This window comes from Hemiscyllium ocellatum, chromosome 13, assembly GCF_020745735.1.
Source record: "Hemiscyllium ocellatum isolate sHemOce1 chromosome 13, sHemOce1.pat.X.cur, whole genome shotgun sequence".
Lineage (NCBI taxonomy): Eukaryota > Metazoa > Chordata > Chondrichthyes > Orectolobiformes > Hemiscylliidae > Hemiscyllium > Hemiscyllium ocellatum.
In genome coordinates this window covers 65,821,233-65,943,128 of record NC_083413.1, presented here as the reverse complement: position 1 = coordinate 65,943,128, position 121,896 = coordinate 65,821,233, and the positions used below count along the sequence as shown (strand labels likewise).

General features: G+C 41.5%; 1 protein-coding gene across 1 annotated transcript; it reads right to left on the bottom strand.

Moving 5' to 3' along the window:
- Positions 1 to 317: 317 nt before the first annotated feature.
- LOC132821350 (pinopsin-like) lies at positions 318 to 88,042 on the bottom strand. Its single transcript, XM_060833934.1, has 5 exons — positions 87,691 to 88,042; positions 66,236 to 66,590; positions 27,873 to 28,080; positions 12,183 to 12,416; positions 318 to 467 (listed from the first exon to the last, which is right to left on the bottom strand). The coding sequence occupies exons 1-5, from the start codon at positions 88,040 to 88,042 to the stop codon at positions 318 to 320; spliced, it is 1,299 nt and encodes a 432-aa protein (XP_060689917.1).
- Between the last annotated feature and the right edge of the window lie 33,854 nt (positions 88,043 to 121,896).

The following is a 121,896-nucleotide window of genomic DNA, read 5'->3' as shown; positions in this document are numbered from 1 at the left end:
GGTGAACTTCCATGAAAAGTGACATGTCCAGGATCTGACAATGTGTAAAAGAGAGAAATTGGATAAAACCAAAAGACATTGCTCAGTTCGATCAAATCAAAGTTGGGTGTTATGGCTAAATGTAGGAATTTTGGGTCACTTTAATTGTAAGACCCAAGTCAATTACAATTATAGACACAGCCAATCCAAAAGTTTACTCATTCTGATTAATTAAAAACCCATTCCAAGTAAAGGTATATTTTCATAGAATTTATTAAGTTCATTGTAACAAACAGCAAATGAGACAATTAAAACATTGGTTTTTCAGTCAGTTAACATCAGGACACTAGATTGTGCCACTGGTTCACTGCATACACATCTCTTGCTCTGTTCTGCTCATTGGGTTCTCTCGTTGTCTTCAGTCTCTCTTCATGGTGCACCAAACCACTGAGTAGCATCATTTGTAAATCCTTGCTAGCAGCTACTCCCTGCGTACAACGGGCAACATCCTGAACACTAATTGACTTACCAATACAAGCACAGCACATGATCAATCTCAGATTGGCTAATATCTGTGTGTCCAATGTCTAATTGGTTTAATTAAGGTGAGCATTAATCTTAATCAGGAAGTTATGTCATTTTTGACCTGCCAATCATTGTACGATTTCTTCTCTCTTGTATCAATCTATCAACAGTATACGTTTTTACTGATGATTTGGCATCAATGAAACCTAGATAATGTTAACTTCCAGTGTTTTAATATAGTTCCAGATGTCCCATCTGATCCAGCTAAGTGTTCTTAAATTCCAAAGCTTGTCAACGTTCATTAACTAAAGGAGCCACGAGAATCTCCACAGTAACTGTTAATTCCTGAAATGTTAATGTTTGAAATAAACATACTATATATGGGCCTGTTAAAACTTGACATTAGCTTGAGCCGTAAAACCATAAACCTTACGTCTGATGTGGGTGATATGGCCTAAACTCTCTGCCTGTCTTCATCAAGAATTGAAAGGTCACAGCACTCTATTCACTATTATGAAAGGACATGTCAGAAGTAACTTCTAAGATGCATCTGAATAGACAACATCTCAAATTTGCCTCTTTAATGCTGCAATGTCCTGAGTGAGAACTGCATTACAGCTTTGTGCTTCCACATATGGAAGTTAGCTTGCTGAGTTTGGAGGTTTGTTTTCAGACATTTCATCACGATGACAAGGTAACATCATCAGTGAAGGTCTCTGGTGAAGCGCTGGTGGTATGTCCCGCCTCCCTATCTATAGTCTTGGTTTCTTAAGGTGGGTGATGTCATTTCCAGTTCTTTTCCTCAAGATAGAATCTAAATTGATGCGTTTACTGATGGAGTTCTGGTTAGAATGCATGTCTCTAAGAATTCTCATGCATGTCTTTATATCACCTGTCCTAGGGTTTGTGTGTTATCCCAGTCAAAGTGGTCTCCTTCTTTGTCTGTATGTATAGAAATTAGTGATAGCGGGTCATGTTTACTGGAGGCCAGTTGGTGTTCATTTATTCTGGTGGCAAGTTTCTTGCTGACTTGTCTGATGTAGTGTTTTTTAAAGTTCTTGCATGATATTTTGTAAATGACTTTAGTTTTGCTGGTGGTATCTAATGGATCCTTTAGGTTGATTAGTCGCTATTTGAGAGTGTTGGTAGATTTGTAGGCTACCATGATGCCAAGAGGTCTGAGTAATGTAGAAGTCATTTCTGATATGTCTTTGATGTAAGGTAATGTGGCTATAGTTTTTGGTTGCATTGTGTCTGCTTGTTTGGGTTTGTTTCTGAGGAATTGGCGGATTGTGTTTATTGGGTTGAAAAATGTGTTGCTGGAAAAGCACAGCAGGTCAGGCAGCATCAAAGGAGCAGGAGAATCGACGTTTCGGGCATGAGGCCTTCTTCAGGAATGAGGAGGGTGTGCCAAGCAGGCTAAGATAAAAGGTAGGGAGGAGGGACTTAGGGGAGGGGCATTGGAAATGCAACAGTTGAAAGGAGGTTAAGGTGAGGGCGATAGGCTGGAGAGAGGGTGGGGGCGGAGAGGTCGGGAAGAAGATTGCAAGTCAAGAAGGCGGTGCTGAGTCAAAGGGTTGGGACTGAGAAAAGGTGGGGGGAGGGGAAATGAGAAAGCTGGAGAAATCTGCATTCATCCCTCGTGGATGGAGGATTCCTAGGCGGAAGATGAGTCGCTCTTCCTCAAGGCGTCGTGTTGCCATGGTCTGGTGATGGAGGAGGCCAAGGACCTGCATGTCCTTGGCAGAGTGGGAGGGGGAGTTAAAGTGTTCAGCCACAGGGCGGTTGGGTTGGTTAGTGCGGGTGTCCCAGAGGTGTTCTCTGAAACGTTCCACAAGTAGGTGGCCTGTCTCCCCAATGTATAGGAGACCACATTGGGTGCAGCGGATGCAGGAAATGATGTGTGTGGAGGAGCAGATGAATTTGTGATGGATATGCAAGGATCTCTTGGGGCCTTGGAGGGAAATGAAGGGCGAAGTGTGGGTGCAAGTTTTGCATTTCCTGCGATTGCAGGGGAAGGAGCCGGGAGTGGAGGTTGGGTTGGTGGGGGGGTGTAGACCTGACGAGGGAGTCGCGGAGGGAGTGGTCTTTCAGGAATGCTGATAGGGGAGGGGAGGGAAATGTATCCTTGGTGGTGGGGTCTGTTTGGAGGTGGCAGAAATGACGAAGGATGATACGTTGTATCTGGAGGTTGGTGGGGTGGTAGGTGAGGACCAGTGGGGTTCTGTCCTGGTTGCGATTGGAGGGGCGGTGTTCAAGGGCAGTGGACTGGGAAGTGGACGAGATGTGGTGGAGGGCATCGTCAACCACGTCTGAGGGGAGATTGCGGTCTTTGAAGAAGGAGGCCACCTGGGTTGTTCGGTATTGGAATTGGTCCTCCTGGGAGCAGATGCGGTGGAGGCAAAGGAATTGGGAATATGGGATGGCTTTTTTACGGGGGCAGGCTGGGAGGTGTAATCTAGGTAGCTGTGCGAGTCAGTTGGTTTATAGTAAACGTCTGTGTTGAGTCGGTCATCTGAGATAGAAATGGAGAGGTCTAGGAAGGGGAGGGAGGAGTCTGAGACGGTCCAGATAAATTTGAGGTCGGGGTGGAAGGTGTTAGTAAAGTGGATGAACTGTTAACCTCCTTGTGGGAGCACGGGGCAGCGCCGATACAGTCATCGATGTAGTGGAGGAAAAGGTGGGGGATGGTGCCAGTGTAGCTGCGGAAGATGGACTGTTCCACATATCTGACGAAGAGGTAAGAGACCAGGGTTAGGTGTGAGGGGCGGAGATCCCACTGCCCCACGCCAATCTCCGCCCCCATACCTAACCCTGCCCTCACTCCGAGCTCCAGCCCCACACTAGGTCCTAGCTCCCAGCTGGGGCCCATGCGGGTGCCCATGGCTACTCCTTTGGTTTGGAGGAAGTGGAAGGATTGGAAAGATAAGTTGTTCAGAGTGAGGACCAGTTCAGTCAGTCGAAGGAGGGTGTCAATGGAAGGGTATTGGTTGATTCGGCTGGAAAGGAAGAAATGGTGTCCACAACCACTGGGAACAACACCGTCTCTGCATTATCCGCAGACACTTCCGCCCCCGGAGTTGCCGTTACCGCATCTACTTCTGCCCCCAGTGACGTCACTCGCCTGCAAAACGACCCCGCCGCATGCGTCTCCACCTCTGCGCCGATCTCTGCCCCCACGCCTAACCCCGCCCCCAAGCCTAACCCCGCCCCCACTCCCAGATGCAGCCCCACACGAGGTCCTTGCTCCCAGCCCTGCCGTATTTTCACCATCCCTCCAGACCTCCCCCTCTCTGAGGATGAAAGATCAGTCCTCAGCAGAGGCCTCACCTTCATCCCCTACGCTCCCGGATTAACGAGTTCAACACGCGGTGAGACGTCGAACAATTCTTCCGCCGCCTTTACCTCTGCGCCTACTTCTTCAACCAGGATTCTCGCCCACCCTCTGCTGACCCCTTCTCCTGCCTCCAACACACCCCATCCACCTGGACACCCCGTGCTGGCCTCTTACCCGCACTCAATCTCTTCATAGCCAACTGCCGCTGCGACGTTGACCACCTCAACCTGTCCACCCCTCTCACCCACTCCAACCTCTCACCCTCACAACGTGCAGCCCTCCAATCCATCCGCTCCAACCCCAACCTCACTATCAAACTGGCAGACAAGGGAGGCACAGTGGTAGTTTGGTGCACCGATCTCTAAATTGCTGAGGCTAAACGCCAGCTTGCAGACTCCTCCTCCTACTGCCCCCTTGACCATGACCCCACCTCCCACCACCAAACCATCATCTCCCAGACCATCCATAACCTCATCACCTCAGGAGATCTCCGAACTACCGCCCCCAATCTCATAGTCCCACAACCCCGCACCGCCCGTTTCTACCTCCTGCCCAAAATCCACAAACCTGACTACCCCGGCCGACCCATTGTCTCAGCCTGCTTCTGCCCCACCGAACTCATCTCTGCATACCTCGACACGGTCCTGTCCTCCTTAGTCCAAGAACTCCCCACCTACATTTGGGACACCACACATGCCCTGCACCTCCTCCATGATTTTCATTCCCCGGCCCCCTACGCCTTATCTTCACTATGGACATCCAGTCCCTATACACCTCCATCCCCCATCACGAAGGCCTCAAAGCCCTCCACTTCTTCCTTTCCCGCCGAACCAACCAGTATCCTTCCATTGACACCCTCCATCGACAGACTGAACTGGTCCTCACTCTGAACAACTTCTCTTTCCAATCCTCCCACTTCCTCCAAACCAAAGGAGTATCCATGGGCACCCGCATGGGCCCCAGCTATGCCTGCCTCTTTGTCGGATATGTGGGACAGTCCATCTTCCGCAGCTACACTGGCACCACACCAACCTTTTCCTCCGTTGCATCGATGACTGTATCGGCGCTACCTCGTGTTCCCATGAGGAGGTTGAACTGTTCATCCACTTTACTAACACCTTCCACCCCGAACTCAAATTTACCTGCACCATCTCAGACTCCTACCTCCCCTTCCTAGACCTCTCCATTTCTATCTCAGATGACCGACTCAACACGGACGTTTACTATCAACCGACTGACTCGCACAGCTACCTAGATTATACCTCCTCCCACCCTGCCCCCTGTAAAAACGCCATCCCATATTCCCAATTCCTTCGCCTCTGCCGCATCTGCTCCCAGAGGACCAATTCCAATATCGAACAATTCAGATGGCCTCCTTCTTCAAAGACCGCAATTTCCCCTCAAACGTGGTTGACGATGCTCTCCACTACATCTCCTTCACTTCACGGTCCTCTGCCCTTGAACCCCGTTCCTTCAATTGACACCAGGACAGAACCCCATTGGTCCTCACCTACCATCCCACCAACCACCGGATACATCGTATCATCCTCCGTCATTTCCACCACCTCCAAACAGACGCCACCACCAAGGATATATTTCCCTTCCCTTCCCTATCGGTGTTCTGGAAAGACCACTCCCTCCGCGACTCCCTCGTCAGGTCTACACCCTCCACCAACCCAACCTCCACTCCCGGCACCTTCCCCTGAAAGCGCAAGAAATGCAAAACGTGTGCCCACACCTCCCCCCTCACTTCCCTCCAAGGCCCCAAGGGATTCTTCCATATCCGTCACAAATTCACCTGCACCTCCACACACATCATTTACTGCATCCGCTGCACCCAGTGTGGCCTCCTCTACATTGGGGAGACAGGCCGCCTACTTGCGGAATGTTTCAGAGAACATCTCTGGGACACTCGCACCAAACAACCCAACCGCTGAACACTTTAACTCCCCCTCCCACTCCGCCAAGGACATGCAGGTCCTTGGCCTCCTCCATCGCCAGACCATGGCAACACGACGCCTGGAGGAAGAGCGCTTCATCTTCCGCTAGGAACCCTCCAACCATGAGGGATGAATGCAGATTTCTCCAGCTTTCTCATTTCCCCTCCCCCCACCTTGTCTCAGTCCCAACCCTCGGACTCAGCACCAACTTCTTGACCTGCAACTTCTTGACCTCTCTGCCCCCACCCTCTCTCCGGCCTATCTCTCTCACCTTAACCTCCTTCCACCTATCGCATTCCCAACGCCCCTCCCCCAGGTTCTTCCTCCCTACCTTTTATCTTAGCCTGCTTGGCATACCCTCCTCATTCCTGAAGAAGGGCTTATGCCCGAAACATCGATTCTCCTGCTCCTTTGATGCTGCCTAACCTACTGCGCATTTTCAGCTCTGATCTCCAGCATCTGCTGTCCTCACTTTCTCCTGTGTTTTTGGGTACCTGTTTATCTTGAAAACCATGTATAGATATTTTTCTTCTGCTTTTTGTAGTTCTTAGGTGCTGCAGTGCAATGTAGCTCATTGAAATACTGTCTTAATGCAGCTCTGTTTGTGGGTTTTGGGATGATTGCTTCTGAAGTTAAGTATTTGTTCTGTTTGTTATTTTTCTGTAGATGCTGGTTTGAAGGTCTCTGTTAACTGTATGTTCAACTGTTGCATCTAGGAATGGGAGCTTGTTGTCATTCTCCTCCGCTTTTGTGAACTTTATGCCTGTCAGGATATTGTTGATGGTGTCCTTCCCATTTCTAGACTGGGACAACACACACATCCTAGGACAAGTGAAACAAAGGCACGCATGAGAATTCTTAGAGGCATGGCATTCTAACCAAAACTCCATCAATAAACACATCGATCTAGATCCCATTTACTTACCCTAGTAAAAAAGAACCAGAAGTGACATCGCCCACCTTAATAAACCAAGACTTATTAATAGAGAGGTGAGACATACCACCAGCGCTTCACAGAGACTCTCACTGATGATGTTACCTAGCATGGTGACGAAACGTTTGAAAACAAACCTTCAAGCACAGCGAGCTAATTTACATACTTATCATCAACCTGAGCTACAATTCTTCTCAAAAATTTGTACTTCTATGTTGACCAACTCTCTGGGTCTGACATCTGATCAGATGACAAACTGGGAATATTAGTTTACAACACAATTACTAATTACAAGTTCTAGATAGGTTGAAGTATGATGACATTGAACCAGTCAGAAACATCAAGAAGTATATGTAAACTCTGAAGTGAAATATATTATCATTGATAATGCAAATCAGATATCTTTCAACATAATGGGCGGCACGGTGGCACAGTGGTTAGCACTGCTGTCTCACAGCGCTTGAGACCCGGGTTCAATTCCCGACTCAGGCGACTGACTGTGTGGAGTTTGCATGTTCTCCCCGTGTCTGCGTGGGTTTCCTCCGGGTGCTCCGGTTTCCTCCCACAGTCCAAAGATGTGCGGGTCAGGTGAATTGGCTATGCTAAATTGCCCATAGTGTTAGGTAATGGGGTAAATGTAGGGGTATGGGTGGGTTTCGCTTCGGCGGGTCGGTGTGGACTTGTTGGGCCAAAGGGCCTGTTTCCACACTGTAAGTAATCTAATCTAATCTAAAGTAATCTAATCTAATCTAATAACTTATTTGACAAGCCAAAATATCTTATGATGCACTTAAATCATAAGTGGATACAAGCTTCTATTTTTAATGTTAGAACATTAAACCACAGTCCAAAAGCAATACATTTGTGCTTTGAATGTCAATGCCATTCCATTGATCCTGCAAAAAATTAATCAATTTCTAACATGCCTTCAGAGATATCTTCGAGTAAAAAGTGAGGTCTGCAGATGCTGGAGATCAGAGCTGAAAATGTGTTGCTGGTTAAAGCGCAGCAGGTCAGGCAGCATCCAGGGAACAGGAAATTCGACGTTTCGGGCATAAGCCCTTCATCAGCAATGAAGGGCTCTGGCCCGAAGCGTCGAATTTCCTGTTCCTTGGATGCTGCCTGACCTGCTGCGCTTTAACCAGCAACACATTTTCATGCCTTCAGAGATGCGAACTAACGCAGCAATATATCTTAAAGATCTGATCTAGTATAAAGCTAGATTAGTATTAATCTCTTTAATCTCTCTGCTAACTTTGTTTTTGTTTTACCTCTTTCAACTCTCACCAGCTGGAAGTCAGCTTCAATTTAAGAATGGCATTAAGAAGAGCAAGTCAGTAAATGGCAACGTTAATTGAAGTTCAGTTACATAAGATTTAACATCAATTTGTAAGACAACATCAATTCAATAGTTTTCAGCTCACAAGCAGCATCATTTTTTAATGGATTTAGAAGATACAGCAAACACAGGAGATTAACCTTAAGAACGAAACATGCTAAAATATAAGTGCTTTAACCACAGCATTTATCACAGACACATTTTAACAAGATGCTAAATTGAACATAGATTCTAACTACCATAATCGTCTTTTCAGTAAGCCTTCAGGTTAGTGAACTGGTAATATATGGCAACTGTGGTCTTTGGAGCATTAGATAGATAATGAAGAAGTTCCTGTCCACAATGGCTTATTCAGAGAGTATCTACAGCCCAGGAAAGTCTACTGTTCAAATCCTGTTTATTTTTGTTTTGCTGAATTATTCCATCTCTCTTTAGAATGGAATGTTTATGATCATTACACTCAGTGCCCCTGGGTTCAGAGAAGAAGAGGTGGCCAGGACTTTATTCTTGGTTACTTCCAACAGACTTTCTGCAATTGTGTGGTGAGATATTACCAGCACTCTCGGGTAAGTTTGACATATAGATTATAGCTACTTTATTGTTGTTTGTGGAGGCACACAATAGCTGGATTCACCACTTGGTCCTTGTTCATGATTTATCTGTATGTAAAGACTACAAAAATTACTGATAACTAGACTTAATCAAGTAAAATATCTTTCTTGTGCCTCATTGTTATTTGATGATGCGGTTGAACATCTAGCTGTCAAAGTTTTGTGTCCAAGAAGAGTGGAATAAGCAGTTTGGTGATCCAGAGCTAACGTTGGTGTTCAATCATTTCTATCTGTACTGATGTTTAAAATTGGTTAGAACTCAGGACCCCTTTCTGTCACCATGTTTCAGTGCATAAATATAAACTGTTTATATATTGGTTATATCAATGAAGATTAACCAGACTTGACCCCAGGTATGATATATGTCTTCTGATTTCAGCTCCATGATGCTAAAGTTATGCTCAACCAACTGGAGCTCTGGGAGGGAAATGTTCAGATCAGGGTTCTTAGACTGAGGTGTATAAATCAATTTATTTTAATATCAAGCAGTGAAAATATTTGTGCCTCATGACAACAATAATTGTTTTGCAGTTCATGTGTTATCTGTGCCACCCTTTTTTTGTGATTTCTGTAGTACTAGATTAGATCACCTACAGTGTGGAAACAGGCTCTTCGGCCCAACAAGTCCACACCAACCTTCCAAAGAGTAACCCACCCAGACCCATTCCCCTAACTATAGGCAATTTAGAATGGCCAATTCACCTAACCTGCACAACTTTGGATTGTAGGAGAAGCCAGAGCACCCGGAGGAAACCTACACAGACTCAGGGAGAATATGCAAACTCCACACAGACAGTCGGCCGAGGCGGGAATCAAGCCAAGGTCCCTGGTGCTGTGAGACTGCAGTGCTAACCACTGAGCCATCATGCCACCTGGTTTGTTTCTGATCATTTAAAGGGTATGAGCTGCACTAGCTGGGTCAGCATTTATCTCTACTTGGTCTTGCAAAGTGCCCTAGTGTGCACTATTGCTCCTCCTACTAATACTGTCACAGATTCATTTGCAGCAGGCTGATTGGTGTAGAAAATGTCAATATTGTTTATGTCTCTCATCAGTTTCCTCAGCACCTGTCATGGACCCGGTCTAGCAGTTGTGTGCTTTAGGGCTCAGCCAGACCGGGCCAATAGTGGTGCTGCTGAGCTACTTTTGTGATGAATGTGGGGAGACCCCTCCAGTACGGATCGGATAAGGTGTGCCACATCATCCTGTTGTGCTATGCTGGAAGATGCAGTGGGGTGATGTTCTGGATGCTGAGTAGCTGGGAAATGGAAACAGTTGTCTGAGGAGGAGGAGAAGGACACTGGGGAAATGAAGCCCCCCTTGCACATGACAGAGTTCAGCAATGTTAGGTGCTACAAGCTGGACAGAACCTGATTGACACCCAGTTCCAGTGATGAGAGCTGGGTGCAGCAGGCCATCCTGACTGGGCACTAGCCATTGGTTATGGTGCCAGCATTTGGTTTGCATTGTCAGGGTGGCTTTGAGCCTCTAGTTTTGTCTATGCTCCCTTTTGGTTGCAGTAAATAAAAGCTTGTGTCTGCAATTGTCCAATGTTTTCCTGTATGTCGTGTTCCAATACTGGACAGTGACAAGTTGTGGGTCTCCAATTAGCACTGAGGGCAGAGTAGTGATGACAGAGAGAGACAGACTGTAGCTACAGACAGATAACTAAATGGTGCAGTGGTTAAGCCATGACTGGGTTGAGGGAATGGGATTGTATGTGTGAGGGACTTTCAGCCCTACTGGCTGTGTGAGGTAGGTAGCATGACTTTGTGTTTGCTGTATCATTACTCTGCTGGTGAGGACAACACTAATTATAAATGCTGGACTGCTGCCTTTTAAAGATTATATGGTTGCAAGGGCTACTGGTCTTTTGGCAGATAATTCAATGAGTGGTGAATTGTTTCTTGACTAATGTCTAGTATGGTGAGATCAGATGTGTGGGATGCAACCAGTAGTTAATACGGTGCTATTGATAAGATATGGTGTGAAATTGTACTAAATCTTACAGTGAGAATCCCTCGAAAAAAACTCCAGGCAAATCAGAATTGGTTGAAGAAATGTAAATTCCAGACCCCTGCCTCTCATAACTTCAGTGTTTTACAGATTGATTATTTATAAATAAAGTTGAAAATCTAAAGCAGATTGGAAAACTGCACGACTCTCCGACAAATTGAATTTGAATCAGTATATGAATAGGATGGTTTAAAGGGATATGGACTGGGTCCTGGCAGTTGGGACTAGGTTGGATTGGGATATCTGGTTAGCATGGATAAGTTGGACCTAAGGTCTGTTTCTGTGCTGTACATCTCTATGTCTCTATGACTCCATTTTCCTATAGGAAAAATGCAGCTGAATGAATTGTATAAAGTATACTTTTCTTCTCTGCCCAGCTACTTCTAAAATAAATAGTTTTAATTTAACAGGTTGTACTAATGCCAGCCAAGAGACAATAGTAAGGTTGCTTACGTTATTATGTCATCTTTCAGTGAAGCTAGTATTAGATACTCCGTTGACTCTTGTTTCAGCTTTTGACATTAGTTTCAAAAACAATGTCAGCTGTGCTTTCAGGATACAATATCAAGTCCACATTCCAATATTACTACAAATCATTACCATAGAAATGCAATTTTTGTCATCTTGTATGTAATTGCCTTTACAGTTATGTTTGGAAATGTGTGAATGTAAAACAGGTTTTTCACGTTCCCAAGGCTGGTCATTTTAATCAAGGTTTTAGTCTGTTTATTATTGATGAGATAGTGCCTCTAAGTAAATAGGTGGAGGAATTTCATGCCATGCATTTATTCCTACAAAACACAATGTATGAAACCATTGTACAAACTTTGGATAGGTCCAAAGTCTGACTTTTAAAAAAAAAATTCAGTTTTCCTTTTTGATAATATCTATTTTTAAAACTCCATGGTATTCATTACTTTATAAAACACCAGTGTGATAACTTACGTTTTGATTGCACACCTTTGAATTGAATTGAATTGGATTTATTGTCATGTGTACCGAGGCACAGTGAAAAGTTGAACCAGACAAAGTGAATCTATTGTTTAACCTGGAATTGGAGAGTCAGTCAATATTCGATCCTTAATATCCAGATGTTTCCTTTTATACTCTTCAACTGAGAGGAGAAAGTGAAGTCTGCAGATGCTGGAGATCAGAGCTGAAAATGTGTTGCTGGAAAAGCGCAGCAGGTCAGGCAGCATCCAAGGAACCGGAAATTCGACGTTTCGGGCATAAGCCCTGATTCCTGATGAAGGGTTTATGCCCGAAACGTCGTATTTCCTGTTCCTTGGATGCTGCCTGACCTGCTGCGCTTTTCCAGCAACACATACTCTTCAACTGTCATAGACAAAATCAATTTCACCTGTATTGGTTTATAGACTCTTTATCTGTCACCATCTGGGATTGCACTAATTTTCATGGGAAATCTGGTCATTATAAAGCAATGTTAAACACCATGGAATTGCCATCAGAGATTTCCATCTGATCAGTCATTACAGCTTACCACTAGAGATACCAGCGGCTTTGAATTTTCACTTGAAGTGTTGTCGCCCTTATCTTTCATGCTATCTGATGGGTGTTTATTGACAGATGTGTGTTGAGCAACTGAGGCTTTCATGAAGTTGGTGTTCTTCCTTCGATTATCGCGACTATTCTTTGTAGTCTTCGATATACTTTTGGTGCTTGTACTAACAGGTGAACTCTGACAGATCAGCAGTGCTTTGAAACATCTGTAAAACTAGACAGATTCAAACAAATGAATTGAGCATCAACATTAACCTTCAGTAGTTAGTAAAATGTATTACTTGAGTGGTGAGTGATTGTAAAATAAATCTTGTAGTTACCATGGCAGTCAATAAAGAAAGACTTCCAGTACAAGCTAAAGGATTAGTACATGCATAAATTAAACTGTTAATGTAAAGGTAGGACCCCTCAAAGTACAGAGGATCAGAGGGACCTAGGTGTGCATGCGCACAGTTCCTGGAAAGCAATAGGATAAGGTGGTTAAGGTAGTATATAGGATACTAACCTAAATTTCTTGAGGCTTGAATATAAGAACAGGGAGGTTTTGTTAGAGCTATAAGATTTTAGTTCAACCACGATTGGAGTAGAGTGTGCAGTTCTAGTCACCCAACTATAGGAATGATGTGTTTGCACTGGAGAGGTTGCAGGGGAGATTGACCAGGATATTGCCTAGACTGAAGCATTTCAACTATGAAGAGAGATTAGATAGGCTGAGTTGTTGTTTTTCTGAGAGCAGAGATGACTGAAGGGGATCTTGATTGAGGTGTACAAAGTTCAGAGACACATATATAGGACAGCTGGGAAGATCTGTATTCCCCTGATCAATAACCAGGGATCATGGATTGAAGAAAAAGGGCAGGAGGATTAGAGATAATTTAAGGAATATTTTTTTTGGACTGGGGTGTGATATATCTGCAACTCACTGTTTGAAAAAGTGATAGAGGTGGAAACCATCACAAAGTTGAAGTATTTAAGTGAGCACTTGAAACGCCATGGGACACAAGGCTATGGATCATGTGTTGGAAATAGGATGAGAGTAGGTGCTTGAAGACATGATGAGCTGAAGGACCTCTTTCCATGCTTTAAAAATCAATTGACACTACTTAGCCCTTTTCATTGTACCTTTAATATGACATTTAGTGATTTCTAGGCTAATGTTTGCTTTTCCACTTTATTTGGATCCATTTTTTTTTCCTTTGAATGCTTAATGATAAATGCTGCCATCCCCAGCAGATTAGTGACATGTGCTGCTTCTACTGTTCCCCGGGTCACTGCCTCAGCACTCAGAACTTGTTGGAAAACCAGTTGCTGTTACTGTGCAAGCCACTACTGACAGCTATGATGGCAGCAATCTGAGTTTGCAGGATAGCAGCTCATGCCCATGACTTCAGTCTGAACTTTCATGTAGCAATCAGCCCTTGGGTGGTTTCGAAAATAAAATCAAAGTATTGTGGATACGGAAGATCTGAAATTCTATTACTGGCTAATTTCTGTTGGATGAACAAGTAAATCAAATTAGTACCACTGCCTATGTTGTAGAAATTTTTAATCGACCTGTACAGATGTGTAATGATACTGACACATGTACTGAGGTACAGTGAAAAGTGCTGTGTTATGTGCTTTACAAGTAGATTATACTATACAAGTGCCACAGCGTAACAGAGCAGAGTGCAGGATACAGTGTTACAGCTGCTGAGAAGGTACAGAGAGGTCCATTCAAAAGGCTGATCATAGAGGAGAAAAAGCTGTTATTGAATGTGTTCATATTTGTATTCGAGCATTTATCTCTTCTGCCTGATAGAAGAGGGTGGTTGAAAATATAACTGGGTGGGAGGTGAATTCAGTCTCGGAGGTAGGGATATTATCACTCCTGCCTATGTGGTATGTAGAGTTAAACTTTTGTATGTAGAGCATATGGTAGGCTTCCTCTAAGTGTAGGGAGCTACAGGGTCCGATTGTTGCAGAGTGACAGACTAGTAATTTCCCTCTGTCTAGAAGAGTCTCTTGGTATGACACATGTTAGCAATTACAACTTACATTGATACAACAGACATTGTTACAGAGACTATGACAAGGATCAGATGTTATTTCCCACTTCTCCTTGAGCTGAGATCATCATGTGAATTGTGCTTATAAAATTGCTCAGTATTAACCCTTCTAGATCCACATATAACAATTTCTACTTGTGCTGCAGTAGAAGTTAGATACTGTGCTACAATTCAGTTCACAAGTGTGCTAATGAAGTTGGTCACTATTTGCACACTGGAAATTATGAGCTGTAAGCTCTGCACATTAGCCTTAGGCAATGTTCATGCTCCTTGACATTGACTTCAAGTTTTCTGACAAGGTGTGTGCCAATGCATGTACGTATTCGTCACAATCTACAGGCTGCCCCATCTTATTCTTCAACAGTGTACTTTGCAGTAGAAATCCTGTGACCCTTGCACTCTGCTGAACTAGCATCACTGCTATCCTTATCCTCTGCCCTGATCTGGTGTCTCAATGTGAATATGTTTTGCCTCTGTGCTAGTTTCTAAAATCTTGTATGCAGACATCGGATTGTGTTTGAGACCAACAAGAGAAAACAAGGTAAATCAGGATAGAGTGTGGGATGAGGAGGAAGCAAGTTTTGAGAAGCAGAACGGGGTCTGAGCATACTGTTGCCATCAAGCTCAGCCCCACCACTGGCCACAGCTTTGGTCATGGTTATTCCAATGAGGGCATCGTATTTTCCATTTACGTTAAGCATATTAATGCTGCTAGTGGATGAGTGCAACCTCATCCTGCAAGAGATGGGGAATTGTGCCTGTGAATGCTGTACTGTACATTTGGATGATGTGATTGTCACAGCTGAAGAGCTGGCAGTGATGTGTAAGCTGCAAGTTGTAGATGTGAAGCTTGACGCAATGCCGAGTGTGTGGGGGTAAGGTGAAGTAATGCCTGTTGAGCAAAATCAAATAATTTTCTTCAGATAAATGAAGGAATGAATGAGAATTGTGCAGTTTGAGGCTAGTTGGCAACTAAAGATGAATTCAATATTCGTGTGACTCATTCAGTTTCAGTCCTCCTTGAATTACATGCAGCTCTGCATTCAAGTAGTTGGAGCTAGGCAGTTGACTTGGATTACTACAGCTGTCTGCTACCACCACCTTCACAAAATTTGGTCAAAAGCTGCCTGGTCTTTCTAAAAATAAATGAAAGCTCTCCTTTCAACTTCAAGCCACCAAGGCCTCCAGTGCAGTTGTTGGAAAAGCATGCCACCTGCCCTCAGCCATGTCAACTGTTTCATCTTTGTGTCTCCCCCATGCCAATATCACTTTTAGAATGATTTCCACAACTTGCTCCAGTCAAAATATATCTGTACATTTAACGGGTGCGGTCTGGCTCTAAGCGATGCAGATTAGTTTGAACAGCTGCCAGCTTTCAACGATTCTTGCCCTTGTTCAAAACCTCAGCAATGTGCTTAGCAGTGGCTGCATGCAGTGTTATGAAGTTGTACTGTACCTTTAAGAGAGCGCAAAAGCTATTTTGCACTAAGAGTTTGCAGGCACATGTCAGGTGACTGAATAGTAGTCTCAGAAGTCCACTGGAAAATTGAAAATATTTGGCTGTGAAACAAGTACCTGACTTTTGGTTGCTATGTTTTCACAACTGTTTGAATTTAACCATTCAGTTTCAATTATGGAGGTAAGTTTGCTTGCTGAGCTGGAAGGTTCATTTTCAGATGTTTCATCACCAGAAGCAGAGGAAAATCACCTATACAGCGTATTCAGACAGAACGGATACCCAATGAACACAGTCCACTGATTTCTCAGCACCAAACCCAAACAAGCAGAGAAAACACACCCAGAATCACTAGCCACTCTCCCTACAAGAAAGAAATCTCAGAAATGACTGCAGATTACTCAGACCCCTTGACATCATGGTAGCCCACAAACCCACCAGCACACTAAAACAGCAACTAATGAATTTAAAAGACCCTATACAGACAACAAGCAAAACTAATGTCATTTACAAATACCTTGCAAGAACTGTATCAAACACTACGTTGGACAAACAGCAGAAAACTAGCTACCATGATACATGAACATTAACCAGCCACAAAAAGACATGACCCACTCTCACTAGTATCCTTATATACAGGTGAGGAAGGACACCACTTCGACTGGGACAACACATCCATCTTAGGACAAGCTAAACAGAGACACGCACGAGAATTCCTAGAAGCATGGCATTCCAACCAGAATGCTGTCAACAACACATTGACTTGGACCTCATTTACCACTCTCTGAGAAAAAGAACAGGAAATGACATCACCACAGCAAATGACAACATCAACCCAAGGAAACCTAAATGCAAAATAACCTTTGGATTAACATGGATCACCGACATTGAGGAATTAACTGTAGATTGTAATTGCACATGAGCAACTAACACCGGTGCTTTATTGGAAGTTCAATGATGATGTTATCTAGTCTGGTGACGAAATGTCTGAAAATGAACCTTCCAGCTCAGCAAGTAAACTTACTTCCAGAACCCCAGCCTGGGCTACAAATCTTCTCAAAACTTGCTAATTTTAAATTATGCCCCAGATACTAAACCTCAATAAAATTTGAATTTTACTGTTTTGACAACATCGAACCAATGAGACGATTCGATATTTGGGGTGTAAAAGAAGCCGTCATTTTGAGAGTTAGCCAGAGAGAATGCAACAAATTGCCATTGTCAAAGTAAAGGCCAGCCATACTCTCTCCATCAAAGATACCTCTTTTGTCTGAAACATCTTTGCAGCAAAAGGCCGAAGGCGACCCAGGGAGATCACAGCCAGAGGAAGACAGACACTAGAGATGACAGCTGCCAAAGAGTTTTGAAAATTAAGTTGAGGTAAGTTTAATAGGGGTGTTATGGAAACAGTATATTGTTATGGAGTTGGAGGCAGATTATAAACCTTTAAGAGAAAAGAGGTTTAGAGTTATAAATAATTATTGTTTAATGTTCTCTTTTAGAGATATTTTTCCATTAAATAATGGAAGTTGGGAGTTCTCTGTCACTCATACTTTAACAGATTATAAGGTGAGGTGAACTTTTCTGGGTGTTTGGTTTAATTAGCAGAAGGGTTCACTACTGTGTTGTAACAGCAGCCTGTCAATCATTAGTAGGCAGCAGGGTTTGTTTGCTAGCTGCATTTGAATCAAAGGACACAGGTTCATCACTTGTTAGCATTCCTCTGCCTGTTTTCAGAGGTTATCACATTTTGTGACTAATGCTGTTAAATCTTTTAAAAGTTTAAAGCTACTTATGAGATTACTTATTTAACCTTGGGAAATGAATCCAATGAAATGTGTCTTTACTGGGTGAAAGTTTAAAGTTTCCGAAGTTCTTCTATCTGGGAGAATAGTTCAGAATTGTGCATTGCCCACTGCTGCTGTCAATAATTAAGTTGTGTTTGAGTGTTCCATTTTCACAATGAACTGTATTTATTATCAAAATGCACAAATTAAACACTGATGCGTTGGAATGACCATCAAGTCTGCCATTAAAACTAATACTTCATGAACTTTACTGAAGATTAGATTTGGGCAGGATAGGGTGGTGAGGGGGAGGAGTACTTTGACATGTTACAGTTGCTATGCCGATATCAAATGTCAGCCAAAAAAAACGATGTAGAGTTTTTCTAATGAGTTTACTTCAGTTTGACGACCAGGTCCATCACTTAATAGTATCCCGTATTTTATAACTAAAATAACCTTTGGATTAACATGGATCACCGACATTGAGGAATTAACTGTAGATTGTAATTGCACATGAGCAATTAACCTAGAAATCCGTAAATTACTGTCTGCTCCTCTCTGTGTCCCTCCTTATTTGAATACATCTATGGTTCTTGTTTCCTTTGGAAAGGATATAATTGCCAATTTAATGACCACACAACTGCTGACACACTGTGGTTTAAAAAACAGGTTTTCTTGCGTTTGACAAAATGGTTAGCTTTATACTTAAACCCATCTAATTAAAATAATGAAGTGAGCTTTAACCTCTGCACACATAAATACAGATTAGAGAGTGGGAAAGGTCAGTTGGCCAAATTGGAGTTTAACAAATGAATAAAGACAGCAAAGTCAGTATTTTTTAGAGTTGTTTGGAAACAGGTTGAATTTGGTGGTCTCAGTGCTTTTGATTTATAAACTGAGTTGGCTGTTCCTCCAGAAACACACCCTGTTGTCCAAAATGATGACCTTTAGCTTACTAATTAGTCTAATATGTTATACCTTTTGAAATACCATTTGAAAATCCAAATATATAATCCCCAGTTTCTCTGCCCTCCTTCCATTTGTAGTTACCGTTATTTAAGCTTAGAACAGTTGTTTTCAACTCCAGTTCCTCTCTCAAATTGAATGTTAAGTTCTACCATATTATGGTCACTGTTTCCTAAGGGATCTTTTACTCTAATGTAATTTATTAAACTTGTCTCGTTACATATCATCAGATCCAAAATGGGCTGACACCTGGTTGTATACACAACATATCATTCCAGGATGTGGTCCCAAACATACTCTGAATTTTTCTCGTGTCTATCTCTGTCAGTCTGACTATTACTATCCACATGAACAAAATGAACCTATGAACAAAATGCATGTTATTTACATGCCCCTTATTATCTCTTGATTTATTTTCCATTCTAAGACTAGCCAGCATTAGAGGGGCTATAGACTACTCCTAGTAGTTCAGTCTTTCCCTCCTTATTTCTTAACCTATTTAAATTCAACATCAACTGATTTCTTGCGATACCACTTGTTTCATTCCATACTAATGCTGCTACCCCACCATCTTTTCGACCTGTCCTTCCAAGAAAGTCATATACCTGTGAATATTTAGTTTCAAGCTTTGATCTACTTGTAACCGTGTCTCTGGCTGTAAAATCATACCCATTTACCTGTATTTTCATTTATTTTGTTTTGATTACTATGTACGTTCATGTCGAGTTATGAGATTGCCATACTTTGTCCACCTTTCATCTTATTTGCTGCTGGTTTGCTATGTTTGTATACTCTGTCCCTTCCTGTTGGCCAACCGTTCATGACTCCTGGCCTGGTGTGGCGTAGTGGCCTCGCAGGGTCCCTCCACTCCGTTGTGCCAGGGCAGCCCTCAGCATGGCATCCTCTTGGCCTAGCATGGCAGTCGGACTGGAGACTAGGTGCCCAAGTGGTATAGATTGGAAGACTGCAGTTCTGGCCTTCCATTTCTACAATGCTGGACATTTTATTTCTCTATTTTCTATGATCTTATAACTAAAGAAGCTGTACCTGTAAGTGGCGATGCGTAAACTTTTCACTGGACTCAGCTGCCTTGTAATGCTGAAATATCCTATCACTTGGTAAGCTTACATTTCTCTCTTCCAGATTCCTTTCTCTATCCCCATTTCCCATCTAATTAGTTTAAATCCCTATACCTTCTAAGCCTCCAAATGTATGTGCAATACTGGATATGATTCTGTTACTTGGCAACATTTTACAAAATCATTTGGACTGTGCCAACAATTACACCGGAAACAAATTTGAAGGTTCATGGTGTGATGCACAGGGCATCTAGAAGCTGGATATCACACAAATGACCCTGATTTCATGTAGACCAGAGGACACAATGTCCTAAATGCTAAGTGTTTTTGAATTATTGTCACCATATCGTAGGTAACAAGATGCAGCAAAGTCTTGCAAATACACAAAAAGGATGACAATTCTGTCACAATTTTTCAGATTTTTTACAATTAACATCTTATCCCCAGAACATCAGTCAGTGCACCTGACAATCCCTGAAATCTATTGTGTGGTCATTTATGTCCACCTGAGAGGGCCTTTTTAATGTTACCACTGCTAGCTCTTTTCCCATATCAGCTATGTTTATGGTCAAAGCAAAGCATCTGCTGCCTCACAGCATGAGGGACCCAGGTTTGATTCCATGCTTGGGCGACTGTGTGGAGTTTGCATATTCTCGTGATGTCTGCATGGGTTTCCTCTGGGTGCTCTGGTTTCCTCCCATAGTCCAAAGATATGTAGGCCAGGTGAATTGGCCATGTTAAATTTCCCATAGTGTTAGGTGCATTAGTCAGAGGGAAATGGGTCTGGGTAGGTTACTCTTCAGAGGGTCGGTTGGGCTGAAGGGCCTGATTCCAAACTGTAAGGAATCTAATCTATTCTATCCTAACACTGGTGAAATTCTGCTTCATTTTTATTACATGACAGCTGCATGAAGTATTGTTGCCTTGCAGGGTGTGTGTTAAACCTAGGCACTCCTGATGGTTCAACTGGATTGAAAGTACTCTGTTACTTAGTGATAATAGATGATAGCTCACTATCTAATTCTCTCCTCTCTGAAAGTAATTCATGTTACAGTGTATGAGAAACAAAGACCTGTCCTTGCTGGAAACCTGAATTAAAAGCTGGGAAATCAAAGAGAAGCTCAACAGGTCTGGCAGCAAGTGTGGAGGGAACAGTCACCTTGTACCCACTTCAATTTCATTTCCATTTGATCCTGAACTGGACTTCTGGCCTCATAAGGAAAAAGTGAAGTCTGCAAATGCTGGAGATCAGAGCTGAAAATGTGTTGCTGGAAAAGCGCAGCAGGTCAGGCAGCATCCAAGGAACAGGAAATTCGACATTTCGGGCATAAGCCTGATGAAGGGTTTATGCCCGAAACGTCGAATTTCCTGTTCCTTGGATGTTGCCTGACCTGCTGCGCTTTTCCAGCAACACATTTTCAGTTCTGGCCTCATAACCCAGGCAACACCCAACCAGCCCAAATTTACCTCTGAAACATTACCTATCCTCATCCTTCCCTGCCATTACTATTTTTATTATTTCAAATTGATTTTAATGTTGCAAAATATATGAATTATTTAGATTTGTCCATAGTCCTATATTAAATATTTGCATTTAGCCTTTATGTAATTTATACATTATAATTTTGTATGTTATATAAATGACATTTTGTTCATTTAAATGCACTGTTAAGACATAAAAATTGGAAAGAATATCTTTCAGACAATATCAATAATCATTGCTTGTTTTGGAACCAAAGGGTGAAATTGTTGAAGACCCCTGGGTATACCCAGGCCAGAGTTATGGTTACATCACTACGCTACCGACTTTTGGCTCAATTTTAAATATACTGTTTAAAATGATACACTATTTAAAAGTTCAGTGGCATTTGGACTTGCATCATGACTTTAGATGATTCGTAGCACACAGAAAAGTAATATAATTAAATAATTTTGTCATAGGTTACTGCTTAATGCAATTGCAATCAAAACACCACTTAAGAATAGACTTGCCTTAAAACTGTTGTAAGCTGATCATATTAATTCCCCTACAGGGTGTATTGCTCTGCTTCTGTTTAGTATGCAATAAATATTCATGTTTAGTTAGGGCACATCACAGATAATAATCCAAATGTCCAAAACAAATCTGGGCAGCATGCGACTGCATTTTCAGAAACATAGGAAACTTTTAAGTTTTATAATTGTTCAGCGGGTTTTTCTGGATTAATTGCCTTACTTTTCTCAGAAGCTGTCAATGTGGCATAATTTTACAATAACTCCTTGCTCCGTTCCACAAATCTGAATTTCAATTATGTTGTTATCAGGAAAGTGACAGAGAGGATACTTCTAATTTATTTCATCCTGTGTTAGCAGAATGCAAAATGCTTCAAAATAAAATGGTCGGGAACTGAAAAATGTGACAGCTGACATTTTGGAATGTGCTTAACTATTTTTAAACACATAAATTGGGTTCGAGGATCATGAGTATCATCTTAAGGAGTGCTGTATATTCTGATCATTCTCTGTATGAACAGGTCTAGCAAAAATACACATTCAACTATTCTTTTTCAGGGAAGAGTCACTTATCTTTGTACACAGCTGGCCAGAGTGTATAATATTGGTCAACTTTAATTTGTAAAATGTAACAGGGCTCCTCTTGTGCATAAAATAGACTATTTATTTGCCTCTGTGCTGTGGGTACAGATCACTTGCTGCTTAGTAGTTAAAAAATCAAGCAACTCCTGTTAATGCTTCAAGGGCAATTCTCTTAGATGAGCCACTTCCCCCCATATGTAAGATTTTGATTAACTTTTGCAAAGAACACCACAATTCTGCTTTGAAGTGATACTGATTTTTAAAAATTCACTCATGGGGAGTGAGCATCATTGGTTGGCCAACATTTATTGCCTGTCCCTAGTTGCATATGAGTGGCTTGCTAGGCCATGTATAACTTTAAAAAACTGAGGTTTCTGATAATGGTTTTCCTTGGGGAGACCAGCTTGAAACATCACTAGGTAACTGTGCAATTAACCTGGTGTAAAGACTTGTGACTATACGTAGCTTGAACCTTGTAATTAAATGAAGTTGTTTTAAACATGTTGTAACATAATATACTTTTGGATAGCATATTCTTGGATGTCAGTGGAAATGTTTCCTAAAAAAGTGGGGTGATGAGCTGTAGAACACAAGCTTAATGTCGATTCACATCTGGGATTGGGTCTGAGGAGAAGCTCAATAGCTCATTCGAAGTAGCAAAGAATGGTTAACCATCTCCAACACAGATTCATGTAATCTTTTGACCTATGAATGTCATGTTTCCTCAATTCTACCATTGGTAATCTTTGTTAGTTCTTACTAATTGAGGTGTGGGATAGCACCTTGCATGGTTTAATGCCTGGCAATCATCCAGCTCGTTCTCCATTTTTAAAGATCATGAAATCTGTTTCACAGCGCTTCGTTCTCAGGGTGATAGAGATGGTTTGAAGTATGAAAAGAAGTCTCTGACACTTTTGCAAACTTTAGTTACACTGGATGCTGTTCTGCTGGCAGTGTTGACATCTGAGTGCTTTGAGTGTCTGCAGGGAGTATGCCAAGTCAGCAGATTGTGACATCAATCAGTGTGTAATGAACATTTAAAATCCCCAAGTCACTCTGGAGCCCAGTACTCTACCTAAGTCCTGAATTGAAAATGGTACCAGTGAGGTTTAAAAGAATGTTAACATACTTTTGCATGAGATTCTGGTGGTTTTCTATTCATTCCTACTTGGATTCTAAAAGAATTCGGCTTTCAGAATTTATTTAACGTTGTTAAAGCTTATAGAGGCTACACAGATTCTCTTCAAACTATTTGCCCCTTGACATTAACTGTAATAGTGTGCATTGCCCTGTAGCTGGTACATTTCAGAGAATAAGCTGTGACATTACACAGCCTGAATATAGGTTTGCTTGCTGAGCTGGAAGGTTCATTTCCAAATGTTTCGTCACCCCACGAGGTAACATCTTCAATTGGCCTCCGGGCAAAGCACTGCTGATGATCCCTGTTTTCTATTTATATGTTTGGGTTTCTTTGGGTTGGTGATGTCATCTCCAGTAGTGATGTCATTTCCTGTTCTTTTTCTCAGAGGGTGGGTAGATGGGGTCTAACTCAATGGGTTTGTTGATCGAGTTCCAGTTGGAATTCTCATGTATGTCTCTGTTTGGTTGTCCTAGGATGGATGTGTTGTCCCAGTCATTGTGGTGTCCTTCCTTATCTGTATGTAAGGATACTAATGAGAGAGGGTCATGCCATTTGTGGCTAGTGAGCCTGAGAAATTTGGAAGAGGTGAGGGAGAGTGGGTCTTGGTTGGATCCACATCTACCTGAGGCATGCAGGAATCTGTTCTCCAACCTGAATCTATGGACAAACATGTGTCACATGTTTCCACTTCACCAAGGATGTCCTCAATAAAATTTATTAGCTGTTCCAGTGACAACTAGAAGCTTCAAGCAGAAAGAGGGTGGTATTTCTATGGGAAGGTGGCCATTGTTCTCATTACAAAGGATTGAGGCATCATTACCATCCATGACAAAGCAACCTCCTTGATTGATACCACTCTAACACTTCAATATCCACTGACTTCACAGCTAACTGGCAGTGGTTGGAGTATGCTGTGTCTACAAAATTCTCTGCACTTTCAAGGGAACCTGTAAAACTTCCCCCCCCCCTCCAACCTGCCCCCCCCCCCCCAGAGCCACAAACCATCCTGAGTTGGAACTATATTGCCTTGCTTTTTACTGTTGATTGATTTAAAATCATACGACTCCCTCCTTTTTGACATAATTGTGGGCATACCCATCCTCAAGAAGGCAGCTCATTACCATCATCTTGTGGTCAATTAGGGATGGATGATAAGTACTGGCCTAATCAGCAGTGTCAACATCCTGCGAATGACTAAAAAATAAGAATGTGACAGTGCTTTTCTTCAATATTTGGGCACAAGGTGAAAAAGGATCCATTGATCAATATGTGACTGCATTAACACAGCTTGCAAAATCCACAAATTTGTGTGACTAACAGACAATCTAATTCTAGCTGGATTAGAATAAGAGATCCCCCAGAGGAGGAGAAATCTCAAAAGAGGAGACTCTTACTCTCAGGAAAGTGCAAAAGGGTTGATGCTGAAAATTGACATCGAGAGGCTAGGGATATTCACAGCAGAACATATCAGGCCTTGCATGACGCTGATAGACATACCAGGCCTAAAGGGCATAAGGATCATGGGAAAAGGGCAGGGTATAAATATTGTGGGGGGACATCATTCAAAGAGATGGCACGGTGCCTCAGTGGTTAGCACTGCTGCCTCAAAATGCCAGGGAACTGGTTTCAATTCCACCCTCTGGTGACTGTCTGTGTGAATTTTCCACATTCTGTCTGTGTGGGTTTCTGCTGGGCGCTCCAGGTCCTTCCACAGTCAGAAGATGTGCAGGTTAGGTGGATTGGCCATGCTAAATTATCTAGGAGAAAGTGAGGATTGCAGATGCTGGAGATCAGAGCTTAAAAATGTGTTGATGGAAAAGCTCAGCAGGTCAGGCAGCGTCAAAGGAACAGGAGAATCGACTTTTCGGGCATAAGCCCTTCTTCAGAAAGAAAGGTTTATGCCTGAAACATTGATTCTCCTGTTCCTTTGACGCTGCCTGACCTGCTGCGCTTTTCCAACAACACATTTTTAAACTCATGCTAAATTATCTGTCATGTCCAGGGATGTGTGGGCTAGGTGAATAAGTGATGGGAAATCTAAAGTTACAGGGATAGGGTGGGATGGTTGTGTCTGGATGAGATGTTCTTTAGAAGGTCGGTGTGGACTCGATAGGCAGAATGGCCTGCTTCCACAAAGTAGGGATTATACATTAAAAAAAGGCATGTGCAGCATGTGTTCTCACTGTAGCAAATCAAATCATCCGGTTGGTTCAGTCAAGTCAATAGGTCATAAATGGTTTATGACTGTTGGAATGATGAAGTCAGAAGAAGTAATCTAGTTAAGATAAAGTTACAGAATAACTAATAGTAGATAGGAAGGAGAGAGAGGAACCTTTCTTCTGATAGGAAGGACAAGGGACCGTGAGATATTGGGTGATGTCAAGAAATATATCGGCCTGAAAATTGAAATTACTAGATATATGTTGGGGATGCATGCCAAAGATAACTAAATAAAGGGTTGGTGAAGATAACATCAAGATCAGCCATGATCTAATTGACTTGTGAAATGACCTTGTTGGGATGAAAGGCTTACTTCAGTTCCTGCATTCCTGTTACCAATTTATACCAGGGTAGTAGATATTATGAAAGTGTAAGCGAGCAAGCACTCAGAAATCAGCATTTTGAACCCTGCTTTTCAACTTGACCTATCCCACTGAGCATCACCAGCTTCAGATGTGAATCTACAATTCATTTTGGAGACACACCTCTATAAGTAAGTCTTTTTTTTTTGTTTATGGGACGTGGGTGCCATTGGCTAGACCAGCATTCATTGCCAATCCCTGACTGGCCAGATGGGACATTAAGTGTTAACCATAATGCTGTGGGTTGGAGTCACATATAGGCTAGATGTGTTATAGATTCCCTACAGTGTGGAAACAGGCCTTTCAGCCCAACATGTCCACACCAACCACCCAAAGTGTAACCCACCCAGACCCATTCCACTACCCTATTGCTGTATATTTACCCCAATTAATGCTCTAGGTTACACATCCCTGAACACTACGGGCAATTTAGCCTGGCCAATTCACCTAACCTGCACATCTTTGGATTGTGCGAAGAAATCAGAGCACCTGGAGGAAACCCACGCAGACACAGAGAGAATGTGCAAACTCCATGCAGAGAATTACCCAAGGCTGGAATCAAATCTGGGTCCCTGGCGCTGTGAGGCAGTAGGTCTAAGCGTTGAGCCATTGTGCCATCCCAGTTAAGGATGACTGATTTCCTTCCCACAAGAGTGTTTAGTGAAATGGCCTCCGAAGACTGTCTCTTTGGTGTGAAATCAAAATTTCATCTCCTTAATTAATTATTTCCTTCATTAATATTTTTATTTTTAACATTATGTGGATTTATCCTAGTAAATGACTTCAAGTGGTTGGTGTAGTACTGAGCTAACCGACACCGAAAATGAATTGGTACTGTTTTGCCTTCTCCAAGTTACCAATGCTTTACATTTTAAATGATACTGTCCTCTTGAGTCTATTGCAGACCTAAATGTCGAAAGTTGTAATGTGTTTTAATCGCTCTCAAGCTGTCTAGCATAAGTGTAGTGCAGTTTTAAATATAAGGAAAGCAATGAAATTATCAAACCTATTCTAAAACATGAATGTTTATTGGCACTGGCATAGCATTAGTAAGTAAAAACAACTCTGGGAGAAATACAATGTTGTAGGTGGGGATATAGGGGAACAAACTCCACAAACACTTTACTGGCTCCCTTCTCTTGCTCCACTAACAAAAAAAATCCAGGCTATTTTAAAAAATAACTTAACAACAACTTGAATTATCATGGCACCTTTACTGACAAAAAACAGTCCAAGGCACTTCACAATAGCATGAACAAATAAACATTTGACATTGAGCTACGTAACAACAGGGCAGATGGATTGATGTTTGATCAAAGAATTGGGTTTTAAGGATCATCTTTAAAGGAAGAAAAGCAGTTTGAGAGTTGAGGGACTTAGGAAGCGAAATGCAGAGTTTAGGACCAAGGAAGCCTGCCAATGGTCGAGTGATTGAAATCAGAGAAGTGGAAGAAACCAGAATTAGACCTCCCATATTTGTAGATCTGAATGATGTGAGATAGGAAAGTCAAAGTCACAGATTTAAAAACAAGGATAAGAATCCTAAATAATTAGTTAATATAGGTCAGTAAGTAAAGGGATGATGGGTGGGTTGTGCCCTGACTTAAAGTATGGGCAACAGGGTTTGGAAGATTAAATTTATGGAGATTGGAAAATGTGAAGTCAGCCAAACTGTGTTTTGGAGTAGTCAAGCCTAGAGATTAGAAAAAAAGGTATGGATTAGTAAAAGGTCAGATTCCTGTTTGCCAATCACAAGTTGAAGCTCAGTGCTTCTGGTGAATATTGGACATCTATAGATTCTACACATTTTGAACTGTGGTCATGATTCCAGCACATCCCTGTCCCCACCACCAAGACCAATCATTGTATCGACAGTAGGGGTGTAGGACTACAGTTTAAGAGTCCATGGTTCATTCTGCCATTATGTTAATGAATCCCATTCTGGCAATTGGAATGCACAAAGTTGATGCATATGTGTCGTTTTCCCTGACCTGAAGGAAGTGGTAACTCTTAGAAGCATTTTCAAGTTGATCTTACCTGTTTGTTTAGGTAGACATAGATAATGGGGTTGTAGACAGTGCTGCTTTTGGCAAGGATCGAAGGGATAAGGCTGGCAGCTGGAGAGACCAGACCAGGACGTCCAAAAGTAGCCATGAGTGCTACAACTCCATAAGGTAGCCAGCAGAGCAGGAAACAGGCCACCATTAAAGTCACCATGAGCAAAACCTTATGCTCTCTTGCACGTCTTGTGGAATTGCTTACTCTTACCTATTAAGACAAAATGTAGATGAAAGACAATAGAAAGAAACAAATAGATTTGGCTTGCATCAGAACTATTTAAAATCAAATTGGAGTTTACCATTGGATTTTCGTTGATATAATAATGTACTTGGGACAATGAGTAGTCAATCCCATCATAAAGATTTAAAAAAGACAATTACCTACTTTAATCCAGCAGGCCACATCACCTATTTTTGTTGTGGAGAAAGAATTCAAATTGCAGCCAAAATTTTATAGGATTTGAAATTTCAATTTCAGCGCAACCAAAGATCTTCAACTCCTGATTGCCAAAGAATTAGTATTTTTTGAACACGAGTTATTCGCTTACATGTTGGTGGACCCAGGCCGCTCCCTAAATTCCTGTCATAGCCTCAATGAAAAAGTGCTGGAAAACTTTGAAAATGATTTGAACGGTAAAGAACTTCACAGGATTGCTGCCAGAGGTTTCGGTGATTTTGGATAAATGGATACGGACATGAAGAACAAGATCTGAAATCGAATGTAAAGGCCTGAGAATGTAGCAGAATGTGTGTGGGGATGGGCTGCTAACACATATATGCGGAGACTGATAGGTTGTCATGCAGGTTGTGTATTATTTCAGGGAATAATCATAATTATGCTTTTTACGGATGCGTATCTTAGTAGAGGCACCTAATGTTGAAACTTGGTGAGGTGTTGGATACACAGTTGAAAAAAGATTACATAAATGTGAAGTCCTCTATTGATTCTGTCAGTAAAAGGAACTTCTAGCTGATTAATACACAACAGATTGATCAGTCCCATACCTTTGCTGAGTTAGTCGATCTCAGCCTGGGGACTGCAGTCAGAAATTGCCATAAACAAGTTTAAGTTAAATTTTGCAGATAATGTAATAGTATAGTTGGAGAGCTGATAAATGGACTGGAAACAGAGTCAGAAATAAATAGGTATTTAAACTAGCAGAGTTCCACATGTGGCCTCAGACAAAGCAACCAAGAGTAAGGCGCCTCAGATTTCTGGTAATGTAAAGCCAAGTGACAATGTCACCTGATAAAAGCAGGATAATTAGTTGGCCACAAGGTGGCAGATGCAGTATAATGCAGAAAAATTATTCTTGCGTTCCTTCAAGGGAATACAGCACTGGTTAAGCTAGCACTCATTGCCAGCCTTGGTTAAGAATTAAGAGCAGAATATTTTCTAAATTTTGAAGATGGTTGTCATACAGATTTAACAAGTAGTTAGGAATAAGCAACATTTTTAGCCTTTATAGCAAGAGGGAAGTCTTGTGGTGGAGTAGTAATGCCCCTATCTCTCAGTTATGAACTCCACCTACAAAGTCCCACTTCACATCTTGATTGCCATCCGAAGTACATTTATGATATGGCCAAATTAGTTGAGTATCGATTTGGCTATTGCATCAATGGCAGGTGATGAGAGATTCCTGGGCAGCCATGTGATGAAAAGAAATTGGGTTCTCTCGGCTGACTGGAATGGATTAACAATAATGAAAGGTTAATTTGGCTGAGATGTATTTGTGAACTGCCTTTTTGCCCTAGGTGTAGTGAAGGTTATGACATTATCGACTGGATCAGCCTCTGGGCAGTCAACCACAGAAGGGGATGACAAGGGGAATGGAGTACAAGAACAAGGAAGTCTTGTTACAATTGTTCAGGATTTTGGTGAGATCACACCTGGAATACTTGAGTATAATTTTCATCTCCATATTGAAGGAAGAATGTATTTCCAATAGAAGTGATTGACCGAAAGCTCACTAGATCATGTCCTGTTGTGATGAGAGACAGAGTAAATGAGGATTATCTTCTTTCATTTAAAAGATTAAGAGGTAATCTCATTGTAACATAAAATTTGAATAGGCTTGACAGGATGAACATTAAGAGCTTGTCTCTTCTGGAAACTTCGAACACTTGTGTGCAATCAAAAGACAAGGGGTGATTATTTAGGACTGAGGAGCAGAGAATTCTTCCCTCAGAGGGCTGTGAATTATTGAAATTCTCTCCCTCAGTTTGATTGTGGATGTTACATTATGAACATAATTAAGGTTGAGACAAGTAGACATTTGATGTCTCAGAATTGAGCAATGTCAGAAGTAAGTAAGTATGATAAAGTGGAGTTGAGTACCGTATTGGATGCAGGACAGTATCATTTTATGGTGTATTTGTGTTCCAATTTCTTACATTCTTATGTAAACCAAGAGCATAGAATCTTATGCTAAATTATACAAGAGTTTTAATTCACAAATGTTACAGCTACATGATGATTAGATTAGATTGCTTACAGTATGGAAACAGGCCCTTCAGCCCAACAAGTCCACACCGACCCTCTGAAGAGCAACCCACCCAGACCCATTCCCCTACATTTACCCCTTCACCTAACACTACGGGCAATTTAGCATGGCCAATTCATCTAACCTGCACATTTTTGGACTGTGGGAGGAAACCGGAGCACCCAGAGGAAACCCACGTAGACACGTGGAGAATGTGCAAACTCCACACAGACTGAGGGGGGAATTGAACCCGGGTCTCTGACGCAGTGAGGCAGCAGTGCTAACCACCGTGTCACCGTGCCACCCACTGTACCACTGTGCTGCCCAAATGTTGTGAAATAGCTGACTAAATAATTTTTAGATCTTAATACTGCTGAATATGTAATGATTAAGATTTGTTGCTGCATCTAAAACAGCAGGATTCCTTCAACTCCAGCCAGACTGTGAAAGAATAGGCATCTTCCACATAGCTATTGTGTTATACTGGCCTGCTATTCAAAAGATCATACTCATAGTTGTTTCACTGAATTTAGCTCATCATCTGTTCACATTGATAACTTTGTTGTTTAACATACTATTAACTCCCTATTTTTTCCAAGCTTTACAGTTGCCTGAAGTAATCTATTTTTTTTTCCTTTTTTAATTTGCCACTAACAAAGATAATGTGGGTGCTCCAGCAATTCACAAGCCAATTACCTGAGATAAATCACTTGACAGCACATGCATGTTGAATGTATATTTACTTTGTCATATAAGTATACTTCTGGCATGCCTTTGAAGTAGAATCATGTTCAAACTGTGTTTATGGGTCATGGCTATCAGGGAATAAATCTTTATTACCAAATCTGAATATGCTGAAAAGGTGTTAATTGAATTGTTTTTCATTTTAAAACCACTAAGTGACTTAACAAGCTAATTTTGAGGACATTAGAAAAAGGAAATGGCAACAGTGATTTGGCAACTTTTTTGAAATCCATAAAACAAAACTAACTAGTATTTATATAACTTTAGTGACACCTACATGGTAACAACGCTGTTTAAAAAATGATGTCATCATGGAACTCAAAAGTCCAAGAGATTCATGCACATCTTTCAGGGAAGAGAATCAACGATGTGCACCTAACCCAGCAATGTCTTACTGTTGACGTTCGCATTCCTGTGTTTCTTTCCCTCTGTAACATCATCTTTTTTCCAATTGCTTTAATCTCCGGCAGCTTCAAACACTCTGTGGTCTGTGCTGCATAATTATGTCTTCTTGGGCACTTTGGCTTGCCTTTGATCCACCTGTGCCTTCAGCTACATTTGCAATTCCCTTCCTAAGCCTGTAAGTCATGTGACACCCTCTTGTTTTAAGACATTGCACTTCTTAAACTGACCTTTTTTAATCAACCTTTTGGTCCCTCTGCTGATGTGCGGGGATAATTCAAGTTAAAGTTTTGTACAATGAAGTCATTCAATAATTTAATATTATTGAATTATTCTTTTTCCACATTCAGAAATGGTGATTGCACACATTCACAATGGTAGTTTACATTTACTATTTGACATGTAAGGGAGCTCATGTTTATAGAAGGATTTTGGGAAGTTTCAAAGGTTGCTTTGTGCACTGTGATCTATGCTTTTGAAAAGAAATTGTTGTAGTGGAAAAATTCAACAGATGTTGAAGTGGGTATCACTTATGCTCTCAAGCATGAAATTCACTCTCCATAAGGAGACTGCCTTTAACACAGTTAACTGAACAAATGTATCAAGATCAAGAATATTTAATTCAAATGTATATAACAAAGTAGCTGACATGTTCTGCTAAACTATTTAGCTGCATGACAGCATTCTACAGCAAGCTTGACTTCCACTTTGCCAAGAGATCATTGTGTTCTTCCAATCGGGGCACCATACTTTAGGAAGGAGATGAAGTCTTTAGGAGAAAGTACAGCTATGAAAGCTTCTGGAGATCAGGCTCTACAAAACATGGATAGACTGGAGCAAGTGGAGTTCTTCTCAGTGCATAGGTGGTTCAGAGGAGACTTAAGTGTCATGTATGTGTCATGAAAAGTTTACATTGAGTAGATGAATAGAAACCTTCCATTAGCTGAAGGGTTAATTTCCAGAGGGCACAAATGTAAAGTGATCAACAAAACAACCTGAGGTGACATGAGGAAAAATCGATTGAACAAAGCAGTTGATTAGAATTTGGAATACACTGGAGGAGGTTTTCAAAAGGGAATTGTATAAACATGGATGAACATAGTATACAGAGTAACAAGTAAAGGGCAGTGGACCAAACTGCATTCGTCTTCTGAACAGTGAATGAAACTTGATGGGCTGAATGACAAACCCTTCTGTGCTGTACTGAATACATCTGGTCAGGACTTGTTGGCCTTATACTGCATATTTTACAATCCTCTTTATCAACTCCTCTGTCTGTCCAATCCGTCCTCCACTTTCAAGACCCTCCTTTTTAAAAAAAAATCCAGTCCTTTGACAAAGTTTTAGTCAAACCTCCTTATTTGGATTTAGCATCATTTTTGATTAGATCTCAACGAGGCTCTTTGTGTCATGTTTCTGTGGTAATGACATTCTAAAAAAATTGACTTACTCTTATTGTTTTTGTGGTAGGGGTACTGTTACTGGTAAATCATGATTATAACTAACGGGCAATTAAAAATCCAATGGCCTCTAAAATGGATAGGCAGTAACAATCACAAGCCAGGATTTTATTGATGTGATGTCATATTTTAAATAAAACTTCCATTTTTCCGCATTGTTTAAAAAGAACAACATCAACACTGGCAAGGAAAAACTTCAAACTTTTTGATATCTCAGGACAGTTAGAACAATTGCTCCAACATTTCATAAGGAGTTTCTCTACATCCCAGCATTCAGTAGTACTCCCTCCTTTCCTCATTAATTCTTTTAATTTCTTAATTTGACTGACTATATGATTGCAACTCATTATACTGGATTTATCATCAACTAATGGATGGCAAGAGTTTTGTGCTTTGAGCATATATCGTGTAGGAAATAAAAGTATCTGGTTAACCCTATTTCTTATTTGACCATTAATTGTAGACATTATGAAGTCTAAATATGACTCTAAATATTTAATTTTGATTGTTTCGTTCTCACACGCCTTAAAAATTGAAAACACCAGTCGGTGTTCGATTCTTTACCATAAGACTTTTAATTCAAGAAATTTGTCACAGAAATAAGACCTTTGGGACCTCAGTTATGTAAAAGAAGCAATAATACTGCACTAAAGTGGAACAGTACATTAAAATTTTAGTTGGTACTCAAGAAATGAATGAGAGATAAATATTTGATTTTAAAGTGTCTCCTGCAGATGTGAATACCTACCTGTGATTGGAGTACTTAGATCAGATTAAATTTTGCTCAAATTAACGGAATGTCCTAAAGCATTAACTGACCTAAAGGTCTCTTTTCATCTCCAATTACAACTAAAACTGTTCCCTGAAAGATGACTTATCCTGTGGATTTTAGAATTCATCTTGAACTGTACCAATAGCTTTCACTTGTTTAATCCAGGATGCATGTTGGTTCATGTGCTCTCAATGAGACAAATTAATTAAAGCAGGTAACAGAAATCAAACTCAATAAGAATCAGTCATGTTTTAAGTTCATACAGCGGGGTTGTCTAACCTTTCTGCCTGGAGGGCCACACTGCAATTTCTCTCTCATTTTTGGGCACTGATGAGCGAATTTCTGAAGGATAAAGTTTGCCTTAACAATAGGAACATGTTCCGAGAGGAAAGAAAACAATTCCAAAACCATTATTTAAATAAGTCATTAATAAAAATGATCATTCAAAAGACCCAAGCAGCACAGCTAACAAACAAACCATTTTTATTTTTTTGCCATTTTCAATGAAGCAATAGATCTAGATACAGAAAATAACTAGGTCTCAAATCCTGACATCAGGGAACAGGGTAGAGAAGTTGGATGAGCTCAGGAATTTGATTTAACTGAGTTTGGTTTGTCTCTGTCGGAGTACATTTTCTGACATGGGTGGGTGGGGGAGCTGGAAGGGTGTGGAAAGGGTGGAGGAGGAAGAGTGGCTGGATTCATCCAGCCCAATTTAACTCAGTTACCCATCCCTCATGCATCAGCCACCCCTTTCAATCACACACCTCTCCTAGTCACTCACTCCCTCCCTCCCTCCCATTCATTCACAGACTCGGTCACCACTAATCATCTATTCACCCAGCACTCAGTCCCTCAGTGCCACCATCACTTATTCAGGTATCCACTCCCATCACTCTCAGTCACTTAGGTATCCTCTCATCCCATTACTGTCTCACCCTTCATGTCAAAGCACTCCCCATCCCTCCATCAACTCTGTCACTCACACAATCACTCATCGTTGAGTCAGAGCTTTGCTGGCCTTGAGCAGCAGTACAGGTGACTGTGAAGGGAGTGCCCATTAACCAACTGGAGCATCCTGACCAAATGGTTGATGAGGAATGTGACCCCATCAGGATGATGGAAAGCTGTTCACTGCGAAAGCTTTTTGGGAAAGACAATATGTTTCTGGGAAATAAAAAAAAACTCACTGTCCAACCACGGACATCCAACAGAATGTCCCGACTGTCACCCTGACAACCTCAATCATACTCCGCTCACCCCAAAGAGCATGACTCTCATTTGCCTTCTCCAAGCCAATGTCCCACTGAAAACCTCATATCACCTTTCCCAATGGCGTCACTGCAGCCCCAGGCCGCATGCTAAGATCAACAAATCACGATGTCCTCCAAACATAGTCTGTTTCTTCCCTAATCATAGAGGATACGGGTGGGAAACTTCCTCTGACTGGGAGGGCAGCTTTTTATGGTGATTGTAGGTTAATTGGTGGCCATGAAAACTATACCAGGGCCCCTCAGCAAATCACGTGGCCCTCCCTACCCCATGCAGCCTGTCCTAGAGTGATTAGTACTGAGGTAGCACTATCCAAATGCACCAAAGACAACACTGTGTCAAGGAGAGTACATTTGCCTATATTTTTAGAGTGTGAATGAATAAAACCGTGTAGGATGTAAGGCTGCTGAGATATATTGATATCTTATTTGTAAATCTCCTTCATTACTGCTTTACCATCAGATGAAGATGATTTCCTGTATTTCTAAACTACAAATATGTAGATTAGGGGGTGAGTTGCAAAGTTGTGCTCAATATAGCACCTGAGTTTGGTTATTACAAGGCCCTTTACAATGATAAATTCTATTTACAACTTATACTTAGAATTTACTTCTCTAAACCATTCTCTGGTGCCTGCACCTGGAGTTTTGTTTTGAGTTCCAGTTTCTGGGGTACTTGTCTCATTGAGCCATTGCTGATTTAATCTTGATAACATCCCTCAGCTGCCAGGCCTCAACCTTTACTAGACTGCAGCACCTGACTATAAACAATCCTTTGTGCTGGAATACCATCACGTTTAGGCAGATCAAGTAGTGTTTTCATTTATTCACTTTTGGGATTCAGAGAAGGAATGGTGATATATTTTCAAGTCAGGATTGTGAGCATCTTGAAGGGAATTTGCAGGCAGTGATGTTCCATAGATCTGCCGCCCTTATCCTTCTGGATGAAAGTGGTTGTGAATTTGGAAAGTGCTGTATGAGGATTTTAGGTGAATTTCTGCAGTGCACTTTACAGATAGCAGCAGTGTGTACTTCTGAGCGTCAGTCAAGGTATGGATGTGGTGTCAATCAAGCGGGCTGCTTTGTCCCAGATGGTGTCAAGCTTCTTCAGTGTTGTTGAAGCTACATTCATCCAAACAAGTGGGGAGTATTCATCACACTCCAGACTTGTGCCTTGTAAAAGGCTTTGGGGAGTCAGCAGATGAGTCATTTACTGCAGTATTCTTAGCCTCTGACCTGTTCTTGTATTTTAGTGGTGGGTTTAGTTGAGTTTCTAGCAAATGGTAACCCCTAGAGTGTTGGTAGTGGGGATTCATTGATGGCAACACCATTAAATGTCAAGGAGCGATGGTTAGATTGTCTCTCTTTTTGGAGATGATCATTGCATGGCAGTTGTGTGGCACGAGTGTTACTTTGCCTGGATATTATCCAGGTCTTGTTGCACTTGAACATGGACTGCTTCAGTATCTGAGCAGTGACGAATAGTGCTGAACATTGTACAATCATCAGGGAACATCCTCAATTCCAACCTTATGATGGAGGGAAGGTCGAGCAGCTGAAGATAGTTGGGCCTAGGACACTAGCCTGAGGAACTGGTGCAGAGATGCTCCGGAGCTGAGTTAACTAATCTCTAATAACCACAACCATCTCCCTACATGCTGGGAGTGTTTATCCCCGATACCCATTGATTCAAGATTATTAGGGCTCCTTCCTGTGACAATCAGACAAAAGCAGCATTGAAGTCAAGGGCTGTCACTCTCACCTCAACTCTAGAATTCAGCTCTTGTGTCCATGTTTTAACAGAGGCTGTAAGGAGGTCAGGCAGGTGCTGAGTGGCCCTGGTGGAACCAAACTGGGCATTATTGAGCACGTTATTGCTGAACAGGTGCTGCTTGATAGCACTGTTGATGACAACAGTTTCCAACACTTTACTGATGTTCGAAACATCAGCTGGTTGTAAAAACAAAAACGAATAGTCAAGACCTATTAAATACATGAAAGATTTAACATTTCACAATATAATCCTTGGGTAGCTCATCTTACAAATATATTTAGCTTATGCTTATAATCTGTGATGACATCACAAAGAAATGTTACATACAGTGAGATCTAAAATCCTGTAATTTCCTTACAGCAAACTTACATTTTAATGTGACTTTTTCCATATGATACAATAGGTGTTGAAAATTTAGTCTTTGGCATCAGCTATAACAATTAATGAAAAGCTACTATAACCATCCGGGTTACCACAGCTAGCCAGAATTCACTCTCTTTCTCTGGCTTCTATCTTACTCGAAGGTTGTTGCTGTTAGCCTCACATCTGACTCTCAATAAAATTCTCAGATGCAAGAGCCCTTGGGACTGACAGGCACAATTTTATGAAGAAGTTGTGTCCCTTGCCAACTCTTGCAAAGGTTTTCGCATGCCTACATGATGCACTGTGTGAAAGAAAAACTGAATACATCCTTCTGTCTTGCCAGAGAGAGAATCAGCAGAAGAAATCATGCCATTTTAAGAGTACTTCATGCTTCCCATGTGGTGCAGAGAATCACTGGCTGCTAGAATGGATAGGATGTGAGGGCGAACTGCAGCTGGAAAAGTACCACTCTCTCAATATCGAGAAAGTATGCAGTCATACGCAGCACAGAATCACAGAATTAATACAGGCCAGAAGATGTCCATTCAGCACATCGTGACTGTTAAACAAGATGGTGCAATAATCAGTTCCTAAAGTGAGTACAGCAGGACGCTGTGCAAATTGACACCCAGAATACTTGAAGTCGTCATGAGGCCTTCTAGTGTGCCATCTGTAACTGAGCTACCATAACAAATGTGTTCCCTTGGAAGTGGGCTGACAATGCTTTGTCACCTTAACTTTCAAGTGAGACTGCCCAAAACGTGCTGGGTATACAGGGAAACACTGTGCGCCCAAAACTGAGAGCAGTGTAGAGCCAAAGTCAAAACAGAAACTGGGCACCTGGGAATGTTAGCTCCTTTGATTCATGGGTAAGGCTTTAGCCATCAGTTGTGAGATGCTTCCTCCAGATCTGCACTTGGCACAAATGGTCCATACCGCACAGCGACATTGTGGAAATCACCCAAACCTTCCAATTCAATTGCATATCAGAAATGGGACAGTGTCCACAAGAATTTATCCTATCCGTGCCCCTCTTGATTTTATAAACCTCATTAAGATCAGCCCTCAGCCTCCAATGGTCCAGGGAAAACAGCCTATTCAACCTCTCCCTACAACTCATGTCCTCCAATCCTGGCAACATCTTTGCAAATCTCTTCTGAACCCTTTCAAGTTTCACAACATCCTTCCTATAGGAAGGAGAGCAGAATTGCACACAATATTCCAAAAATGGCTAACCAATGTCCTGTACAATTGCAACATGACCTCCTAGCTCCGATACTCAGTGCTGTGACCAATAAAGGAAAGCATACTAAATGCCTTCTTCACTATCCTGTCTGCTTGAGACTCTACTTTCAAGGGACTATGAACCTGCAGTCTAAGGTCTCTTTGTTCAGCAACACTCCCTAGGGCCTTACCATTAAGTGTATGAGTACTGCTAAGATTTGCTTTCCCAAAATGCAGAACCTCGCATATATCTGAATTAAACTTCATCTGTCACTCATCAGCACATTGGCCCATCTGATCAAGATCCCGTTGTAATCTGTGGTAACCTTCTGCTCTGTCCACTACACCTTCAATTTTGGTGTCATCTGCAAACTTATTAACTATACCTCCTATTTTCACATCCAAGTCATTTATAGAAATGATGAAAAGTAGTGGACCCAGTACTGATTCTTGTAGCACATCACTGGTCACAGGCATCCAGTATGTAAAACAACCCTCCACCACCAGCTTCTGTCTTCTACCTTTGAACCAGTTCTGTATCCAAATGGCTAGTTCTTCCTGTATTCCATGAGGTCTAACTTTGTGAACCAGTCTCCCATGGGGAACCTTGTTGAACACTTCACTGAAGTCCATACAGAAAACGTCCACAGCTCTGCCCTCGTCAATCCTCTTTGTTACTTCTTCGAAAAACTCAATCAAGTTTGTGTGACAAATTTCCCATGCACAAAATCATGCTGACTATTCCTAATCAGTCCTTGCATTTCCAAATACATGTAAATACTGTCCCTCAGAATTCCCTCCAACAATTTGTCCACCACTGATGTAAGACTCATCAGTCTATAGTTTCTTGGCTTTTCCTTACCACATTTCTTAAACAGTGGCACCACGTTAGCCGACTTGTAGTCTTCCGGTACCTCAGCTGTGACTATCGATGATACAAATATTTCACCAAGGGGCCCAACAATCACTTCTCTAGCTTCTCGCAGAGTTCTAGGGTACACCTGATCAGGTCCTGGGGATTTATCCACTTTTATGTATTTCAAAACATCCAGCACCTCTCCTCTGTAACATGGACATTTTTTAAAGATTTACCATCTATTTCCCTACATTCTATATCTTCCATGTCCTTCTCTACAGTAAATACTGAATCAAAATACTCTTTTAGTATTAGCGTGTTTTGAGAAGATTTGGAGCTCAGGTTGAGGTTCAGGATGTAGGTTTGCTCACTGAGTTGGAAGGTTCATTTTCAGACGTTTTGTCACCATACTAGGTAACTTTATCCGGAGGCTCACTGATGATGTTACCTAGTGTGGTGATGAAACATCTGCAAATGAACCTTCCAGCTCTTCGAGCAAACCTACATCCACTCATTCAGTATCTCCCCCATCTTCTGCAGCTCCACACATGGGCTGCCTTGCTAATCTTTGAGGGACCCTGGTCTCTTCCTAGTTACCCTTTCGTCCTTAATGTATTTATAAAATCCCTCTGGATTCTCCTTAACCCTATTTGCCAAAGTTTTCTCATGTCCTCTTTTTGCCTTCCTGATTTCCCTCTTAAGTGTACTCCTACTGCCTTTATACTCTTCTAAGGATGCATTCATTCTATACTTGTCACATGCTTCCTTCTTTTCCTTAACCAAAACCTGAATTTCTCTAGCCATCCAGCATTCTCTCCACCTACAAGCCTTTCCTTTCACCCTAACAGGAATAAGTTGTCTCTGGACTCTAGTTAGCACAATTCTGAAGGCTTCCCATTTTCCAGCTGTCTCTTTACCTGCGAACACCTGCCCCCAGTCAGCTTTTGAAAGTTCTTGCCTGATGCTGTCAAAATTGGCCTTCCTCCAATTTAGAACTTCAAGTTTTAGATTCAGTCTATCCTTTTCCAACACTGTTTTAAAACTAATAAACGTATGGTCGCTGGCCCCAAAATGCTCCTCCACTGACACCTCAGTCACCTACTCTGCCTTATTTCCAAAGAGTAGGTCAAATTTTAAAGTCATAGAGATGTACAGCATGGAAACAGACCCTTCGGTCTACATCTTCTCTAGTGGGAACATCCATCTACTGAATCAGAATGCTTTCTTGTACACACTTAAATTCCTCTCCATTTAAACCCTTCACGCTGTGGCAGTCCCAGTCTATGTTTAGAAAGTCAAAATCTCCCACCATAACCACCCTATTATTCTTACAGATAACTGGAATCTACTTAAAAATTTGATTCTCGGTTTCCCACTGACTATAAGGGAGTCTATAATACAATTCCAATAAGGTGAGCATCCCTTTTATAGTTCTCAATTCCACCCAAAAAACTTTCCTGGATGTATTCCTAGGAATATCCCCCCCCAGGTACAGCTGTAATGCTATCCCTTATCAAAAACGCCACTCCACCTCCTCTCTTGTCCCACTTTTTAACCTTCCTGTAGCATTTGTAACCTGGAACATTAAGCTGCCAGTCCTGTCTTTCCTAAGCCATGTTTCTGTAATTGCTACGATATCCCAGTCCCATGTTCCTAACCATGCCCTGAGTTCATCTGCCTGCCCTGTTAGGCCTCTTGCATTGAAATAAATGCAGTTTAATTTATCAGTCGTACCTTGTTCTCTGCTTTGTTCCTGCCTGCCCTGACTGTTTGACTAGCTTTTTTTCCCAACTGTACCAGTATCAGATTGATCTCTTTCCTCACTATTTCCCTGGATCCCATTCCCCCACCCCCCCCCATCTTACTAGTTTAAATCCTCCCAAGCAACTCTAGCAAATCTCCCTGCCAGTATATTACTCCCCTTCTAATTTATGTGCAATCCGTCCTTCTTGTACAGGTCACTTCTACCCCAGAAGAGATTCCAACGATCCAAAAATGTGAACCCTTCTCCCCTTCACCAGCTCCTCAGCCTCACATTCATCCGCTCTATCCTCCTCTTCCTTACCTCACTAGCTCGTAGCACTGGGAGTAATCTAGAAATTACTACCCTTGAGGATCTCCTTTTTAAATTCCTGCCTAACTTTCTAAATTCTCCCTTCAGAATCCCATCCTTTTCCTTTCCTGTATCATTAGTTCCAATGTGTGCAATGACTTCCTGCTCCCTCTCCCCTTTGAGAACATTCTGCACCCTCTCTGAGATATCCTTGATCCTGGCACCAGAGAGGCAACACACCATTCTGATTTTTCGCTGCTGGCCACAGAAACGTCTGTCTATACCTCTAACTAGAGAGTCCCCTATTGCAATTGATTGCTTGGAACACAACGTACCTCTCATTACATTACAGCCAGACACTTGGCTGTTCGTGCTACATTCCCCTGAGAGTCCATCGCCCCCTACATTTTCTAAAACAGCATAATTGTTTGAAATGGGGATAGCCATAGAAGACTCCTGCACTACCTGCCTACCTCTCTTGCCTTTCCTGGAGTTAACCCATCTATGTGACTGTAGATGCGGCTTTTCTCTCTTCCTATATCTGTCATCCATCACACCCCCTTAGCTCTTGTAAATTCCTTATTGCCTCTAACTGCCACTGCAACTGATTCGTGCGATATGATAGGATTTACAACTAAAGTCACTTCCTGCAGACATAATCATCAGTAACATGGAAACTCTCCCTAAACTCCTACATCTGACAGGAAGGGCATAACACTACTAAAGGCCATCTTTGCTCCTTCACAAACTACAGACCTAGAAAATAGCACCATCTTTTTGCTCTAAAAAAAAACAATGCTCCGGGCTAACTTAGTACTTATGGTTTATTTTTAAAAAATTTAATCAAGAATCAGATGTCAACAAAACATCTAATCAAGAAAGTGCCCTCTCTCCTCAGTACAGCATTACTTACAACAAGGTTACATTTAAAGACTATGAACTTGTATGTTCCTGTGCTGTGAGCTCTCCCAGAGATGCACTCCAATGTTCAGAGATACATGAACTGAAACAGCAAAGGCAGCAGCTGTGCAGATTCACTACTGTGTCAGTTAGCAATGTAGGTTTCTTTCTCTCTCTCCTTCACTGACCATGTGGTCGTTGTTTTCAGTCTGTCTTCCTCCTTTATAAAAGTGCCGTTGTTTTAATCTTTTTTTCCCCCAAATTCCAAAACAATGCAACAGCATATAAAACAGTAATTGTTGCTCCTGGAATTTGAGGAAATCACCTCCAAAGCCTAAAATACCTCAAAAAAAAAGCAGCTGTTACTGCCACAACTTTTTCCTGTCCTCCATCTTGGGTTACCCAGAATCCCCAGGAGAAGATACAAAAGCTTAAACACACATCCCAACAGATTCAAGAACAACATCTTCCCCACTATTCTTTCTAAATGAACCTCTCATATTTCAAATCTAATGCTGATCTTCCTTTTTGGGCACCATTTTTGCAGCTGCACCTTTGTATTCCTTGCTCTGTTCTATCATTGTATGATCTTTGATGGTATGATCTGCCAATACTGCATGCCAAACAAAACTTTTCACTGTGTCTAGGTACATGTGATGATAATAAATCAAATCAAATTAAATGTATCCTTTACCATAATCCTACCAGTGGCTAGCTTTGCATAAAGTTATATCAAGCTGAACAAATCCTCAGTACACAACCATCAAGTGGCATGTCATGCTAAAGTTCTCCCTGTTCCCTGTGTTGTGAAAGATAGACCTTTCCACATTGTTGACAAACTCTCCATTCAGTTGGTACCATATTGTTGCACTTATTCCTTGTGGACAGGCTTTTTTGCAGAAAAATACCTTTTGACCCAAAGTTCATTAAACTTGCATGTAATGTCTTCAAAGCCCTATGGAAAATAATGTAACCTCTCATGTGTCCTGAGCAGACTTTGAAAGCCCTTTTGACAGCATATTGCATCATTGCAACTTTCAAACAAGCACCAAAACTCTCAGTTTGGCTGGTATTGTTAAGAATATTCTCCCATGCTCAGAGTCTCACTGCCTTTGCACAATGCCTTTGAGATGTGGACAAGATCATCTTCCAATTCTTTCTGGAATTTGCCTTTGCAAAATCAATTTTGGAAGAAATGGAGTGGACTTTCTCTCAGTGCATCCTGAGCTACTCAGCTTATTTTTCATACACAGCCACATGCAGACGTGCAAACCATTTAAAAGACCTGCAAAGAGACACAACCTCTTTGTAAAATTATGCCTCTCAGCCTCAAGGCCTCATATATCTCAATTTTATTGAGAGTCAGACATGAGGCGAACAGCATCTATGTCTGACTAAGATGGAAGCTGGGGAAGAGAAGAAATATGGGCTTGCTGCAGTGAAGATAGTAGCAGCTTTTCGTTGATTGGTGTGGCTGATGCCAATGAGTAAATTTTCAATACATATTGCATCTTACAAAAAATGTCATAATAAAATATATGTTTGCCATAAGGAAATTACAGGATTTTAGATCTCACTGCATACATAATTTCTTTGTGACATTGTCACAGTTTAAAAGCACAAGCGAAATGCATTTGTAAGATGAGCTACCCCAGGATTATATTGTGAAATGTTAAACGTTTCATGTGTTTAATAGGTCTAGACTATTTGTTTCTGTTTTTACAACCAGCCTTGACTGCACTGAATTGAAGGAACATCTATTTCCAGTCAAACTTAAGATTGTTATTATTCAAAGCTCATTTTTTATTTTAAATCAGTTAAAACGGAGCCAATTCCAGACACTTGAACCATTGTTTTATTTGTGATGTGTTCAGGCAATTGATCATTTTTGCTTTTTGTCTGCAGGGATGTGAGAACCCATTTCAGCAAAGCATCCCTTTTATATGAAGAACATGCATGAGACTACTGGCCCTCACATGATGCCACGGGGTAATTGACTCAAGTTGGCAGCAAAGTATTTCTCTGCAAAACAAATATCGGAGATTGTAGGTTCTCCAGAAAGGATAATAGACCAGCTATCAGGTTCAGAGCAGCAATTTCCTCCCCAACCAACTGCTAAGAGAAAAAATGTTCCTGATTGATTTGCAGATGATCAGAATCAAGGGCAAAAATCCTCAAATCAAAGACCTACCAATCTTTCAAACCTGAAAGAAATTCATCCTGGAATGCATTGTGAAACCTTGTGATCGCATAAAATTGCACAGTTAGGTTAGTGGTAAGTGCAAAAATGGTTTTGTACCTGTTATGGATCAGGCCAGACCCTCTCAAAACATTTCACGAAAGCAGCCCAGACTCTAACTTTGCTAGTTGTTTTAAGCAAATGTACAGTGGGTATTCCAGAGGAGATGCAGCAAGGCAAATGACTCAGTTTTAAACAAAACAGAATTTATTTACAAGATTACTGAATTAAAGAGAAACAAGAGAGAACAGAATATAGAATAATTCAAGTATCCAAAAACCCAACAGATTATCCCAACTTAATGATGCTGTTCCAAATACTTGCAACAATCCCCATAAACATCCCTGGGCAAAAAAGGTAAAATCAAGCACAGGGTCTTACAGGAGAGGGAGAGAGAGAGAGAAAGAGATTCAGCATGGAACACCTTCTTCCATGTCGCTGTTTCTTGGAACAACAGCCTCAAAACTAACCGACTACTTTCATGAACAGCCAGACTGTGAAAACCAAACCAAACCAGAGAAAAGCTGAGCTTGGGGAGCTGGCCAGTTCCCTTTCATTGTACAAGTTGAAACTTGAAAGCCTTTTTGCCTGAGGCAGTATCTGTTAGCTATAATCAAACTGGCCCTAAAACCCTTCAAATCTAGACCTTTCGGAATCGCTGCTTTTATGAACTCTCTGAAAAAAAATCAAGGACAGCATAATCTTTTTGGAGCATCATTGTCACCTACCTGATTGTATACATGTTAATTAGGGGGGGATCAAAACTTAGAAGAAATGTCGTAGATGAGCTCAATTTGATATCTTACAGTCTTGACTGGGGGAGCAAAGGAGGCGAGTACCAGATTCTGATGGGGCCTCATGGTCATCTTAAATCTTTGCCTCTGGCTTTGTCTTCACCCTCAGATTTACTCTTCACCCTTAGTCTAACCAGCCAAAGTAGTTGTACCTATTGTTAACATGCAATAATGTATACCTTGTTGTTAAGATATGTGCTTTTCCTTGATTGGGCTCATTAGTATTTTGTTCCATCCTCTACCATCCTTAATCAAACAGGCTCATTAGCTACAGCATGAACAGGATGATTTGGTGGCTGTACTAGACTCAACCTGGTATTTGTTATTCTGCGTCATATAGGACACACAATTTGGTTCACTGTTTGGCTCGTTGAAAGGCCACAATCGTGTAAATTATTACACACAGGTTTTGAGCATTACCTTTTACCCTTGGCTGAAACTAACTGGTGCCAAGTAACTCATCACTCTCGTACCCCAGCACATGCAGACTTCCAATGTAGCTGCAGCACCAAGATGGGAACTGGAAGCTATGAGTTGTGAAATTTAGTCATGATGCTACGCAAGGGGAGGGTTTGGGAGGGGAAAGCAAGAGACATGCACACAGAATACCCTGTAGCTTGTACTTTAGAAGAGATTAAGGGATGTGTGGGAAGAGGGGTGACCGGAGGATTAGGTAGGAGCATATTGTCAACCTGCACACCTTCAGCCCCAGTGCTGGTCACAGCCTCACTCATGGTCATTCGAATGATGACAAACTACTGTATCCCCCATCACTGCACTAGAAGAGGGCCTGTTGTGCACCAACTGTTGCAGTCTCTCACTCTCTGCCTTGTTTCCCCTGTACTCACTACCCCTGCTCCCCTCACACCCTGTTTTCTGCTCACCTTGCTGCCCTGCTCAGTCTTGAAGAAGGGCTCATGCCCGAAACGTTAATTCTCCTGCTCTTTGGATGCTGCCTGACCTGCTGCGCTTTTCCAGCCACACATTTTCAGCTCTAATCTCCAGTATCTGCAGTCCTCACTTTCTCCTGCCCTGCTCAGTGCCTCACTAACCCCCAGCTGGCTCACCACTTCACTCAAGCTGTGGAGCAGGATTGGCTGTGGGTGAAGCAGTGAGGGCTGGGTTTTGAAAGCTCCTCTGGGTCAATGGTTTTTTGACATTCATTTCAGACTAGCTTAGAATATGCCTAGAAAGTCACCATTGTAAGTAACAACTATTCTGGGGCATCAGGTTGTTACACTAAACAAACTTAAGAGTATGAATCAGTATAACATGGATTTTTATTAGTCCTTTGCATCCAAACACTAAACCCCGTTGTCATCAGCATGATAAAGATACCACGTGAAATGGTTTCCGTGATATTAATCAATAGGCATTGCAACTGCATGGGCAGAGATTGTGGGTGAGGCCACTAAGGGTGAAGCCATGCAGTCATGCCTGTCCCATCAGTTAGTTGCAAGAACACAATTATGTCAACATTGACGCACACTGCCAGAAGCATGTTTCATTTTTACCAATAGTTTCTAAACTAACAGCTTGGCATAAATTACAGAAGAATAAATTTGTAAGTGACTCATTGTTTCAGCTCTGCAGCCTCTGAATGCATTACGTCCACCCGACCAAATTGCTCGCTCCAGGATATGAAAAGTGTAAATGATATCTTTGTCAGAAAACAGTGACTGATAAACTTTACTGATAAGTTGAAAATTGTGAGTTCAAACCCATCTCACAGTGAATAAATATCAAGGTAAAGAAAGGGAAATGAATATATACTCAAATCAAAATGAAACACTTAGTGGTGCCCCATAAAGATTTGTGCAAAGGCTTCAACTATTCACTATGTTTATTAATAACTTGGATCTGATTTTGCCTTTGATGGAAAGATCACGGTATCATAGTGTTCAAAAATAACAGAATTGAAATATTGAGAGTGGGCACACCAGGGGCATATGAATTCAACGTTGCTAAGTGTGAGATCATCCATTCTGAATATTGACTAAATGGTTAAAATCATTTAAATGGTGAGCAGTTATGAAACAGAAGCGGGTCCAAAGTGATTTAGGATTCCACTTACACTGATCAATGAAATGCAGTAGCTAGTTAGAAAAACAAATGTAAGGTGACGAATGTAACAGCAGCATATTTAACAACAGCGATAGAAAATAAAAGTGTTGAAGTCTTGCTCCAGCTCTACAAAACTCTTTTTAGACTATGTCTAGAATAGACTACACAGTTCTAGACACTGTGGTGTGAAAAAAAATGATTTGATCTTGGAAGGAATTCAGTAAGGGGGTCACAAGAATAGTACCCCAGGCTTCATGGATTTAATTGTAAGGAGATTATAAACACTAAACTTGTTTCCCTTGGATTCTAGAAGTTAAGATCAAAATGACTTAATCTTAAAATCTATACTATGACGTGTGGAGCAGAGGTTAGGAAACATTTGTATTTATAAAGACTGGTGAATGTGTAGAAAATTTTGTCCATCAAAAGGAGATGCCAGTCCAACAATACAATTAAATCTATGATTAATAGACTTCTGTTAACCAAGGATATTAAGAAATATGGAGCCAAGGAAGGCAGATGGAGTTAGAGGACAGATTAACATGATCCAACAGAACAGTCCAACAGACTTGATATGAGAAATGGTCGGAAGAAGGTTCACTGGATTTGACATGTTTTTCCATTTGCAGATGCTGCCAGACCTGTTGAGTTTCTCCAGCACCTTCTGTTTCTATTTCAAATTTCCAGTATCCTCAGTTCTTTGTTTAATTTAAGGCAAATGGTGTCTTGCTCTTTGTTTCAAAGAAAATGGGAAGTCTTGCTAAGATTATACAAGGCACTAGTCAGACCGTGTCTACAATTCAGTGAATTGTTCGATTTATCTAAGGAAAAGTGTATTGGCATTGAAGCAGACTGCAGAAGGTTCATTAGGTTGAATGCATTTATGGAGGGATTTTGCTATTCAGAGAGAATGAGTAGGTTTGGGCTGTGCTCATTGGAGTTTAGAAGAATGAGAGGTAACCTTATTAAATCATATAAGATTCTGAGGGGGGTTGACAAGGTAGATACTGAAGTTGTTTTCCCTTTTGTGAGAGGCTGAGACCAGTGATCATAATCTCAGAGTAAGGGCTTGCCCATTTATAACAGACATGAGAAGAAATTTCTTTTCTCAGAAGGTAGTGAATCTGGAGAATTCTTTACTGTAGAGAGCTGTTGAAGATGGTTTTTAAGAATATTCAAGGCTGATACAGGCATTTTTAATCAGTCAGGAGAAAAGATAGGAAAGTGGAGTTGAGAATGATCAGATCAGTCACAATCTCATTGAATGGTGAAACAGACTTGATGGGCTGAATGGCTTATTTCTGCTCCGACATTCTATGACCAGTTGGAGGTTGAGCTGAATGTAGGTGGTGCTGGCCTCTTACTATGGTTTGATGAGTCCCACACGTACATATATGATAGAAGAAAAACTTTTTCAGGCTAAGAATGTGAGAGTACTGGTGTTAATAGGAGAGCAGTGCCCCACAGTGAGTCGTCCCATGGAGCGCTCAGCATCTCCATTTAGTGGGCAAAATTAGGGCGCATAGTATTGGGGGCAAAGTACTAACTTGGATTGAAAGTTGGTTGGCTGACAGGAAACAAAGAGTAGTGATAAACGGCTCCATTTCAGAATGGCGGGCAGTGACCAGTGGGGTACCGCAGGGATTAGTGCTGGGACCGCAGCTTTTTACAATATACATTAATGATATAGAAGATGGTATTCGTAATAACATTAGCAAATTTGCTGATGATACTAAGCTGGGTGGCAGGGTGAAATGTGAGGAGGATGTTAAGAGATTACAGAGTGACATGGACAGGTTGGGTGAGTGGTCAGATACATGGCAGATGCAGTTTTTTTTTAAAGATATTTTTATTAGAAATTTAATATTTTGACAGATTTACAAAAATAAACAGAACTTTCAAGCACAAACATTAATATAAAAATAGATCTTAAATATATAATCATCAAAATTCAAAGGAATGATACTAAAGAAGAAAGAAAAATGTGGATAAATGTATGTGGCAAGAACAGGAAGGCAGATTACTACCTAAATGGAATCAATTTAGGTAAAGGGGCAGTACAAAAAGATCTGGGTGTTCTTGTACACTAGTCAATGAAGGTAAGCATGCAGGTACAGCAGGTAGTGAAAAAGGCTAATAGCATGCTGGCCTTCATAACAAGAGGGATTGAGTATAGAAGCAAAGACGTTCTTCTGCAGCTGTACAGGGCCCTGGTGAGACCACACATGGAGTATTGTGTGCAGTTCTGGTCTCCAAATTTGAGGAAAGACATTCTGGCTATTGAGGGAGTGCAGTGTAGGTTCACAAGGTCAATTCCTGGAATGGTGGGATCACCTTACACTGAAAGACTGAAGCGACTGGGCTTGTATACCCTTGAGTTTAGAAGACTGAGAGGACATCTGATTGAGACATATAAGATTATGAAAGGATTGGACACTCTGGCAGCAGGAAACATGTTTCCGCTGAGGGGTGAGTGCCGAACCAGAGGACACAGCTTAAAAATACGGGGTAGACCATTTAGGACAGAGATGAGGAGAAACTTCTTCCCCTAGAGAGTGGTGGCTGTGTGGAATGCTCTGCCCCAGAAGGCTGTGGAGGCTAAAGTCTGGATACTTTCAAGAAAGAGTTGGATAGAGCTCTCAAAGATAGTGGAATCAAGGGTTATGGAGATAAGGCAGGAAGAGGATACTAATTAGGAATGATCAGCCATGATCATATTGAATGGCGGTGCAGGCTGGAAGGGCTGAATAGCCTACTCCTGCACCTATTGTCTATTGTCTATTGTCTATTATCTGGGTGTTCTTTTGCACTAGTCAATAAAGGTAAGCATGCAGGTACAGCAGATAATGAAGAAGGCTAATAGCATGCTGGCCTTCATAACAAGACGGATTGAGTATAGAAGCAAAGACGTTCTTTTGCAGCTGTACAGTGCCCTGGTGAGACCACACATGGAGTATTGTGTGCAGTTCTGGTCTCCAAATTTGAGGAAAGACATTCTGGCTATTGAGGGAGTGCAGCGTAGGTTCATGATGTCAATTCCTGGAATAGTGGGACTACCTTACTCTGAAAGACTGGAGCGACTGGGCTTGTATACCTTTGAGTTTAGAAGACTGAGAGGGGATCTGATTGAGACATAAAAGATTATGAAAGGATTGGACACTCTGGAGGCAGGAAACATGTTTCCACTAATGGATGAGTGCCGAACCAGAGGACACAGCTTAAAAATATGAGGTAGACCATTTAGAACAGAGATGAGGAGAAACTTCTTCACCCAGAGAGTGGTGGCTGTGTGGAATGCTCTGCCCCAGAAGGCTGTGGAGGCCCAGTCTCTGGATTCATTTAAGAAAGAGTTGGATAGAGCTCTCAAGGATAATGGAATCAAGGGTTATGGAGATAAGGCAGGAACTGGATACTGATTAAGGATGATCAGCCATGATCATATTGAATGGTGGTGCAGGCTCGAAGGGCAGAATGGCCTACTCCTGCACCTTTTGTCTATTGCCTATTGTCCAAGGCAACCCATCCTTTCGGCCATAGATGTCAAGATTGGGTTTAAAAATGGCACCTGCGGCATGGATGCCACAAAATCCTGTTGGCAATGAATACCTTTGCCATTCCTTCTGTATGTTTGCTTGAGCAATTTGCATAATTTGTGAGCTGAAGACCTAATGATTATGTGAAAATAGTTAATATGGGCTATGATCCACCTTGAATCTCACCAGAAGGAAACACTCAGCCAAGAACAACTCTTCATAATTTTAAAGCCCTCCCTCTGAACAGCCATTAATCAGTATGACACTTAGAGAGTCAATGTTTTAAATTTACTGATTGCTAGGCTTTGATCGCCTCTTGAAAATGTGTCATAATTCAGATAAAATTCAAGGGCAGAATGTATAGTTACTGCTGTGATATCTGTGTGCCAATGCCAAATCACACCATACAGGTCATATTATAATAATTAACCATGTTTTGTGAAAGATCACAGACATCTCTCTCCATTAGAGAAAGACAACTTATGATATAACCAAAGGGAAACCATTATGCATTAAGCAGGCTAAAGTAAGGAGACAGACCACTATGAACTACCACTCTTGGTACAGGCATTTAACTTGTGCTGTTAGTGTTGTTCTGCATTACACTTTAGCAAACAGCCCCCGACACTTGGTGTCCCTTGACATACCTCCGAGATATCTCTGGCATTCTAGTTCATTGTGCATGCGCTGTTTAAATATTTGGATCCAAATACTGAAGACGATTTTAAAGTAACATACATTTTTAAGCCATTCTACTTTATTTTTAAGTTTTGCTTGCTATTTTTATGCAATACTTGAAAGGCTTAACACCATTCAAATCCATGCACTCTGCTTGATTGACACCACATCCTTAGTCATAGTCATAGAGGTGTACAGCACAGAAACAGACCCTTGGTCCAACTCATCCATGCTGTCCAGATATCCTAACCTGATCTAGTCCCATTTGCCAGTGCCTGGCCCATATCCCTCCAAACCCTTCCTATTCATATACACATCCAGACACCTTTTAAATGTTGTATTATACCAGTCTCCACCATTTCCTCTGGCAGCTCATTCCATAAACGTACCACCCTCTGTGTGAAAAGGTTGCCCTTTAGGTCCCTTTTATATCTTTCCCCCTCACCTTAAAATTATGGCCTCTAGTTCTGGATTTCTCCACACCAAGAAAATTACCTTGTCTATTTATCCTATCCATGCCCCTCTTGATTTTATAAATCTCTATAAGGTCACCCCTCAACCTCTGATGCTCCGGGGAAAACAGCTCCAGCCTGTTCAGCCTCTCCCTATAGCTCAAATCCTTGGACTCTGGCAACACCTTTGTAAACCTTTTCTGAACTCTTTTAAGTTTCACAACATGCTTCCTATAGGAAGGAGACCTGAAATGCATGCAATATTCCAAAAGTGGCCTAACCAATGCCTGTACAGCTGCAACATGATCTCCCTATTCCTATATTCAATGCACTGACCAATAATGGAAAGCAATACCAAACACCTTCTTCACTATCCTGCAACTCCACTTCCAAAGTTTCTTTGTTCAGCAATACTCCCCAGGACCTTCCCATTTAGTGTATAAGTCCTGCTCTGTTTTGCTTTTCCAAAATGCTTTTCTAAATTAAACTCCACCTGCTACTCCTCAGCCCTTTGGCCCATCTGATCAAGATCCTATTTCCTATAGTGAGTGCCATCTACAAAATGCCCTGTAGAAATCCTCATAACCACTTTCAACAGCATCTTCCCAGTCTGCGACAGTACCACCTAGTAAAACAAAGGCAGTATTTGTATGGGAATGTCATTACTTGCTAAGTTGCCTCAAGTCACATACCATTTGACTTGGAACTGTATTGCTGTTTCTTCTCTGTTTCTCAGCCTCCCTTGCTCAGTGGCTCATGAAAACAGCTTCTCAATGGCAATTTAAAATAAGCATTAGGTTTGGAACTTACAGATAATGTTCATATGCTTAGATTAAATAAGCAAAAGCAGTTTATTGACCCTTGTTTATGCTTTGAGTTATGATTTGAACACTTACCATTTAAATTGTTGACTCAATTTACTCAAGTAATAGTTACATTTTTTGACAAATGAACACATTAAGTAAGAGAAATCGTCGGCCGAAGCGACCATTTAATATCGTTATAGATTGGGGAATGGAGTTTGAACCTTTCTGGATTGATAATTAGAATGATATTAGCATGGTAATTAAATAGAAAGGTGAAAATAGTCAGTGCATTATCAGGTCAAACACAATTGATGTATAAATAGATAGAATACCAATAGATCATACTGGAGACTGAACGAAACAATTCCTTTTTAAATTATCCTGTACTCAAGACAGACAAATAGTGATCCTTTAAGTAAATAGAGCTGAAGGCTCCTTAGATATACTGCAGTAATTTTTAAAAAGTGCTTGATCAGCATAACACAGAATAGCTGCAGTAGTATTAATTTCTCACTTACAACGTGATCTAACACAAGACTGATTCCTAGTCTCGATGCTAACACAATAAATTAAGAAGTAGTCATGAAAACTAACACATAACTACTCCAGTCATAGGAGATAAAACAATATCAAAGAGCTTTATATATCATTAATTAAAATTATACCTTGGTGTATTGCTGCTCTTATAAACTAAACCCTGATGTTTGATTGCTAAGCTTTAACTCTATCATAGGTACATGTTAAATAACTGAATGCTTTGAATCCTAAACAAGGAACTGACCAGTATTAATCAATTCAGCTTCGTGGCTCAATTAGTTTAATTGATGCAAATTATTTTGCCATTCCGATGGGCTTTTAAGACATGGTCACAAAGTTTTCATCTTTGGGGATTGATTAAATGTAATTATTTCATTGTTCCTATTTCAGGAGGAGGGTATCTCATGGAAGGTATTCCATCACAGTTGTGATATATGCCTTGTTGACGGTGGACAGGCTTTGGAGAAGTTAAGAGGTAAGTTGCTCACTGCAGGATTCCTAGCCTCTGACTGGCCTTAAAGCCATAGTATTTATATATCTGTTCCAGTTCACTTTCTGGTCAATGGTCACACACAGGATGTCGATAGTCTTATGATCACAGCTGTATGGTATTACTGGACAGGCCAAACCCCAGGATGAAGATTATGGTTTGAAGATCATGTATTGTCAAGTTTTAACAAGATGGTTTCTCACTGAAACATAGGTATGCAATGTTGCAGACTTATTATTAACAATAAAGGTAAAGTATAGAGTCATAAAAATAAATAGCATGGAAATATTAAGCAAAATAAATGAAAATAACTTGGAACAGACCAAATTAGTTTCAAATAATATGCATTTAAAGGTTTTGAAATCCACAGAAACATAATCCCAAACATGTCTCAAAAATACTCTTGATACAACCCTGATGTCTTGGAGTTGATATGACTGCCCCCCCCAACTTCCTATGTGATGGTATGACCCCAACTAATGGAGAGATTTTCCCCCAGTTCTCATTGACACCAGTTTTACTAGGGCTCCTTGATAGAGTCATGGAGTCATAGAGATGTACAGGATGGAAACAGACCCTTTGGTCCAAGCCCTTCCTATTTATATACCGATCCAAATGTTTTTTAAATGTTGCAATTGTACCAGTCTCCACCATTTCCTCTGGCAGCTCATTCCATACATGCACTACCCTCTGTGTGAAAACGTTGCCCCTTAGGTCTCTTTTATATCTTTCCCCCCTCACCCTAAACCTGTGCCCTGTAGTTCTGGACTCCCCGACCCCAGGGAAAAGACTTTGTCTATTTATCCTATCCATGCCCCTCATAATTTTGTAAACTTCTATAAGTTCACTCCTCAGCCTCCAACGCTCCAGGGAAAACAGCCCCAGCATGTTCAGCCTCTCCCTCTAGCTCAAATCCTCCAACCCTGGCAACATCCCTGCAAATCTTTTGTGAACCCTTTCAAGTTTCACAACATCTTTCTAAAAGGAAGGAGACCAGAATTGCATGCAATATTCCAACAGTGGCCTAACCAATGTCCTGTACAGCTGCAACATGACCTCCCAACTCCTGTACTCAATACTCTGACCAATGAAGGAAAGCATACCAAATACCTTCTTCACTATCCTATCTACCTGCAACTCCACTTTCAAGGATCTATGGACCTGCATTCCAAAGTCTCTTTGTTCAGCAACACTCTCTAGGATCTTACCATTAAGTGTATAAGTCCTGCTAAGATTTGCTTTCCCAAAATTTAAACCTCACATTTATCTGAATTAAACTCCATCTGCCACTTCTCAGCCCATTGGCCCATCTGGTCCAGATCCTGGTGTAATCTGAGGTAACCCTCTTTGTTGTCCACTACACCTTCAACCTTGGTGTTATATGCAAACTTACTAACTGTACCTCTTATGCTCGCATCCAAATCATTTATATAAATGACAAAACGTAGAGGACCCAGCACCGATCCTTGTGGCACTCCGCTGGTCACATGCCTCTAGTCTGCAAAACAACCCTCCACTACCACCCTCTGTCTTCTATCTTTGAGCCTGTTCTGTATCCGTACGGCTAGTTCTCCCTGTATTCTGTGAGATCTAACCTTGCTAACCAGTCTCCCATAGGGAACTTTGTCGAACACCTTACTGAAGTCCATATAGATCACATCTACCACTCTGCCCTCATCAATCCTCTTTAGTCAAATGCAGCTTTAATCTCAAAGGCTGTCACTCTCATTTTACATTTGGATTTCAGCTCTTTTGGCCAAAGGAACAGGAGTAGGCCATTTGGCCCCTAAAGCCTATTCTGTCATTCAGTAAATCATTCGCTGATCTGTGTTCTCACGCCTTTTAGCCCATATCGAAGAGTGTGGTGCTGAAAAAGGACAGCCGGTCAGGCAGCATCCAAGTAGCAGGAGAGTTGACCTGTCGGGCGTAAGCCCTTCATCAGGAATGAAACCCATATCCATTAAAACCTCTTGCTTAACAAGAATTTATCTGTCTGAGATTTAAAATTAACAACTGATTTTGTATTCATTGCTATTTGTGGAAGAAAGTTCCAAACATCTACTGCCATTTGTGAGTTGAAATGTTTCCTAACATGGACTTGTTGGGCCAAATGGCCTGTTTCCACACTGTAGGGATTTTTTGACTCTATCTCTTCTGAGTCGTCTGGTCCTAGTTCTCAGTCGATGCCCCTGAGTTCTGGAACCTCTAAACAGTGGAAATTTTTTATCTTTATCTACCCTCTCTTTTCCTTAATATCTTGAAGACTTCCTTGAAGATCAAATCACACCTTAAACTTCTTTGTTCTTGAGAAAGCAGGCCTAATTTGTGTAAGTTTTCCTCGTAACATAACCCCAGGTATCATTCTTTTGCACCTGTGTTGCAGTCCCCCGAATATATCCTTCCTGAAGTCTGGTACCCAGATCTGCACACAGTACTCCAAGTGGGGTCTAACTAGGTTTGTATAACTGTAGCATGACTTCAGCATCCTTGTACTCTGGTCCTCTAGGTATAAAGGCCAGCATTCCATTAACTTTCTTGTTTATTTTATGCACCAGTTTGTGACATTTTAAAGATCTATGCACCTGGACCCCAGGTATCTTTGGACATCCATTGTTTTTAACTTCATACCATCTAGAACATGCGTTAATCTATCCTTTTTCAGGCCACAATGGATAACCTCGAGGAGATCCAAGATGGTGACATTCCAGTAGGTCTGCCTTGCTGGGCTCTGCCCAAAAACCCAGACAAACTGATGTATTCATCCTCCATTTTTACCCATTGTGGTGCAAATCGCTGGTTTTTGGCCCATAGAAATGCTGTTTATTAGTTTCAGTGCTTTTTTCACAGAAACAGAAATGACTAAGGGAAAAGGATGGTGAGGATTGCAACCAGCAGGGCACTCCCCTGCAGTACCGGACAAGCCCATGGCCGTGGCGATGGTCTCCGCGAACTTTCCTGGGGACTTACCTGTCAGCAGAGTCTGGTCTTGGATTTTGTCAAACTCTGAGAGAAGATCGATTCAGCGATGGAGGAGACCTGGAACCGACCTCGGCCATGCTGCACAAGCATTACCAGGAGATCCAGTGTCTCAGGCTGAGCATCGTGGAGGTGGAGCAGCAGACCGCGGCTTCCAAAACCGCGATGGAAACTTTGGAGGGCCGGTTCCAGGCCCTGGAATGGCAGGCACAGGCCTTAGTAGAGCAGGTCGACGATCTTGAAAATTGAGGCAGTCGGAAGAACATCCGCCTGATCGGGCTGCCGGAGAGGGAAGAGGGAGGCCAGGTAGTGAGCTTGTTGGAGCAATGGCTCCCGCAGTTCTAGAAAGGGGAAGTTGGGACGGTCGGATGCAGGTCAAGTGGGCCCACTGGTTCAAAGTGCGCAGGCCGGGGTTGGACCAGCACCCCTGCCTGGTCCTAGTGAGACTCCAGCACCACAGAGACAAACAAATAGTACTGGAAGTTCTAGAGCAGTGGTGAAGGATCCACAGGCTCTGATATATAAAGGATCAAGAATTATGTTCTTTCAAGACTTTTCTTGTGGCTGTGATACATAAGAGGAAGGCCTTTGATGAGATAAAAAGGAGGCTGAGGGATTTGAATATTTTGTACTCTGTAAGATATCCAGCAATATTACATTTCAGCTGCGGAGGGTCTGTGTTTAATTTTGACGCATCAGAAAAGGCAAAGGACTTCCTGGACACCTTAATGCAGACTGCCTGGCTCAAATAGTATGGACAATAGTGTTCACTTTGTTTTTTCTGTAGTTTGCCTGGTTTTGTCTTTTTAAATGTGGGGAGTTTCTCTTTTCTTCTCTTTCTTTCTCTTTCTCTCTCCTCTCGCTTCTTTCTACCCTCCCATTATCCTTTGTTTTTCTATCATTCCCTTTTCATTTCTCTTTCTTAGTATGGGGTAGGGGGTTGGGGGAGGTGGGTTTTTTTTAAAATCAGGACTGCTTAGGGTCAAAGTGTGGATGGGATGTGTTGAATGCTGACTTCTAATTTTCTTATTGGAAGACGTGTATAACTTTTTTGTACTTTGTTTTGTCCAGGTATGGGGCATGGCTTCAGCTAGAAGGAGCCATGGAGGGGTTAGTGGGTAGTTTGAGCACCCCCTGTGGGCAAGTGGGGGGGGGGTAGTCTCCTCTTATTTGTGTTATATGTTGGTTCATTGTAGAAGTTGTTTTAAGAAGTTTTGATATGATAGTTTTTGTAGTTGTATTTTCAAGTTTATACGAACTATTTACTGCTTTCACTTGGTGTGCTATAAATGGGGTTCTTCGTCCCGGGGGGGCCATGGGCTGTTTCGGATGACTATGGCTAACCGTTTGTTTAAATGGTACACCTGGAACATTAAGGGGAGTCACTCACAGATTAAGAGAAAAAAAGATACTTTCAAGCGTTAGAAAGGAAAGGATCAATGTAGCATTGCTGTCAGAAACACATCTAACTGATAAGGAGCACTTAAACTAACAGCAGGGAGGGTTCAGCTGGGTGTTTTTCTCATCCTTTAATTCAAAAAGTAGAGGAGTAGCTATACTCACTCAGAGGAACCTTCCATTTCAGCTGTAAAACCAAATTAAGGATGAATGAAGATGGTTTCTGATCCTTAAGGCTTTAATACATGGAGAGAATATGGGATCTTGAATGTATGCCCCCCTGGCATACCCTCTCAAATTTTTAATGATGCTGTCTCTAGGCTAATGGCCCTTGGGGCACAGCATACAATTATAGGGGAAGACTTTAACCGACTTATGGACCCCAAGGTGGATAGGATGCCTGGCGGTCTCATGAGTATTTCCCCTCAATCCCAGCAGCTGATGGACCTGAACAGGGAGCTGGGCTTGGTGGATGTGTGGAGATGTCTTCACCCTGACGGTAGGGACTTCACCTTTTCTTCTAACCCACATAAGTGCTAAACTAGGATTGACATGTTTTTTGCCCCATCAGCCTCTTTGAATTCGGTGCCATCCTGCAGAATTGTGAACATAGCCATTTCTGATCATGCGGCAGTGTACATGGAGGTTAAGGATGGTGGTGATGGAACAGCCTCGCAGCACTGGCACATGGATTCTTTCCCCTTAAAGGAGAGCAAGTTCATTGAGTATTTTTCAGGGGAATTAAACTTGTTTTGGGATATTAATTTGGGTACAGCCAATAATTAGTCAGTGCTCTGGGAGACTGCGAAGTCTTAGACAAGGGATTTGATTATTTCTTACTTAGCGACCCAGAAGTGGCAGAAGGGAGAACAGCAGTGTATGCAAAAGGCTCGGCTGAAGGCAGCAGAGACGGCATATTTGGACAGACTGTCTGTAACTACGTTGCAGTGGATTAAAACACTCCGGGCTGTTCTAAACACTACACTCAACCAGACAGCAAAGAGCGAGATTTCCTTTGTGAAACAGAGGTCATTCGAGTATGGTGATAAACCGGGTAGGGTATCTGGCATGCTTGGCCAGAAAGAAGAGTGCCCCCCCCACCCTGCCCCCCACTCTATCACATCCATTAGTGACTGCACTGATATTATCACCTGCGATCCCAAAAAGATTAATGCAGCATTCAGGAAGTTCTACTCTGGGTTGTACCGGTCAGAGGGCTGTGAGGACAAATTGGTGAAGATGGAGTTCTTTAAAGTCATAGTGTCATAGAAACATATAGCACAGAAACCACCCCTTTGGTCAACTTGTCCATGCCAACCAGTTATCCCAAACCAATCTAGTCCCACCTGCCAGCACCCAGCCCAAACATCTGCAAATCCTTTCTATTCATGTACCCATCCAGATGCCTTTTAAATGTTGCAATTGTACCAGCCTCCACCACTTCCTCTGGCAGCCCATTCCACACACGCACCAGCCTCTGTGTGAAAAAGTTGCCCCTTTGATCTCTTTTATATCTTTCCCCTCTCACCCTAAGCCTATGCCCTCTCGTTTTGGATTCCCCCACCCCAGGGAAAAGACCTTGTCTATTTATCCTATCCATGTCCCTCATGATTTTGTAAACCTCTATGAGGTCACCCCTCAGCCTCCAATGCTTCAGGGAAAATAAGCCCAGCCTATTGGGCCTCTTCCTGTAGCTCAAATCCTCCAACTTTGGCAACATCCTTGTAAATCTTTTCTGAACCCTTTCAAGTTTTACAACATCCTTCTGATGGGAAGGATACCAGAATTGCATGCAATATTTGGACCTTCCAGATGTAACTTCAGAGCAGGTGTTTCTTCTGAATGCCTCTCTGACAATCCAAGCGATACAGGAGGTGGTGAGGCAGCTCCACAGTGGTAAAGCACCCAGCCCAGATGGATTTCAGAGTGAGTTTTATAAGGAGTTCATAGACATGTTGGCTGGGCAAATGTTGGATATGTATAATTTTTCGTAAAGTCAGGACTGCCTCCCATCCTCTCTGAGAGAAGCAAAGATTTCTCTTATTCTCAAGAAAGGGCAAGCCCCAGAGGATTGCACTTATCGTTATTAAACATGGACTTTACAATTTTGTCAAAAATACTGGCATTGAGGCTGGAGAAGGTGTTGCACTTCATTGTAAAAGAGGTTTTATTTGGGGTCGCAGGTCTTCTAATAATATTAGGCGAGAGCTAAATATGGTTCAAGTATGCCAGCAAGGGTCGATTCCAGGCTTGGTAGTCTCCCTGGATGCAGAGAAAGAGTATGACTGGGTGGAGTGGCCGTACCTCTTTTATGTCCTCAAACGGTTTGGTCTTGGAGAGGTCTTCGCCAGTTGGTTGGCAGTGTTATATAGCGACCCTAAAGCTAATGGTATAAAGTCTGACCATTTTAGTATTGGCAGTAGCAGCCGATAGGGGTACCCCTGCTCACAGTTACTATTTACATTGGTGACTGAACCGTTGGCAGAGGCCATCTGGAAGGACCCCAATATAACTGCCCTGGAGGTGGGAGCAGGAAGGCATAAGATCACCCTTTACGCAGATGACATTCTTCTCGTTTTAGCTAACCTGACGATATCTGTGACCTGTTTAATACAAGTGGTTAATTTATTTGGCTCTTTCTCGGGGTATAAAATCAATTTTATGAAATCGGAGGCCATACCTGTTGGGTGTCTTATCAGAGTACCTGAGCTTGGGGCTGGAATCCGATTCCCTTTCAGGTGGTCACAGAGGTTTTTCCTGGATTTAGGCATTTTTTTCACTCCGGCCTTCAATCAATTGGGCAGCACGGTGGCACAGTGGTTAGCACTGCTGCCTCACAGCACCAGAGATCCGGGTTCAATTCCTGCCTCAGGCAATGTCTGTGTGGAGTTTGCACATTCTCCCTGTGGGTGCTCCGGGTGCTCCGGTTTCCTCCCACATTCAAAAAAATATGCAGGTCAGGAGAATTGGCCATGTTAAGTTGCCCGTAGTGTTAGGTGTAGGGGAATGGGTCTGGGAGGGTTGGTGGACTTGTTGGGCTGAAGGGCCTGTTTCCACACTAAGTATTCTAATCTAATCAATTACATCAAGCTAACTTTGTGCAGTTGTTAGAGAAGATTAGACAGGACCTTTGGTGCTGGGAGGATCTTCTGATATCCTGGTTGAGTAGAATAGCTCTGGTTAAAATGAATGTTCTTCCTCATTTATTATGCCCATCCGAATGCTCCCTTTGATGCTGCCCGAGCAAGTGCTACGGAGGCTAACAGTTGGCTTGGCTCTTTTATCTGGCGTCACAGGCGGCCTCTTATTAAGCTTGCCAAAAATGCAGCTTCCTCAGGGGATAGGGTTGTGGACTTTCCAGACTTGAAGAAATATCAACTCAGTTCCCTACTATCCTAGTGGGCTAATTGGGCTTGCCAGGACCTGTGGTCAATCTGGCTGGACATCAAGGCTCCCAGGCAAAATGTCCTCTCACTGACCCGTTGTTCATTGACAAGATGAGTACTATTATGGACCATTGCAGAAACTAGATTGTCCTTAACATGGTTAAAGCATGGAGAATGATGCAACAAAGGAAGGGCAGTTTACAAACAACATCCCCTTTCACTCCATAGTAGGATTGGTCAGATTCCAGCCAGGATCAATGGATTCCAACTTTAGGCTCTGGGTGCCAGAGGAGTTTCCTGTTTTGGAGACTTATTTGACATGGAGATCATGACATCCTTTGAGCAGCTGAGCCAGAAATGTGAACTATCTAGGAGGGACCTCTTTCGTTACTTTCAGATTAGGGATTTTATACAGAAAAAGACTGTATTAATAGTTAGCCCCTATAAGTTGGCTATGGAGAGAAGAGTGCTTCGGTCCATGGGCACTCTCTCAGTCAGCACCTTCTATCATTTATTAGGAGTTAGTGTCTTGAAGTGCATCGAGTGGCTGTGTGGAATCTTGGCTCAGGAATTGGGGGTGGAGATCTCACCAGAGGAGTGGGAGAATATTCGGGAGAATGCAAGGAAGATTTTGATTTACAATAGGACACAGGCTATGCAATTGAAGGTACTCCACAGGGTTTATATGGCACAGGAGAGGCTTGTGAAATTTAAGAAAGGAGCGTCCCCAGTGATCCCCAAATGTAAAATAGATGTTGGTACTCTTACTCATTGCTTGTGATCACATCACAAGCTTTGTAGGCATTGGGGTGCAATAGCGAGTGCTTTGGAAGGTGTATTGGGAACCAAAGTCAAAGTAGATCCAGTGTCCCTCCTCTTGAGTTCACCGATCTCCCCTCTTTGGATGTGCACAGGAAGAAACTGTTAAATATTCTTCCATTTTGTGTGAGGAAGAACATTCTGATGAACTGGGTGTCGGAAAATCCCCCAGGACTCTCTTGGGGGCGTAGGTTAGTTATGGAGCACATCCCCCTGGACTTCCTTACAAGCATGGTGCGTAAGAAAACAGAACTTTTTAAATAGGAAGTAGCAGCCTTTTTTGAACCACATAGGTACAGACCTGTCGGCTATATTGGTCAGGGCCTTTGTATAGCTGTGAGGGCTGTGTCTAGCGGCCCGGGGGCCTCTGGGGGACGAATTCTGAACAAATACGGTTATGCCTACTGAAACTTCTGGTGATGGGAGCTTTGGTGGGATTGCGTTGAGTGTTGTAACTTATCTTAAGTTAATCTAATTTGTTTCAGTTCAGCTCAGTTTAATTTAATTTCTTTTTGTTTTGATTTAGTTATTTATTGAATTGTAGTTTGTGCAGAGCTTTTTTTTCTCCTGAATTGTTTGTGGAGTAGAGGAGTAGCTTATTTACTGTTATTGTTATATTGCAAGATTGTTCTATTATATTGTAGTATTTCTATATTTTTGTAAAAAAATTAAAATCTGCTTCTCAATAAAAATATTTATTAAAAATGGATAGCCTCACACTTACTTAGAATGAACTCCACTCTACCATAGTTTTATCCATTCATTTAGTCTGTCAATACCCTTTTGTAATTTTATGCTGTCACCTACACTGTCTCTCATTCCTCCTAACTTTGTGTCATCAGCAAATGTGGATATATGATTCTTTTGTTTATGTCATTATCAAAGTTTTTAATAATGTGAATAATTAAGAGCCTGACATATATCCTTATGGGGCATCACTGGTCACATTCTGTCAATTTCAGATTTTTTAAATCATTCACAGAATGAGGGCAATCCCTAATTGCCAGAGGGTAGTTAAGAGTCAACCACATTGCTGTGAGTCTGGAGTCACATCTAGGCCAGACCAGGTAAGGATGGCAGATTCCTTCCCTAAAGGGCACTAGTAAACCAGGTGTTTTTTTTTCCCAACAATCAACAATGGATTCACAGTCATCATTAAACTCTTATTTCCAGATTTTACTGAGTTCAAATTACACCATCTGCCATTGTGGGATTTAAACTTGGGTTCCCAGAAGATTGCTTCACCACCCATCTACTTCACATTCAATAACAAAACCTACAGACAAGACAACAGAACACCTGTGGGACAACCAATATCAGGGCTCATAGCAGAAGCAGTAATGCAGAGACTTGAACAAGCTGCCCTCCCATCTGTCCAACCCAGATTTTTGGTCCGCCATGTAGATGACACCTTTGTCATCACAAAACGGAACAAATTAGAGGAAACATATGACGACAATATCCTGACAGGCATAAAATTCACAAAAGAGGAGGAGAATGACCAACAGACTCCCATTCCTGGACGTGACAGTTGAACGCACAATGAATGGAGAGCTTTAAACCAGCGTCTACAGAAAAACAACAAACACAGACCAAGGACTCAACTTCAGAAGCAAATCATCCCAACACCCACAAACGGAGCTGCATCAAGACATTATTTCAATGACCTACATCATACTGCACTACCCAAGAACTACAAAAGGCAGAAGAAAAATATCTATACAACATTTTCAAGATAAATGGGTGCCCAACAAATACAATCTGCCGATTCCTCAGAAACAAACCCAAAGAAGCAGACACAATGCAACCAAAAACTATAGCCACATTATCTTACATCAAAGACATGTCAGAAATTACTTCTGGCCTACTCAGATCCCTTGGCATCATGATAGCCTACAAACCTATCAACAGCGACTAATGAACATAAAGGATCCATTAGACACGACCAGCAGAACTAACGTCATTTGAAAGATACCATGCAATAGCTGTAAAAAATACTACATCAGACAAACTAGCAGGGAATTTGTACCAGAATACATGAACACCAACTGGCCACCAAAAGGCATGACACACTATCACTAGTTTCTATACATACGGACAAAGAAGAACACCACTTTGATTGGGACAACGCATGCACCCTAGGACAGGTGAAACAAAGACATGCAGGAGAATTCTTAGAGGTGTGGCATTCTAACTGGAACTCTATCAATAAACATATTGATTTAGAGCCCATCTACCTTCCAATGAAGGAAGGAACGTGAAATGACATCACCTGCCTTTAGAAACCAAGACCTATAAATAGAGAGGTGGGACATACCACAAGCACTTCACCAGAGACTCTCACAGATGATGTTCCCTAGCATGGTGACGAAAAGTCTGACAATGAGCCTTCAAGCTCAGCGAGCTAACTTACATGCTTATTACCTGGGTCTCTGGAATAACAATTGAGCAATAATACCACAAAATCATTCCTTCCCCAAGTACATTCCACTGAACATAATAATATCAGAGCTAACAAATCCTCTGAAATGAAGTTCCCAGGGAAAACTCAAGACATAGCTGAAGAACATTAGAACATCTAAAAGCCTGCAGAGAAATAGTATGAGAAGAGATAATAGAAATTTGTGATCAAATATTCAGTAAAGGACAGAGACCAAGAGATTTGAGGCATATGTTATTTGTTAAGAAACCCAAGAAGTCTAAAGGACACCCATTTTAGAATGATAAGCTTAATGAGTCATCTCATTAAAACGATTTGAAAAGTCGAAATAATAGTATATTTGAAGTAGAATTGATGAAGCACAGTCTGGATTTAGAAGTGGAGAAGGAACAAGACAGGGAATATTTAACCTAAGCACAATCATTTGATCAAGTTATAAAGCAAACAAAAGCATTTACACCGGCTTCTTTGTGTATGGAAAAGTGTTTGGTCATAGTTATTACCAAGAAAATGACAGTAAAAACACAAAAGTTATCCACAATTTCAGCGTCCATCAAAGGTGAAGTAGCCAAAGTCACAAAGGATAACAGGGCTGCTCCCTCACTGGTGAGAGATGACTGGTGGTGGTTTAACCTGAGGGTCACCATGCATCAGGCAAGGGAGAAATTTGAAGGAGACTCCTTCATGGTAATCCTAGTCATTGCGGAGATTTAACCTACCTTGTTGCCGTTAATCTGCATCACAAATCAGCCAACTGAGCTAACCTCACATTTCTGCCTATTATTAGTTTATCTACAGAGTATTTGCTCATTCACACAACTTCTCTAGATCACACTGAAGCATCCCAGCATCCTGCTCACAACTCACCTTCCCACTCAGCTTCGTATTGATTGCAAACTTGGAGATATTGCATTTACTTCCCTGATCTAAATCAGTTATAGATTGTAAATAGGTGGGCTGAAGGCACTGATGTTCCCTGTGGTAGCCTGCAAGTCACCACCTGCAACTCAGAGGACAGGACATGTTTATTCCTTCACTTTGTTTCCTGTGAGCCAACCAGTTACCTATTCATATCAGCACATTGCCCTGAATTACATGTACATTAAATTTACATGCTAATCTTATGTGTAACTTTATCAGAAGCCTCATGAAAGTCCACTGGCTCTCCATTATCAATTCCACAAGTTACATCCTCTCAAAATTCCAGTAAATTTGTTCAGCATGATTTCCTTTTTGAGAATCCATGCTGACCATGTCCAATCCTGTCATTGTTTTTTTTTGGGTGTTCTGTTATTAAACCCTTTAAGATTGATACTAATATTTTCCTACTATTGATCTTGGGCTACTGATCTATAATCTCTTGTTTTTTCTCAAATTTTTTTTCAAATAGTGGGTTTGCATTAGGTATGCTGTTATTCATAGGAACTGTTTGAGAGTCATGGTGAGACTTACCTTCCTCATTGTCATCAGTATCTTTCCATAACAAAATATAATCACCAGAAAGGGGATGACCAGACAGAAGACGAAGAGACACACAATGTAGGATACATTGGCTGCATCTTTTGAATACCAGTTCACAGAACATGTGGTTCCTGGTCCCTCAGGACCATAGTGACTCCATCCAAATAGAGGGGGCAATGTCCATATCAATGAGTAGATCCAAGAAAATGAAATCCATGCAAAGGCTTTTTTGTAATTTGCCTTGTCAGCTTCTGTGGCTCCAGTGATAGTAATATAACGATCATATGAAAGTATAGCCAATGATATCAATGATACAGTGCCTGTGAACAAGAACAAACAAATTACTAAACTTTCAGAAGAAATGTATTAGCAATTCTTAAATTATATTAAAGGATGCTAGGACAACATGGCCGAGTTGGACCGAAGGGCTTGTTTCCGTGCTGTACAGCTCTATGATTCTATGACTGTGTCTTTTAATTTGTGTATTTTTTAGAAAATCTGGAAGATGTGGAAAATCTAATTGAAACTTAGCGAATACTGAGAGACCAGGATAGCATGGACATGGAGAAAATGTTTCCACGAGTGAGAAGACTAGGACAATGGGAACAGCCTCAGTGTGAAAAGATGACTCTTTTGAACTGAGATGAGCAGAAATTTCTTTAGTCGGAGGCAGTGAATCCTGGATTCAGGATATAATATCTGGGCTGCAGAGGAACTTGGAGTGGGATGAGAATGACCTCGTTGTCGTGGTCCACATAGGTACCATTGATATCTGTAGAAAGACAAAGAGGTTCTGCTGAGGGAACATGAGCAGTTCAGTGCTAAAAGCAGAACCAAAAAGGTTCTCCAGATTACTACCTAATCCACAAACTAACTGGCAGACGCCAAACAAGATTAATGCGATAAATGTGTATCTCAAAAGTTGGTGTAGGAGAAACAGTTTTGAAATAGTGGAACATTGGCACTATACTGGAAAGAAGGGAGTTATTTTGATGGAACAGACTCCATCTGATTCATACTGGTATAAGAGTCCTGGCAAAATACATAAGTAAAGATGTGGATAGGACTTTTTGTTAAATTGGGGTGGGGGTGAGTGGGCGGGCGAGGGGAGAGTAGCGTTTAGTTACATGCAACATTATAAATTCAAAGGAAAAGCATAAAGTAGGATTGCTGGTTAGTGATGAGGCTTATTGTTCCCAGAAAATGACAGGAAGGGACAGAATGTGTGAATGTCACATTGTACCAAGGAAGCACAAAAGTGTAGGGAAATTCAATGATAGAACAAACGTAAAGGCTTTGTATCTTAAAGCATGTTGCAACTAAAGGTAAATTGAGGTCATAAGAACTTCAACCTAGTTAAAGAGTGGGGAGGGCTCAGGAAAGGTTATTGAAGTTTCCAGAACATGCAACAGGATAGAGTATGAAAAGGGTCAGTAATCCAATTGCAAACACAACAGGTAAGAGGACAACTATGAGCAGCAAGGGTGGTCAACACAAGACTGAAGGTGTTGTACTTGAATGCATACAGTATATGAAACAAGGTAAATGAGCTTATAGTGCATTGATGCTTATATTGATGCTGATGATGTTGTGGGCACCATGGAGGTGTGACTGCAAAGGCACCAGCACTGGAAACTAAATATCCAAGGATATACATTCTATTGAAAGGACAGGCAGATGAGCAGTGGAGCAAGACTGCCTCTTGTTGGTAACAAATGAAACTAAATTGATAGCAAGAAGTAATAAAGAGAGTCAGAGGGTGTTAAATCTGTGTGTGTAGAATTCAGGAATCACAAAGGAAAAAGAACCTGATGGTAACTGTGTGTACGCCTCCTAGTAATAGTTAGGATGCAGGGCAAAAAAAAAATCAAGAAATAGAAATGGCTTGCAAGATGGGTGATATTACGTAATTATGGTGGACTGGGATAATCAAGTTCATAGTTAGAGTCAGAGAGTAATAGAGATGTACAGCACGGAAACCCTTCAGTCCAACTCATCCATGCTGACAAGATATCCCAACCCAATCTAGTCCCACCTGCCAGCACCTGACCCATATCCCTCCAAACCCTTCCTATTCATATGCCCATCCAGATGCATTTTAAATGTTGCAATAGTACCAGCCTCCACCACTTCCTTCAGCAGCTCATTCCATTCGCGTATCACCCTCTGCAAGAAAAAGTTGCCCCTTAGGTCTCTTTTATCTCTTTCCCCTCTCACCCTAAACCTATGCCCTCTCGTTCTGGACTCCCCCACCCCAAAGAAAGGATTTTGTTTATTTATCCTATCCATGTCCCCCATGATTTTATAAACTTCTATAAGGTCGCCCCTCAGCCTTCGATGCTCCAGGGAAAACAGCCCCAGCCTGTTCAGCCTCTCACTGTAACTCATACCGTCCAAACCTGGCAACATTCTTGTAAATCTTTTCTGAACCCTTTGAAGTTTCATGACACCCTTCCAATAGTGGAATACTAGTATTCCAAAAGTGGCCTAACCAATGTCCTGTACAGCCGCAAAATGATCTCCTTACTCCTGTACTTAATACTCTGACCAATAAAGGAAAGCATACCAAACGCCTTCTTCACTATCCTATCTACCTGTGACTACACTTCCAAGGAGCTATGAACTTACAGTCCAGGGTATCTTTGTTCAGCAACACTCCATAGACCTCACCATTAAGTGTATAAGTCCTGCTAAAATTGCTTTCCCAAAATGCAGCACCTTGCATTTATCTATCTGATCTAGATCCCGTTGTAATCTGAGGTAACCTTCTTCGCTGTCCACGACACATCCAATTTTAGTGTCATCTGCAAACTTACTAACTATACCTCTTATGCTCACATCCAAATCATTTATATAAATGATGAAAAGTAGTGGACCCAGCATCGAACCTTGTGGCACTCCACTGGTCACAGGCCTCCAATCTGAAAAACAACCTTCTACCGCCACCCTCTGTCTTCTACCTTTGAGCCAATTCTGTATCCAAATGGCTAGTTCTCCCTGTATTCCTTGAGATCTAACCTTGCTAACCAGTCTCCCATGGGGAACCTTGTCAAATGCCTTACTGAAGTCCATTTAGATCACGTCCACCGCTCTGTCCTCATCAATTTTCTTTGTTACTTCTTCAAAAAACTCAGTCAAGTTTGTGAGACATAATTTCCCATGCACAAAGCCATGTTGACTATCCCTTACCAGTCCTTGCCTTTCCAAATATATGTACATCCTGTCCCTCAGGATTCCCTCCAACAACTTGCCCACCACCGACAACAGGCTCACTGGTCTATAGTTCCCTGGCTTGTCCTTACCTCCTTTCTTAAACAGTGGCACCACGTTAGCCACCATCCAGTCTTCAAGCATCACACCTGTGACTATCGGTGAAACAAATACCTCACCAAGGGGCCCAACAATCTCTTCCCTCGCTTCCCACAGAGTTCTAGGATACACCTCATCAGGTCCTGGGGATTTCTCCACTTTTATGCTTTTCAAGACATCCAGCACTTCCTTTTCTGTAATATGGACATTTTTCAATATGTCACCATCTATTTCCCTACACTTTACATCTTCCATGTGCTTTTCCACAGTAAACACTGATGCAAAATATTTGTTTAATATCTCCTCTATCTCATGCGGTTTCACACAAAGGTCGCCTTGCTGATCTTTGAGGGGCCCTCTTCTCTCCCTAGTTACCCTTTTGTCCTTAATTGTAAAAACCCTTTGGATTCTCCTTAATTCTATTTGTCAAAGCTATCTCATGTCCCTGTTTTGCCCTCCTGATTTCCCTCTTAAGTATACTCCTACTGCATTTATACTCGTCTAAGGATTAATTTAATCTATCTTGTCTATACCTGACATATGCTTACTTCTTTTTCTTAACTAAACCCTCAATTTTTTCATCATCCAACATTCCCTCTACCCACCAGCCTTTCCTTTCAGCCGAACAGGAATATACTTTCTCTGGACCCTCATTATCTCATTTCTGAAGGCTTCCCGTTTTTCAGCCGCCCCTTTACCTGTGAACATCTGCGCCCAATCAGCTTTTGAAAGTTCTTGCCTCATACCGTCAAAGTTAGCCTTCCTCCAATGTAGAATGTCAACTTTTAGATCTGGGTTATCCTTTTCCATCACTATTTTATATCTAATGGAATTATGGTCGCTGGCCCCAAAGTGCTCCACCACTGACACTTCAGTCATCTGCCCTGCCTTATTTCCCAAGAATAGGTCAAGTATTGCACCTTCTCTCGTAGGTACATCACATATTGAATCAGAAAATTTTCTTGTACACACTTAACAAATTCCTCTTCATCTAAACCCTTAGCATTATGGCAGTCCCATCCTATGTTTGGAAAGTTAAAATCCCCTACCATAACCACCCTATTATTCTTACAGATAGACAATAGACAATACACAGTAGGTGCAGGAGTAGGCCATTCTGCCCTTCAAGCCAGCACCACCATTCATTACGATTATGGCTGATCATCCTCAATCAGTATCCTGTTCCTGCCTTATCCCCATAACCCTTGATTCCACTATCCTTAAGAGCTCTATCCAACTCTTTCTTGAAAGTATCCAGACTTTGGCCTCCACAGCCTTCTGGGGCAGAGCATTCCATACACCCACCACTCTCTGGGTGAAGACGTTTCTCCTCAACTCTGTTCTAAGTGGCTTACCCCTTATTTTTAAACTGTGTCCTCTGGTTCAGGAATCACCCACTAGCGGAAACATGCTTCCTGCCTCCAGAGTGTCCAATCATTTAATAATCTTATACATCTCAATCAGATCCCCTCTCGGTCTTTGAAACTCAAGGGTATACAAGCTTAGTCGCTCCAATCTTTCAGAGTAAGATAGTCCCGCCATTCTGGGAATTGACCTCATGAACCTAGGCTGCACTCCCTCAATAGCCAGAATAACTGAGATCTTCTTACAAATCTGTTTCTCAACATCACTCGAACTATTAGGGGGTCTATAATACAATCCCAATAAGGTGATCACCCCTTTCTTATTTCTCAGTTCAACCCAAATAATCTCCCTGGATGTATTTCCAGAAATATCCTTTGTCGGTATGACTGTACTGCTATCCCTTATCAAAAAGGCACTCCCCCTCCTCTCTTGCCTCCCTTTCTGTCCTCCCTGTAGCATTTGTATCCTGGAACATTAAGCTGCCAGTCCTGCCCATCCCTGAGCCATGTTTCTGTAATTGCTATGATATCCCAGTCCCATGTTCCTAACAATGCCCTGAGTTCATCTGCCTTCCCTGTTAGGCCTCTTGCATTGAAAGGTCCTGATGAAGGGCTCTGGCCCGAAATGTCGAATTTCCTGTTCCTTGGATGCTGCCTAACCTGCTGTGCTTTAACCAGCTACACATTTTCAGCTCTGATCTCCTGCATCTGCAGACCTCACTTTTTACTCTTGCATTGAAATAAATGCAGTTTAATTTATTAGTCTTACCTTGGTCTCTGCATTGTCCCTGCCTGTTTGACTCAGTTCTTTTCTCAACTGTACCAATCTCAGATTGATCTCTTTTCTCACTAGCCCCCTGGGTCCCACCATCCCCCACCTGACTAGTTTAAATCTTCCTGAGCAGGTCTAGCAAATCTCCCTGCCAATATATTGGTCCCCTTCCAATTCAGGTGCAATATGTCCTTCTTGTACAGGTCACTTCTACCCCAGAAAAGATTCCACTGATCCAAAAATGTGTATCTTTCTCCCCTGCACCAGCTCCCCAGCCTTGCATTCATCTGCTCTATCCTCCTATTCCTACCCTCACTAGCTCTCACCACCGGGAGTAATCCAGATATTACTACCCTCGAGGACCTCCTTTTAAAATTCCTGCTGAACTCTTCGTATTCTTCCTTCAGAATCTCATCCTTTTCCTTTCCTGTGTCATTGGTTCCAATGTGTACAATGGCATCCTGCTGATCCCTCTCCCCCTTGAGAACATTCTGCACCTTCTCTGAGACATCCTTGATCCTGGCAACTAGGAGACAACACACCATTCTGATTTTTCGCCGCTGGACACATAAACGTCTATCTATGCCTCTGACTAGAGAGTCCCCTAACACAATTGATCTCTTGGAATCCAATGTACCCCTCATTGAAATAGAGCCAGCCTCGATACCAGACACTTGGCTGTTCGTGCTACATTCTCCTGAGAATCCATCACCCCCTATATTTTCCAAAACAGCATACCTGTTTGAAATGAGGATAGCCACAGAAGACTCCTGCACTACGTGCCTACCTCTCTTACCTTTCCTGGAGTTAACCCATCAATGTGACTGTATCTGCATGTCTTCTCCCTTCCTATTACTGAAATACATCACATCCCCTTGCTCTTGTAAATTCCTCATTGACTCTAACTGTCTCTCCAACCAATCTTTGATCTGATAAGATTCGCATCCAACAGCATTTATTGCAGATATAACCCTCAGTAACCCGTAAACTCTCCCTGAACGCCCACATCTGACATGAATAGCATAACTCTCTATGAAAGGCCATTTTTGCTTCTTCCAATCTACTGACCCAGAAAATAGCACTGTCCTATTCCTCAACAAAACACTGCTGCAGTTAAATTAATACCTATGGCTTATATTTTTAAGTTTAATCAAGAGACATATCTCAATATAACATAATCAAGAAAGAACCCACTCTACTCACTACTGCAGACTTATTGTAAGGCCAGACTTAAAATATTCACTTATCTGTTTCTGTGCTGTGTCCTCTCCCAAACAAGTTCCTCCAAGTTTGGTTGTGAATTTCACTGTTTGTTAATTTTCCCAGACACACTCCAATGCCCAGTGACACATGAATTCAAACAGCAAAGGCAGTAACTGCGCAGGGTCACTACTGGGTTAGTTAGAGTTTTGGGTTTTTTTTCTCTCTCTCTCTCTTTCTCTCACTGTTGCCTCACAGTGCCAGAGACCCAGGTTCAATTCCTGCCTCAGGTGACTCACAGAACTCTGTGTGGAGTTGGCACATTCTCCCCGTGTCTGCGTGGTTTTCTCTGGGTACTCCGGTTTCCTCCCACAATCTAAAAATTTGCAGGTTAGGTGAGTTGGCCATGCTAAATTGCCTGTAGTGTTTGGTGAAGGGGTAAATGTGAGGGGAATGGATCTGGGTGGGTTGCACTTCAGCAGATCGGTGTGAACTTGTTGGGCCGAAGGACCTGTTTCTATGCTGTAAGGTAATCTAATCATACAATATAGTGAAGATAAGTGGGAAACCTTTTAAAAACGAGCAGAGGACAACTGAAAAAGCAGTATGGAGGGAGAAAATGAAATATGAGCGTAAACTTCCTGGTAATGTCAAAAAAGATTGCAAGTTTTTTTATATGTACATATATATGGAAAAAGTGGACATTGGACTGCTGGAAAATGAGGTTTGAGAAATAATAATGGGGAACAAAGACATTTTGGAAGATCTAACAAGGTAGTTTGCATTCCATGCTTATTGTCAGAAGAGGGGCTGGCAGGATGTCCAGGATTCACTTTCTGTAAGTGCCACTCAGCACCAGCAGACTGGGATTAGTCAGCTGTGATCACACTCAAACAAATTGGAGGTGTACAAGAGTCTGCGTCTAACTGGTAGCGTTGCAAATCTATGAGGAAGGGCATTGCCACCATCTTCAAGCAGAATGGGGAGAGGGAGGAAATTAAAAATCAGTGACCATTCTCTCTGTTGAATATAGGTGCCAAAATTCTGGCCAAGTTCATTGGGTCATGTCTATTTGAGAGTCAGTGAATTACCCTGACCAGAACTGTGTTGAACCCAGCAGGAAGATGTATGAGAGCCTTGCTCTATTTAGAGATACTGCACCTGTGTGCAATACAGAAGGGTGAGAATCTATCTCATCAGCTTAGGCCAGAAGATGGCTTTTGACAGAATATTGCACAACTTCATGATGGATGTGCTAACCATAACTGACTTTGGGCAAGGACTCCACAATTGGACCTGACTGCTCGAGAGAAGTTGTTTCAATCAATGGGTGGGAACCAAAAACCTTCTCAACTAAAATCTAGGTCAAGCAATGCTGCCCTCTCTTCCTCACCCTATTTGTATTATGCCTGAGTCCATCAGGAAGGATGTGGGCTTGAGAGGGTAGCATTCTCAGGCAGCAGAGGCCTGCAGGTCAAAGCCTTCCTATACATGGATGATTGAGCCCCTCCAGCTCCTGGAGGAGGGAGCTGACATCTTGGAAATGCACAAACAAACAGGAAGATTAGTATTGTACTAATTGGGTAATCACTTGGTTTTTTAAAATTACATGTTGAAGGGAAATTATTACTAAGAACATGGGCTGGTGGTGGTGGTGAAGGAAGATTCACCCAATTGGCTTTAAAATAGCAACAATGGATGCTTTACTTTAACCTGGGGGCAGAGAGGTACTTTATTTTAAATATCGATTGAAAGGTTAAGTTAATCAGGACAACTCAATGCCTGCTAGCTGTATCATGCTCAAGTCACTACAGTAGGCCTGAAGCTCACTTTTTTAGAACTCAGATGACTGTCATGCACTGGGCCACAGTTTAAAGATATAGTGTACCATTAGGTACTCTCCAATTTACTGGCACATATTAAATGGGATTGCATTGGCATAGTGGTATTATTGCTGGACTATTAGTTCACACACGCAGGTGGTGTTCTGGGGACTCAGTTTTGAATCCAACCATGGCAGATAATAAAGTTTGAATTCAATTTTAAAAATATGGAATTAAGAGTCTAATGAAGATCATGAGCCCATTGTCGATTGGAAAAATCCCTCTGGTTCACTAATATCCTTTAGGAATTAAACTGCCACCCTCACCTGGTCTAGCCTATATGTGACTTCATACCCACAGCTTACCAGCCCCCTGGGCAATTAGGGATCACCAGTGACACCAATATCATGTGAATTAATTTTTTAAAAAATTCATCCCTAAACCAACATTGCCAAAAGGTGATGATTGCAGGATGTTTCTGCACAAGGGATCTTGCTAGATGTAACCTGGCTGTGATGCGTCCTACATAAATTACAACATTTCAAAATGTATTTCATTGACTAGAAAGTGCTTTAGGTTACTCTGAGGACAGATACTGTTTAAATGCGATGACAGACATCTCGCAGTTGGAGACTGGATAAACCATTGCCACTGTCAGGATATAGATCCAGAGTCATGGATGACTTGCAGCATGACTGTGATTGAAGAGTATGAATGGAGAGCAGTCAGGATGGTGGCTTCGCAAGTGTTTCGAATCATCTGCTCCTTGCTCTTCTCAGAGATACTTGGCAATCCAACTTTTATGTTTTCTTTTATTGGGCAGAGCACTGAGTATAGGAATTGGGAGGTCATATTGCAGCTGTACAGGATATTGGTTAGGCCACTTTTGGAATTTTGCATGTAATTCTGGTCTCCTTATGAAACTTGAGAGAAATCAGAAAGGATTTACAAGAATGTTGCCACAGTTGGAGGATTTGATCTGTAGGGAGAGGTTGAATAGGCTGGGGCTGTTTTACCTGGAGCATCAGAGGCTGAGGGGTAACCTTCTCGAGATTTATAAAATCATAAGGGACATGGATTGGATAAATAGACAAAGTCTTTTCCCTGGGATGGGGGAGTCCAGAACGAGAGGGCATAGGTTTAGGGTGAGAGGGGAAAGATATAAAAGAGACCTAAGTGGCAACTTTGCACGCAGAGGGTGGTACGTGTATGGAATGAGCTGCCAGAGGAAGTGGTGGAGCTAGTATGATTGCAACATTTAAAAGGCATCTGGATGGGTATATGAATAGGAAGAGTTTGGAGGGATGTGGGATGGGTGCTGGCAGGTGGGACTAGATTGGGTTGGGATATCAGGTTGGCATGGACGAGTTGGATCGAAGGGTCTGTTTCTGTGCTGTACATCTCTATGACTCTGACTCTGAATGGATAATGTCACAGTTTTTTTTTGCCTGGATCTGCTGTCACTGTGCAGGTGCTTGAGCATCTGCACCCAGTTCAAACTGGCCTCAGGCAAGTTGAAACAAAATGAGGCCATGTTCTTTCGGGACGGTTTGGTTGACCTTTTGTCCCCACCACATCTTAACCTTGGCACCATTCTACACTCTCCCCGAGACAGCTGAAGAGACATTCTCTTGTCTTCTTCTGGAATATGCCTTTGCCAAAAATCTCTGGAGAGAGATTCAATGGTTTTTGTTGAAGTTAATCCTGAGTTCCGTGACACGGGACTGCACGCTCTGTGGTCGATTCCCAGGGGTGGACGCTGAGATGGACTGTTCTTGGAAGATCATCACCTCAGTGAAAGCTGCTCTTGGTTCTACCGGAACCTTTCAGTGTGAAGAGCTCTCCTGAATAGATTGTCACAGACAGACACATTCCAAAAGCTCCAGGACTGTGTTCACAGGGAAGCATTAAAGCTTGGGCAGTCACCACAGAAGAAGCAGTGAGGAAAGGTCTTTCAGCCATACTGTACCAAGGAGCTGTTAACTTTTAGCACCCCTGTCAGTATGGACTTGTAGTTAATCTGTACAGTTAATGCCTTATTTATTTGCTGTCTCAAATTTGCAATTGAATCGAAATAAAGGTGCTCAATTCATGAAGGTTATATTTGTGTAATTTCTTATGTACCATTTGAAATATTTAGTAATGTACTTTATCCATAACTATCTACAAAATAAAATACTGAAAGTGCTGCCATTCACAGGCAGCAAATCCTTGAAATGATCTTGAGTGTGACTGATTCACTAACCTCAGGCTTGTCGAAGGAGTTAACGAAAGAATGGGTTCTGTCTAGCCAGGGTCTGGTTTGCTGAGCTGAGTCTTCACTACCTCAATATTTTTCGGAGCTGCTTTAATAATACTACATCATTGTTTCACATCATACTATTATTAAATCATTACTGATTTATTTGATGAATGTCATTGAAGTCTTAAAGGAATGAATGCAAGACATTCAGTCCTCCCCGACTGCTGTTGTATGATTCATATTTATTGAGCGTGAGCACAAAGTGATGAATCGCTCATGCACACTTTGAGAGACAGATTGCCCAATGTATACAGGACCCTGAATACCAATATTGTTTTTACTAGTTCAGTACGAGCTCAGCAATCTAATTAAACTCCACATAGACCTCCTGCCGCTATGTCTTGCTGTCAGTTTGGACAAAGTTAATACTCCTCCTGTTTGCTCTATTAAATTGGCTTCACCAGTCAAATGGAAGGGTGCTCGCTGCTATTGATCAGTCATCGAGTTGTGGCAAGCCAGGGAGTTCCTGTGAATTGTGAAACAAGGCAGTGGCCAATTTGCTCCGCTCCACAGATTTTCAGGTCGTTGCTGTACGAGTTTCACATTTATTGGCACTGAAACTCATCATATGCTATACGATACGCTGCAGGATTATCATGTTCTGGGCAAGGATTTGAATCTAAATATAGCTCGGATGTAGGGAACATTCCTGCTATGCCATGGCAATGAAGTTACACTTGGTAATTATCAACAGAAATACCCTTTTAACAATGTGAACATTGGGAATGATTGTTACTTATGTCCTGAAACTGAGCCATTAGAAATGCTGCCTTCCATTCCTTCAACTTGTGAATTATTTTCCAGAATTCCTCTTCTCTACCTTTTACTTTCATTCTGAAATTATCTTACATCTAAAAGGGTCTTTTTCAGGATTGCAGCCTGTGACCATTGGAGTTCAGCAGGAGTCCGTACTGGGACCACAACTATTCGTGTTACACACTAACAATCTAGACGAAGGAACTGAGGGCATTATTGCTCAAAGACAGGTCCAGGGAGAGGTAGTGTTGAGGAAGTAGGTAGGCTGCAGATGAACAGAGTGCGAAAAGAAGTGACGGGTGCAACACAATGTGGAAAAGTGTGAAACTATGTACTTTGGAAGGAAGATCAGAGGCACAGAATATTTTCTAAATGTGAAAAGGCTTTGGAAATCTGTAACGCAAAGGTAACACAATGCTAATTTAGAATTCTCTTAAGGTTAACATGCACATTTGGTTGGCATTTGGGAAGGTAAATTCAATGTTAGCATTCTATTTCAAGAGGGCTAGTCCTGAAGAAGGAGTTTAGGAGGATAGGGATGGTTGCAAAAAGAATCTCTTGAAACAGACAGAATACTGAAAGGCCTAGATGGAGTGGACATGGAGAAAGTGTTTCTAGTAGTGGAGACTAGGGCCAAAGGGCACAGTCGCATAGTGAAAGGATGACACTTTAGATCTGAGATGATGAGAAATTTCTTCAGCCAGAGAGTGGTGAATCTGTGGAGACCAGATTGCTGAGTGTATTTAAGATAGAGATAGATAGGTTCTTGATTAATAAGGGGATCAAGGGTTATGGAGAAGGTAGGAGACTGGGATTGAGAAAAATATCAGCCATGACTGAATGGTGGATGAGACTCAATGGGCTGAATGGTCTAATTCTGTTCCTATATCTTATGATCTCATCTGTGGTATTCTTCTTGAGTTTGATGTATTTCTTTTTTTATATTACTCCCTGTTGAACTGCCCATTCTAATACAAATTTATCCTCAATTATTTTAATATCACCCTCATTAAACAGATATACCCTGTTTGTCCTAGTTGATGTCTTGTGACCTCATTGCATCATTATCCAATCTTCTTCCAGAAACACTGAGCAAAAAGTTAAAATAATCCTAAACATTCCGTGATAAATTGACTGAATGGAGCATGTCACCAGATGCCCGGCTCCAGGGAAATCAGGCCTGTTATTTTATTGTGGTTCTGTTCACCGAGCTGGGAGTTTTTCTTGCAAATGTTTTGTCCCCTTTCTAGGTGACATCTTCAGTGCTTGGGAGCCTCCTGTGAAGTGCTTCTGTGCTGATTCCAACGGCATTTATACTGGTTTGAATCTACCACTTCCGGTTGTCAGTAGCTGTCCGCTGCAGTGGCCGGTATATAGGGTCTATGTCGATGTGTCTGTTGATTGAATTCGTGGATGAGTGCCATGCTTCTAGGAATTCCCTGGCTGTTCTTTGTTTGGCCTGTCCTATAATGGTGGTGTTGTCCCAATCGAATTCATGTTGTTTGTCATCTGAGTGTATGGCTACTAGGGATAGCTGGTCGTGTCGTTTCGTGGCCAGTTGGTGTTCGTGGATGCAGGTTGTTAGCTGTCTTCCTGTTTGTCCTATGTAGTGTTTTGTGCAGTCCTTGCATGGTATTTTGTAAACCACGTTGGTTTTGCTCATGCTGGGTATCGGGTCCTTTGTCCTGGTGAGTTGTTATTTTATTCTGAGTTGGGCCTTTTGGTCCTGGATGTATATCAGTCATTAAGCAAACTTTGTGTTACACTCACTGCAATCCAAATTAATTATTTTCCAAGTAAATCTCGACAGATATTTGTTCCGATTGAGAGAAAGTACAGTGATATAATTGAGGGCATACTCAATGCCACCCAGGGTTATGTAGGTTAGCTGCATAAGTTGGGGTAAATGTAGTGTAACAGGTTCAGGGAATGGGTCTCGGTTGGTTACTCTTCAGAGAGTTGGTGTGGACTTGTTGGGCTGAAGGGTCTGTTTCCACACTGTTGGGAATCTACGATCCTAATGTCTTTGCAACAAAGTCAAAGCCAAGTTGATAGAAATTATAGAATTGTTGGAAAAAGGCACATTTTTGTGAAAGCTTTTCATCTTGTGCTCACCAGGATAGTTTTCAAGCATATCAAGTCAAGAAGCAAACCAACATTTATGAATTGTAAGATGAAACATTTCCAAAAAATGTGTCTTTTCAGCAATACTCTGTATCACCAATTGACTATTTAATTCTAAGATTGTTGTATTAGTTATTAGTAGAGTTAGGCCTCCACATTATTCAAGTAAAATAATAAATATGGATTGAGTATTAAGTCTTTTTGACTCAAACAAAAAGACACAATAGTGATAGGCAAAACCACTAGTAAATCTAGAGTGAAGATTGAAAAGGATGGAGCAAGTGGATAAATAGGATAACTGATAACAGGAGGTGGCAGATATGATGCTAACATAAGATGAAGGATGAAAATAGCAAGAAGTGAGCATTGTGGCATTGAGTGGCATTGTGATGCATCAACAACAAAAAAGCTCAAGTGGGGGAACTGGGGTGGGGGGGAGAGAAATGACAAGACACTGCATTCTATCCACTTTCCAGTATCCCTCAGAAATGTGGACAATAAGTAAATATCAAAAGAATAAAATTGAAGCCTTTTAAATGTGACTCTAAGATGTATGTAATAAATTCCCGAAAAAGATCATAAGACAAGAGCTGTTTGAAATTGGTAGTGCGAAAAGATCACTTGAAAATTACTGTCCAGTAAAGTAAATATCATAGTTTCAGCCATTTAATAAGAGATCAAAATTTATGGAGATCTTTTGCACAGACAAAGTATGAGGCAGCAGATAGATAGGTCAAACTAGTCATAATTGAGTGACACAGCTGTGGTGGACTTGTGAAGATGACACAAGATGTCCATAGCACATTATGAAATAGATCTCTTCCAGGTGTAGCTACGTGCAGCTGCAGCAGCAATGATGTAGTTTGCCACAATGCAATTTCCTTTGAAATTTCACACCATCAAAGATTGAGATTGTCATTGTAATTGTCAATTCAGAGCTTGGGAAGTCTTGCAGCTCTGTGTGTAGTGTCCCCATTTGAACCTAAAGGTATTAGTTCAAATTCTAATCCAGGACTTAATAATGAAAGAAATATTTATGATAATTAACCTACTAATACTTCCAATTCATCGAGATAAAAAATAACAATTTTAATCTTAATAGGTAAAGGTCCAATCCAGAGTGCCATGACTGCCCAGAGAGTGGAAAAAAAAGGGACGTCCTGAATCTACCATAACAGGAACAGGGATCAACTGCTATGCTGTTAGCATGAGACTGACTTACACTAGCTGGCCAACCAACTGAGCCAACTTGCTTTCCATGGAGCATGAGTTTCTGGAGCTAGGGATAGTGATGTTAGAGTCTCCAATTTATTTTCACCTCATTGCTGACTGGGAATCTCTTCCATTCTTATTTGCAGCCATTGGAACATATTTGATGGATTTTACAAGTTGATATTTGTTTGAATGTGTTATGATTGCATGGCCAACAAGTTTGGAGTGGGAATTGAACTGATATACTTGTTCAAAGGCAGGGAAGCCAGCTGCTGTCCTCGCTTCATGATTACTAAAGAGTTTCAGTACTCATAGTAACTAGGTTTAAGAAGTGCTAGAGATGTTGGCAAATCTTCACAGAACAACTACTGAACTGGAACATTTAACATGATGAAAAAAAGAGTTTGAGCTAGAGAGCCTTTCTTATAAGGTTGTACAATTTGTGTGATAGATTATTCCAACAATGGGCAAGGCATTTTAACACTAAAAATTCCTTATTCTGAACTTCTTTGATAAGGTTCCCCACAGTATGCTATTGCAGAAAATATAGACACATGGGATTGAGGGTGACTTAGTGGTTTGGATCAGAAATTAGCTCGCTGAAAGAAGTGGTTGGTTTGAAATGTTTACCCTGGAACTCAGTTACTAGTGGTGTATTGCAAGGATTGGTTTTGGAGCCACTGGTATTTGTCATTTTTATAAATGACCTGGATGAGGGCGTAAAAGGATGGGTTAGTAAATTTGCCAATGACACTAAGGTCAGTGGAGTTGTGGACAGCGCTGAAGGATGTTGTAGGTTACCGAGGGCCATAGATAAGCTGCAGAGCTGGGCTGAGAGGTGGCGAATGGAGTTTAGTGTGGAAAGGTGTGAGGTGATTCACTTTGGAAGGAGTAACAGGAATACAGAGTACTGGATTAATGGTAAGATTCTTGGTAGTCTGGATACGTAGAGAAATCTTGATGTCTATGTGCATAGATTCCTGAAAATTGTCACCCAGGTTGATAAGATTGTTAAGAGGCCTATGTTGTGTTAGCTTTTAGTGGTAGAGGGATTGAGTTTCAGAGCCATGAGGTCATGTTGCAGCTGTACAAAACTGGTGCGGCCACACTTTGAGTATTGCATACAGTTCTGGTCACCGCATTATAGGAAGGATGTAGAAGCATTGGAAAGGGTGCAGAGGAGATTTAGTAAGATGTTGCCTGGTATGGAGGGAAGGTCTTATGAGGAAAGTTTGTGGGACTTGAGGCTGTTATTGTTAGAAACAGGAAGATCGAGAGGTGACATTATAGAGGCATACAAGATGATCAGAGATTAAGATAGGTTGCACAGTGAGAGCCTTTTTCCTCAGATGGTGATGGCTAGCATGAGGGGACATAGCTTTAAATTGAGGGGTAATAGATATAGGACAGATGTCAGAGGTAGGTTCCATACTTAGAGAGTAGCAGGAGCATAGAATGCCCTGCCTGCAACAGTAGTAGACTTGCCATCTTTAAGGACCATTTAAATCATCATTGGATAAACATATGGATGATAATGCAATAGTGTAGGTTAAATGGGCTTCAGATTGGTTTCATAGGTCGGCGCAACATCGAGGGTTGAGGAGCCTGTACTGCGCTGTAATGTTCTATGTTCTTCTCAATTCTACCTAATGAGAAATCTCCATCATCCCAAGTGGTTGGATGCTATGAACAGGTAATAATTAATATATTAATGAGAGTTAATTCTTCACCCAATATTTCTGTAACTGCATTGCTAATATCTTCAACAATAAATGTTGAGTAGAAGATTCACTTCTTGGGTTCTGCATCATCAATGTTACCGGTGTTCAAAGAAATTTGATGTATTTTACGTGACATTCAAAATCAGACTAATGGGCTGTAAAAACATTCCAGCTGTAATGAAAACAAAGACTTATCAACATAATTTATGACACCATGCCAAGTTGCTTATTGATGAATAGAAACAGTATGCAAGGAAATGGGGAAAAAGCAGGCAATTGACACAATGTAGTGATGTTTATTTAAAGATCCAATGCAGGCACTAAATGCCAATTGGTTTCTTTCTGTGCTGTAACAATTCTGTGATTCTGTTGTTCTGTTCTGTATAGCTACAACACTGGAACCTAGGAGAAAGTGAGGACTGCAGATACTGGAGATCAGAGTCAGGAGTGCGGTGCTAGAAAAGCACAGCAGGTCAGGCAGCACCCAAGGAGCAGGAATCCTGATGACGGGCTTTTGCTTGAAACGTCGATCCTCCTGCTGATTTTAAACATGATTGCTGAGGTATACCTTCTCTACAACTAAATAACAACTTAAATCCAATCCACTAATTAATGAAAAATAGTTTCTTTTTGATCATTAGTAAAATGATAAAAAGATTGATAAGCCCATCAAATATATTTGTTCATCAGTAACCACTTTTACCGATACACAATTTTTATTCTGTTTCAGATCACATCATAGTCTTGTCATTGGCAGAGAAAAGATCCAAGAAGTCACCCACAGTTAACCCTGCTCAAATTTGATTGTATTGACATCAAAGAATCAGCATTTGAACAGGTTCCATGATTAGTGGACAATGCACAGTATCAATTACCATTCAAGTGACTGGATATAAAATTATTAGCACATTGTTCTGACGTGAAAACTTAGGAACACCTCAGGTTCAACTGAGCTCATTTTAAAGCAATCTTTCCAAAGCAATATAGCATGTTTTATATCACATGATCTAGTACTCCCATTCTCGTGAGTACAGCAATTTACTATTAACAATTTCATAGAAGATATACAAATGCCATTTTAAAAAAACAAAACCTTCATTGACAATGCTGCTTTGGAGCTGCATTTTAGAAGTTATGGCTGGGAATCCTTTGAAACATTGCACTATTTCCTGGGGTTCCCATAAATATGCAGAAAAAATTTGGAAACTGCCATTTTTAATTACAGTACTTGAATGCAGTACTTGAAAATAGTTGTTACCTTTTTACCATTTGCCAATGTCACCAGATGCCAGCTTTAATTACTTTGTAAACAGCTTAGGGTTAATTTCATGGTCTTGAAACTCATTTTTATCTCTGAAAATTTTACTCCTTATGAAAAGTATTCAATAGCACCTTATTGCATAAAAAGAACAAAATTAACTTTTAAAACAGTTTTTTTACAAAAATAAACTTTAGACTGTGATTTTAAAAATGTCACATCTTTTATCCTCATCCACATAAATTTTTAATTTTAGTGCTAAGTACTATTAATTCAGAATTCATTTTTCTAAACAGTAGTGTCATTTTTCTGATGAAGGATCACTCCAAAAATTAACTGTTTTTTCCTCAGCAGATGCTGCCAGACATACTGCATTTCTCTAGTACTCTGTTTCTGTTTCAGATTTCTAGCATCTGCTGTTCTTTGAAGTTATTTTATTATGACAATATTATTTTCTACAAGGATTTATTGCAAGGATTTCGAAAATGTGGCAAAGAGATGGCCTTGGAGTATTTAAAACTTATATTAGTAGAACAACTAGTATATTTTGGTCTTATTTAGATATAGCTTGTTGTAACATTCAATAGTCTGGCAGGAAATCAACCCAGAAATTCCAAATTATGCGGATTTGTACAATCAATTTCTTCATGATACTACGGGTAACTTGTCTGACTGAAAGTATTTGTGGCATTCCAAAACTGCTTTGGAACATTTTGCAATGGCAAGCATACACACAAAATATTCTCATGCTTTAAGAAATCATTTATTAATCTGTACAGACTTACTTAAAACCTTGGGATATTTTGTCCAATCCTGTACAAATCTACAGTTCTGTAAAAGTTTCATGTCGCACTCACATGAAATGAGAAATCATCAAAGCAAGAATGCGTGGAATTTTCTTCCCCAGAGAGCAGTGGAAAGAGGATAAGTGAAAATGGTCAAGGCTGCATTAAATAGTGTGCAAGGAAATGGGAAAAAAAAAGCAGGAGATGGTTAATGAGGTAGTCAAAAGGTATAGGGCTTATTTGAGAAATTGGACTTCAGATCATCATAGATCAGTTGTGATCTTTTCAGATGGAAGGGGTCTACTGCTCCTAAGTCATCTGTTTGTCTGTAAATTTGAATATTATAGCTAGACATTTATGTTCAGAATCAATGAGTCATACAGCATGAAAATAGGCCCTTAGGTCCAACCAGTCCATGCTGACCATGTTCCCAAACCAAACTCATCCCACCAGCCTGCGTTTGACCCATATCCCTCCAAACATTTCCTATTCATGAATTTATTCAAATGTGTTTTAAATATTGTACCCCGAACCTGCATCCACCACTTTCTGTGGCAGTTCATTCCACACACAAACCACTCTTTGTGTAAAAAAGTGTTGCCCCTCATGTCTATTTAAAAGTTTTCTCATCTCCCCTTAAACATATGCCCCCCCCCCAGTTTTTAACTCCCGCTCCTTGTCATTCACCTTTTCTATGCCCCTCATGATTTTATAAACCTCACTAAGATCAACTTCCTCAACCTCCTGTGCTCCAGTGAATAAGTCTCGGTCTTTCCAGTCTAATTTTGTATCTCAAACCTTCCATTCCCGCAACATTCTGGTAAATATTTTCTGAACCCTCTCCTGTTTAACAATATATTTCCTATAACACTTACTTGTGTAATCAGCTGAGAAATGTTATGCAGTACCCAGAATCATGTGTCCCAGCTTATGAATTTTTTTCAAGTTCTAATTAAGTAAATAAACTTAAGATGCTTCATCGATATGATATTTTGAAATGTCATCGGTGGGCTTGAAGGTGTGATCAATTTACAATTTCAATATATTGAGTTATTGTTAGAGAATGTTAGGAACATTATGCAGAATATTAAACTTTTGCCTGAATCAGAAATTCTGCACCAAAACTTAATGGCTTGGAAATTATAACTGGATCAAGAAAGTATCTACCTGAAATTAACTACAGGTGCAGATTTTGTTTAGACATGCTAGCAGGCTTTTATATTTGTATGGTTCAATGAGCATTTTTTTCAGTAGAAGATGTTCTTTAATAGGCATGAGGTCAACTCAGGCAGGAATTACACTGTTTCATGAACAAACGCCAGAAGCTTGTGAGACTATCTCCTGCAGGAGGCTTCATACATCAAAGTTTCAGGTATGTGGTTCACTCCTCCCACAATCAGGGATGAAGGTAGTAATCATGACTCTGATTCAGAAGGATCTGGGGTCAATTGCCCTGTTGCCATAAGTTCAAAGGATATAGGGGCAGAATTAGGCCATTTGGCCCATTGAATCTGCTCTGCCATTCAATCACCCCCATTTTCCTGCCTTTTCCTCATAATCCTTCAACCCATTACCAACTAAAAGTCTGTCTAACTCCCCCACCCGCCACCTTAAATTTACTCACACTCCCAGCAAGCACCGCACTTTAGGGTAGTGAATTCCACAGATTCACAACCCTTTGGGAGAAGAAGTTTCTCCTGGATTCTGTTTTAAATTTGCTACCCCTATTTCTAAGACATGACCTCTCATCCTAGAATGCCCCACATCTGCTCCACGTCTATGTCAACCATACCTTTTATCATCACCTCAATGTGATCCTCCCTCATTCTTCTACATTTCCAGAGAGTATAGACCTGAAGTGTTCAATCTCTCTTCATACGACAAACGCCTCATCTCTGGGATCAATCTAGGGAACCTCCTCTGAACTGCACCCACCCACCCAGTGCTCCTCAACTAAGGAGAGCAAAACTGTACACCAGGGCCGGGGACCTCAGTGTGGCGCTGGTGGCGCTATCCAAGGTGCTGAATTCCAGTTGGGACATCAGCTGCCCTCTCGGCTGGTAAGAAGACGACCCTGCGCTATTATTTGAAAGAGGACACAGGGGGCTAACACCTTCAATACCTTAACATCTGATCTGGCTGACACCAATTGTTACAGTTAACCTGAGAATGTAACTTCAAAAAAAGTTTTATGATTTACATATGAAAGAAGTGAAACTAACATGGTCACTCTAACAGGTGAGATACTCAACAGTCAAGGTATTTTTCAACGTATAATTTCACTTTAAACTTTGGCTATAAATTCTGAGTCTTGTAATTGTGTCCTCCACAACTACCTGATGAAGGAGCGTCGCTCCGAAAGCTAGTGCTTCCAATTAAACCTGTTGGACTATAACCTGGTGTGGTGTGATTTTTAACTTCGAAAGAGAGCGAGCGAGTTTGCCCAATCTGCTGAGCAGCTGCAAATGTGTTGCTGGTCAAAGCACAGCAGGTTAGGCAGCATCTCAGGAATAGAGAATTCGACGTTTCGAGCATAAGCCCTTCATCAGGAATCTGCTGAGCAGGATACCACGTTCACCTGAAAGAAAAACACTCCCGAAAAAGACACGAGGCATGCATCAATCTCACTCCTTAATGAACTAGCTGTCCTGCAAACTCTAAGGAAAGTTGGGAGACGATGCTAAGCAGCCACTGAACGATCAGGAACTGCTTTAAGAATGGACACTCACTCTCCTCCCACCTCCCCCACACCCCCCCCCCCCCCGCCTCTCAACCCCGAGTGCGGTCGGCTCACCGAAGACGGTGTTGGCGAATCCGTACCAGATGCAGCCCAGCTCCCCGATGAGCCAGCGCTGCCGGGCGCTGGCGGCGAAGCTGAACGGGGTGCCCAGGGTGGAGACCAGCAGATCACTCACCGAGATGTTGGCGAGCAGCAGGTTGACGGGAGAGCGCAGTGCCTTGTAGCGGCAGAACAGCAGCAGCACCAGCGAGTTGTTGGTGAAACCCAGCAGCCCGATGCTGCCCAGGCACAGGGCGGCGACCAGGTGCCCGTTGGCGCTCAGGGTGAACCCTGGAGCCGGCTGCTGAGGAGAGAGGGGCCCCTGGCTGCCCTCGCTGCAATTCACACTCAGGTTGAGGGAGAGCATCTCGGACCCACACAGCCTCTGCGCTCTGCTCTCGCCTGCTTTGCCATGCTGCTCTGTTTTTGTTTCAAACAAGCCGCTCCCCTTGAGCGGAGCTGTCGTGCAGTCAGAGAGCCAGCCCTGCCCCTCTCCCCCAGGTGACCGGAGGCAAGCACTGGACCAGTCGCTGCACGCATTCCTGAGCAAACACAACCTGTCAGCTCAGACAGAGGGCTGGCTGTGCCATCTCAATGCTGCCAAAACAGGGGGAAAACGCAGACTGCACCCACCCGTCTACCCTCCTCCCCCCACCTTCTCAACACCTTTCACCTCCGGTCCCTGGAGCCAGAGGGCTCATCTATACCAACCCCCGTCCCCCTGACGGTGCTGTGCTGGAAAGGGCAGGTCTCAGTCAGGGGGTCATCACCCGTCACATCAAATCCACTTGCTCTTCTTCACGGGTTCACGAAGGGGAAAGAGCCACTCGCTCAGTCCTCAACTTTGCCGGAATGACAATCTGAGAGAGAAAGTGACAAATACTTCACCTGCCCCTTTAAAAAAACATAACCTGCAGGAGACATCGGGAATATCATTCACCCTGCCCTCCCCACATTGGGAATTCCATTCCCCTGCCCTTCCACACGTCGGGAATATCATTTACCCTGCCCTCCCACACATCAGGACTACCATTCCCCCTCCCCTCCCACACATCGGGAATATCATTCACCCTGCCCTCCCCACATTGGGAATTCCACTCACCCTGCCCTCCCACAGATCCAGAAGACCACTGGCTCTGCCCTGGCCCTGCTGATCAAGCAAAGGAGAGATACTCAACAATGTCCAGCACCCCAGCTTCAGTTGAGCAACAGAAGATAATGATTTTGAGCATCTCTATACACTTGACCTGGGGCTCAGGTGGAAAAGTGGGTGCACTAATAGCCAAATAATAGGGTAAGTGGGAATGTGGGGAGGCTCAATCCTGATGGAGATGATAGGAATGCAGAGTGGGACATGAAGGTTAGAGGGATGCATCTGTAGCTCCCATTTTTCATTAAATCCCAACCGTGCAATGAGCATGAAAATTGCTGTCAGCACACCTAGGGTTGCTAGAGTATGTTTGCTTTATTTTGTCTGTGGGGATATAGACACCTTCCCATGATACAGAACATTAAAAATTGTCCAAAAATCACACAAAGAGCTCCAAATGATAATGCAACAGAGTTCATTAATAGAAAAGGGCACCACTTGGATAACATCTAAGTCATCCGTCAACATCACTAAAATATCTCAGAGATCTGTGCCAGGATCCCTGGAAACTATGATAATGACTATATCCTTGATAAGTCCCATGATTCTCTTTCATTCTAAGGGTCAGACACATTAACAAGGATGGTTACTGGGAGTCAAAGGCTATCCTCTGCACCCATTTCTCATAGCTTCACACTTGGTTAGCCCAATTGGCTAGATGGCTGGTTTCTGAATGCAGAGCAATGACAACAATGTGAGTTCAAGCTGAGTTCATCATGGACGACTTTGCTTTTCAACCTCTCCCCTCACCCAATTCATGATGTCCCTCAGATTAAGTCACCATCCATTACTGCTCTCTGAGATAACGAAAGAGCAGCTGAATGGTTGTCTAGGACTATGGCAATGTACCTTACCTTACTGGAATGCCTTGACTGAACCCAAGCAGAGGTACAATACAGCTCATTATTTATGAGTATCACCATGAATCTGATGTCAGGCCTCTGGATGCTGAGGTTCAGATGCTTGGATTGATCTGGGAACTTTGCATTACACTCTTAGACAGAGTGTTATGCATGATCCTAGCATGCTGTGTGACTTGCACAAATGGAACAGTCCAAGAGGGAAGGTAATGGATGCTGAAGAGAAGCTGAGGAGTATAAAGGTATTGAGTGGGAAGAACATCATCTTGATGTTGGAGTGTTGCAATGTAGGACTTTATTGACATCAGCTTTCGGTAGATCTGAGTTAGGAGAAGACATTATTCATTGATTGTAAGTTTGTTGCTGTTCCATGCCTTCTGATTGTATCTAAATGCAGGCCCTGGGCCCAGACCTGGGCTGGAAGGAGCCGTCTCTACGGTGGAGCTCGTTAGCCTTGAAGGGATGGATGGTCAGACCCAGGAGTGTTTTGTGACTAGGGGGCCCAGATGTACTGAGAGGTGTCCTGCCCAGATATAGGCTCACCCATCTCAGCTGGATCACAAGCAGGTGAGAGGTGGAGGGGCTGAGTGCCTCTAGAGTGTACTAAGAGGAGATCTCTTGGGATGCTGCATATGGTTTCTCTGCTGTCTAGGTGCTTGCTGGCATACTTGTCTCTATAAGACGGTGGGGCACCCGGAGAGAGTTTGAGGTCCCTCATCACCCTGTCACCTTGCTGTTGGTGGTGAGCATCTGTTGCTACAGAGATGGAATGCAAGTCTGCATGCATTTCCAGGAGCCATTGAGCTATCTGCTGGATCTGGCTCTGTATGGTATCTACCAACATGTCTGTGGATTCAGCCAGACACAGGTATGCCAGAACCAGCATGGTATTAATCATGTTGGACTCCTCCAACCTTCAGTGCAGCTTACTGCCTGTTTCAGACAAACCTGTCCACTGTTTTTGCGTCTGGTTAAGCATTTCCATAAAGCGTTAATGGCTCCCAGCATCGGAGTATTCCTCCACTTGGGTCTATGCAAATCCCTAGTCCTGGAAGTCCTCCGAGTGTTAGCATCTGGGGCATTTCTTTCCTGGTCAGCTGTGGAGATGTCCCAGTAATGTGCTCACTGGATTCTGTTCCTGAGTTTAATACAGATAAGTGCTTGCTGAAGTGACAGTATCTGAGTTAGTGCAGGAGGCAGCCTTGCCAGTGCTTCCTCTGAGGGTTCTGTCTCTCCTTCCTCAGAGCTAGGAGAGGAGCTGATGGGCAAAGGGGCTGGTTTCTTCAAGGCAGAAGCTCTGTGGGTGCCAATGATGCCTGCACAAGAGACAAGAGGAATCATTTGTGCAATAGAGGTGATGGGTTGAGCATCTGAAGATTATGTACACTGTGGTAGTAATGGGAATATGCAGCCCTATGAGGCTTGTTTGGTTGCTGGGACACTGGGTCCTGTATCCTTGCAGGAATAGTTCTCGTCTTCTCCTGCCAGCTCAAGGATTTTCACCTCCTAGGAGCTGAGGAGATGAATGTCATCTAAACGGACAGCCCACCTTGTCCATTTCAGTCAAGTTGTGGGCTGTTTTCTTCTGCAATGAGACAATGGGGGATATTGAGTGAGATGAAAGGAGCTGGGAAAGTAGTTAATGATAGTGCAGGAACAGGAAATGAGGTGAGGTGTCCTGAGTGAGTTAGTAGAAAGTGTAGAGGGATGGAAGAGTTCGTAGTTTGAGGCATGAGGTGGGTGAGGAGAGCGGCTGAGGCAGACCATATACCTCAGTGGGAGCTGGTGCAGAGGCAAAGTTTAAGTGAGTGAGTCACATTCTACATTCATCCCCTGTGGTTGGAGGGTTCCTAGGCAGATAATGAGGCGCTCTTCCTCCAGGTGTCGTGTGGTCAGACTCTGGCGATGGAGGACGCCAAGGACCTGCATGTCCTTGGCGGAGTGGGAGGGGGAGTTAAAGTGTTCAGCCACGGGGCGATTCCTTCCTAGACCTCTCCACTTCTATTTCAGGTGACCGACTCAACACGGCCATTTAATACAAACCGACTGACTCCCACAGCTACCTAGATTACACCTCCTCCCACCCTGCCCCCTGTAAAAACGCCATCCCATATTCCCAATTCCTTCGCCTCCACCGCATCTGCTCCCAGGAGGACCAATTCCACTACTGAACAACCCAAATGGCTTCCTTCTTCAAAGACCGCAATTTCCCCTCAGACGTGGTTGATGATGCTCTCCACCGCATCTCCTCCACTTCCCGCACCTCTGCTCTTGAACCTAGCCCCTCAACCACCCCGTGGCTGAACACTTTAACTCCCCCTCCCACTCCGCCAAGGACATGCAGGTCCTTGGCCTTCTCCATCGCCAGAGCCTGACCACACAACACCTGGAGGATAAACGCCTCATCTTCCGCCTAGGAACCCTCCAACCACACGGGATGAATGTAGATTTCTCCAGCTTCCTCATTTCTCCTCCCCCCCACCTTATCTCAGTCCCTACCCCCGGATTCAGCACCGCCCTCTTAACCTGCAATCTTCTTCCAGACCTTTCTGCCCCCACCCGCTCTCCGGCCTATCATCCTCACCCTCACCTCCTTCCACCTGTCGTATTCCCAGTGCCTCTCCCACAAATCCCCGTCCCTCTACCTTTTACCTCAGCCCCCCTGGCACACCAGCCTCATTCCTGAAGAAGGGCTTATGCCCAAAACGTCGATTCTCCTGCTCCTCGGATGCTGCCTGGCCTGCTGTGTTTTTCCAGCACCACATTTTTCAACTCTGGTCTCCAGCATCTGTAGTCCTTACTTTCTCCACTGCGCAAGAATAAGCAAACATTTAGCCCATAAAGTACAAATTTTACCCTGTTCATAATAGACACTGTGGTCATAAAATTGGAACATTAACTGTGGTCTGAATCCTCTCCAGTTTGAAAGTTATTGACAGTGGGACCATTTTTGGTTTCCGATTCTACTTGCACAGCTGCATGGGGTGATTTTATGAAAACGGCAATTAAAGTTCAAACAGCACTGGTCAATTGAGGTTGAAGAGAGGGTTACATCACGACATTGCAAAACCACAGAGCAGCCTTCACTGTTATGTATTGAGACTGCCATGGGCACGGAACATGAGAGGAATGAAATTGCTGAAGACACCAGCCACTACTTCATTACAAGATCTATTTCTTATCACAGTCTCCAGGACTTTGGAAGGAAATTGCAACTTCTTCCTGCTGAAGACCTGATGCTAAAGAATTTTAATTTTAAAGTAATAAATATAATTTATTTGTGATGGAGATTTGAATGTTGGTTCTGCAAATACGTCCTGTTACCTACCAAGCTGCACACATCACAACACGGCCTTTGTGATGCTGGAGAAAACTTTATTTACACTGCAAGTTAACTAGGGTGGCACTGTGGCTCAGTTGCTGCCTCATAGCACCAGGGACCCAGGTTTGATTCCCACCTTGGGCAACTGTCTGTGTGGAGTTTGTATGTTCTCCCTGTGTCTGTGTGGGTTTCCTTTGGGTGCTCTGGGTTCCTCCCACAGTCCAAAGATGTGCAGGTTAGGTGAATTGGCCATGCTAAATTGCCCATAGTGTTAGGTGCATTAATCAGGGGTAGGGGATTGGGTCTGGGTGGGTTACTCTTCGGAGGGTCAGTGTGGACTTGTTGGGCTGAAAGGTCTACTTCCATATTGTAGGGAATCTAATCTATTAAAATAAATTGCTATTAGTTGACCATGGGTTGCCTTTACTGTGCTGAAACCACCTTCAGGAAAAGCATAGTTCTGTGGTTTTGTGATACAGGAACATGCCAGCGACTGGTAAAAGTTTTTTTCCATGATTTTCCTGATTCTTCACTTCAAAATGCATCCTAATTCCTCAGGTGGCAGGTTTTTACAGTATTTTCTGTTTTGATTTCACAATTCTAGAATATTTTGATTATTTGGAGAAAGAATCAATTATATTTCAGTTATATGATTGAATCTTTTGTTTTCTACATTAGAATTGTTCTTCTGATTGTCTTTATTCCTTGATCAGAGTTCATAAATTTTCTCTTTTTTCTGTAATGAGCCAAATTCACTAAACCTCAAAACAGCTCTGGAGATCAGTGGGGGATTAAACAGCACGGTTTGCTTCTGATGTAAGCAGCACACCAACTTGGTGTTACTTGCTTACTACATGATCTGCTTGTGACATGCACTGCAGTCATTGATAATGAGTGGCTACACACCTCAGTATGAGGTTAATCGTCGTGAGAGGATAGCAACACTTAAAAGGCAGACTCACATCTCGTGGAGGTATATTGGGGCTTTTGCAGATCCGGTAATACATTTAACAACATATTTTGTTTTACAGCTACTTTTGAAGCAACTATTGCTGGGGTAGGGGCCAGCAGCCAGACTGAAACACAAGTAGGTGACACTATCTTCATAACTAATTTTCCTTACCCATTTTCTCTTCACTCCACAATTTTGTACAATATCCAAACTGAAAGCACATACTCTTAGCTTTCCTTTTCTCTCCAATGGCTACTAGTAAGTTTTTCTCCTTTCGGCTATACAAGAATTACAAATTGGCCACACAAAAATGGAAGAACACAGATACAAGAGCAGGAGGACAGGGATGAGGACGAAATGGCAGGGGCACTAATGGAGTCCAAAAGGGAAATTAGTTGGCTTTTGTATGTAATATGGTATGGTTTACTTTATAAATCTGATTTGCAATGTTGATTTTGTGGTGGCTGTTAGTTTTGTGCTATGGTCAAGTGCATGCTGTGTGATCAGTTTTTGAGGGGATAGTAGGTTTGCAACTGTTAGTTACTGGGGAAACAACATTAGATTCATTGGTATAATTGTTCACAACAGCCTGTCTATATGGTTTCATTCCTTTCTCTATATGCCCCTCGCTCCTAAGGTGCTCACTGTTACAAATACCGCCTCTTTTTATTTTTGTGCTTTTTAACATTGCAGTTCACAATGAGAGAACAACTGTTTTAAAACCGGTGTTGTAAAGGATTGCTGCATGTTTTAAAAAGTAAGCAACTTGACACTCAAATATTGTATAAACAACTGTTTGAACATTCAGGAATTGAAGTGGTTTCACATGAATTATAACTGAGGGGCTCTATGTAAAGATGTGGTTGGGTGGCCAAACTCTAGCCATAACTGTAGCAAGAAGTGGATTGGTCTATGGACCAGTGACCAGTAATCAATGACAAAAGCTTTTTGCCTACCAATCACTGATTGGTTCTCAGGTAACTGAACAATTTGGGACTGGGAATAAGATAGAGAGAAGTGTTGTGATTTCCACCAGCACAGAAACTGACCTTCTAATCGCTGTAGTCAAAAACCCACTTTCAAATGGAAGAAATCACTTCATTTTTCCTTCTGTATGCATCCAAAGAAATGTGACTGAGCAGGAATGTACAGACCAGAACAAGAATGATAGCAATATGGTCTGCTCAATTGTTGTTTAGCAATGTAATTTTCATTTTATGTAGCTGTCCATTTGTTCTGCGTTGTGAACCAGAATCCTGAACCACGTAATCAGTGGATTGACTTAGTTGCCCAATAACCACCTCTCATTTGTCATGGGTGGCTTAGATGGAAATAACGCTGTGGATTTGAGGGTATGATCACTGATGTCAGGATACTATGCATCGACCCAAATGATCCTCTGCATACCGTCTCACACCAACTGGACATTTAGAGTTCCTATTCACTTTTGATTATGGTAATTCTTAGTTAACAAGTGAGGCCTGCAAACCCTGTCCAGTCAACCACAAACTATACCTGAGGGAAACCTGCAACCCTTGAGAAACTGTGTTTTCAGTCCACATGCTGCTTTTTGAACAAAAGACAATGAAAATGAACTCAGCTGTTTTTGGACAGAGAATACTAGTGATCTCTGGTATACAACAGCAGATGGCAAATTGCAGGACACTGCCTGCTGCAGCCTGGAAGGAGACAGACCATAAAGGTTTGTGGTCACAGTCATTGTCACAGTCACTGGCATGGTGACCCTGACCCTGCTCTAAGGCTGCAGCAGGTCATTTATTTCGGTTAGATCACGATTTGTGGCGCAAGGATGCCTGTTCCTTTCCAAGTTTCAGGTTGGAGAACCACTTTTTGAATAACCTGGATGCATATAACTTCCTATAAAGAGCTGTTCTTCCTCTCTCACATATATATGTCTCAGCAGCCTGCCTTGCTCTGTGTGCCCTCTACCTCATTCTCCTGTAATGCTATATTCCATAGGGAATGCGTATTGTAGCATCTGTATTTGAAAACAATTGCTTTGTGCAGGATCCTTGGAATCAGGGCCAACTCATCAGCATCTGCTAAAAGCTGTAACCTTTAATAATTCTGGGAAGCACCAAAGACTTGTGAAATCATAGTAGCAGTGAATAAATATCAATCAGAAGCTAGCTGAATGTAATCAATGATGGCTGTTGCCGCTGAAGATATGTGAGATTAAGAGATGAGGGTGTTAGCTAGGAGCACTGACCTCCAAAATGACACTATGGCTGCCAAATTGGCATTTCAGGCAGATTGATATTATGATCTTCCATTTCTGTCAGTTGCTGTCAGAACACGTGCTAATGCCTTCAATGATTTCAGAGGTCAAACATAGCACCGACAAAACTGGGGCTACACATTAATATTTGGCACTAGCAGAGTTATATTGCATGTGTTGGTCTAGTTGGGTAGTTCTTCATAGAGTCATACTGTCATACAGCACAGAAACAGATCCTTCAATCCAATCAGTCCATGCCAAACATAATCCTAAACTAATCTAGTCTTACCTCCCTGCTCCTGGCCCATATCCCTCCAAACCTTCCCTATTCGTGTATCTAAACAAATGTCTTTTAAACACTGTAATTATACCTGCAGCCTCCCATTCCACATATGAACCACCCTCTGTGTAAAAAAATTGGCTCTCGTGTCTTTATTAAAACTCTCTCCTCTCACATTAAAGATGTGCCCCCATTCTAGGGAAAAGCCAATTACCATTAACTCTATCTGTACCTGTCATTATTTTATAAACTTCTATCAAAATGTAGTCTCTCAAAATGTCCCAGTCTGTCCACCCTTTCTTTATAACTCAAAGTTTCCATACCCAACAATAGCTTGGCAATCTCTTCTGAACCTTCTCCAGCTTAATATCCTTCCTATAACTAGGCAAAGTGAACTGGACACAGGATTCCAGAAGAGGTCTTACCAATATCCTGTACAACCTCAACATGACTTCCCAACTCCTGTACTCAAAGGACTGAACAGTGAAGGCAAGCGTGCCAACACTTTTTTAATCACCCTGGCTATATGTGATGCAAACTTCAACCAATCATGTATCTGTGCCCTGAGATCCCTCTGTTCTACAACACGACCCAAGGCACTACCACTAATTGTATAAGCCCTACCCATGTTTGGTGTAACAAAATGCAATAACTCACATTTATCCAGATTGAACTCCATCTGCCATTTTTCAACCCAGTGACCCATTTGATCAAGATCCCACTGTGTTCTTAGAAAAGCTCTTCACTGTCTACTGTGCCACCAATTTTTATGTCATCCACAAACTTACTAACCATGCCTTCCATATTCTCATCAAAATCATTTATATGAATGACACACAAAAGAGGACCCAGAACCGATCTTTGTGGAACACTGCTGGTCATAGGTCTCCTGTCTGAAAAACAACCCTCCACCACTAGTCTCTGTCTCCTGTTGTTAAGCCAATTATGTAGCCAATTGGCAAGCTCACCCTGAATTCCACATGATCTAACTTTACTAATTAGTCCACCATGGGGGACCTTGTCAAAAGTCTTACTAAAATCCGAATAAACAACTGCCCTCATCAATGTTTTTGGTAACTTGCTCAAAACACTCAATCAAATTTGTGAGACAAGACCTTCCTTGCACAAAACCATGCTGACAATCTCTAATCAATTTTTGCCTCTCTAAATGTCCACAAATTCTATCTTATATAATCACTTCCGACAATTTACACAACCGAAGTCAGACTCACAGGTTTATGGTTCCCCGATTTCTCATTACAAACTTTCCTAAGCAAAGGCACAACGTTAGCCACCGTCCAGTTTTCAGGCACCTCACCTGTAGTTATAGGTGATGCAAGCATTTCTGCAAGGGTTCTCATAATTTCCTCCTTAACTTCTCACAATATTCTGGGTTACATTTGATCATGTCCTGGAGATTCATCCACCTTTACATTCTTTAAGACCTCCCGAACTTCCTCTTCTGTACTGTGAACGGTTTTTGAAACATCAAAGTTTATTTCTCTGCATTCTCTAGACTCAATTTCTTTTGTTACAGTAAAAACTGATGTGAAATATTCATTTAATATCTTTCCTATCTCCTGAGGTTCAACACAAAGCCAACAGCTTTGATCTTTAAGAGGCCCTACTTGCTCTCTGGTGACCCATTTGTCCTTAATGTATTTGTAGAATCTCTTTGGATTATTCTTAACCTTATCTGCCAATGAAATGTCATATTCCCCCTTTGCTTCCTGATTTCTTTCCTGAGAATGTCTCTACAATCTTTATATTGATTAAGCAATAAGATTTTCTTTTATTCTTGACTAGAACTCTATATCGTTATTCATACATTGTTCTTTCATCTTACCAGCCTTATCCTTCATTTAACAGGAACATAATGCCTCTGAACTCGAGTCACTACACACTTGAATGTGCTCTACTTGTCAGACATCATTTTATCTGCAAACAGTTTACTCCAATCAATTTTTGAAAGTTCTTGTCTCAAGCCATTAAAATTTACTTAACTTCAATGAAAAGCTTTAATTTTTCTGGAAGGCTTTTCATCAACCATCTATTACATTTACCAGATGCGGAAAGGGAATAAAGACTCCTCAGGAAGTATGGGATTCCCAGTTGCCTTGATCAGTGTTCAGCAATTAGACTTTTGTTTTGTCTGTGTTTCTGTGTTTCCTAATTGCGGTCTGCCATATTGAGGAGTTGTCTCCATTGGTTGTGTGTGTGGGGGGGGTGTTGGTGGTGGGGAGTGCTGGTGATGTGGGCATCAGCATTATGCTGCAGCCAAGCTGAAGGCTACATGGAAGAGCAGGAATACCATAGGCTGGAGCAGGGGAAGTAGAATGGAGGATAAAGACTGGAATGTGGAGCTGGAGAAGGTCGGTGAGGCTGAGTGGAGGGATGAGATGGAGCTTGGAGTCTGGGAGTCTATGAGGGATGGCATAATGGTACAGAATTGGTTGTGGGTTTGAAAGATGCTATGTCAGGATCTTTGGAAATTTCTGCAGTGCATCTTGTGGATGGCACACCTAACCTGCACATCTTTGGATGGTGGGAGGAAACGGAGCACCTGTGGGAAACCCACACAGACAAGGGGACAATGTGCAAACTCAACACGGACAGTCACCCAAGGCTGGAAACAAACCCAGGTGTGGCAGCAGTGCATTGATAGTGGAGGAAGTGGATTTTTGTGGATGTGGTACCAATCAAGTGAGCTGCTTTGTCCTGGATGGTACCAAGCTTCCGAGTGTTGTTGGAGCTGCATCCAACCAGACAAGTGGGGAGCGTTCCATCACATTCTTGTAGATAGTGGACAGGCTTTGGGGAGTCAGGAGGTGAGTTATTCACTGCAGTATTCCCAGCCTTTGGCCTGCTCTTGTCCCATCATATGTTATCTTAATATTGTGAGTCCAGTTCAATTTATGGTGATAGTGGAGGATTCAGTGATAGTAACACTTCAGAGTGCCCAGGGGCGGTGGTTAGATTATGCCTGACTAGAGGTCATTGTCTGGCACTGTGTGGTGCAAATGTTACTTGTCACTTTTCAGTTCATGCTTGGATATAGAAATAGAAACAGAATCTGCTGGAGAAACTCAGTAGGTCTGAATGCATCTGTGAAGAAAGAAACAGAATTAACATATCAGGATCAGTGACCCTTTCTCAGAATTGAAAAGAGCTGGAAAATATTCTGTTAATAGCTCATAGTTTTCAGTGAAATATGAGTCAGACTCGAAACCTCAGGCTAACAGAAGATAGAGTGAGATTGAGGGGTAAACCTTGACTTTGGCTGCCATGTAAAATGGCCAATAGCTAATCAGCAGTCTATTTTACATTGTCCAAGAAGAAAATCCAAAGAAATATAAGGTGGTTGTTTATCTCTCATCATTAATATTGTTGGAAAATAATTGCCCATTGTGTGGGTTTTTAGACTTGAGAGAGTTGATGTAATGGAACGTCCCATAGTTACTGTACAGGAAATATTCTAAAAACATGACACCAAGGCAAGTCAAAAGAGACATCATCTAATGCACAAAAGCTTGGTCAAAAGTGAAGAGTTGAAAGAGTGCTTTGGGGAAAGCAAGGTTGAGAAGTGTAGAGGAGAAGGCACAGTATTTCAAAACTTGGGGCACAGTAAGTGGAGGGTATAGTTAGTAATGGTGAAACAATAACAACTGGTGCTATGCAATAAGCCAGAGTTTGTGCGAGGTGAATTCGTGCTAGCTGAATTTTGTGCTAGGTGAATTTGATTTGCAATATCTATTGCTCCAGATTTCCCAGATTATCTCTGTTTCTCTCTGCACAGATGCTGCTGACTTTGACATATGCTGACTATCTCCTATTATTTCAACTATGTCAATAATAGGAGGGCTCCAGTTAATTTTGTAAGAGCTTGTCATCCTAACTTCTCAAAACTATCAAAGAAATATTGTGTGCTGTTGTGATTTCTGCCCATGGAACAGCAGGATGACGACAGGAGTGATGTTGAGGCACAGTGGGTTGCACGCATCTTTGCTATTCAGGAATTTGATAAGTGTAAATATATGTATCCTGCATCAGCCTGGTAAACCACTAATGTAAATAAAAATATATTAGAAGTACTCAGCAGGCCTTGAAGTACCTGCAGAAAGAGAAATAAAATTAACATTTCAGACAATTGACTCGTACTTGTGAAATTATATCATGGTTTTAAGAGGATATTTTGTTTGGTTTTCATAAAGAAAGGTTTTAAGGCAGAGGTACTGAGCAGTATACCAGAACCATTAGAGTAAATATCTTGTGAGGCCTTGGATTGCTTTTTTAAGGTTGTAACAATAAAAGCAGCTTGGATGGGTGTGGTCAAGCTCTAACAAAACCAGGATTTTCAATTTAGACTTTTAGTTTTTTTTCAGCAATACCATTTGAGGCTGGGCTCCCAGTAGTAATGGAAGCTGTAGTAAATCTCTCCCAGCTGCTACACTCTCTCAGAATCAAGTTTTGCTTTAAAACTGATAATTTGACCAATCAAATTGCATCTGAAATGCAACACCTTATCTTTACCTTTAAAAGGAGAAAAAAGTTAGTTTCTAAACAATCTTCTGAATTTCAAACAAGTTTGGATATGTTAATAAAACTTGGAACCCCACTTATGGTGAATACTCTTTCAAAGCTATTGCTGCTCATACAAGTTGGTCTTTTGCATAAAATCTTTCCCATACAGAGTTAAAAATCACACAACACCAGGTTATAGTCCAACAGGTTTAATTGGAAGCACTAGCTTTCGGAGCGTCGCTCCTTCATCAGGTGATAGTGGAGGGCTCGATCGTAACACAGAATTTATCGCAAAAATTTGCAGTGTGATGTAACTGAAATTATACATTGAAAAATTGATTGTCTGTTAAGCCTTTCATCTGTTAGAATACAGTGATAGTTTCACTTCTTTCGTGTGTAAATCACAAAACCCTTCTTTCTAAAGTTGCATTCTTGGGTTAGCTGCTAACAATGGTGATAGCTAGACAATATATTGAAGGTGTTAGCCCCCTGTGTTCTCTGTCTATGACCTGATGTTTAGATTGATTCTAACCTAATAAGTAAGATAACAGTGTTTTACATAAAGTCCTGCAGTTTTTGAGCTCAGAGTTGTACATGAATATATGCAGTTTTTGAGCAGAGTGCAATGTAACTCTGCAATACAAATTCGCCCCACAAAATATATGTGCGCATGTGGGTCTTTGTCTGTGTGTGTGTGTGTCTATCTGGGGTGGGGGTTGTGAGTGTGAGAAAGTGTGTGTGTGTGTGCGCGCGTGTGTGCATGCAGAGTGTCTTAAGTCTGTGAGGGAGTGCATGTGTTAGTGTGGGAGTGTTTGTGCCTACAAGGGTGTATGTGGGTGTCTGTGTGCGCGTCTGTGTGTATCTGTGTCCTAGTGTATGTGAGAGTGTGTGTGTGCAGGAATATCTGTGTCTGTGTGTCGTGCAATGGTGGTCACCTGTAATGTGACATGAACCCAAGGTCCCGGTTGAGGCTCTCCCTATGGGTACCGAACTTAGCTATCAGCCTCTGCTCGGCCACTTTCCTCTGCTGCCTGTCTCGAAGTCCACCTTGGAAGATGGTCACCCGAAGGTCCGAGGCTGAATATCCTGAACCACTGAAGTGTTCCCCAACTGGGAGGGAACCCATTCATCTGTTGTTGTAGCCTTTGCTTGGTTTCCCCAATGTACCATGCCTCCAGGCATCCTTGCCTGCAACGTATAAGATAGACAACGTTGGCTGAGTCACATGAGTACCTGCCATGTACAAGTTGGGAGGTATTCCCACGCGTAATAGTGGTGTCTATGTCCACAATCTGACACGGCTTGCAGCGTCCATCGTGACAGGGCTGTATGGAGTTGCCCTGAGAACTGGGCAGTTTGCTACGAACAATGATCTGTTTGAGGTTTGGCGGTTGTTTAAAGGCAAGTAGTGGAGGTGTGGGGAAGGTCTTGGTGAGGTGCTCATCCTCATTGATAATGTGTTGCAGGTCATGAAGAACATGGTGTAATTTTTCAGCCCCTGGGAAGTACTGAACAACGAAGGGTACCCTGTCAGTTGTAGCACGTGTCTGTCTCCTGAAGAGGTCATTACGGTTCCTTGCTGTGGCACGTCGGAACTGGCGGTTGATGAGTTGAGCAGCGTACCCTGTTCTTGTGAGGGCATCCTTGAGTACTTCCAGATGTCCTTCACGAGATAAAACACTGTTATCTCACTTATTAGGTTAGAATCAATCTAAACATCAGGTCATAGACAGAGAACACAGGGGGCTAACACCTTCAACATGTTGTCTAGCTATCACCATTGTTAGCAGCTAACCTGAGAATGCAACTTTAGAAAGAAGGGTTTTATGATTTACACATGAAAGAAATGAAACTATCACTGTATTCTAACAGATGAAAGGCTTAACAGACAATCAAGTTTTCAATGTATAATTTCAGTTACATCACACTGCAAATTTTTGCTATAAATTCTGTGTTATGATTGAGCCCTCCACAATCACCTGATGAAGGAGCATTGCTCCGAAAGCTAGTGTGCTTCCAATTAAACCTGTTGGACTATAACCTGGTGTTGTGTGATTTTTAACTGTGTACACCCCAGTCCAACACCGGCATCTCCAAATCATGACTTTCCCATACAGAGGTATCATCATTAATATTGTTGGAAAATAATTGCCCATTGCATGGGTTTTTAGGCTTGAGACAGTTGATGTAATGGAACGTCCCATAGTTACTGTACAGAAATATTCTAAAAACATAACACCAAGGCAAGTCAAGAGAGACATCATCTAATGCATAAAAGCTTGGTCATAAGTGAAGAGTTGAAAGAGTACTTTGGGGAAAGCAAGATTGAGAAGTGTAGAGGAGAAGGGACGGTATTTCAAAACTTGGGGCACAGTAAGTGGAGGGTATAGTTAGTAATGGTGAAACAATGACAACTGGTGCTATGCAATAAGCCAGAGTTAGATTAGTGTACACTGTGAATGTCTAGTCGTGGGAATGGAGAACATTATAGAAATGGGGAGGGGGCAAGGGTCGTAAGGTATTTGAAAACTAAACTGAGAATTTTTAAATCAACATGTCATTTAAGTCAGTGAGCATTGGTGCGATAGTAGAAAGGCTCTTGCACGTTTATAGACAGGCAGCATAATTGTGAATGACCTCAGGTTAGCAGAAGATCAAGTGAGATTGAAGAGTAAAACTTTGGCTGCCATGTAAAATGGGCTATAGCAAATCAGCAGGTTATTTAAATTGTTGGAAGGAAGTCCAATGAGATATGAGGCAGTTCCTTATTATTCATTTTGTGCGAGGTGAATTTGACTTCTAATATCTGTTAGATTTATTATTATAGATTATCCAGTTTATTTGAAAAACAGTAGAAGACCAATACTCAGGCAGGCTTTTAATCTGAGTGACCTATGACATTATATCAAACAGACCTTTCTGTATACCAGCAAACCAATTAATTTCATAAGAAAACATTGCTGCCCCATAAATCTTACATTGAAAAACGTTTTACTTTTAAATATAAAAAAGTGATTTGATGGAAGTGGAAGCTGAGATGCACTTTGCATCAGTACAATACAAAATGCTTGAGTGCATTGTGGTTGCATTTTTGTGATTGGTTTTCAATGTTGATAGAACTATGTTAGCCATTTTTGTCTGTGAGCTGCTATTGTTGTGTATTATACATTGGCTATCACTTATTTTTAAATTCTATTGGAATCAAATTGCAATGCCTCTTTAATTACTGTGGCAGTGCTAACAAAACCCTGCTGCAAATTCCCAATGGCTTCTACTTCAAAAATTTTAATTTTAATTTTAGCAAAAAACTTTACAGTTTTGCAAAGTCCATGTTTAGCAGTATCGGCCCCTTCAGGTGGACATTTATAAAAATTCAGTTTGTGGGACGAGGATATTGCTGGTTGGCGAGCATTTAGTTCCTGTCCCTAGTTGCCCTTGCGAAGGTGATGGTGAGCTACTTTCTTGAACCACTGCAGTCCACCTGCTGTGGCTTGGCTCACAATGCCCTATGGTAGGGAATTCCAGGATTTTAACTTAGTGACAGTGAAGGAATGGTGATGTTTTTCCAAGGCAGAATGATGAGTGGCTTGGATGGCAACTTGAAGTTGGTGATATTCCTATATGTCTCCTGCTCCTGTCCTTCTAGATGGAAGTGGTTGAGAGATTGGAAGTTGCTGTCTGAGGATCTTTGGTAAATTTCTGGTCGTAGTATACACTGCTGCTACTGAGTGTTGGTGGTGACGGAGTGGATACTTGTGGATGTTGTGCCAATTTTTCCTGAATGGTGTCAAGCATCTTGAATGTTGTTGGGGCTGCATTCATCCAGGCAAGTGGAGAGTATTCCATCAACTTGTAGATGGTGGACAGGCTTTGGGGAGCCAGGAGGTGAGTTACTGCAGTATTCCTAGCATCTAGTCTGCTCATGTAGTCACTGCATTTAGCAACAAAGTTGACAACTACCCACCCCCACAATCATATTGGTGGTTCACTTTTATAGCTGAAAATGTATTGCTGGAAAGCGCAGCAAGTCAGGCAGCATCCAAGGAGCAGGAGAATCGACATTTTTGGCATGAGCCCTTCTTCAGGAATGAGGAAGCAGGCTAAGGTAAAAGGTAGGGAGGAGGGACTTGGGGAGGGGCGTTGGAAATGCGATAGGTGGAAGGAGGTTAAGGTGAGGGTGATAGGCCAGAGTGGGGGTGGGGGGCGGAGAGGTCAGGAAGAAGATTGCAGGTTAGGAAGGTGATGCTGAGTTCGAGGGTTGGGACTGAGATAAGGTGGGGGGAGGGGAAATGAAGAAACTGGAGAAATCTGAGTTCATCCCTTGTGGTTGGAGGGTTCCTAGGTGGAAGATGAGGCGCTCTTCCACCTAGGAACCCTCCAAACACAAGGGATGAAGAGGAAATCATGGCTGAGTTCTTTTGAGGAATAACAAACAGGATAAATAAACAGTAAGCAGTGAATGTAATAGATCTGGATTTTCAGAAGGCATTTGATAGGATACCAGACATTAGGCTACTTAATTGGGTAACAGCCCATCATGTTGGACTCAGTGTATTAGCCTGGATAGAGAATTGGCAAATGAATAGAGAACAAAAGGTTGGGATAAGTGGTCAATTTTAGTTTGGGAATCTGTAATCAGTGAAGTACTGTGATTAATGGGTAGGGCCAAAATTATTTACAATATATATTAATGACATAGATGAGGGAAGTGAATGTACTTTCACCAAGTTTTCAGGTGGCACAAAAATAAATCAAATGGCAAGTGGTGAGGATGACACAAAGAGTCCACAGAATGATGTTGACAAGATAAATGGGTTGGCAAAAACTTGGTAGCTGGAGTATAATCTGGGATAATGAAAGGTTATATATATTTGGCAGGAAGAATAGAGGAGCTGAATATTATTTAAAAGGAGAAAGACTGCAGAAATCTATAGCACAGAGTGTTTTGGAAGTCTTCGTGGATAAATCCCAAAAAGCTTGCTTTGAATTTCAGCAAGCGATCAGGAAGACAAGTGGAATTTTGGCATTTATTTCAAAGGGAATAGAATATAAAACTAGGGATGTTTTGCAAAAACTATATAAGGTACTAGCTACAGGAATCCTGTGAACAGTTCTAGGCCCCATATCAAAGGAAAGCTATATGGGAGGGAGTCCAGAGAATGTTTGCTAAGTTGATCCCAAGTATGGAGGGATTTTCTTATGAGGAGAGTTTGAGTAGATTGAGCTTGTATGCATTGGGATTTCGAAGAATGAGAATGACCTTATTTAAACATGCAAGATTCTTAATGGCTTATGTTGAAAGATTGTTTCCCCTTGTGAGAGAATTTAAAACCAGACAGCATAAACTCAGAATAAGACCTTGTAAATTTAAAACAGAAGTGAGGAGGAATTTATTCTCTCAGCAGGTAGTGAACTTGTAGGATTCTTTAATACAGCAGGCTGTGGAGGCTGAGTAATTTCATATATTTAAGGTTGAGATGGACGATTTTTAATCAGAAAGAGAATCAAGGATTATGGGTGAAAAGGCCATAAAGTATAGTTATCAGATCGGCCATGACCTCATGGGATGACAAAGCAGACATAATGGGCTGAATAGCCTACTTCTGCTGCTGCATCTTGTGATCCTTTGGTCATTGCAGTCAGTCTTACTAGGTCTAGAATCTTAATAACTGTTCATGTTTGTCCCTTTCAAACGCTGAATCATGTTATTACAGCAGCTCCTTGTACTTCTTATCTTCACATTCCTCGACCCATTACCATCAGCTGCTGTGGTTGATGGATGGTTGCATAAAGGAAACCTCAAAGGCTCTGATCGCAGGGCAAGTGTTAATGTAACTGATCATTCAGCCTTTTCATTTTGAACACTTTCTGTCCCCTTCACATTGCCGTTATTGTTTGTTTCTTTTTGTGATGATATTTTTATTAGCTTTGTTTTCCTGGTTTTTTTTATGTTTCTTTTTGCCTCATTTAAAACCCTTTATTGAAATGTGGGCAACACATCCAAGATGAATAGTTATTGGTCATTGTTATTGCCCTGGAGTAGGTGATGACGAGGCACCTTTGTGTAACAGAAGAATGATCACATTGTTATTAAGTAGGAACTTGCAGGATTCTAACTCAGCCACTAAAAGTATGCAATTACATACTGCATGTATACTAGAAGTTCTAATAGTCAATGTTTTACTTCAGGTAATGTTGCAAAGTAAGATACAATTCTGTTATCTCACTGTTGTTGAAGGATCTATTGGTTATTGCACTTTCCAAAAGAAGTAAATGTTTTATTTGGTATTTTTTACCCGTAGAAATGTACACTCCAAGAAAGTAGAACTCAATAGATAATAATACTCACCCTCAACTAAACAATATGCTATATAGAAAGTGATATACTGTGGGATAATGGTACTCTGATCAGAGCTGTCTGTTATACCATACAAATTTATGTAAGATCCTAAGACAGCCACACTTGGGTCTGAAAAGTGCCCAGCCTACTTCAGATATCCCTCAAAAGGTAAAGGCTTGAGAAATATGTAAAGCTAGCCATTTCATCCAATAGCAACGCAAATGATGGTTGCCAGTAATAAGATGCTAATGTCAAGCCCAGACAGCATTTTGCCAATCACACATTGTAATATGTGATTAAAAACTTTGGTGTTTGTGTGTTGCTATGTCTGTCAGTCTTATCTCCTGATGAACTGTATTAAAGAGCACGAACTTTTGGCTAGCAAGCAAGATACTGATCTGTCCCAAACAGTTGCATGGTGGCTCGGTGGTTAGCACTGCTGTCTCACAGGACCGGGTTCAATTCCAGGCCTGAGGTAACTATCTGTGTAGAGTTTCCACAGTCTCCACGTGTCTGCGTGAGCTCCCTCCGGGTGCTCTGGTTTCCTCCCACAGTCCAAAGATGTGCAGGTTAGGTGAGTTGGCCATGCTAAATTGCCCATAGTATTCAGGGAGGTATAAGTTAGGTGTATTAGTGAGGGGTGAATATAGGGGAATGGGCCTGGAAGGGTTACTCTTCAGGGGGTTGGTGTGGACTTATTGGGCCAAATGGCCTGTTTCCACGCTGTAGCGATTCTATGATCATCAGACCACACATGCAAAGCTCATAACACAATGTTCAACATTAGATCAGATTCTGCAGTTCAAAAACATTTGCTAGATAATGCTGAGTGTGCAATGAATTATGCTGATAGGTGGACTAAGATTGTCAATCAGGCTTGCAATATTGTGCACTTATGTGGACTGGAAACTACATATATTTATACATAGGCCCTATTCTTTGCAGACAGAGATAACATGTGCATGCAGTGTACCTGTTTAAATTCAGCAACATATTTATTAGTTCATTTCTCAGGCAATGCCCAGACCAATTAGATAAAAACAAGGACTGCAGATGCTGGAAACCAGAGACTAGATGAGAGTGGTGCTGGAAAAGCACAGCAGGTCAGGCAGCATCCGAGGAGCAGGAAAATTGACGTTTTAGGCAAAAACCCTTCATCAGGTTTCCAGCACCACTCTAATCTAGACCCCAGACCAATTAGAGTCAACCTGCCTGGTTTAAGTTTTAAACAAAGCCAGGTAGTTAACTGTCGATCAGCATTATTTATTTTATTCTACATAACAGTGCCTCTATCAATCAGCACGATCAATCTTGCATGATGAAGTAACTCTTACAAGAGTTAGTTTCTAGGACATTGGCACCGTGAATGTCAAAAGAACGATGCAAAATAAGGAAATGAGAGTAGCAACAAATGTTTCTGTTTCAGTACGAATTTATAGAGAAAGTCCATTACAGATGTTTCCTGTGGCAGACAATCAAGTCTGGATAATCAGGCGGAGAAATTTGAAATTTGTGCGTAAAATGCTTTCCTACTGAATATTTAAAGCTCATTTTTAAAACAAAATCCTGTAGATTTTATAATGGTCTGAAATTTCAAAAAAATGATTTAAACCTAATATTATGGACTAAGCCAGACCACTCAAAACATACTTAAGCAGGCAGCTCAGACCATAACTTTGCAATTTGCTTTGGTAAGAGCAAAGGCAATTTCAGCTTTCGTAACGCCAAAGGGTCTATATCAGTTCCAAGTCATGCCATTTGATACGAAAAACACTCCAGTTTCCCACACTGTTGACAAAAAAAAGTGGGATTGAATGGATTTTACTGAAAGTTTGTGCCAGACTTTAGCAATGTGGCTGCTCCACTCACCAAATTTTTAAAAAGGGGCAAGAAGTTTCAGTGGACTGTCAAAAGGCATTTGACAGCCTAAACGCTATGTTAACCACTGCCCCAGTTTTAGCCACATCAGATCACACAAAGCCTTTCACAGTGGCTATCGATGCCAGTGATATGAGTGTAGGTGCGGTGTTCCTGCAGGAGGGTGATGATGGGATAGAAAGGCCCATTGGGTATTTTTCCAGGCAGTTGAATGTTCATCATCAGAAATATTCAATAGTAGAGAAAGAGACTTTAAGCTTGGTTTTGGCATTACAACATTTCAGTGTTTATATTACCAGCCATGCATCTGAGACAATTGCATACACTGATGATAACCCATTGATATTTGTGGAAACATTTAAGGACAAAAATGCCAGATTGTATAGATGGAGCTTGTTGTTGCAGCCATACAATTTGACAAGAGTGCATGTGGCAGGTTGCAAAACCGTGATTGCCAATGCGTTATCGAGACTCAAATGTGATATTGGGTGTTTGGTGGTGGGTGTGCTGGGTCCTGAATTTGCATGTGGTTGTTCATGTTTGCATGTTTCTAGTTAATATAGTGTATATGTGTGTTTAAACTACTGACTGGGTTTTGAAGGGTTAAAAATTAAGCCAGCTTTTGGTATTGATGGTTCTTTTTTTTAAGGGGGAAGTGCCACAAAGCTAGTCTCTTTCTTTTTAAAAGCTGTTCCTTGGCTCAAGGAGACTCTGTCCTTGATTTTCTTTGGAGCAGTAATAAATCAGGCCAGGCTCCAATCAGTCTGATTTGGTATAGAGATGAAAAAGATTTTGAGAGGCCTTTTGTTCATGTGTTAAACAGATGAGACTTCAGGCCAAAGTGGTCATGCTTTAGAAGTGACTTGTATAATGAAAGGGGAGTGGTCAGCTCTCTAGCTAAGCTGAGCAGTTTAGTTCAGTCTTGAACTGGTGGGGAGTTTAACAGGGAGCTGAAGGATGAGGAGATATGTACTCGTGAGGGACTACTGCTAGAAAAGGTGCTTGTAACAGGAATTCATGGTGAGACAAAAACTGCTCAATTATGTAAAGTGAGGCTAAAGAATCCAGAGAATGGAGAATTTGTGGTAGGAGTACTGGACAAACTCTCAGCTCCAGGAATACAATTTGTCCTTGAAAATGATATAGTTGGTTCTCCAATAGGTGTGCTGCCTACTCTTGTTGAAAAGCCAGTGGAGACGCAGGCAACTGAAGATATGGAGAATGTTTATCCAGGAATTTCCCTGATTGTGTGATCACAAGACCACAGAGGCACAAGCTGAAGCAGGAGAGGTCAAAAGGCACAGGTAAGGAAGCTGACATAGTGTTATCTGAAACTTCCTTTGATCAGATAAGTGGAACAGAGAAAGAGCAAGTAGGTAAACATGCAAGTATCTTTAGCTCTGCTAAGCTGATCAAGCTACAACAGAAAAATGAGGATTTAAAACAGTTCTATCAAAAGGCATTTACACAGAAAGAAAGTGATTAACAAATGATGTCATAATGAGGGAATGGAGACCATCACACATTCAAGCAGATGAGAAATGGGCAGAGATTCTTCAAATTGTTTTGCCAGTAGGGTACAGAAAGGAGGTGCTGCAAGTGGCACATGAGTTGCCATATGTAACACTTGGAGATCATTTAGAGGTGAGGAAAATACAGGCTAAAATACAAAAAAATATTTTTAGTGGTCTGGACTACATAAGGATATAATTGAATTTTGCCAGACATGTCATACATGTCAGCTAATTGGAAAACCACAGGCAGTAATAAAACCTGCATCTTTAATACCTATTTCAGCATTTGCAGAACTTTGCACAGGAGTCAGACAAAAAGTGGGAATAAGTATTTATTAACAATAATGGATGTGTTGTCAGATTTCCAGAGGCAACCCCAGTATGCAGAATCACAGCTAAAAGGGTTGTAGAAGAACTACTTAATTTTTTTACTAGATACAGACTGCAAATAGAGATCCAGTTAGATCAAAGATCAAACTTCACATCCAAACTACTCAAAGAGATTATGGATAACTTGGGAATAAAGCAATACAAATCTATTGCGTATCATCAGGAATCACAGGGAGCGCTCGAGGGATGACATCAAATACTAAAGACCATGTTAAGGGCTTATGGTCAGGACTATCTAGATGATTGGGATAAGGGTGTTCCGTTTGTACTTTTTGCAATCAGAGATATACTGAATGAATTGACCAAATTCAGTCCATTTGAATTAATTTTTGGGCTTGAGGTAACAGCACCATTAAAATTGATTAAGGAGAAATTAATAAGTCAGAATTCAGTGACTACCCATTTGGACTATGTGTCAAATTTTAGAGAATGATTAAATAGAGCTGAAGAGTTGGCTAGAAAGCATTTAAAAGTATCACAGCATACACTGAAACAGGAAGTGAATAAGAACTCACAAATGTGCAATTTTGCAATTGGGGATAAGGTATTGGTGTTACTTCCAGTGATAGGTGTGCCTTAAAAAGCAAGGTTTAGTGGACTTTATCAAATTGAGAAGAAATTGAGTGAGGTGAACTACTTGATAAGGACTCCAGACAGGAAGAAATCTCACAGAGTGTGTCATGTGAATATGGTCAAAAGGTATTTTGAGAGGGAAGGAAAGCAAGAGGAGAAGGTGTGAATGATTACAGCACAGAAGGAAGAACCAAGTTCAGATGATTCTGAATTGGGCATTCCTCAAATCAAATTGGACAATGAGGAAGTTGTCAAAAATTGAGATGAATTATTGATAAACCTCCAACAAGAAAATCAAAATGACCTGAAAGAGTTATTACTATCACATGGGAAGATATGTGGAAACAAACTGGGAAGTACTAACCTAATTGTACATAATGTAGATATAGGAGATGCTGTTCCGATTAAGGAACATCCTTATAGGCATAAACCTCTAAATTTAGCACAGGTTCAGAAGGAGATAGAGTGCATGCTCCAAAATGGCATAATCGAAGTAAATTACAGTGACTGGAGCTCACCTATAGTCATGGAACCAAGGCCAGATGGCAACCAATGGTTATGTGTGGACTATCGCAAAGTCAACGCTATTACAATGACTGATGCATTTCTAACATAGAGATTGCAAGGATTGCTGGATGGTTTGAATGAAAACAACTTGATAATATTGTGAGCATAGCTGTGGCTGACAGCATCGGTTGCAGACAAACTGGAACACAAGGGTGCTGTACAAACAGAACTTTGCTTGGCTGCAAGTAGTGGATTGGTTTGTGGACTCATGATCAGCTACCAAGGACAAAGATCTTCTGCTGCCAACAATCATGTGATTGTTTCTCTGGTAGCTGAACAACTTTGGCTGGGAATAAAATAAAGAAAAGTCTTTGGATCAGCACCAATTTTGGAAAACTCTCTGTTCTTTGCAGTGAATGCTATTTTAAATCTAAAGAAATGTACTTTGTCTTTCCTTGCTGACAGATTTGACTTCTAGTTAATATGCCACAGATATTTTATCAGTGAATGAGTCAGATTGTGCCTTTTACAAACTAATGGAAACATCTGGTTAAAAAAAAGACCAAGAAGTAATATTCTGATCAGAGCAGGAAGTATCTCAACAGACCCTGTGAACAAAGATCACTGAAATCCTTTCCAGGTTTTCACCCCATCCAAAACACCATGCTTTTTTTGTGTGTGTGTGTGTATGTACATGTATGTACGTGTACAAATACGTGTATATGTACGTGTACAACTGCTTTGGAAACCCAGTGCAATGTTAAGGAATTCACATCTCTTGCTTTACTAACACTTGCATGACAACTTTGCACATTGGAGATTGAAAGGTTTACTGTGAAGTATTGAATTTGAAAAAGACAATGGAGTTAGGCTTAGAACTAATAAATGAACCCTATTTCTTTAAACAACAATGTAGAGGGAGAACCCAACATGGACTGATATCAGCAAGGATATTGGAGGTTCCTCTCTCTCGCTCTTCTTTCTCTCTCTCAATCTTCATCAAGCTCAGAAATTAGGTGATTACAAGCAACTTGAGACAACGATGATTTGTTGAGATCTCAAGGACATCAGCAGCTTTGCCATTATGAAGAAAACAATACAGCAGCTAAACAGACTCAAGGCTTTTCATTCTTGCAAACCAATGGATTCTTAAGATTTGTAACTGCACCTGGCTTTACCTCACTGTCTGTACTGGAACCTCAATTTTGTTTGCAACCTCATAAGTTTAAGATAGTAGGTAATAAAATTCAACTTTCTTTCATTCAAACAGCCTTGGAATTGTTTTTTCTTCATTTTTGGTCTTATTAATCAAGTTTAATTGAACTGTGGCAGCTACATACAAAAATAATAAAATAAATATTATATTTGTTGGATTTGACTGAGAGGAGATTAAAAAAAGAGAGGAGCTGTGACCCCAATCTCTTTGTTACAACAGTATACCTCACCAAATTTCATGTCATACTTCATAGTATGTTTATAACAGAAGAGAAATCTAACAATAATTAACTTTTACTTAAATCAGTATTCTTGCATTTTCTTTCTACAAGTTCCATTTGGCATGAGAATAGATATCCAACTACAAGTTTTCAAATCTTTAGTTTTTCAAAAGTGATATATTTCTCCAAGTATTAAATATGCTGCTTTTGCTACACATCTGAAATTAAATTACATTATATTGACATTCACCATAAAATTGCTGATTACAAAGTTCAATTGAATTCTACTTGATTAGAAATGTATTAATAAAAGTAATGCTTTGTGGTAATAAGTTGATAGCTTTGTCATTGCACATCAAAAAGTGGGGAAATAGAGTTCAGGTATGGATTAGTCATATCTAGTTGAATTATAAAGTAAAAACAAAAACAGAAATTGCTGGAAAAGCTCAGCAGGTCTGCCAGCATCTGTGGAGAGAAATCAGAGTTAACGTTTTGGTTCAGTGACTCTTCAGTAACTTCAGGATGTTAAAGTAGGTTAGAGCAGTTTAGTAGCCTGTGTCTCCGATGTTTCTAAAACTGTAGGGTGTTGATTTCGAGACAACACAGCCAACAGATCCTCCACATTTGGCAACTTATTGGATGGAGTACTGTGCATGTTAGTAATTGATTTAAAAGTTATTTTTTAATCGCCACATAAGAGCTTAGGGCACTGGAGGCGTGTCTGCGGTAAATGTGTTTAGCTTTCCATTGAACTCATATGTTGGTCATATCTACTTTAAATAGCTGGCCAATTTCGAGGATATTTGGTAAGCATGTCGTTTTGTTTTGCAAGTCTCCCTTCCATGTGAAATACCCTGTTCCAGTTTAACTACAATATTTTTAATCAGATCTTTGTGACCAAAGCTGATTTTTGATTATTATTAGCTGCAATACCGAATAGTTTTGGCTATTGTTTTGGTAATGATTGGAACTGACCCCTCACTTGCCTGATTCTCCTCAACAACCATTTTTTAGTGGTTGTCATTTTTTTCTATCGACACTTTCTCCACGTAGTTTTGTCCAAACTGTGAGGACAGCCCCTCTTCTTGCAGCTCTAGTGCTGCAACTTCAAACTGGATACTGGCTAGTTTCTGTTCCATTGAAGGGGATAGAGGATAATATTGAATGGGGTATAAACCTAGTGTTCCAACACATGATGCTTTTCTCACTTGGTGAAGTCTTAATTACCCATTTGTTTCTTTAACTACTTTTGGTGAGCTTTCCAGTTTCTACCAAAGATGAAAATGCTGTTTGAGACAGATTTCACTGTCACTGATGCCTAACCAGCATGAAAAATGACTTCTGCTCTTAGAAGTTGTTATTGTCTTTCAAACTTGACAGATTCAGTCCTTCAACACATTCTTCATTTCTATATAAAAAAAGAAGCACATTGCAATTGTTTCAATTTAAAATTTTGCTTTTAGAAAATATTTTACAAAACTGATATTTAAATCATGCAGAAGTGTAAGTACAATATACTTTGATCTGAGCTCAGTGAAAGTTATTCTAAGTTGTACCAGAGTCATTCAAAATATTATATCTGACAATTTTATTTTAAGCATGAAGAAAACAGTCATTGCATTAAATTTTGCCACTTTTGTAACCATGTGTCCTTTACAAGCAATCCTGCTTCACCACGACAAGAATGCTCACTCCCAAGCAGAGAATCTGCTGGGAAAATCTGGAGCTGGTGAAAAAATAGCTCTTGCTTTTCTCTAGAGATTTACTTTCTGAAGCGCACCAACACAATTAAATGGACAGTGAAATAACTGTCAAGGCTGCAACAGCAAATGTTCAGGATATTCTGATTTAGGTTGGCATCAAAGGCTGAAATTATGGCTTAATTGTACAATTCTAAGTGTTATCTTTTCATATTTGTTGAAGGATTCACTGCATATTAGCACAGCTATGGCATTCACAGCCTTGTGTGAACTTGAATGTCTGAATTAACTGGATGATCTTTACTGAAAGTCACGGAGTCCTATTTGATGGGACCATTCCAACACTCATAAAAATCCAGAAATTTCCCACTAAGGGGGAAGATTGGCATTTCTGTAATTATCATTATGAATTCCACATGGTGTTTTGCCTCCCTTATGCCAGACTAAAGGATTTCATCGAGATTCTGCAGGAGGAAGGAACATGTTGGGGCCAATGACACAGAGTGCAAATATTGTGTTCCTTTGGTCAGATTTTCATGAATGAGGGAGAAAGTTAAAAAGTAAGACCTGGAAAGTAGCAATCCCTGAATTATTCACAGAGCAGATATATGAAGGTACAGAGAGGGTTAATGTGTGGCTTGAGGCAAGGTGCAGGACTAAGGGCTTCAGACTCTCGGAATATTGGAGCCAGTTTCCCCTCAACAGAACTGGGAAAATTTGTGAGAGCAGTGTGATGCTTTAATGTGTAACCATTGTGCATGTAGATCAATTTCATTTCATTACGGTTTGATAGCTTGCCATTCTAGATGCAGGCAGGAACAAGAATGAGTGAGACACCAATGCAGTACTAGTACAGGGAGTGGATTTTTATCTCTGAGGCAGCTGGCAGGATTCAGTAAGTTTCCCAGCATGGCATATGTCCCTGCCTCTACCCTCTCAGGAAATAGATGCCTACAAAGGCAGGATTTCCAATCAGGGAGGGTGGGCATCATGGGGTGTGGTTGGGAATGAGGGGGGTCTCGGGGGAGGGAAGGTAGTTCTGGAAACAGGCCTGCCATCCCCAGAAAGAGTTCCAAAGGTGACCATGGAAAGAAAACAGTACAGCCACCAACAATTCTGTCCTCAGCTAGCATCCATCTATGTACTCTAAGGATTCAATCAATAATAAGTAGAAAAAAGCATCTAGATATATTTTCCCTTCACTAACTCTGACCCAGAAATCATCACGGCCACGACTTGTTAAACTAGGGCCCTGAAAGCTCACTTAGGTGGACATTAACGATCCCCCAATATTTTAAAGAAGATCATGGGAGTTATCACCAGCATGCAGGCCAATATTTAACCCTCAATCAACAAAAAGTGATTATCTGTTCATTACCACACTGTTGAGTCATGTTTGCCAAATTTCAACTGCGATTACATTTTAAAGGTATTTGCTTGATAGGAATGCATTCTGTGATGTCCTTGTGTGATTAAAGACATGAAACAAGGTTTTCTGATATAAAGCATTCCTCTGCAACATTGTGCTATAGAAAATTGCACTATGGAAAACAGCTATAGAAAATCGTGCTGTAGAAAATCAGTACAGGAAATTACTATACCCATTCAGTAGAAAGTTGCGTTATTCAAACAATGTCCACATTTTGTCAATCATGTTATAGCCAATTTGCCTCGACAACATGTGCATTATACCAGAACAACCTGGAAATGGAATTTCAGGCTGAACTTCAAATGATTGGCTGTGAACCGAGAAGAATAGTTTTTAAAGGGTTCTTGTGACACAGTGGAAGTATTCCCCCGGCTGCACTAGGACACCTGGGTTTAAGTTCCACCTGCCCCAGAGCTGATGCCATAAAATATCTGCCTATATACTGTGCAAAACAGATAAAACCTTCAAAATGGAAGCCTTTCTTTCAAATCCATTATCTCCCAGTGATAGCTATGGGTCTGGAACTGGGTGAATTGGCTAAATAGAGTGAATTGATATAAACAAAATGAAGATGTGAATTTGGTGAGGGTGACAATTTAATAGAATATCTTATTGAGATATTGCTAAAGTGTGGCTGTGCATGCAGAACTGGATGAATCTGCTGAGGAGGGTAGCAACAGGAACTTGGTAAGTATGGTTGGCAGGTATCATCACAAAGTTGATATTTAACTGAGGTTTCTTCCTTTGGAAATTTATATTTTAACTACAGTGGGAGTTAATCTGCACCTGCAACATCTGCAGTCCTCACTTTCTCCTAGTGGGAGTTAATAGTTAATTAACTTTAAATGTAAGAGAGTCCCTGACTCAATACTAATGATTGTGGCTGGGATTTGGCTGGCCAGTTGTTTCTGACGTGTTTTCAGAAGACGTGGTAGGCATTTGCATTCTGCCCATGTGCATAGCAAACAAAATTGTAAGAATTTTTTCAACTAAATGTGTGGCAATAAGAGTTTAGTGAGAGTGGGAAACTAAAACAGAAGGAGAAAGAGCTGCAAAGTATTTTATATCAAGAGTGAAAAGTAAATATATAAACAATCATAGCAATTCATTAGATTTAAGGAGTTTAAATAAGTTATCTGTGTGGAGATTACTGATGTTAGAGCATCTGAATTGTTTTCAATGAAAATTCATTACACATAAATAATCTAATAGAAAATAGGAGCAAAGGGATTTCATAGAGTCCCTACATGCAGAAACAGGCCATTTGGCCCAACAAGTCCATACCAACTCTCCCAAGATTGTCCCACCTATCCCATTCCCCTATCCCATTACTGTACATTTACCCCTGACTAATGCACCTAACCTACACATCCCGAACACAATGGGCAATTTAGCATGGTCAGTTCACCTAACCTACACATCCCCGAACACAATGAGCAATTTAGCATGGTCAGTTCACCTAACCCACACATCTTTGGACTGTGGGGCAAACCAGAGCACCTGGAGAAAACCCACACAGACACAGGGAGAATGTACAAACTCCACACAGACAGTAGTCCAAGGCTGGAATCAAACCCAGGTCCCTGGTGCTGCAAGGCAGTAGTGCTAACTACCGAGCCACCGTGCTGCCCTAAATTTCTTACAATTCTTGTGCTATGTGGTAACTCCAGGATGTTTCAACCTGGATAGTCATGTATGTAGAAAGTGCCTCTAGTTACTTAAATCCAGGTTCATGGATCTAGCCTTAAGAGTGATTGGAATTACTGCAGCAAGGCTGATATTTCCTCAAGTGCACATTCTAGGAAGTGAACATTTCCACCGTTACTGATAGTTCAGGATAATACTAAACAGTTACTATAAGGTAGGTCAGAAGAAACAGATAAACTCTTGCGAGAATGCAGTTCTGAGCTTATACATGGCATTGTGGGAATACAGCAAAGAGTAAAACGGCTTGTGATCTTTGGGATTCAATAGTCAGAGGTCAGGCTGATATTTCTACAAAGGAAAATTGAATCCCTCATTGTTGTTGCTTCCATGATGCTGGGGCAAAGCACATTAGTGTGAGAACTTTAGATATATTGCAAGGGAAAAAGAGCAACCGGAAGTTGTGGGCCATTTGGGAACAATTGATAAAGCAAGGAATTAATGTCTTGCAATCAAAATTTTAATTAGTTGAGAAGATCATTAAAGAACAAGAACTTGAAGAAAACACAGGTAATATCTGGATTGCCCCTGGTGTCACACAGTTAACAACTGCTTGGAGAAATGTTGCAAGAAAGATGCCTTCAGACTCCTGGAGCACTGAGACTTCTGGGTACAAAGGTTCTGTTCATGATTGCCAGGTTACAGTGTTAGTAAGTTTCCCTCACTGGAATTTAACAAGAGTTATGTATAAATTATTTAACTAATTTGGCAGGGGAATGGATGAAATGTCAGAGAAAAGAAATAAGGCCACACTGAGGATTGGGAGAGATAAGTAGCACTACAGTAAAGAATACTACACAAAGAGATCAGGCAGCAGGAAAGATGGTCTCATGTGGATTGAAATGCATGCCTGTAAATGTAGATAGCATAGTAAATAGAGTTAGTGAGCTGCAGACACAAGTCAGCTTGTCAGATCACGGCTTTACGTCAATTAAAGATATTTGAAACTATTTTGTTTAATGTACTTGGCTACAGGATGTGGTCATTGCTGGTATTTATTGTCCATTCCTGATGTTGCAGAGTGCAGTTTAAGAGTCAGCCACATTGCTGTGGGTCTGGAGTCACATGTAGGTAAGGATGGCAGATTTCTTGCCTAAAACAAGCAAAGTTGTGTTTTTACAAACATTGACATTACATCTAGACAAATTTTTCAATGCAATATTTTTCACTATTGAATTTAAATTTCATCATCTACCATGCTGGGATTTAAATTTCTGCCCCCAGAACGTTGGTCTGGATTTCTGAATTACTAGCCCAATGACAATACCACTGTGTCCTGCCTCCGCCCATATGTTATGTTGCTAAATATCAATATACTGTCAATAGTGCGTCAAAGTAATGCAAAGGAAATGTAATTTAATTCAATGGCTAATCTTGCATTATCAACTGTACAGCATTATTTTTAAAAATTCATTCACAGTCATGGGGCATCACTAGTCAGGTCAGCATTTATTCCCATTCCTAATTTGCTCAGAGTGCAGTTGAGATTCAATAACATTGCTGTGGGTCTGGAGTCTGTTATAGACCAGACCAGACCCCCTCAAAATATTTCAAGGAAATGGCCGTGAACCTAACTTTGCTAGGTGTTTTAAGCAGGTATATTCCAAGAGGGATGCAGCTGGTCAACCCACTTAGTGTTAAACAAAACAGAATTTATCTACAGGATTACTGAATGAAACACACACAAAAGAGAACAGAATACTGATTAACTTAACCTATGTGAAAACCCCACAGATCATCCCAATTTAGTTATACTGTTCCCAATACTTGCAACAATCCCCATAAACACCCCTTGGCACAAAAGATAACATTAAACACAGGGTCTTATAGGAAAGAAGTCAGAGAGAGAGAGATTAACATGGACCTGCTTCTTTGGGACCAGCACTACTGATGGCTTTCAGTGAATAGCCAGACTGCCAAAAACCAAATTAAACCAGACAAAGGCTGAGCTGGGAGAACTGGCCATTCCCCTTTCATTGTACAAGTGTTTTTTTTAAATTTAAAAAACTTTTGCCTGAGGCAGTATCTGTAAACTATAATCAAGTTAGCCCTAAGACCCTTCAAACTTAGATTTTTCAGAGTCTGTGTCTTTTATGGACTCTCTGAAAAAAAAAGCCAAGGACACTATAACCTTATTAAAGGAGCAGCATCATCACAAGTCACATGTAGGCCAGACCAGGTAAGTATGGTAGATTTCTTTCCCTAAAGGTATAGTGAACCAGATGGGATTTTCCAACTATCAACAGTGGATTCATGGTCATTACTAGCCTCTTAATCGCAGATTTTTATTGAATTCAAATTCCACCCTCTGTCATAGTGGGTCCCCAGAATATAACCTGCATTTCTGGATTGGTGGTCTAATGATAGCAGTGTGCACATAAGTTCCCTAAATGTTCAAAGTTGTTTTATAAAAAAATGTTTAGCATATGAAATTTAGGAATATATATTTAACTTGACATTAACAGACAGAGATAGCCTCTTTGACAGCATCACCCAAACTAGCAACTTGTACATCTAGGAAGAACACGGTGCAATGGAACACTGTCACCTTCAAGTTTCTCGCCAAGTCAAACACCATCCTCATCTGGAAACATATTCCTATTCCTTCATTGTCACTAGCTCAAAATCCTGGAATTTCCTCCCTAATAGTACTGTGACAGGACCTGTAACACATTGATGACAATGGCTCAAGGAGGCAGATCAGACTCATCTTCTCAAGAGCACGCAGAGGTGGGTTATAGATGCTGACCTTGCTAGCAACTCCCAAAAGCTGCGAATGTATACAAAAGGTCAAAATTTTACTGCATCCATTCACGCTCCTGAATGTTTTATCACACGTGGAAGCAAAAGCAGTAATTGAACTACCAGAATCCTGTGGGAGTTACTGCTGAGACTGACAGCTTTACGAGCAAGATTAATAGCTAGGAGTACAATTTCTAAACCACAGTACTTACCAATGGCAATGGTTCAATTTGAAAAGGAAACTCACAGTTCACCAACTCTCTTATCATTTTATAAAATTAATATACCTCAATCACTTTCATTTAGTAAATTCTGTTACATGGCAATTGAGCTAATGACAAAGATACAATTATTGTATCAAATCAGCAGTGTACAATAGAAATTTATCAGAAATTACTAGATGTTTTAAATATTTTGAAAAATTGTTTTAGCCCTTATAATGGTCAAACCATTTTTCTACATGATGGATTGAGATTTGAGTGGCACAGTGGTTCACTGGTCAGTTCTACTGCCTCACAGAGCCAGGGATCTGGGTTTGGTTCCATGCTTGGCTGACTGAATGTGTGGAATTTGTACATTCTTCCTGTATCTGTGTGGAGCTTCCTCCAAGTGCTTTGATTTCCTTTCACAGTCCAATGATGTTCAGTTTTGGTGACATGGCCATACTAAATTGCCATGTAGTAT

Excerpts from the sequence above, each read along its gene's own strand:
- LOC132821350 (XM_060833934.1), bottom strand. The coding sequence starts at position 88,042 with ATGCTCTCCCTCAACCTGAGTGTGAATTGCAGCGAGGGCAGCCAGGGG. Across the intron at positions 28,081-66,235 it reads CTCACCATGACTCTCAAACA|ACGTGCAAGAGAGCATAAGG; the intron begins GTTCCTATGAAT and ends CAATTCCACAAG. Across the intron at positions 468-12,182 it reads AGCCGCTGGTATCTCTAGTG|GGAGTAGCTGCTAGCAAGGA; the intron begins GTAAGCTGTAAT and ends CGTTGTACGCAG.